The 144,179-nt window shown below is 39.3% G+C and overlaps 2 protein-coding genes and 1 pseudogene across 2 annotated transcripts in view; 2 read left to right on the forward strand and 1 right to left on the reverse strand.

The window, feature by feature from the left end:
- The window catches only part of LOC133985064 (uncharacterized), a 1,044-nt gene extending 344 nt beyond the window's left edge, over window positions 1–700 (reverse strand). The window contains exons 1-2 of the mRNA XM_062424618.1: window positions 519–700; window positions 1–404 (exon numbers count right to left, since the gene is read on the reverse strand). The exon at window positions 1–404 is cut by the window's left edge and continues 344 nt beyond it. Of these exons, the coding sequence (XP_062280602.1) occupies window positions 1–404; window positions 519–621 (507 nt within the window). The 5' untranslated portion in view covers window positions 622–700. The remainder of the gene's footprint in view (window positions 405–518) is intronic.
- Window positions 701–1,795: 1,095 nt separating this feature from the next.
- On the forward strand, window positions 1,796–3,965 carry LOC133984677 (THAP domain-containing protein 6-like; annotated as a pseudogene).
- Window positions 3,966–5,972: 2,007 nt separating this feature from the next.
- LOC133984984 (uncharacterized) lies at window positions 5,973–7,016 on the forward strand. The gene is made up of 2 exons (XM_062424515.1): window positions 5,973–6,154; window positions 6,269–7,016. The coding sequence occupies exons 1-2, from the start codon at window positions 6,052–6,054 to the stop codon at window positions 6,991–6,993; spliced, it is 828 nt and encodes a 275-aa protein (XP_062280499.1). The 5' UTR covers window positions 5,973–6,051; the 3' UTR covers window positions 6,994–7,016.
- The last annotated feature ends 137,163 nt before the right edge of the window (window positions 7,017–144,179 follow it).

A 144,179-nucleotide genomic window follows, 5' to 3' on the forward strand; every position in this document is an offset into this window, starting at 1 on the left:
AATCACTAGGCCACCGTTGTTTTTCAGGGTTAGAAGGTGGTAGCTCTCGTCAAATGATGCTGGAACAGCATCTCTGACCAAGCTCGCACGGCACAAATCACAGGACAGCTTTCGCAGAATCTGCCGGACTACAAATCCTGCTATGTAGACCAGAGCGTTTTCCACCAAACCTCCAAACCGAGTGGGAAGATAGCTGTGGTCTAACACAACGGCTGAAATGTTAACAAATGGAGATGGGTGCTCTTCAGCAGTTTCTGAAGACGACATCTCTACTGCAGACAAGGACACAGTGTCATCTTGGGCTGCCACATTGCCTGTCTCACTAGGTGAGACACCACACCGAACCATCAGGCGGCGGAAGATGGCCTGGAACTGGCATGCAGACGGATTGTTATTCCAGCCACCTTGTATGGAAAACAGGCACACAATACATACATTACTCACAAGACATAACACACAAAGATATTCATTAAGTATATTTTCAGAATTTATTGTAATTAAAATGACATCAACCTTACCTGATGCTCTGATTGAATTAAATAGGAGCTCCAAGTGATCCTGGCTGAACCTGTAGGTCAGGACATACCGCTGAACTTGGAGCAGTTCAGGAATCATCAGCATTAATGTGTCTATATTGATAATAAAACCGATGACAGATAAGTACCTGCAAAAGAAAAAAGTTTTATTACTCTGATCATGGCAAAACAAGACACCTCAAGAAAACACCATATCATTTTGTTCATTCAAAGCAGTAAGTGAATTTTCCATCATATCCATCAGTAATGTATAATCACCAATTCTTGAGTGCCTATCACAGGGGTGCAAACTCACAGAGAATGAAAATGTTAAACAGCTACCAGGGCGGATAGATAATTAGTTTGCATCCATGTTTTTAGGAATGGGATCCGTTTCTTGTTTAACTTATACAGTATATTTGTAGGACACTTAGCTAACTAGGAACAATGAAATTGCAGAACTGGGAAAACTTGAGAACAACAACACATGCAAGAACACATGCAAGAACACATGCAAGAACACATGCAAGAACACATGCAAAAACACATGCAAGAACACATGCAATACATACCATTTTGACACCTGCATGTATTTGATGTTGTGTAATACATACCATTTAGAAACATCTAGGATCTGAAACACACTCAATACAGTATAATTCAAACAGAAAAACAAAACTGTGGATTAAAAAACATTGAAGAGAAGAGAGAACATCATATCAACGTACAAACCATCCTTCTGACACCTGCATAAACTTTATGTGGTGTAATACATACCATTTAGAAGCATCTGGGGCCTGAAACACACTGAATACAAGACAATTCTGACGAACAAAACTGAACACTGAAAAAAATTGAAATAAAAGAGCATCATGCCCCTTGTGTGGGACTGAATACAAAACAATTTGAACAGAGACAAAACTAAAGGAAAAAACATTGTAACAGTAGCATCATATGAACCTGATGCAGAGAACGGAGCATCTTAGGAACTCGATGCATAAGAGAACAGTGTTGAACTCATGCAATGAACTTTTCATGCAATAACAAGCACTATTTTAATAGACCTCTTGGATTGATGGAGAGGTGTTCCATCTTTTGTCACCAAAGTGGTCTGAACCATAGACATAATAAAGAGTAGACGCCGCATTGGCTGCTGGGATACGAGAATTTCGGCCGCCATCTTGAACCGGTCATCCTATCCATAGACATAATAAAGAGTAGACGCCGAATCAACCGCTACTGCCTATTGGCGCTGACGAGACAACCACCAAAACAGTAAGATGCCTGAGCACTGTGCGGCGTATTGCTGTCAAAATCGGCGGACTGTTCAAAACAGGGCTCGAGGGATTACTTTTCACAAGTAAGATTTAACATTATTATTGGTTGTACTTAGTGAATAGAATAATACTGTACTGTATTTATGTCCACCAGCGAAATCAGACAACAGAACATCTGACTGTAGAATAGTTTGCAAACAAGCTTACTCACAATTTCAGCAGCTTTGGTTCATTATCAACATCAAAATAGGAGTTTTGTTGAAGAAAGGTTCTAAGACATTTGAAAGAAGAAAATAGGAAGAAGTAAATAGGAATAATAGGAAATAGAAAAATAGGAAGAAGAACTTAGAAAATAAGCTAACCTCCTTTGTAAAATGTTTCTCCCAAATCTCCCGTTTTCATTTTGAAGGTTTCCCAAAGACAGAGATGTTAGGAAGAAGTGGGAAGTGGCTTTGAGGAGGGAAGGATTCACTGCAAGTGATTCATCAGTGCTTTGCAGTGAGCATTTTAAGCAGGACGATTTAGATAGGACAGGTCAGATTGTCCGACTCAGAGATGGTGTTATTCCATCCATCTTCAGCTTCCCGGTTCATCTCCAAAGAGTAGGTGTATCATGATAAGGCTATTAGCATTCATAAATGTAAATATATCAATCACAGGGCAGGGTGTGATACTTATCCCTGTATACTGTATATATATTTTCAAGTATTATGCTTCTTCATTTTAGCCGGAAAAGGGCAGGACTACGTGTACCTCCAGAAGATCTGAGGAGAGCCTGTCTGGCCTCTCAGGATGCCTCAAACACTGCAACCTCACACCCACAACCTCAGCCTAATGATGTGAGTATTTCTATTTTAAACATCATATCATAATGGTCCTGGACATATTAAAATCTCACTTATTTGCTGCCACACATATTAAACACGCTCACAAATAAACCCATACGCACACAATTGAAGACATGTTGAACATGCATTCCTGCCACCCACACACACACACACACACACACACACACACACACACACACACACACACACACACACACACACACACACACACACACACAGTGCTGGCAGGGGCTTTGACAGGCGATGACTATAAGAAAGAATGTGGGTCATACTCTAGTGGTGTCAAATTGATGTGTGTGAAGTGAGACAATCAAACCATGTTCATCCCTCTTTCTACTAGGATCATGGCTATGCCTTGCCTGCTTCTCCTACCTCTCTTAAGGCCAGACTCAATGAAGCCTTAGCAAGAGTGGAAAGTCTGGAGCGAGAGAAGAAGAATGCCATGGCCAGAGAAAAGAGGGCAAAGACCACAGTGAAGAGTCTTTTAGGAGATTTGAGGGAAAAAAACCTTATTAACGAAGAGCTCGAAGAGAGGCTTGAATTCTACTCAGGTAAGATGAAATTAGCACTTTGAAATCCACATCTACATCTTATTCTTACACTCTTTATTAAACTCCTTAGTTGTTATCTGAAGGGGACTTATTCATTTTTGCTCATAAAATTTCAGATCTTCAGATAGACTTCATGGCAAAGCAGGGCCATGAGTACACAAAGGCCTACAGAGAGTTTGCCCTCACACTCCATCTACATGGTCCAAAGGCATACAAATACCTAAGAGAGACTCAACATTTTCCCCTCCCACATCCACATACATTACAAAGGTATTCTTAATATTGTCCGATTTAATTTTTGGAAATTACTGATGCAAATACGTTAAATAGCTACTTCTCTTTTTACAGGTGGCTGTGTTCGGTGGATGACAAGCCAGGCTTGAATAAAATGATGCTGGATATGCTGGAGAGGAGATGCCTGGAAGACCAGGCTAAATATGGATGCGTTGCACTCATGTTGGATGCCATGGCCATCAGAAAACACGTGCAATATAATCCACATACCCAGTCAATGTCTGGTTTTGTAGACATGGGTGATGGAAACAGTGAGACTGATGTTGCTACTGAGGCTCTTGTGTTCATGGTGGTTGGAATACAAGGACATTGGAAGGCTCCCATTGCATACTACCTGATGAATTCTCTGTCACCAGTAACACAAAGGGTCCTTCTCAGTCATGCTTTGGAGGAGCTGCATGCACGGGGCATTCGGGTGGTAAGTGTAACAATGGATGGGCATGCCTCCAACATCAGAATGTGCAATCTACTTGGGTGTGAGCTGAAGGGAAACCCACGAGAGCCACTTAAAACCAGTTTCCCGCATCCTGTGACTGGTGAGAATGTATTTGTAATGATGGACGCATGCCACATGCTGAAGTTGGCACGTAATATGTTGCAGGTAAATGATGATCGTTGTAGACCTATTTGTACAAGTTATGTGTCTGCTGCTAAAAGTTATATCTAAATATTGTTGTCTGTTCATTAGCACAGTTCTGGTTGGATGTGATGATCAACATTTTGCTGTTTGTACTTGTTTGAGCAGTGACTGATTCTTACTCTGCAGGCATACAGTCCAATTGCATCGACCACTGGACAGATCAATTGGAGGTACATCAATTATCTAAATGATGTGCAAAAGAAAGATGGACTGCATGCTGCAAATAAAATCACAGACAAACATGTGTACTATGAGAACCAGAAAATGAGGGTGTCCCTGGCTGCACAAACATTGAGTCGCTCCGTGTCAGTAGCTCTCCGCACAATGAGGGATCTTGGTTACTCTCAATTTAAACACAGTGAGGCAACAGCAGAATTCATTGAGGTAATACAATTAGTAATTATAGAACCAAGTACATGTTTTTTTTAAATAATTCATCAAAATTTGATTTGAGCATCAGGAACAATTCATTGATAATTCTGACTCTCTAAATTCAACATGTAAATATTGTCATAAACCGTGATATTGCATATTCTTCATAAATACAAAAGTTCTTACATAACCTTATACATACCTTCACAAATTTTATAGTGGTAAAGCTCTGTGTGAAATTTGCTGTAGTACAAAGCAGGCCTACGGAAAGAAAGAAGTCAAGCAAATACTGTACTAATACTTGCATGTTTACACGTTGAACATACAGTTTAGAAATAAGTACTCTGTTCTCTGTATATTTTGAATAGATGAGTATTGATTTCAACTATGTGATACCTAATGAAACCCTGTACTGATAGTGATTTAGATGCCGATATTTCTTTATAGATGATTGACAGGCTGTTTGACATCATGAATGGACGCAATCCTCGTGCAAAAGGATTCAAAGCTCCCTTGGGTGCTTTGAATTGGATGGAGAGGAAAGAATGTTTGTCAAGAGCCAGGGAGTACTTGCTCACTTTGGTGACAAAAGATGGAACACCTCTCCATCAATCCAAGAGGTCTATTAAAATAGTGCTTGTTATTGCATGAAAAGTTCATTGCATGAGTTCAACACTGTTCTCTTATGCATCGAGTTCCTAAGATGCTCCGTTCTCTGCATCAGGTTCATATGATGCTACTGTTACAATGTTTTTTCCTTTAGTTTTGTCTCTGTTCAAATTGTTTTGTATTCAGTCCCACACAAGGGGCATGATGCTCTTTTATTTCAATTTTTTTCAGTGTTCAGTTTTGTTCGTCAGAATTGTCTTGTATTCAGTGTGTTTCAGGCCCCAGATGCTTCTAAATGGTATGTATTACACCACATAAAGTTTATGCAGGTGTCAGAAGGATGGTTTGTACGTTGATATGATGTTCTCTCTTCTCTTCAATGTTTTTTAATCCACAGTTTTGTTTTTCTGTTTGAATTATACTGTATTGAGTGTGTTTCAGATCCTAGATGTTTCTAAATGGTATGTATTACACAACATCAAATACATGCAGGTGTCAAAATGGTATGTATTGCATGTGTTCTTGCATGTGTTCTTGCATGTGTTCTTGCATGTGTTCTTGCATGTGTTCTTGTTCTCAAGTTTTCCCAGTTCTGCAATTTCATTGTTCCTAGTTAGCTAAGTGTCCTACAAATATACTGTATAAGTTAAACAAGAAACGGATCCCATTCCTAAAAACATGGATGCAAACTAATTATCTATCCGCCCTGGTAGCTGTTTAACATTTTCATTCTCTGTGAGTTTGCACCCCTGTGATAGGCACTCAAGAATTGGTGATTATACATTACTGATGGATGTGATGGAAAATTCACTTACTGCTTTGAATGAACAAAATGATATGGTGTTTTCTTGAGGAGTCTTGTTTTGCCATGATCAGAGTAATAAAACTTTTTTCTTTTGCAGGTACTTATCTGTCATCGGTTTTATTATCAATATAGACACATTAATGCTGATGATTCCTGAACTGCTCCAAGTTCAGCGGTATGTCCTGACCTACAGGTTCAGCCAGGATCACTTGGAGCTCCTATTTAATTCAATCAGAGCATCAGGTAAGGTTGATGTCATTTTAATTACAATAAATTCTGAAAATATACTTAATGAATATCTTTGTGTGTTATGTCTTGTGAGTAATGTATGTATTGTGTGCCTGTTTTCCATACAAGGTGGCTGGAATAACAATCCGTCTGCATGCCAGTTCCAGGCCATCTTCCGCCGCCTGATGGTTCGGTGTGGTGTCTCACCTAGTGAGACAGGCAATGTGGCAGCCCAAGATGACACTGTGTCCTTGTCTGCAGTAGAGATGTCGTCTTCAGAAACTGCTGAAGAGCACCCATCTCCATTTGTTAACATTTCAGCCGTTGTGTTAGACCACAGCTATCTTCCCACTCGGTTTGGAGGTTTGGTGGAAAACGCTCTGGTCTACATAGCAGGATTTGTAGTCCGGCAGATTCTGCGAAAGCTGTCCTGTGATTTGTGCCGTGCGAGCTTGGTCAGAGATGCTGTTCCAGCATCATTTGACGAGAGCTACCACCTTCTAACCCTGAAAAACAACGGTGGCCTAGTGATTCCATCACAAGGTACAGTGAAGGTGCTGAGAGCTGCAGAGAGGGTGATTCGCCGAGCTTCAACAAAGCAAGCTCCAAAGGTGTCGACAGTCACACACATCGTCCGGGAGGAGATTGGAACGGAGGATGTTTTTCTGCTTGGGGAACACATTGAGGAGACACAGTTTGGCATCGACAACCATCATTCCAACTTGTTGTCATTGGTTGTGTCTGTGTTTCTTAAGATAAGGCTGCACCACATTGCCAAACTCACCTCTCTTGACCTGCAGAAAGGGAGCACGAGAAAGAAGCTCTGCAAAACAGTCCTCTTTCAGGGGTTTTAGCTCATATAATACTTTCATGAGCAACTTTGTACATGTGTAAATATGGTTTTATTTTTATTCTCTCTCCGCTTTGTTATGCAAGTCTGCAAAGCAAGATGAGAGAGGCATTTCTACTTCCTTCCCCTCCCCATTTGTTATCCAGGCTTTGTTCTAGTCACTCATGGTTGTCACTCTTTTTTATTCTGTTGTGTAACCCTGTCTATCTATATAAATATCTATATCTATCTATCACTATATCTATCTATATATCACTATCTGTCTATATATATATATAAATAAATGTATCCTTATATTGTTTATTAATTTTTCAACTTATTAAAAAAGCTGAGTAGTACTTTTACTGCCTCATATCTATCTATATATATCAATCTATATATATGTCTATCTTTATCTATATATATATATATATATATATATATATCTGTCTATGTCTTTATATATATATATATCACTATATCTATATATATATCACTATATCTGTCTATTTATATATATATAAATAATGTATTCATATGTTGTTTCCTCATTTTTCAACTTATTAAAAAAGCTGAGTAGTACTTTTACTGCCTCTATCTGCTTCTGCATCTGTATATGCATATATGTGTATATATATGTATATATGTATATATATACATATAATACACTAATATAGATAGAGATGCAGAAGCAGATAGAGGCAGTAAAAGTACTACTCAGCTTTTTTAATAAGTTGAAAAATGAAGAAACAACATATGAATACATTATATATATATATATATAGAGAGAGACAGATAAAGATATATAGATATATATATATATATATATATATATATACATACATACATATGTGTGTGTGTGTTTTGCAAAATACCTATCATACATCACATATAGCACGTATCAGAATATTATATTACTGTTAAGCCCACTATGAATATTAATATACGCCAAACCATATGTCCTGTATCATAGCTACATGTATGACGTTTGCAGCAAAAAAAACCGCGTGAAAATCAGTTAAGTATTCAGTGAGTTATGATTGATTAAATGCGCTGACACTTCATTGCGCCTGCCAAACAGATTACACTGAGTGGAGCGGGTGACCTGTCCAAGATGGCGGCCCAACGGCTCGTCAGCGCCAATAGGCAGTAGCGGTTGATGCGGCGTCTACTCTTTATTATGTCTATGGTCTGAACTACTCTAGTTGGTGCTCCAGTATAATCGGTCCGCCTGAAACTCATCCAGTGAGAAACGTTCCGCGGTGCAAAAATAAGTGTGTTTAAAATGCGTCAATTTTTTTAACGCATCAATTATTGTGTAATTAATTAATCTTAATTAATATTAATATTAACACCTGCGAACTGAAGATTCACAATGCAGTTCACAAAAATAGATAGTGGAATCATTGACACCATACAGATAAAATTGGTAAATACTTACAGGTATAATAAAGCTAGAAGTATTTCATGTGCTTGTGTCAGGAAAACTCTTTATGCAAAAATGTAGTTCAGTTTACATTCAAGGGGCTTGAAGAGGCAGCAAAACAGTTATGCTTACCTACCACACCTTACATGATCATTTATTGCGGGGTTCTTGGACAAAAAAAAAGGAAACAATTTCTATATACTTTTTTCTTTTCTTTTGGGACAATACAATGCAAGAAGCATGCAATAAATGATCATGTAAATAATGATCATATATATATATATATTTATATACACACATGCACACATCACATATATATGTGTATATGTACACACACACACATGTATCTGTATATATTAGAGTAAACAAAGAATGCAGAATGCTACCGATATCAACCTCTTCATTCCATTTTTCAGACTTTTTCAGCAGGATCACATTGATTATTTGAAGGTAGCTTTTGGTTTATTTATTTTATGTTTATTTTTAGGGACAGCTGTTTATAACATGAGCCAGTGCTACATACCCTAAGCTTGATTGTCCTATCCATCCCTATGTGGCCTTTCAAAATATACACAATTCTACAGTAAAATACATACAATATGAACTGTATTTGTTCCACGAGAAGCAAAAATGACAGAATCTTAAACGGCTCTAAAAATGCCTTCTATCTGCATTGGCTGTTGGGTATTAAAGCAAGAGATTGGGTTTTAGAACACATTTTGTATGTATATGTGTACCAGTGTAGGCATGCCCAAGCGGCTCTCCGAAGTGTATTATTACGACATGCAGAGAAAACACCAGTGGTCAATTCCCTATGCGAAGTACAAATCCCTATATACTGCTATTGGAATGTTATCATTCCAATGCTATAATTTCTTTCACACCAAAGGGAATACTCCAAGGCCATTTAAGTATCACACTGCAAACATCATACAGTAAAGCTTTGAAGTAGCCTACGGCTGAAGCCTTGTCAATACAAATCGAGTAATATGCTCTCTGGCATTTGCCGTTTCACTTTACCCTCAGTTTCCAACAGCTCAATATGCTTGACATGCTATTGCAGGGAAAACATTTTGAAATCTTATATGGGATTCCAGTCTTAAAAGAGATGAAACAATGTTCATACCAGGCCTGTTCACCATGGTGGTAAGTTAATACAAAGTTACATGCAATGACTAATTATTGTTTAAAGGCAAAAGGTCACAAGTACTCAAGTACTTTCAAAGTTACATTTCTTAAATTAATAATACTGGAAGGACAATCAATTTCTATTTATGCCATATAGTCCGTGAGCCAGAGGGGTTGGTCGTTACCGAAAAAGTGGCAAAGGCTACCATACCTTTTCTGAAAGCCTGGAATCTCAGCTTTTCAATGATGTATGATGGCCATCTGACAAGAGTAGCTGTTTTGAGTTTCCTAAGGTTGAGGAAAATAATGCGTATAAATCAAGCAGAACACTGACAGCTGAAACTCTATATTGGACATATTGGAATATTTGATTCTGTTATGTTTGGTATCATTTTAAAGGGGAGACTCTGGGCTTTCATTTAAATCCAATGGTGTTGTGAACATTTTGGATAAGTACAGCCAACCCTGGAGCTCTTCAAACTTTTAATCACACACATTTTCCTGCCATTTCCGCCTAAGTCATCTTTTGTCTTTTAATCCTGTGGCACCAGGGAGCATCAGAGAAACAAAATCCAAACACTGAAATACTGGCATGACCCTAAGGATTCAGAAAATGTATCATTTACCCATATTATCTGATTTGGAGGGGGTGATTTTCAGTGTTATATCAGACATAGCGTTTGAGAAAATAATGCCTAGATAAATTAAGCAGAACACTGACATAGCTGAAAATCTAAAAAACGGTATAACAAATAACAAATGAGACATGGATTCCTATGTTTTAAGGTGCGGTAAACCCAATTATGACATTGCCATTACTGTAAAAGGTCAAGGTCATGACTTTTAGGCATGGTCAATGACATTTTATGACATTTTCGTACAGATTGCATCATTCAAGGCCACGACACTAATCAAACTCCTCGTCGGAATCCTCATCAGAGGAATAGGATTGTTTCTCATCAGCAAAGTCATCCTTCTGGTTTTTGCACTGTCTTGCATGGCATAGGTCAGTGCAGGCCAAGTTGTTGGCAACACACTGACATGATGGAGTGACACGGTCCCTCTTGCATGAGCAGGACAGAAACTCAAGTACTGCTTGTGGACCAATGGAGACATTGAACCAGTCTATGGAGAGCTGCAAGTCACCATCTTGGTCCACTCTAGACCACCCATGCTCAACTGGGGAAGGAACTTCAGGGTTGTTCTCGAGGCATCTTCTCCAGATAGCACCTTGATAGTTATATCTGAGACAGTGCTTCCTGAGAGAATCTGAGCATGGAGGTAACTGCCAGGATTCTACGCCTTTCTTTGCACAAAAAAGTGCATACCTCATTTCATTGATGTTGGTGATTCTGGACTTGGAGCTGTACATTTGACATGTGAACTCCTGTAAGACTGCATACAACTCAGGTGTCATTGTCCAGTCTGCCCCAACCTTCTGAAAGGTCTCACAGAAGTTTTCATTCTTCTGAAGAAGTTTTAGGGCTGACACTTTACCACGACCTGCAAATGCACTTACAGTGTCGCAGCCTGTGTATGCGTGTAAACCAGGCAAAGCCTGACACAACTGTGAACCCAGACCACGAGCGAGTTGTGAGATGTTTATGTAACTGGTGCGATTCTTTGTCCCTGACTTCAGGAACAGGTCACGTGTGAGTGCATCACTGGTAGCCAGGCTTATCACCAAGACATCAGTGTCATCAGACACAAGGATGACAGATTTTTGACCAGTCCTTGAAGCATGGCAAGCATGGAGTAGCATACGGGTGTCAGCCTCTTCCTGAGTGGACGACAGGTCTGCTACCTTGTGCACTCCCTGTTGGGTCAGCTTGTAACACTGATCTTTGGTTGTAGTGTACAGAACCTTTTCACCGAGTCTTGTTCTAGACTGTTCTTTGCCCCACTCTTTGAGCAAGAAGGTAGCAAGATTTGTTTTGTTGTTGTTGCTTTGTAGGAACTTCTTCCATGTCAACACGGATGCTGTGACTTGCTTCAGCTAGCACAGTGGACAAGACATAGTCTGCAATATCAGCAAATGTCTTGCCATTACCGTTCAGCTTTTGAACAAGTGCCATGCCATCTATTACGCAGCTGGAATTTAATGGCAATGATTCAGCAACACATGGGAACTTGAGCAGTTGCTTGGCAAGTGAGGATTTGCAAGTCTTCCGCACATTGCCATCTGGTGAAGCAAGAGCCCACGGAAGTGATCCAAGGGGATGAGATAACACGTCCTTCAGGTTGAGCTGTCTACTCTGTGCAATCAGTACCATGTGGGCAAATATTCGATTATCAGCTTTGAGGATAACTTCTTTATTCCCAGTTTTGCATATCTTTGCCTTTCCCTGCATTGAGGAGAATGTTTTCAGTTTCTTCTTGGAGAGTGGTGCATGGAACTGCTTTGCAGGAGGATTACTCTCAACACGCTCAGCAGAGAAGGTTCTGTAGGCATTCTCGCCAATGGTGTGTGCATTCAGAAGGTCTTCAGCAACATCTGCTGGTGCTGTACTTCCAGTAAACAGAGAAACAAGGGACTCACCACCTGCAAATGGATTTATCCAACTAGAATCCAACAGATCCACAGTGCTTGTAATGTGTTCTTCATCTTTGGCAATTCTGCTTTGCCCAAGGTCCTTGTGAGAACAGTCACTTTGTTGGAGTCCCAAAGAGCTTTTCAATATAGACAGGTAAGTGCTTTTGTACTCAGCAGTAAGGTAATATCTTGAGACAGCTGCTGGGTTCAAGCTGAACCCTTTTGTGCCTCCAGCTTTCTGAGTGTCCCGATTGACAGTTTCCTCTAGGGTCTGGTCAATCGGAACCCTGCCAAATGTGTTTGTTGCACTCAGCTGGGCTGAAAAGCCACCTTCACAGAGAAACATGTACAGACCTGGTTTCTCATGTTCAATGTGGCTCATCTCTGAGTAGTAAGCAGTGAGTGACCTTGCATAATTCAGATTATCATAGGCAAAGGTCCAGGGGATGATTGATCGAATGCTAGCCATGTGCAATGCCCAGTTTCCTTCAAGTGATGCCCTCACAAGGTTTAGTACAACCTCCACCATGTCAATATATGACATCCAGAAGTGGGCCAGTGGACCTTGCTGAGACCTGAGATGCTGCAGGAATTCACAGAAGTACTGATGGACCTTTCTGAAGACTGTACGGTCAAGTGATTCTTCTACAGTAGTTGATGATATACCCTCAGAAAAGACACTCAAGACTAGGGGCAGGATATCTAGGAGATCGTTGGGCATCCGGATGGTTCTCTGTGAGCCACTGGGGAAACTGATTCCAGACTAGCCTCAGGAGGGCTTCATACATGATTTTGTGGAATCTCAGAGATCTATTGTACTTATGGCCATCCAAAACACCACTGACAGATCCCTCAGCCACAGCTCCAGATTCAATGCATATGTTCCTTAGGCCTGCAGCCTGGAAGCGCTTCCCAATCACACCCAAGAACATACAGATGGTGTGAAAGACTCCAAGTCTTGGCACAATGTTGGGAAACCTGTCTCTATGTGCCCACAGAATTTCTGTAACTTTACAGTAGAGAGCCTGATCAAAGGCAACTGACATGTTGCTGATGTGTAAGGAAGTCATGATGTTTTTACTTTGAAGGAGAATCTCATGAACAGTTGCCATCTGGGTGGCCGGGGCATTGATGGTTGGCAGATAGCTGACAACACTGGGAATAACATCAACAGAGTTTGATGCTAAGATGTTGTAACCTGTCCAGCTAGGGACACTTTGATTTGTGGCAGTGCAGTCTGCATACCAACCATAAGAAGTTCTTCTTCAAAGCATCAGCACAGATATCTGTCTTGACCTCAACATAGGATCTAGTTGGAGGACCACACCTAGTTCCCACAGCATACACTGGCAGAGCTGGCAAAGACACAGAGACAGTTCTCTGTTTGCTCTTGGGCACATCACAAGCTGGTCTACGCAGTTCAGGCTGCACTGCTATACCATTGACCCTATGGGATGTTCCACGGCCTGTCAGTGTCTCTTCCAGCCTGTCAATATTGTCCCAGGCTAGAACCGTTGGCACATATGGCTTCACTTGGTCTGGAGTAACACCACCATCCTGTCCTAGCTTGTGCAAGCATAATGAGGTGTCAATTTCCTCTAGCATACTGTAGGATACACAATGACCAAATCTATTTAATATTCTGATGAGATTGATATTACCAGTAAGCGACTTCACAGCAAAAGCCAAAAGGATGTGCTTGGAAGTGTTGACTTTGCCATGAGATATGGCATACACTAGATCCATGCCAAACGAGTCTCTTAGTCGTTGTTCCTTCTCACCAGTGCCTGGTAAGAGACAAGATAGCAATGACTTCACGGAAGAAGGCACAGAGGAATAGGAGTCCAACTCTGTTGGTAGAGGTGGCCATGGCTGGTCCTGATTGAGATGCTTCACATCTCGATGGATTTGTTTTGCAACAACCTGGCATGAAGCTTCAATGCCAACGGTTGGTTTTTCAAGATTGGATATCCTCTTCCTAAGAGACATATTCTCTTTGACCAGCATTTCACGAGTGAGACTATCAGGGTATATCAGGACTTTCCCATCATTATCAGAAACTGTATGTATGGTAGTGCCAAATTCTTTTGCCATATTTCTACTGATGTGTGTTTTGGTAGAGTGTTTGATTTCAGTCACACTATCATTTGTTCTCATAAATTGGATTAGCTTATCTAACAGATCTGATTTAAACCGCAATGATAACTTTTAAGGTTGCCTCATCCAATATATACATGTCAAGTTTGAACAGTTCTCCAAATTAGCGCCTATTTTAGTAAATGAAGCCTCATTTGTATATTTAACCATTACTTTTGAGAAAACCTGCAATACAAGCAATACTTGTCTTAATGTATGTGATAAACTGGGAAAGTTTTGTGGTGATGTATAAAAGTTTTCTTATTTACCAGAGTCGCCCGAGAACAAGGCATTCATTTTTTAATGTAAATTCCATGAAAGTGGGGACCTGATATAAATTATATTTGGTGGATATGTATTAAGGACCCTTTGAACTATCTAAAAATGCTTAAAATGCTGAATAACAACTTTTTCTAAAAAATATTTACCTCAGACTTCAACAAATTAGCCTAGGGGTAATAGTACACTACATGTTTCTGTCTTTGAAAACGCCATGTCTGATATAACACTGAAAATCACCCCCTCCAAATCAGATAATATGGGTAAATGATACATTTTCTGAATCCTTAGGGTTATGCCAGTATTTCAGTGTTTGGATTTTGTTTCTCTGATGCTCCCTGTTGCCACAGAATTAAAAGACAAAAGATGACTTAGGCGGAAATGGCAGGAAAATGTGTGTGATTAAAAGTTTGAAGAGCTCCAGGGTTGGCTGTACTTATCCAAAATGTTCACAAAAGGATTTAAATGAAAGCACAGAGTCTCCCCTTTAAAATGATACCAAACATAACAAAATAAAATATTCCAATATGTCCAATATAGATTTTCAGCTGTCAGTGTTCTGCTTGATTTATACGCATTATTTTTCTCAACCTTAGTTTACATTATGTGTGATAACTCAAAACAGCTACTCTTGTCAGATGGCCTCCATACATCATTGAAAAGCTGAGATTCCAGGCTTTCAGAAAAGGTATGGTAGCCTTTGCCACTTTTTCGGTAACGGTTTCCATATTTTGAGGCCCTGGCCCACGGATTAATACAATTAAAACATTACATCATTTAATACATAAATATCTCCACATTTTCTTATATATATTTACACATAAACTTCATGGCGTAAAGACATCTTCGTAGATCAGAGACACCAACAAACATGGCATTACTTAAAATAGTAAACAAACAATAAAATAATATGTTCTAAAAAGAAAGAAGATATTAAAAAATAAAAATACATAGGACACATAGCAATTATCTATATTGTAGCTCATTGTGTTTGAAAGCTAATATCCATGGTAACAATATATCCATAAAAATGTAACATTTTCAGCTGCATTTTAGCTGTGACCATTTTCATAATAAATACCTTATTCCCTTGGGAGAGGAAGCTGCTTTCTTTGCCTTTAGCTAAGTTTACAAGAATTGGCCAAATTTTGGCTAAGATAAACATACAGACTACATGCAGAAAATGTTTTGTTTTAACTTCAGTTCTCCCTTTTTAAACAATTTGCTTAACAAGCGTTCTGTGGTTTGTGTAAAACATACTGGAAGACTGTGGCCAAAACAGTTGAAAATATCATTTTCTACATGCTCATGTTTGTTGAAAAGGTGGTTAGATGAAGTCCTTATTGGTCTTTTACTTGCTAAGGTTTTATTGCACGTAAAGTAACGAGTGTAGCTATCATTGACTTGAGTAATCTTCAAGTGTGGTGTAATTAAGAAAATTACCCAAGACTGTTAAATTCAAAATTCCTTTATTTTTAAGGTGTGTGTTTTATTTTGTATTTCTGATTTCATTCATGGGGTATCGCCAGTGAGTATATTTAATTTAATAACTTAAGACCTAATTTAGGGACAATATTATTATTTGTTTTGTGCTGAATTTATTTATTTACCTGCATTTTGTTATGTGTTTGTTATTTCAGTTTTACCTTTTCTTCATTAAAAGTCCCTGCCAAGTACAACACATCGCCTGTTCATTGGAGGAAAACTTTTTTGAAGGAACGAGTTTAGCTTGCTGTTTCATGTTAGATGAGAACAGTATAGTAAAATGGCGCCCTCTGAGAAGAAGATGGTTTCGGAGAAAGAACCTCAGTCTCAAGTTTCAGAGAATGACACCCCAAAAATACAAGACAATATGAAGACTGCTGATACAAAATCACACACGTCATCTGGTGCACGTCGATCTACACGCTCTCAACGATCCATGGTCAACGTGGCAGCTGCTACAGCTCGGGCAGAGGCGGAAGCAGCGAAAGCCAGAGCCTCCTTCATCAGAAAGGAAATGCACATTAAAATTGAAAAAGCTCGTCTAGAGGCAGAATTAGATGCGCTCAAGCAAGAGCCAGAAGCAGAGGCAGCTATTGCAAAGGCCATCGCCATGGAAAACGCTGCTGTCGAATTAAGCTCTCACGGGAGCTCACAGGCCTTTGAGTCTTTACCATCGCAAAGTCCACAAGACAAAGTAAATGAATATGTGGAAAGACACTCACAAAAGGATGATTCTCACCCAGATGAGCAGTTTGATATAAGCCAACAGAGGCCATCTGCCCTGTTAACATTGGATGAAGAGCGCGGCTCCACTTGTCAAGCGTTCGAGTCTCTCAGTCCTAAACCACAGCACTCTTATGGAGATTGTGAGATGCAACAACACTCGAGCCCACGTCAGGCACATCTCCATCACTCCGAGTCATATCAGCCAGACGGCTACAAACATGCCTCTAAGCTAGATAGCCAGCAGTGTTGCAGTCAGCAATTTCAAAGCCTAGATAAAAAAATCAAGGTTGAAGAAAGCCAACAAGTTGATACATCACATCTTAAAAAGCAGCAAGTGTTCAGCAACTATGCTCCTAATCCCTGTCCTGGCCAGGATCTAAATAGCAACACATCAGACTTAGCTAAGTTCTTAATAAGAAGTCAGCTGGTTTCAGGTGGTTTGACCAAATTTGATGATCAGCCAGAAAGCTTTCTCGGCTGGAAGTCAACATTTACCAGTGTTGTGAAGGGACTTGATCTCTCTGCCCACGAACAAATCGACCTGCTCATAAAATGGCTAGGTCCTGAATCGAGTCATCAAGCTCGCAGGATGAAAGCTGCCAACGTCCGTCAACCATTGGTGGGTCTCAACCTCATTTGGGAAAGACTGGATGAACTTTATGGTGCTCCAGAAGCCATAGAGAATGCTTTGTTTGCAAAACTGGACAACTTCCCAAGAGTAGGCAACCGCGATAACCACATACTTCGAGAACTTGGGGATTTACTGTGCAAACTTGAAGCTGCTAAAGAAGATGGTTATCTCCAAGGATTAGCCTATCTGCATACGGCAAGGGGAGTAAGTCCCATTGTAGAAAAATTGCCCTTCCGTTTACAGGATAAATGGATGACATTTGGATCAAAATATAAGGAAGACCACAGGGTACATTTCCCACCCTTTTCAGTCTTTTCTGAATTTGTAAGGAGACAAGCAAGGGCAAGAAACGACCCAAGTTTTTATGTGACCAATACAGTTGCACCCACTCTGAAAAGGGAGAGAATGGGGAATCTCAATTACAAGAATCCTGTGTCTGTGCACAAGACAAGTGTGAGCAACAAAGAAACGACTACAGATAGAGAGGGGAACCAAACAGAAGACGTGAACACGCTATGTCCCATACATAAAAAACCACACGCACTTAAGAAGTGCAAGAGCTTTCGAGCTATGCTCTTGGATGACAGGAAGAAATTCCTCAGGGACAAGGGAGTGTGTTTTCGCTGCTGTGCTTCAGTCTCCCACCAGGCCAAGGACTGTGGCTCTTCAATCAAATGCGCAGAGTGCGGAAGTGAACGTCATGTGGCCGCACTGCACTTTGGTCCTGCTCCAAGAGAGTCAAAGGAGCTGATCTCTTACAAGGATCAAAGAGGCTCCAAAGAGCAGAGCCCTTCCAAGGTTCATGGCGGGGAGCCAGACACAACACACAATGATGAACAAATCCTAGCGGCTAAACCACTGTGTACACAAGTTTGTGGTAAAGGCTTCAGAGGGAAGTCATGCGCAAAAATATGTCTGGTTAATGTTTATCCTGAAGGTCGTCCAGAGGAGAGTAAAAGGATGTACGTGATCTTAGATGATCAGAGTAATGTCTCATTGGCCAAGACAGAGTTCTTTGATGCCTTTCAAATACAAGGACCACGAATACCATACATCCTGACTACATGTGCTGGAGTTGTCAAGGTGACCGGTAGGAGAGCTCATGGTTACATGATTGAGCCACTCACAGGAGAGCTAAGTATCGCCCTTCCAACTCTAATAGAGTGTAATAATGTGCCAAACAGCCGAGCAGAAATCCCAACCCCAGAAGCAGCGTACCACCACAGCTACATGCGAACTATGGCTGACCAAATACCTGCTCTGGATGACGCTGCAGACATCTTGCTCCTGTTAGGGAGGGACATTCTCCAGGTCCACAAGGTGCGTCGGCAGTATAATAGCCTAGACAACACTCCATTTGCCCAGAAGCTCGATCTTGGGTGGGTCATTGTTGGTGACGTCTGCCTGGGTGGAGCCCACACCCCCTACAGAAGTGAACACATTTAAAACATGCTTTATGGACAATGGCCGTCCCAGTTATATGCGTCCTTGTGAGAACCTTGTCAAAATTAAGGAGGATTTCAGCCAGACCCTTCAGCAGAACAGCTCTCTACCTTGGCCTCGTTCTCTGGAGCAGCAAGAGGACCTCCTTGGTGCAACAGTCTTCCAAAGGACTGAAAAAGACAATCAGTTAGCACCTTCAATCGACGATTTGACCTTCCTACAGCTGATGGACAAGGGGTTTGTTAGGGATGAAAGTGGCAGCTGGGTGGCACCCTTGCCCTTTCGAAACCCAAGGAAGCCTCTCCCTAACAACAGGCAGCAGGCACACCAACGGCTTATGTCATTGCAGCAAGCTTTCCAGAAGAGACCCAGCATGAAAGAAGACTTCCTACAGTTCATGCAAGGGATTATGGATAACAACCATGCAGAGTTGGCACCACCACCAGAGGGAAGGGAGGTGTGGTACCTTCCCATTTTTGGAGTCTACCACCCGCACAAGCCCGGAAAAATCAGGGTTGTTTTGACTCAAGTGCTCGCTTCGAGGGTGTCTCACTGAATGAGGTCTTACTTCAGGGGCCCAATCTCAACAACGGTCTTCTGGGAGTTCTTCTTAGGTTCAGGAAAGAACCAGTTGCCATAACTGCGGATGTTAAGCAAATGTTTTATTGCTTTCTGGTCCAGGAAGAACATCGAGATGTTTTGCGCTTTTTGTTGTTCAAGGACAACAACCCCGAAAGTGAAGTGGTGGATTACCGGATGAGGGTCCACGTGTTTGGAAACTCCCCATCACCTGCTGTGGCAACCTACGGGTTGAGAAGAGCAGCACAGGAGGGAGAGAAGGATTTTGGCAGGGATGTCTGTGAATTCATTAAGGAAGACTTCTATGTGGATGACGCCTTGTGGTCCTTCCCGACTGAGGTCGAAGCAGTTGATGTTCGAAAAAGAGCCCAAAACCTGCTGGCTGGTTACAACATAAAGCTCCACAAGATCACCTCAAACAAGGTCGATGTCATAAATGCCTTTCCCAAAGAAGATCGAGCCAAGGGTATGGAAACTCTGGACCTCGCAGTTGATGACTTACCCATCCAGCGCAGTCTGGGAGTAGCCTGGGATATGACAAGGGATACATTCACTTTTAATATTCCCAAGCCCCAGGAACCCCTCACGCGAAGAGGGGTGCTCTCGACCATCAACAGCTTGTTCGATCCTTTGGGCTTCCTGGCGCCTGTGACGGTCGAGGGCAGGCTCCTTCTACGAGAACTAGTATCTCAAGGTACAGATTGGGACGCACCTCTGCCTCCTGAAAAATTTGAGAAGTGGCAACGGTGGCAGGACTCACTGCAGGAGCTTAATGATCTGAACATCTGTCACAACTATGCCACATGTTCACTGATCAGGGGACCAGCAAGGCAGATTAGGTCAGATCGCGGGACAAATTTTGTTGGCGCTACCAACGAGTTAAAGCTTGCCACAGACGCTCAAGAGGACAGTGTCAATGCATACTTACTCAGTCAAAGGTGCACATGGGTCTTTAACCCCCCGCATGCGTCTAACATGGGAGGCAGTTGGGAGCGCATGATAGGAACGGAACGGCGTATCCTGGATTCAATGAGAGGGGAGGTTGAAGATTACTCATGAAGTCCTGTGCACATTGATGGCAGAGGTCATGGCCATAATTAACTCTAGGCCATTGATACCAGTCTCCTCAGACCCGGAAGCGCCTCTGATACTTACTCCAGCAATGCTGCTTACGCAGAAGATTGGGACTCCACAAATTCCTCCTGGGAACTTCTCGGATACCAATCTATTGAAACATGAATGGAAGAGAGTTCAGGCAAGATGGAGGCTGGAGTACTTCAATACACTTCAGAGCAGACAAAAGTGGCATGCCAAGAAGACAAATCTCAAGGATGGAGACATAGTGCTGCTAAAGGACAAACAAGCAAGAAGGCATGAATGGTCAATGGGAGTAATAGCAAAGGCCTTTCAGAGTAATGATGGGCTTGTTAGGAAAGTGGAAGTAAAGGTGGCCTCCCACCAACCCCCAAGGACTTACCTGAGACCGGTCTCTGAGGTCGTTCTACTCTTGGAGTCAGAGGTTGTTTAGGTTAAAGTATATGTGGCACCCTACAGATGCCAGGCGGGGAGTGTGGTGTAATTAAGAAAATTACCCAAGACTGTTAAATTCAGAATTCCTTTATTTTGAAGGTGTGTGTTTTATTTTGTATTTCTGATTTCCTGTGGGTGAGGGTTTTTCCTGTTGTGCTGCTGTTGTGGCCATTTTGAAGAAGCACATGTAGTAGTTAATGCCATCTCTATCCATCCATCTTCTGTTCATTCATGGGGTATCGCCAGTGAGTATATTTAATTTAATAACTTAAGACCTAATTTAGGGACAATATTATTATTTGTTTTGTGCTGAATTTATTTATTTACCTGCATTTTGTTATGTGTTTGTTATTTCAGTTTTACCTTTTCTTCATTAAAAGTACCTGCCAAGTACAACACATCGCCTGTTCATTGGAGGAAAACTTTTTTGAAGGAACGAGTTTAGCTTGCTGTTTCATGTTAGATGAGAACAGTATATCAAGTTATCTTCACATTAACTGGTTCACTGTCTCCACCGAGGCCTTTCTGGCCTGGTGTTTGTTCTGTGTGTGTGTTGGTCAAACACAGAGAGCAGAGGAGGGGACAGAGAAGCTGTGCAACCAAAAATGACAGCAATACGCAGTAGAGAACCCTCAGCATAGTTTTTTTTCTTCTTTTTTCTTCTGCTCTAGCACTGTAAAAGAAAACACTTTTTGTCTTGTCTTTAGATTAATGTTGGCTTGATTCTACTTTCTGCTTTTGTCCTCCATAGCACTGAATCTGCACTAATCAAAATCACGACCTCCTCCTGGCAGCCGACTCTGGTTTGCTCACTATCCTCATCCTCCTCGACCTGAGTGCAGCCTTTGACACTATCTCTCACACTATCCTCCTCAACAAACTAATCTCCATCGGAATCTCGCACACACCCCTTGACTGGTGTAAATCCTACCTTTCAGGCCGCACTCAGTTCATCCAACTCCAATCCTTCAGTTCCCAGCCGTCCCCTGTCACCACTGGTGTGCCCCAGGGCTCTGTCCTCTTCATCATCTACCTACTTCCCCTCAGCAATATCTTCCGCAAATATGACATCCATTTCCACTGCTACACGGATGACACCAAGCTCTACCTCTCCAGCAAACCAAATTCCACTCTCCCACCTTCCTCCCTCACTGACTGCCTCAGTGAACTCAAATCCTGGTTCTCCGCCAACTTTCTTAAACTTAACAGTGATAAAACTGCTCATTGGCACAAAATCAACCCTTGCCAAAGCCGACAGTTCTTCCCTCATCATCGACCACTCCTCTGTCTCCCCCTCCCCTCAGGTTAAGAGTCTGGGTGTCATCCTCGACAGTACATTATCTTTCCTGTCGCATATCAATAACATCACCCAGTCTGCATATTTCCATCTACGTAATATCAATCGTATCCGCCCCTCCCTCTCTCCCCACTCCACTGCTATTCTTGTATACAGCCTTGTCACCTCCAACATCGACTACTGCAACTCTCTTCTCTTTGGTCTACCTCACAAATACCTTCAAAAACTTCAACTGGTTCAGAACTCTGCAGCTCAGATCGTCACCAGAACCCCCTCCATCCACCACATCACCTGATCTGCAGCAACTCCACTGGCTTCCGGTCAAGTTCCGAATAAACTTAAAAATCCTCCTGTTTACATTCAAGGCCATCTACAACCATTCCCCTCCTTATCTGTCTGACCTCCTCCACATCGCCACCCCTTCCCATTCCCTCAGATCTGCCTCCTCCATCCACCTCTCTGTCCCCCCCGCCCGCCTTGTCACCATGGGGAGCAAGGCTTTCAGCCGTTCTGCCCCCCGACTCTGCAACTCACTTCCACCAGACATCAGGAACCTAGACTCTCTCCCTCTCTTCAAATCAAGGCTACAACTCACCTATTCAGACTTGCATTCCCCACTTAACCTGAACTACCTCACCGTACTGTGTTTTGTCTGTTCTACACTGTCTTTTATCTGTTTTGTTTCTTATTGTTTTGTTTCTTATTTACTGTTTTGTTTATTAATTGTACGGTGTCCTCGAGTTCCCAGAGAGGCACCTTCAAATAAACTGTATTGTTATTATCACTATTATTATTAACTAAATGTTTTATCAGGGGTTTTCATTCTCATGCTGCTACAACTTGCGTGCCGCCACCAGAATTGCTCTATACCAGGAATATTTATTAACTTATTTATTTCAAGTGTGTATGTACAGCTAATAAACAACAAAGCAACATGTTTTTATTACAGTTTTATTTAGGCAAGGAGGTCTGATTGAGTTTCCACCAGGTCTTCACAATACTACAAGTAAAATCACTTTCATTCCTACCTGATAGAACCAAAACCATCTACTGATTGTCAATAAACAACTTTAGCAATTTTACTGGTACAGTTGGGGATCAGGAGCTTTGTAAAGGCTTCTTTCTGGAAGCTGTTGTGAAAAAATGCAACATGTTGAAACAGGTGCTGCCAAAGTAGGCTTCAACATTACAAAGAGCAGACTCATCCAGCAAACACATTTATCAGGATTCAATTTGGTTCACAAAGCAATGCAACATCAAGTGCAAAAATAGAATATCTTGTAGTGTGTATATTGTACCTTGTAGCATGTAATGTATAGAATTATGCTAATTGTACTATATAATGTGCATGCATCACGACAAAGACACACATATTACTTGCAGTAAACTTTTCCAAAGTTCTAAAATCCTGCCTAACCAGTGTCTTTGGGTCTGACAACAAGAATTCAGTGTTTGATTCTTTTTTCAGCTTTTGTCATTTCAGTACTATTTTCAGTCCCAGTACTCATGCTTGTATTTTGTTCCAGCATCTAAAGGTTGAGTGGCATCTATTGAAAAGCTTACTGTATCATTTACTGTAGCAATATCAGCAACTTTTGTTTTTGTCTGTGCCTGTGGCCTCCAGTTACTGAAAGCACTATGTGAGAAACATTTTGTGATTTCTAATATAAATACAACTGACTGGATGTGGTCTCAAGTCAGCATAGCTTGTTTTCACAGCTCAGGTCTCTAATGGCACTTTTCCACTATACAGTTCTAGCACGACTCTGTTTTTGCTTTTCCACTAGGGATAGTACCTGGTACCTGGTACTTTTTTAGTACCTGCTCTGCCGAGGTTCCAAGCGAGCCGAGCCGATACTAAATGTGACGTCAACAGACTGCCTGCCACTGATTGGTCAGAAGAGTTGTCGCTGGAAGAGTCATGAGCCGTCCCACACAAGAATCAAACCCGGCATTTTTAAATACCGGCAACAGCGTTACAGCCATACGGCTCAATTTTCTTGCTTTGTGTGTGACAAAAAGCCACAAACAGCAGCAAGTACACCACTGCCTCAATGTTCTCCATTGTTTATGTGTTTTGTGTCACGTATAAACGTTGAGCCCACGTTGAGTAGGTACTTTTTTGTAATGGAAAAGGTCGTTCCTGGAACTGTACCGAGTCGAGCCGAGTAGTGCTAGAACTGTATAGTGGAAAAGCGCCATAAAGTACCAACTCACACAAACACTACTTTTACCCTGACCTCCAACTGAGAATAAAGTCTTCCACCTTTGTAAGATTTATCACCTTACACTCCATGCTGAGTGAGGCACTGAATAACAGACACATGTTACATTAAGACACATGTTCACTTTTTTGTGTGAAATGCTGTTAATAATCAGAAGATGGCTCAGAATCACAATCATGACTCTCTTCCAACTTTGCTCACGCACACAACAACTCACACACAGTCAACAGTCTTGCACTCCTCTGTGCCGTCACAATAATGTTGACACTCTCCGACCCTTTCCAAGACGCGCTCTGACAAACTGTGGAGGGGAATAAGGCAAGTTGCCCATAGCTATCACACCTCTGCCCGGCCCCATCCCAGCAAAGAAGCATGGGGGTGGGGGTTTAGAAGCCCCTAGGCAGGCATTGGGCCAGGTCTATACCAGCTGGTTTTGTGGCAAGTCAGCCAGTATCAGGGTGGATGACCTTCACATGGGTTCATAGACCACAGAGCCAGTTAGCAGATGAGTAGGTAAATCAATAGGCAATATACTGTATATGGGCTGAGCTCAAACACCAATATCAGCTTGGCAAGCTATATGATGCTGCCACAATGTGCAGACACTGTTAAATTAAGTCAGCGCAATTTATGTGTGAAGTAATTTTAAAGATGCTACAGGTAGCATTTTTCAGCTTTAATATATCATTGTTAGATTATGATCCATACACTGTAAACAAAGCTGTGTTTGCACTGAAGGAATAGCACCTTCTTCATTAATTGAGAAGTAAAGCAACCCCCTATTTGTGCCATTAATATTTCCTGACTTCATGCTTTCACAGATATTGTTTTTTTTAATTGTATATTCCCACTTCTTTATTATATTCTGCCTGGCTTTAAGAGGTTTTAATGATCAAAAGGTTCTAAACTCCGTAGCAGGTGTAACGCAGGTGTCTTTGTTAATTTCAGACAACGCAGTTGTTAGTTTCTCACCCTGCGCCCACGTTGTCTAAATAGCAAATGCACTTGCATCGGTCTGTGCACCCATAGGCGTGTTGGTCTCAAAATAAGGTGTGGTCTGGTGCATTGTAGGCGCATTGCATTTTGAGTCAGAAGAAAGCAATAAAAAAAAAAACCTGGTCTGAAGTCACTGGCGCATATTTCACTGTTATTTTAAGGGTGCATCATCAAGATTTTAATAGGCCTAACCCTAACCCTAACCCTCTTACACACACAAAGTATGACATCAACATATTAAAAAATACATATTGGTTAGTCATAGTATTTATCAGATTTAGTTAATTGTAAAAATAACAGATTCAATGAGAATGAGCCTTACACTACTGTATATAATTGTTTGAGTGAGGGGGTCAGCACCTTGGAGAGTGCCGCTGCGCACAGTCCTGCCAACTGTATGAAGGGTTAACATGATTAAAACAGTTTATGAACAATATTTAACCCATATTTTTGAAATGATATTGATCAGGTTTAGATACTTTCAACAATTAAAACCCTGTTGAGTTTACCTGTTACTCCATGACTGAACAAAACGATTTTAAAGAGAACTAAAACTGTAATTAAAAGATAAATAAATAAAAACAAAGCGCCACAGCGTCTGTGTGGTGCGCAGCTGTATGCAAGGTGACCTGATCGGAGACGCAAAAATATGCAGCACAGTGTGAGTTGTTGGTGTCTTTGTGGAGAATGGGTCTCAGAACCACGTCTGCTTCTGGAGGAAAGCCGCTCTGCTTCCACTTAGTGATTTTATCAACAAAAAACGCATCTGAACATCTCTGTTTAAAACATCTGTATTAATCTGTTAATGAATGTGGGTGATTCTTACAGTGTCTGTTATCCACAGCTGTTTATACTGTAGGACTGGTGGTCTGCAGCCTCTGAGATGCTGCACAGAGCACAGTGCCAGTATTCACAGCCGTTCATTGTTTATTAAATCAGCTGATGACACCAGGCTCCTACAGTATAACCACACACACCTCTACAATGATCAGACTGGTTGGTTATAACTTTCTTTTCAGCAAAAGTAACTCATGTTTTATTCTTGAAACGCATTGCTTGACAAATGCGCCGTTATAATAGCAGTCCGCCAAAGTGACAGCGCTCCTGGCTTTTAAGGGAATGGGGGATGACACACTGATTGGTTTACCGCGTGTTACGCCCAAAACACAACTATGATTAATGAGGGGACTTAAGTCCAACCCTTTTGGTCCATGTGCCCTGGTGCATTGACCATTTTTCCCCCATTAAAATAGCAAAAGGCCCCAAAGGCACTTGCGCCATGTGCTTCACGCCATGCACTATAGATCGTTAAAATGGGGCCCTAAATTACCATTTCAAAATGGCTTTTTATTTCGGCTAGGGTTATGACCTAGAAGTAGCTACACATCTGTGACTGAAAGCTATACTCATACACAGAAATACATGGTAACACGTTAAATGAAGCCCATGTCTATGATGCATTATAAACAAAATAATAATGTTTTATAATCTTATATCACTGTATAATTAAGTACTCATAAATATTCATAAGACTTCAAAACTGTGATCATAACAAGTTGTAAAGCATTTTATAATGACTTATAAGGTCAAATATGATAATACTGCAATTGCTGGTCACTCACTGACATTTTTTTGCAATGATCATAATGCAATGCTTTTATTTAAGTGAGAAAAATTATTTAAAATATGTGTGGGGAAGGTGGGATCGCACACCAGGACTCAATCCCCAGTTTCCCTGATCAAAGAAGGCTGCATTAACCAGTCAAATAATTAAGTAATTGGCCAAGACCTAGTGCATCAAGTCATCTGAGGTCATTACTCTTTAGAGGGAAGGGTCTTGCACTGTGACACTATACAAGTGTGGATATGGCCAAAAATGCCAATGTTTTCATTAACTTAAACCAAACCATTAAGTGAAGTAGTAGAAGACTTTAATGCATCACCTGGTACCTTGGAAGAGAAGTAACCATGATTTAATGTGCATGTGCTGAAGCTCACTGGACCAGATGTTACATTTTAAAGCCTTTATACATGCAAAATTCATTTTATTACTTATTACTATTCTTGTGAGAACATTCACTGATTATTGAGTGCAATCCTCTCACTTATACCTAAACCAAAGGCAAACTGTAAGCATAAACCCAATATCTAACCATTAACCACAATTAACATAAACTTTTACCCTAATTTAAACCAATCTTAATCTTAAAGTTAGAGGCAACATCATGTCATCACTCCACCCATGTTTGTCATCACTTTACTCCATTTTCCTATTCTTCTGTAGACACTTACTGTGTCAAAATATAAGAACAGAAAAAGGGAACACAGTCATGCATATTCAATTACACACACACATACACACACACACAGTGAGAGGAGTCACCCACAGTTCAGCTGAGTGATAAGTAGTGCTTTTCCTATATGGAAAGCAAAGGTTTGACACTACTATAAGAGGGAAAGGAAGATATTTCTCACAAAGAGAGAGCAAGAGCACATTTGAAGCTTTACAGCTGCTAGAAAGCATTTCCTCCACAAACACACACACGGACACACATGCACCTTCAGTTCCTGCTACAACCCTGGATATTGGGCTCAGTGTTGACCCACTCTTTGCACTTGCCATTAGTGTGTTTTCCAACCCAGTTAGCAAAGATCTCTGTTCAGCGCTGGGGTAAAAAGTAGCACTCTGAGCACAATCTCAGCATTGAGCTGAGTACATCTAAGAAAACAATTCAGTGTTATGTAACAAACATACAAGATATTCCAGCTGTCAAAAGGAAGCTAGCCTCTCAACATGTGGATATGTGATATTTTGATGTAGAATCTCAGGTTAGTTTAACATTCTCCAACTGGGCATATTTTTTAGGTATTAATGACAAATGTTATGTTTTAAGAAAAAATAAATCATCTGTCAGAAGCCTCAGGAAGGAAGGAATATCAAGTCATTATTGAAAAAGCTTTCACAAGCAGTTTTACAGTAATGCACAACAGTATAAAGCTTTGACAGCTACAGTCCTACAGTCGGTCCACTGCCAGATTCAGCCCACAAGCAGCCAGTTATTCATCTGTGAGCAAAGATAAATGTGTAATAAAAATACAATGTTTGATTTAACAAACCCCTCCACGGTTTCTACTAATTTACTTTAATGGAAAAAATATGGTTACTTTTTACGTTATCCCCAATCCCAGAAAGGGATAAATGTTGTTACTTAACATGGTTGCAAACCGTGTGACCTTGTGTATCCTGTAACCTTTGCTTCATCAGATCATCTGAGGTGAGGTGGTGCAGAATATTGTACAATGTTGCTGAAAAGAATACACTGGAATCTCAGGTCTTGTAGCACCCCACCAGTGATTCCCAATGGGTAAGCTTCAAACAAGGGCTTTGATCAGCTGGTGTGGTGTGCAGGGTGTCTGCACGCTTGTGTGCGTGTTTTTGGGGGGCAGCTGCAAGCCTGGCTTCTTGAGGCATCAATAGAAGTGTTTGATGTGGAGATTTTCTCACTAGGAGGTATATAAAAGGATAGAGCTCCTAGAATATTACAAACTCCTGTCTGTAACAGAGGTGCTTAGGAAAAATATGGCCTATAGCCAATCAAAGAACTTTTGCTGGCTTGCCTTACATGTATCTACCATATGCTACACATGAATAGCAATGTTTTAATGACTGATCAATTAAAGCCCTGCATTAATATTAGTATGAGCCTGTCTGTTACATGCTGTAAAGGGAACTTACCCTGATGGAAATGATCCCCACTTTGAGTCGACAAGTGTGTGATTTCATCAGAGCTTCAGAGTTTTGTTTTTTGTCATGCACACATGCATGAGCACACCCAAAACTACACACCTCCATTTTATAATGCATGGAACACACAAGAAGTTGCAACTGGATCAGTCAGGGAAAATGTGAAGAGCCTTCCTAGAAGTGCACTTAAGCAAAAAGGCTGAGTGACTCGGCATATTTGTCACGAAATTCCTGTATTGTGTGTGTGGTAAGGGAAGGGCTCTTATTGGTGGGTGGTAGTTAAACTTTGTGTGTCATTGGCTGTATTAAATACATTAGTCTGAATATAAAATGGTCGCAAAGTTGCCACTGAGTCATCTGTAGATGTATATGTGCATGCATTTCAAAAGGTCTGTGTGTGTGCTGCATATGTATGTATTTTGGGGTGGTTTGGGGGTGGGCGGTGCATTCATTTAACAAAATGAATAGCTCTCGGACTAAATTAAATTTCAGCTGGAATGAAATGATGGGAAGTGGTCTCTGTGTGTGCTACCAGATCGCTGTGGGAGGGCAATATTGCTTAAAGGCTTTTAGAGGATTAATTTAATGTTTTCTTTTTCTTGTTCTCCCTCTCTCCAAGCCAGTTTTTTTTTTCTTTGTTCCCCGTCCAGGTGCTCATAAACCACAGCATTCCTTCTGTGTTGACATTTAGTAGCAAGAAAATAGGCAGTGAGCCAGCAAGCAGGGTGCTGCGTCTAAGGAGGAGGGCCAAGTGTTGTGTCTGTTACATATCTAGGGAGGCATTATGGGAGAAAGCAACACACACGCTGTTGTTTTGTTTTTAGTAGAACTAAAAGTGGATGGCATGCTGTGGAAGCTATGTTGGATATAGACACGTTCACACACTCACACTCACACACACACACACACACACACACACACACACACACACACACACACACACACACACACACACACACACATAACAGCAGATATGTGTCCATCAACAGCCCTGTTCCCTGTGAAGTGTCCTTAAATGCTCATACCTGCTCACGTGTTGAAAATTGCCATAAAATGTAGCTTTTTTATACAGTATGGAGGGGGGGTGGGCTATGTTCCCTAAAACCTATGTTTCTACAGCCCTATGTTCCCTCAATTTAATAATAAAATAAATAATTTCACTTGTCTTTCAAGACAGTTTTTCATAGATAAAAATGTGGGTTGGGGGGGGGCAACAATCTGTAATGGCCATATCTGTGCTGTGGGAATGCAGGCCTGGGGAAACCTAGGGTGTTTGGTGGAAAAACTCTTTGAGGGAACATAAGGCTGTGGGAATATAGGGATGACCCCGAAAAGGGGATCTAGCCCAACAAGTCATACGGTTACTTGACATGCAAGCACAGATAGAAGTCTCTTGTATTTTTTAATTTTTTTTACATAAAAATGAATATTTGCAATCAAATGTCAATGTGGCAGGACACTTTTTAACTTTTTTTGAACCAGTCAGACCCCCTTGACTGTTATGCCTTGTAACACTAAACAACTGTTCCTGCTTACACACTAGTGGGACCCATCAGTCAATCAATCAAGCAAACAATCCGTTCCCCAGTACACTAATCAATTAATCACACAACCAATTAGATATGGTTATCTAGAAGCCGATGATGCTCGCACAAAAAACATTTAATGCCACTCTCCTCTCACTTCGAATTAGTGGGTGAGAGACTGACAGGGAAAAGATGAATGGATTCTAGTTTACCAGGGCTTTTTTTGATGACCCATGTTCAGTTAAATTATTGCAGTAATGATGCTGTGACAGTGATGAATCACTCCTGTTACTATTTCATCAGCTGTGTCAACAATTACACTTTGAAAATGGACTCACTGTGATTATACAGAACTTGGGCAAGATTTAAATACCATAAACAACAGTTCTTTTTACTGTATAAGGAATATTAGATCATACAGCAGCCTCAATTTCATAAATAAATATATAAAAATAAATATCAGCAACAAAAAAATATTGGCCCTCAGCTTCAGTCCAAATGCTACATGGAAATATATCTTATTGCAGAGATATTCATCTATTCTCCCTCAGTTACAGGCGAGTCTCTAATTACTAACAGTTCTCAAACACTGTCCACAGCATGCTTCATTCGATTCATTGCACTTCTATCATTGCTCATTTTCACTAAATAAGGCAGGCGCTGTAGCTGGAATAAATGGTGAAGTAAACATGAAAATGTAGCCATTGAATTGTTAAAGTGCATACACTTCACTCTTAATAATACACACATATTGAATTGACTTCAAACAGTGCAGTATGTTGGTGCAGCTCAAATGGTTCATTACTGACGTTGAAACTTCATACAGTACAATAGGTTTACAGTACATCTTTAAGTCTACTTTACAGTGCTGTACAAGTTAATGGGGTTAAACTTATTTTGCAACTGTTGTGCTTTTCAGAATAAAGCTGTTGTCATTTCATATTTGATCTTATGGGGTAAATAAAAAACGGCAAATAAGAACCAAAAAAACCTTGTCTTTTTCAGACAATCATTGCAATTATCGGCACTTGGAAAAGTTTGGATCTAGCACAGTGATTAGTGATAGTCTGTCTCGTCAGTGAGAGGGGGAAGGGTAATCAAAGATAATTGCAGCAAATCATTGTGATGTTTTAATTGTGCACCTGCGCTCCTCAGTTATTGGCTTCACATTTGAGCAAAGTGCTTTTCTGCACAAATTCCACATAAGTGATTTGTGTGTCTGTTTTTTTCAAGTTGATGTTTGTTGATATGTTGCTCAAGGACACATCAAGAATCTCAGATTTGGTTGTACAAATCTATAATATAATGTAATGAATTGTATACGTTTGTGATATCTTAGGCAAGATGAGGTGTTCCTGCACTGCAGATAAATTACAATAGATATGAGTGTATTTATACAGCAGCTTTATATCACCCTGCAATAAAGTGCATCTCGAAGTATATTGTATTAAAGTAGTGTCACAACAATTGGCTAGTTCAACTATGAAACTAATTATAATAATGATACTAATAATAATAATAACAATATTAATAATAGTACAGCCAAACCCAGTATACAATAATTAGCATGTAAATAATGTGTTTTGCAATCTGATTCTTAATTCTCAGCACATCGGGTCTCCATGTGAAGTTCCATGGAAATTAGCATCCCACAGAGTTTGAATTTGAATTTCTAATTGCAGGTTCCCATGTGTCATATAATGGAGTTATCATTTGGCAGACATGCTTTGCATCAACAGATTAAAAGCATCTTATACAATGTCTGATGATGTCAGCCCTCTGAGGGGAAATTGTTTTCACTGCTTTTGCTGACGATAACAGAACCAGTCAAAGTAACAAACTCCCATGTTTGACCTTGAGTATTTTTTTAATGCAAGGATGTTGTAACGGTGTAATTATTTTGCAAATGGATCAGTGGGCCTTTTAACAACTTTTTAGAATAGTACACTATTAGATAATACAAAAAGTATTGTCTGCAATGTAAGCATACTGTATATTTTGTATCTGTTGTATTAAGCCTTGCTACAGTGTACAGTGTCCAAAAGACTTTTGGACCCTAGTGAATAAATGCTATAAAATCATTGTTTTAATCTACACATTTGAGTATGTACTCCATTTGAAAAATATGAGATTTGAGGGATGAGATTTATACTAATACTAAGACTAATACAAAAACCATAGTAACAATGTAGTAATGGAAATGTTCAGTCCTGTCTGCTTTGGCAAAGACTTGTAAAACATACAGAACACCCATGACTTTGATTGCTTCTTCTTAATGTAGGATTTCGCAAATTTAAATCTAAAATATGGCCTATATTTTACTGCTGATATAAAACCACATTCAAATGCACCTAGCTTGATACACTAATATGAACTTGTAAAGCCAAAGACAATAGTATTTCCAGAGATAAAAGGCTGCAGCAACCATGAGAGTATTACGTAAATATAATCAGTGCTATACTACAGTCTTTCCTATATAGAAACAGCTGCAGCAAACGATGGTGGCAAGCATTTGGTGAAGTTGTTGGATATCAACTGTTCTATGAATAATCCTATCCTTTGATATTAGCTATTTTGGTACATTCATAAATGTAATTTGTGGGAAAAGGAAAAGATTAATTCAGACCACTTTATACACATGCTTCCCTCTACCCTGTAATTTAAATTCTGCATGTACATGATTTTAAATATTAAATTATACATATATTGGACCAGCAGGTATTGTATGTGGAGGTTGGGAAGTAATTGCTTTTAAACTTATTTCCTCAACTGTTTCAACAAGTGCAAATGACTGAAAAAAACCATAAAACCAGTAAACCGGTAATATTTCATATGCTATAATTTTCATTAAATTTATTTTTGTAGGTTGTGGATATACATTTCTTAAACCAAAGGATAGAGGTTGGAGATACCCGGTGATAGATTTAAATAATAATTTTAAGAAATGCTGGTTAATTAAGAACTTTATGTTGCGCTGATGGCTACCAGTTGAAGTTTAACAGAGAAGATTTGGGGTTGCACTTCTGATACATCCTTACATGTACATTATTAAGCTGTATATGCTCCGTATCTTGGTTAGCACAAAAGTCTGAGACCACTTTCTTATTCACTTGAATGGTAAAGTCATCTCAGACTTTTGGACCCTACTGTGTGCACATCTCAGTTGAGTCAATAAAAGGCTTGCTTCAAACTTGTGAGTTGAAAACATCATTAGGGGAACACACTCAGTCATTAAAGTGAGCTAGTGTAAGCCTTTTCTCATTTTTAAGGTCATAAGAGGATCATCAGAGCTCAGAGCGAATGTGTACTCTGATGATCAAAAAATCCAAACTATTGGAGTGTCTGAGATCGTCCTGCACTCCCTGATGCTTGCATCACAGAAGCACTCATCTTCTAGCCACATAAGAGTCTTATAGTGATTTTTTATATTACACTTTGAGGAACCTTGTAAACTAGAAAATAGAAAAGGAGTGTTAGAGGTATTGAGGTCAGTTGAAAAGACCTTCATAGCTTCTTGAATCAATTTGTGGAGCCCCGTTACAAATCACTGCCATGTTATGTCACAGAAGATAGCAGGCTGTATGAAGGGCTCTGTGCACAGATACCTACCTTATGCAGGGCACTAACCTCTATTATTTTGCATAATACTTTTTAATGTTGAGTGCTTTATATAGTTAGTAATATATCAGTGACTAAATATCCACTAAACACACTTGAAAGAAGAACCGAATAGGAATAAAAAAAAGAGGAACAATGCTGAAATAAGCAGGATGAAGACAGAAAGCTGAACACGTGCTGAGGGAAAGAGAGGAGAGAAGAGAGTGATAGAGGGCAGGGGGTATGATAGCTAAGACACATCTTATACAAGGAAAAGGGAGTGTCTGTCTATGTGTGTTTTTTAATTATTAATTTGTTTTTGTCCAGAGAGCGGGAAGAGTGCAGAATCTGACCTTCTGATTTCATCCCTCCAATTTCTCTGCTCTTTTAAGGAAGCATGAATCTAATTTAGGCCTGGGAGCTTTCCAGCTTCTTCCTTTAATCTTCTACACTTGATGAATACAAGAGAGGGGGAGGGGGTTTGAAAGAGAGAGGGATGTAGGGAAGAGGAGAGAGATGGGGAGGGGGGGCTGGAATCTTTGTTTTTAAGCTGCTCAAATTACAATATGTACACAAATTACAGACAAGAGGCATGCATCACATTGATTTAGTGCCTCTAATGACCAAGAAAATTGAGACGGGCAAATAGGGACACTTTGAATTGAGACCAAACAAACTCAGACACAAACACACAAAGCAATACAATACCACAAAATGGATGAGAGACCAACAATAGAGAAAGAAATGTTTGATGGTTTGGCTAAGATCCCTGCAGCACCCTCGGCACATTACTCTCTCATGTAATCTGAAACCATATGTTAAGAAGACCATGACAGGCATGTTAGAGAGAGAGCGGCACCCACTCGATATAATCTCTGAAATGCCCAGTGTCAAATGCAGAAATGTATTTAAGTACAATATAGTAGGAGGGGAGGCGATGGCAAGAGACGAGAAGGAGAAGGCTCGGGCATGGAGCATACGAAATGCCTTCGTTGCAGAGTGTAATGCACCACAGACAAATAGCGCTGTTTTATCGCCCGGAGGAGTAGAAAGAGCTTTTAAATTCATGCTCACTCTCCAGGAGGCAGCAGTGGTCGTGGCCAGTGACTGATGTGCCACAGAGACACAGGACATTGTGTGTGACTGTGCTGCATTGTAAAGTACTGTGTATCCAATTTAATAAGAAATCTAATAGCTGTCCCTAATTTTGTTTTATTTTCCTTTTAAATATGAAAGGAAAAAATCAAATGGGTGACTTAAGATAATAGCTGCTTGCCGAGAGGGCACAATTTCATTAAAGTCCAACTGAAACCATATTTAGTCATCTCTTTTGCAATCTAAAATAATGCCAATGTGTTTGAGTGTATTGTTGATATTTTTGAATTATTAAAAGGAAGAAAAAATGTCTGTGGGGAGCTATCAGAAATGATTATTTTAGTCTCAGCAATGACCTGGAGACAACTAAACGTGCTAGTTTTGATTACCTTGGGGAAACTGTTGCATTGCTGTTTTCTACTCCAATTCAACTATGTTAAAGCAATTCAAACAAATGTGGGTTTTGTTGTAGTAAACTTAACATGATGTAATGTAAACAAGCTAGCCAGAGATGAAAACGATGCATGAAAACTACTTCACGTGCACCAGTACAGAGTCTGATAAGAGAGGAGTATGCAAATTATGTGCCAACCGCAAGCTTCAGGCTCGTGAGAGCCTGATGATTGGAGCTAAATTAATGGTTAAGGGATCTCCATAGTTGCTACAATTCATGCTGAGGAGGAATGTCTGTATCAAACAGTTGTTGAGACATTTAAATTAAATCACAAATGTCATCCGCATGGTGGCGCTGAAGGAAAAATCAGTAGATCACTAAAGTTAGCAGGCATTCATAATGAACGTACAATATTTCATTGCAGTCCAGCCAAAAGTTGTTGAAATATTTCAGTCTGAACCAAAGAGGTGGACTGACTGACCAACTCATTAATATCCCTCATAGAGCCACACCATTAATATTGTTGAAAATATACTTTCAGTATGAGAGTATTATACTAGATAGTATACTAGCTCAATTTAGGCATGCAACTAGCCAATTTACACTTGGGTTTTATTGTATAAAGGAAGAATTTCTGTCTAATCAGATTACAAAGTCACTTTTTCCCGAGACCTCTGCATCAGTGGGTGCGTTCAGGGTCTATGTGGTTACATGAAAACAGAGGTAACAGATGTCCTTGTGACCCTTAAATGGATACACAAGATCAAAAAGCATGACAACACTCCTCCCCCCACTTTTCATTTTCATCTCTCTTAATTTCACTTTTCTCATCTATTATGTTCCCCTCCCCCCTTCCACCTCCTACTCAATCACATTTGACGTGTCTATCAGCATCACAGGGATGTGACAGGCAGCTCCCTGGGGTGCAACCCCCCCACTCCACCCCTCCATACACACAGACACACACAGTACTTCACACTTTCCTATCCAGTCCCTTCCTTCTTTCATCTTAATCTCTCTAGTCATTGATGCCTGATTGAAAAACATAAAGACCAATGTGAAGTGATGGACATAGGGATGTTGAGGGAAGCGGGCTGTGTAAGTGATACAGAAAATAGGCTCAATAAGTTAGTTCATCACAGTAATAAGTTGTGCAAAAATAGCTGAAGTGCAAAAAAGCACAATTTATGTCATCGTTAATGCTAATAGTCAGAAAGAGTATTAAAAGGTCTGCAAAATAATGTGTCTGTGTTATGAATGAGTGAAGGAATTTGTCCAGTACCAATTAAATCATTTTTCTGTGTTGTCAGTGTTGCATCCCATTAAGCCAATGCACACAGCCAGTCAGCATGAATAAGTTGCCATGGCACCAAAAGCTACAAGAGTTGGTTCAGGTGAAAGATTTACACATTGTCATGGTGAGGCGGATAAACTGGCATGCCTGTTGATCACACATATCAAAGATGGAAATTAGAAAAAAGACTTAATGCAGCCTTTTATTGTTCACCATGATTGAAACGGGGGGGGGGGGGGGGGGGTGTTTACAGGAGTGTGGAATTGTCCCTGATTGCTGTTAGACAGAGAAGCGGACAGACGACTGACAGGTGGAGGGGTAGAGTCAAGCTGAAGCCCTGGAGATGGTCAGGACCTCTGGGCTGAAGCCTTGGCAGAAACCTCTGGCCTCTCCTCAAGCCTTTATGTTTCACTTGCAAAGACTACTGACCTTACAACACACAGTGGACATCTAGTGTGCCTCTGGGTCCAGTGAAGACATGTTTTGACTGCTGCTGTCACAAGAAAAACACTGTGTCAAATATGAGTATTAAGGTCCAAAGGACATTCTTGCAAGAAGTACTATAGCTCAAAGATTTAAGCACAGTGATAACACTATCAGGGTTAGAAGTTCAATTCCCACTTGAGCTCCCCTTGCTGACAATGTATGCAGTCATAGTAGAATACTGTAAAGCTTGTGGATAAAAGCATCCTTCAAACAAGAGATGTTAAGTTATGGTTAGATAAATCAATGTTATCATTTAAATGTAGGCTTATGAGTTTGAGTTAGTGTTCACTTTGGGGGTCATTTGCCTTACTATTTGGCTAGTTTTCAGAAAACGCTGTAACTGCAGAAATATTATAAAATGTTCATTATTCTTAAAAAAAAGATACCACAGTCAAGAGAGTGAAATCAATGGAACACTGTCAGACATTATTCCAGTATTTACTCTGCAAAGGAACAAAACACCCTCTGAAAACAGTCAACTCGCCATGGAACCTTAAGCCACTTACAGAGAAGCTGCTCATATTCTAGTATTAACTCCATGCAGACTTATTGACAGATCTCAGCATAGCTTGAGGCACCCACAGTGGTAGATTAGCCCCTCACGTTCTTGTATTTCCTCAGTACACCAGTTGGCTCTGTGTTTTGAAAGAAGTCATTACTTAGATTGTCATACAACACTTCACTTTGTTAAGCTCATATACTGTAATTGTGTTAAATTCACATTTCTTCAATACAGTCCAATGGCAGTGTTTAATGTCATGGATACTGGGTTTCAGCAATGTTGTATATTCTTCATTCTATATTTTGAAAAATATATGCCTAAAAGTTTGGGTAAAAGTGCTGTTTACCTTTTGAAGATATTTAAGGCAAAAACTAATTTTAAAATCATTATATTGTGGCCTGTTTCATAGACACTGTTAACTATCCTCCAAATGAATTGTTTGATAGTCTTTTCTTTTCTATTTGATGATATTTCCTTTTTTTGTTTTAAAAATTAGGGGTGAATATGTCAAAATTGATGTGCCATGATATCATCCTAGTCCTCCTCTTCTTGTTTTGTATCTTAAAATGTTACAGAAAACACACATAACTTATATTTGATGGGACTGGAAAACTTCCCTCATGAAAAATCTTCTACTACTGTCCATCTGGCCACTTGTCTGTCAGCCCCACCACCACACACACAATTTCTCTTTAAAACAATATGGCAGCCGTAATCAAAGCCTGAGGTTGGCCTCACTTATACATGATTAATTAATTGGACAAGCATGCCAGATGTGATCAGGTCAGCTGTGATCGCTGGGTAACATGTAAATGAATCTTTGGATTGGCCGAGCACCTATCCTGTCAAAAAGTTGGCAGGTGCTGGTGCACTTTGGAGGAATGCTCAACCTGTTCACAGTAAACATTGTTGACATCACCCACTGCCACATTCCCTTCATAAATATTACATGAGCCTTGGCTGGACGGCTGATATTTGTAAGATATATTGTCCCTCATTGCTGAGGGGCATTCTCCAGATGCCAAATATATTTCATTTGAACAGATGGAAATTGCAAAGGAGAGATGGAGCGAGTGTAGGAGGGGAAATGGAGAGAAAGGGGCAGGAAGAGAAAGATGATGGAGGGACGGTTGTGTGTTTGCATGTTTATGTATGGGTACGTGTGAGTGTGTGTGTGTGTGCGGAAGAGATCAGAAATATCTGTACTCTAATGAGTACACAGTGTTGAACTCAGAGGCCTCTGTCTGATCTTCTCTGCTAATTGAGTGGAAGTTGCTAGCTGACTGGCTGTAGCTGCTTCAAACAGACATCTCATCTGTGCTTTGGCCTTACAATGTTGAAGAGCTGCATTCAATTTCTTCTTCTTCTACTACTACTTTTATATATTTCTGTTTTGCTTTTCTCCTATCTGTTTTTATTTTGTTTACAGTATTTCTCATTGCTTTTTGGTGTACTATTAATGGCCACCAAGAAAATGTAATTTTGAAAAACATGTTGTGAGTAAAAATGTGACTGTATAGCAGCAATAATGTTTAATTGGAGTTATATTGCCACCTGTTATCATAAACTCCACTATTTTGTCCTAAATGCGATTGTTTACTTTATGTGATGTAAGAGTATCAGGCATGCAGAATTCTGTTGCATGGCTTCACTTCTTCCTTTAGCAAGACTCTGACCAGCACTTACTTTTAAAATCACATACACCTTTCTGGATGTGGTCCAACAGGAGTTTAGTTCAAGCAGGCCAGGTCAGACAGGGAGCACTATTTATCTGTTCTGTACTCTTTAGTCTGAAAAAGCAAAGCATTACCTTTACCTCCTCTCAGCTCCAGCTTTGTGTATGCAGCAGCAGGGGTCATCTAAATAGGTGAGACAGTTTTATTATTTGACCAAGTTCCACAGGATGACATAAGATATCCAGTCCTCCAATAAAGAGAGATGGGGACAGCGGGGAAGGAGAGGAGCTCAGTCACAGAGTTTCTTTTGGAGGATTGCAGGTGGAATAGCTTAAGAGGCAGGCCTTTTGGTCATTAGTGAAGAGAATCCACTTGGAGTTAGCAGCGCTCGCAGCAATGGCAAACACTGTGATTAAAAAGAATGGTCTGCCTAGTCTAGGCACAGGAATCAAAGTTACATGATTCCAAGATACTTCTTTTTGAAGTAGTTAACCTCTTTAATACAAGGGATTCTTACAGTACGAACACATGTGTTGCCAAACTACACTATACTAAAGTACTATAGAGCGCTTATATGTTTTAAGCAATGTTAGCAGCAGGTAGAATGCTGACAATTTCTATAAATACAGGGCATTTTCAGCCCTGCCATTCCAGTACTGAAAAAACAAGTTAAATTAATAAGAAAATTACACCTGGGTGCTGCCTGGTTCTACTCAGAGGTTCCACTGGAGCACGGACAATGTTTGTTGCCCTTCTCTTCTTTTTTAAGGTCCCCACTAATAGCAGTTTTCCAACTCTGGCAGATCCAATTTTTGCTTTTTGTTTTTTGGTCGTTTAACATAAAATTATCATCTTAACAGTATAGGTAAGAAAACAACTGAAAATTAGAGTAATATCAGAGGTTAGGTTGAATGACATCACACAGCAAAAAGACAGTGATTGTGTATAGGGAGTAAAATGAATCAGAATGAACATGTTTTATCCACCTAATGACCCCTGTTCAGAAATGATAGCGAATCTTATTGTTTCTGTTAAAGCATATAGCGTATCGGATGCTTTCAGCTGTCACGCTCTCAGGGTTACCCAAAGTGACAGCCTACATAATAGGATATCGCCATCCTGGGTCTTATCCAAACAAACTCCTCCTTCCTGTCCTGCTGCCCGCCTCTGCTTTTCCCTCTATCCATAAACCCATAATGCTTCAAACTAAACAAGCAGAAAAAAACAATATCTCTTTATGAAAAATCCCTCTGCCTGAGTGTCACTGCAATCACACTGCAGGGCCTGTGACAAAAGGCTTTTATGAATTATATTAACAAACCTGCTTAGTAATATAAAAAGACCAAGAGACACGGGGCAATATCCCAAAGGTACCTTGTATAATTCAATCTGCATTAGAGGCGGTGTGTAATTCATAAGCAGAACTAGCTCAGGTGTAGTCAAAGGCGAGGTGTCATTAGAATTTTAGAAAGGGATGAATCTCACAGGAGCCAATTTAAAAAACACATGCAAGTGATAGAAAAGCATTGTCTGTTATTCATCTCTCTCACTTCTGCACAATGCGGGAACGTAATCCATCAGATTGATTGAGGAAATTTCTAGCTACACATTATGGATGCCAAAGAAGAAGGATGAGTCAGATTGTTTGGGGGTTGTTTCAGGAATAATGACACAGGTGGATGTTGACGTAAATCACCTGGCAACAGGGTCTGGCTGCCTCCTTACCTCACCCCTTGATTTTTACAGACAAATGGGATTTAATCATTACATTCCCACCAGCTGAGACTGGCTTTTTTCATGTTTGCTGCAATTCATTCACATTTACAGACGAGCGATGAGATTCTAAGGAACAATGATTTGGTTTCTTGTCATTACAGCAGTAATAAGGGAAAATGCTTCACCGCTGTGTAGGTGTTGAATATGGTGAATATGATCAATAGAAATCTTAAACATATAAGACTGAATTTCAATTACTTGGGCTTAGAGCAGAAATGTGTCATGTAAAAAGCAATTTAACAGCAACTAAAAATCTTATTTTTTAATATTTAATATATGTTCCAGTGAGGTAAAAGTGTACTCCAGAGTGTGTCAGTACACCGTGACATCGTTGTTAGGTGTAGTTACCGGCGCAACATAGTACACTCCTGACCACACCCAAGTACACCCATAACTGATGCTGATGCTTGGTTTTGTCAGAGATGTGTTGCAGAAGATTATTCCTGTTAGTCAGCAAGTTTTGCAGAGTTGTTTTTTCCCATCAGAGGTGCAACAAACCTGAAACAGACAACCTGTGAAAAAGACACTTTTTGTCAGCCTGGCATTTTATTTAACCTTTAGAGGATTTTTTATTACAACTTGGATCTTATTATAAATATTGGTCCTCATTTCACCAAAATAATTGGAGATCTGGGAAGAAAATCTATTGCACTACAAAGATGTCCAAGGGGGCAAGAAAAAGAACAGGTTAAAGAATAAGATTAGGGTTGCAGACAAGCCAAGAGTATTCAAAGCACTGTATATGAAGGTAAGATGCAAATAAGCACAACCAAATCTGTGATGTAAACTGTAATGTATGTTTACAATGGACTGTTTGAGTAATAATCTTAAAGTGTTCTTTCCTTTCCTCTTTCAAATAATTATGGGTAACATTATCTTTGTGTAAATATTTCAAGTTGGCTTACCACTCCTTTTTCTTGCACACTTCTTTGTAGTGACAGCAATTAACTTGGCTGTTATTACTAATTGAGACAATGGCCCATACTAAGAAATAAATTGAACAAATCTGCCAATTACCTGACTGTACACTGTTGCTACCAGTCTATTATAACTATTTAGTTTCAGGGATTTAGTTTAACTAATGTACCCAGAATGTTGCATTAATACTGTATAGGTCAAGCACTAGAAAGTTGTTTGTTCTTTTTTTACACCCTCCCCAGTGACTGTCAGAATTAATGTACCACTAAAGAAAGACAGACATTACACACTGGCAATATCACCCACACTTTTGAGACTTGGAGCCAGTGGAACCAAATATCTGACTCCCTTTTAAATCATCAAAATTCCCTTGCTTTGAATTCACCTCTAATTGAAGCTGATGGCTGCTGTATCCACTCACAGCAATTAAAAGTAGCCTTAAACTTCCAATGTGGTTAGAAGCTTCTCAAATCAGTGGTGCTAAGCACAAAACACTGAGACATACTTCTTTTTTATCTCCCATCCAAGTCTTCAGCAATAATAATTTTCCTGTATGACAGCTCCGTGCCAGATTCTACTCTGAAAAACCTTCAGACAGGGCAGTGCAAGTTGGCAGCCTCTCGGCACCCAGATACTGTACTGTATGGTGAGACATGCAACAAACACACAGATGGCGGTAGGTGCGTTTTCCCAAGAAAACCACCCACCTGCATGAAATGAGACTAAAGATTTTAACTCCAGACACTCTGGACTCTGGACTTCAAAATGTAGACAAATGCTAATGCATAATTTATCTCAGAAACATGTCATTGACTCCTTATCTCTTTCCATTCGTGACTGGGGTCGCTGTGGCAGACATCCTGCGTGCAGAATGGGGAAGTAACCACTGTTCTGTTTGAATCAGAAGCTTGAATTTTTGAGTAGATACTGTATTTACCTGCATTTAAGCTTTGTGACTCCAGCTGGTAGCTTCAAATTATCAGTTTTGTCTTCTATTTTCCATGACTGTCAGAGCAATTACATTACAACACAATATTAGCAAACAGAGAAGAAATTGTCTCGGCTTTGATTTTCCTAATATCAATTATCTCATATTTTGTGAGTTTAATCTCCAATCATGCTTTGCAGCCATGTGAAAACACTATCTGTTATTGGGTAGATATGAGTTGTTTTGTTGACAGAGTGAAAACTTAAGAGCCATTACCACATAGCCATTTACTTTTCATTGCCTGGTAATAATTTTGCTACTTTAAGTGTAAGAGGTGCTTCTGTGATAACAGCCAAATATAAATCCTTCATTACATGCAATCTATCAGCAATGTACTCTCCCTTCAATGTTGGCTCACTTTAATAACAGATATCCTGCTCTTTTCATCTGAGGCAGTTTGGCTCTGTAGCCTCTCCGTGACACCAGTACAACGTTAATACCGTCCTCGTATTGCAGAGGAAAACTGCATCTATGCTGAAATGAAGTGTACACAACGTGGCATCTCTGTGGCCCACCTCTACACACATACACACAATTTACTTTGCCTGCCTTGCAAAAAAGCATTTCCTGTTGCTTAATAAACACACATAGAGGCACAGATATTCATAGCAATTGGGGAGCTGCCGACACTCGGGTGTTCGGAGCCGATAAGCCCTGTTAACGGTCTGTGGCTCGTTTCTCTAACCCCCCCTTTCTTCTCTTCTGTCTCATCTCTGGGGTACTGTATGGAGGCAGGCCTCGGCTACAAGGCCCAATGGAATCACAAATAGTAGCGATGAATACCTAAATATCTGGACAGGATAGCAGACAAAAGCGGACAACGTAAATCCTGTATTGCCAGTGAAAGGGGATGAAGGAGCCTGGGGAGATTCCTATCACCCTGGCACATGTAGAAAGAGAGTGAGGGAGGGAAAGTGAGGCCATCAACACATTACAGTGTGAGCCCAGGTTGAGGGATAAGCTGTTTGTACAGACACCAGACAGGGCTTTCATTACGCGCTGTTTAGTCATGCTGTATTTACAGGGTCAGTGCCATATAACTCCTGATGCACAGAAACACCATGCCAAGGAAGTAACACAACAGGCAGCAACAGGCGCTGGGTTGGCGGCCATGGTGACCACGATCTCATATCCTGGGGAGTAAGCTTGATGAGGTGTGATCATACGGTGCTGGCACATGACGTTCAAAAGCAGCTCTGTGAAAAGCCTCAGTAATTACAGTGGAGGCTGTGTGAGTGGGAAGCCCAGTGTGTCTGCAGCAAAAAGACTCCTTTTGCTCATCTTGTAGTGAAGGATGAAAGGGAAGAGCAGGATTGGAACATCTGAGGAGACTCTATGTCTAGAAAAAGGCAATCATTATTCCAAAGAATCCATATTTTTACCCAGTTTTACTCAATTTATTCATTTTACCATAACAACCTGGAATACAAAATTTACAAAAAAGGTTTGCAGGGTTGTCAGGCTTCAAATTATAACCATCCTTGAAAGCAATTGAAACCTGAATGGAGGTCATAGTTGAAATGTTGATTCTCTGTAGGATTGGGGGCACCATTAAAGACACTCATTTTAATATTAATTCTAAAATAATTAAAACTGAAAATACTCAGTCACATTTTAACTGTAGTTTGCAGTTGCAACCTCAGACTATTTTTATCTGTCACAGAAAATGTATTTCTTCATTATTACATTGTTTCTACATCCCATATGTCTTTCAACCTCCTTTGACACCCCATTCTCTTTCTTACTGAAAATCCAACAGTGATAGCATCACGTAAAAATTGAAGTTAAGATCCATCGTACTTATTCTCATACTAATCCCACATGGGGCTGTTTCGACGAGATTCCAATTTCTTTCAGGCAGCTGTTACATGTAGATTGTGATCATTACTAACAGTGAATATTCCTATGCACGTTGTTTTAAATTAAACACAGATTTCATATAAATCTTAATCATTGAAACATTTTACAGTTACTGGATTAACTTTTAATAATGTAAAATGCAGGGACGTACAGAGGTTGTTAGAGGGGCAAGGACCCAAATTTATAAAAGGCATTTTTTGCAAATAATTAAATAAACATATTCCTGCCTATTTTTGTGACACTGTTAAAGCGATATTAAAATGTATGTATTTAACATACAAACAAACTCCTGACTGAGGTTGGTTCAAACACTGCAATAGTTCACATATCATATCATAACAGTAATGCTTGGAAGACATCTTACATTGAAGCCACCATTCTACAAAGCAACACATAAGCTTTAGATAAGGTGTATTATACACTGCTTTATTTTTTTGCAAAGGCTATTTGCACCCCTGGTGCTATTTGTACCCTGGTATATATAGCAAAGTATTCTATTTGCACCCGTCTTGGTGCAAATATCAATGTATGCTATTTGCACCCCTGTACAATTAGGAGTGCATGCTGCGGGACGGAGTGTCGGAGGGGAGCGTCTAGAGATACGGAAGTCTCCCGTATCCCACCGGGACAGCGGGATAAATATACGTCGCTGTTATCTTCTGTATATTATATAATAATTTATATCCGGTGAGATCTATCACTTCCCGGCGTGAAAAAATGTCAGGTGTGGCGTGTGAGCGTGAGAGCAGCTTGAAATGCGTGTCTCACGGCCAATGCCTCAGACTTCAGAGGTCTGAAATGTATTTGGTATCCATGGCAACCATAGACATATCTGTCAAGATTTGATTTCAATCATATAACAAACTGAAGGTTACACATTCAGATATTTTCGGGTTGTATGCATTTACTTAACACAGTTATGAAAATGCAGCAGATTTTTTCCGCTGAAAACATTATCAATAATAACTGCTACTGCAAAGACTCTAACCTGAGTCCCCTGTACTAATGACGGACACGTTGCCCATTACGCCACCGCTTCGGTTCTATGTAGTGACGTGACAGCCAATTTGGTAATACGGAAGATAGATATTGGCGACAAATTATTTCTAACTGACAAATTGATGCTTGTATGCATTCACTGAGGAAAGATTATGAAAATATAATACAACTTTCCCACCAGAAATGTCTTTAGAACAAACATTAGAGATGAAACCTTTCTAAATTCGCCCTTTTCTGTTGGCGTGGAAGATGAATGTCCGCCATGTTTTCACGTTGTTATACGTCTAGGGTGCAAATAGCTCAGCTGTGTGGCCAAGGCTATTTGTACCAGGGGTGCAAATTTTGTATTGATTCAAGATATAGATTATTCAAGATATAGATTTTAACAGTTAACATTCCTTCACCCCCCTCAACAAAAACATGCTTGAACTTAATTATTTACCTAAATATCTGAAAGTAAACAACATTCATGTATCAAGCCCCCTTTAAGGTCTTTCTATGTGTCTGGTAAAGTGTTTTTTTTTCTTTCTTTTTTTTTTTTTACAATCCACATTTCTCCTAACAGTAGCTTTGCTATAGTCGAACATCTTCTAAACTGAAACAACTGGTGGCTTGTAAAACTACAGAACAGAAACTACTAACCCAGTGGGACAAGACCAGAGGATAAATATAACAGCTTAAAGAGGAAAAGAGGAACTGTTCATCTTCCACAGACAGAATTTAGAAAAATCTTGCCAAACAATGTCTATAATAGTATAATAGATAAATTCCTAGCTTACACTAGTTTCTGAGACTGTCTTCTAATGACCAAAAAAAAAAAAAAAAAGGTGTAATTGTGTCAGGGAGTCAGAGCCAGGGAACCACTAACTACTCTCAAATAAGGAACACTGGATCATCAACTAAATACTTAAATTGTGAATTTAACACTCCTAACCTTGGCTGCACTGAGCCTCAGTGACAACTAAGCTGTTTATTGACTGGTAGATGAGGCTTGTGTTGGCTGTCTGCAATGCAGATTGGAGTTTTAATTGCATACACATATCAGGCAGAGAGACTCATGAAGCAGAAAAAATCAGAGGTGCATTGTAATAGGCAAGGGTTGTAACATTTCACCACAGTTCTTGTCATAAGAAACATATATTTTATTCAGTTTAAAAAGGTATTTCTAGATGCTAGTTGAATTGTGTTTGAACATTTATCGGCATTTAAGGCATTTTTAAAAAAATTGTGTTTACAAACTGGTGTGTAATGAAGCATCAACTTAAGATAGATCGTTGTAGATTGTTTTCTACAAGGAGAATTACATTGCCAAACAAAATAATAATCAAAAAAGCTTGAATATAATACTTTAATATGTTGCAATGTGGATAGCTGTGAAGGCAAAAAGGTCAGTTGTCATTTCAAAGTACATTTATACATGTGACCTGCCATGATGACTGTTATATGTAATTTTTAAATATTAGAATTTGCCTCATGTTTTATTTTCTTTTTTCCCGATTTCAGCATTTGTGAATCATTATGTCACAGACATAATGATATTTATGTATATTTATTTTAACAATAAACTGCTCCTCCCTTTTGAGGCACAACTAACAAGTTTATGAATAAGGTAATTAGGCTTGAGAAAATATCAATTTGCCATTGTTGTTGTAGTGCTGAGCATGCAAAGGGTGGCATTGGGGTCTTTGCCGGGTGTTGATGAAATGCACAACTAGAATTATTGACTAAAACTTTACTCTTGTAACTAAAAAGATGAACGACAATTTAAATTATTTACCGCATTTTAAGCATGTACATTACAAGTGGGACTGACATGGAATTCATTAAACTCATTGTTAATTTTTACTAGATACTAAACACCAACAAACACACACACACACACACACACCCCCCCACACACACACAGACAGTAAACAAAACCTACATGTAATTTACCAAGGTGTTCAGACCTATGCCCCTGAGGTTAGAGAGTAAAGATTGTGAATTTAGGTTAGTAGAAAAAACACACTGTGGCAATTCTAACTGATAATAAGATTTCTTAAATTTAAAATGTTTAGCTTACAACAAAATATAAGTACAGATTTGATTGTTTTTATATCAGGCTTCCTTTGGCTTAGAGCAGGCATACCCAAACTATTACATAAAGGGCGGTATGCCTACAGGTTTTTGTTCCAACCAATCAACAGCACACGACCAATCAACTGTCTGAAGACTGAGATCAGTTGATTAAATGAGTCACACCTAGTGTACTCCTGCTTGTTTGGAATGAAAAATTGCAGCCACATTGCCCTTTATGGAATAGTTTGGACATTCCTGGTTAAAAGTCTGGAGAGGAAGGATTCATCATGATCATAACATTATTGCTGTCCCCCAGGGTCAAATATGAAACTGGGGTGGCATTGCACCCTTGACCAATGCAATGCAGTTCCACTTGCTATTAAAACCTCTTTTACTTTGGGAAAAAATACTATGATGTACGTTGTCATGAAATAAATGATATCTGATTATTGTTTTCCAAGAAAGCCATATTGGAAAAGACAAGGTAATACAAGAGAAGCTTTATGACAGGCATGGCCTGAGTTACCAACCGCTCTCACTAATTAATGTCAACTTGACGGAGCCACACATGTTGTTATTAGGAGAGCACTATTGTTTTGATCTAGTGTCTTTTTTCCACTGCATACTGTGCTGCAGCATGTTTTGTTCTGTTCTGTTTCATGAGCTCCTTAACATATTTTCTACTTTCTCAACCTTAAGGATGCTGACAAGGATGTTGTCATTATCCCACAGGACATTCAGGACCAAAGCCGTCCAGTATTCTAGTGCAAAACAACAATTATTTGGCACAATTCTTCTTTTCAAACTCTTTTATTTGCACTTTAGATTACAGCACATCTAAATTGCATAGATAAAAAAAAACATTTTAGGCTTCTTGAACCCCATTACAAAGCATTTTGGACAACAATGTCAAATTGATGGAGATGAAGATACAATGTAGCACACATATACTAAGTCAAAAATTGAAAAGTGAACAAAGAAGCTTCAGTTTGGTGAATGCACCATAAGAGCAAGTGAAAATGTGTGATGCCTGATGCATCATTTTATACCTATTTCCCTGCCATAATGTTTAAATTATTTGGTAATCCTATAATACTTACTGAAGCCACCAATGGGTATATTGGGTCCTTTCAAATTAGTATAAATTATTATAGGCTCAACACAGTTTGCAACTGATTTAAGAGTTACAGCTGAAACCATTTCACAAGCAATGAAGTTTAAATATTTTCGAATATTTGTAGCAGTTTTTCACATCTATTTACTCTATAAATTAACTGGAAATGTAAAGAGGAATGTAATTGGCACACACTGAGTGAAAAATAACATCTGCATGACTCCATACACTATCAAAGTTACTCCCATGAAGCAAGATTTTGATCTGAATAATCTGGTATAAAAACAAGAAGAAAAAAAGGGTTGCAGGGTTAGTGAATAGAAATATATTCCCCTAGCTAATAGTTTAGTCAATCCCTTTTTATTTGAATGCTATGTCTCTCCTACCCCAGAGAACATAATTGTACATGTGTACTCTTACTGGGTTTAGCATAAAATAGGATACAACCAGGAGGAGGAGCAGTGGACTGTGGATGTAATGAGTGCCCCACTAAACATGCAACATCCAGTAATTTATCAGTCAACACTTCAACAGACATCATCGTAATGCAGGTGGTGGTTTCATAGCAGTGATTCTTGGCAGTAAAGGTAAATAGAGACCCCAGTCATTTATGTCATGTATCTGTACAACAGTGTGGTTTAATGGAGTGAGACATAGGATTCAAGTGCGGAATTTAATGGGTTTTAATATAGTAATCCTGATAATGAAATGTTTCCTAAATGGTTGGAATTTGGTGTAAATAAAGATGCTTAAATAAATTACACCAATGATGTGTCAATACCTTTTACATTCCTGATGAATGTGAGAATACTTTTTTTTCTGTGTTTACCACCTGAGCAGGCATTTCATGTCTGGCTCAAGAACACTGACAGAATAGGACTTTTGATGGACACATTCATTGTTGTTTAGATTAAACCTGTGGTTTTCCATATCAATAAACAACAACTTGTGATGTGACTCATGTACGATTCTTTTTTCCAAGTGTACCATACTGTGTGTTTCGAGATGTTAAATTGTTAAAAGTCTGTGGACAGATTAGTAACTGTCTACCAGCCTCTCCATCAGTGTATTGAGGTCACCCCACCCTCAGGGTAACTGTCTGGGTGGGCTCTGTTAAATATTCTACCCTCAGGGAACACATAACACAAGCACCACATTTTACCAATATTAACTTTGTGCATTACCAAGCTTGCCAATATAGTCCATCATTATTTCATGGCACCATCAGTATTTATTTTCATCATCTGAAGCATAAATTGAAGTTTAAGCTCATTTCAGCATCAAGTGATCCAGAAAAGAAAATCGTTTTTTCCAAATATTATGTTGCCCCCACTTGACAGTTGATGTGACAGCAAGTATGGGTATAGAGATGTGACAAAGATCCCCATCCAGAAATAGACTGGGGATGGCCACAGAGTATCCGTCCTATACTGCTGTGCCACCAGGATGTTCTCGAAACCCTTTGATACACAGTTCCACATAAAAATAGTCATGCAGACCACTTTTAAACACAGTGAAATGACACAGCACAGACAACATTTACAGTAGGAGCTATCTTGTCTCTTTCGAATTTTAGTTGTGACCCCAATAATTTTCTCATTTAACAGCGCAAAAGAATATACTGTACTGATTGGTTTTGACAGTTCTCTTTACATAGCACTACCCCTCTCAAACCCCAACTAACTAACTATTTGGATTCCTGGAGTTTTATTACAGTTTGTTCATAAAATGTGTTCAGACAAAAATGCAATAAAGAGGATTTTAGCCTCATGTCAAGCACATCTCACGTTTGACCACTGGACAGTGTTTTTATTCACCAACAAAAAGCCGATTTAAGACCAACTATACATTAGCTGTAAGCTAAGCATCACACACATTTGCTGTGAGCTCTTTTCTCATTTCTGTCTGTTGTTTCCCTCCAGTCTCTTCTCTCTCCAGATTCATAAAGCTATAGGAAACATGCACATTTTTTGCTCAAAATTAGATATTTTGGACTTACATGTCTTTGCATCAAATTGCATCGTTGTCAACAAATTTGCATCTACTGTACTTGCCTCTTTCCATTGACTAATGCAATCACATAGTCTCTACAATTTCCTTTGCATTCTGTCTGAACACACAGGGAGTAACAAGGAGTTCAACATCAATGGATTCTAATTGACCCCAAACATAATTAATGTTACTATAGGACAGCATAATATACATCTCCTTGTCTACGACTAACTTTTTGGTAAATACATATATATTTCCTATTAGGTAAAATAATAATGCTTTATGTTCATTTCAATATTTTGCAACATTTAGTTGCAGAAGGAAAAGGGAAGGGTTACCTCTTAGATTTTTTTTTTTTTTTTACATATTGGGTTAGGGTTAGGGTTAAGAAGAAACACCCCCCCCCCCCCCCAAAAAAAAAGGAATAATTGTAATAGTTATTTATTAGGGAGGTCTTGAGGAGCCCAAACAACAGGAGCTTAAAGACGATGTCATGTGTCATGTCATACAAAAGTGTGTCATATTATATGCAAAGCTTTATCCAAAGAAGATTTATACAGAAAAATATAGATGTTTTTGCCATTTCATCTGGCATCATGTTCCGCCAACACGTCATGTAAACGCAAATGTTTTATTTAGGCTAGCCTAATGAATGGCTTCCACTGTAAAACACTGGGAAAACACACAGTGGGTGTTGTGCTCCTCATGCAGATTGGAGGGATTTTTACAATGGCTACTGTTGTAAAACAAACAAGGAGCATGTGCAAAAAGCCCCCCTTCCTGTGTTTGATGGATTTAAAGACATTACATGGTGCTAAGCTGTGCATATATGCCTGTGGAGACATGAAAAAAGCCAGGACCCTATCCAATATTTCAACCAGCTAGTACAAGGCAAAACCTGGCTAGAGAAAGCACCTAGGGGGGCAACCTCATATCCACAATTCTCATTGCTAGGACTGAGGCCCTAGCATCACAAGGCACCGAACAATATAGCGTCCTTTTTGTTGTTGACTGATTACTGCTGGGATTTGCCTTCTTATTCTAGTTCAGCTGGCAGTGCAGCTAATGGAGGGAATACATACAGATGATCTGGAATACTCACTGACAGTCTCCTTGGACCTGACAACACTGCTTTGTCTCCTCGCCTTTATACTTGCAAGCAGTGATGGAGGTATCAGTCCAGCATGTGCCTTACTTAGAACAGAGACTTTTGTTTCTTGAAGGTCTAGATATCACTAGTAATTTAGTCCAGCTCTGCATAATTGCATTGGGAGAGGGACAACAGTGATCTTACAATGGCAGGAGTGGTGACTGAAAATATAGGTGTCCTTAGCTAGAAGGAACACAATCACGCCCAGTTTTTAATAATGCATTGCAGTGTGGGGGATGGACTGCATGTATTAATGCATGTGTGGATGACGGAGCACAGAACATCATTCAGAGACTGCTTATGTACAGGCACATCCTGGAAGCACTGGGTTAAATTGTATGGAAAATATTGATGAAGTGTGCCCAGAGGGGCAGTAGTCCTGTCATGTCCAAATCAATAATTTAACCATCTTTTATTATTCTCTTTTCTACCTCACTACCTCCGTGTTTAGGAATGTAGTCTCTTCAGACGTTTAATCTTTCCAGTCTCCATCACCAGAAAACAATGAATTAAAGTGTTGTGCAAACATAACATCTATTGCAATTTCAAGGAAGGGTTTAATTCCAACCCAATAAACATGAAGATTGCTTTTGAAAGGAAATGAAAAAATGAAAACATAAACAGGATGGGAAAATGTTTATGTTTATTGCAATTTCTTGGTAAGTTTTTGTTGTTTGTTTTGTTTTGTTTTGTTTTGTTTTGGCTTTTTCACACACTTCGGGTTTATGGACATTTCCAAGCTGACATCATTACTATTAGGTTTTTAATCTTCTGATGACAAAATGACATTTCCATTAAGTGCTGAGACAAGACACACAAGGCATTGGTTAAACAAAACACAGAACCTTACAGCTTAGATATATAAAGAACAAATTGCTATTTCAAAGGGTCAATTCTAGAGAAATGCAATTTTCCCTCTCACAAAGTCCTCCAGCTTTATTATTTTATATGGCATTAACTACTAATTGTAAGTTGAACTTACAAGCAGTAGATATTTGAGGCATATTAACCCTTTCCGGATAACCCTTTCGTTTAGTGAGATTGAGCCGCCCCTTCTGTCTCAGTAGTCCTGACAGAGAGCCTATTGCAGTGTTCTCAGGTACCTGAAAACACAGAGTTTCTCAAACCCTCTCTCTGTCGTCTGCCGGTTAATCGCCATAGCCCGAGACTGTGTCAAGCTTCGGTCTCTGATGCGTCAAAATCATCGGGTATGGTGTGGTTGCGGCCGGCCACCCGCTCACCCCACAACTCTGGTGGATGCAGCAGGGGTCCTTTCCGAAACTCCCCTGATGCGTCAAAGCCACCGGGTGCTGGAATGGGGTGGGTTGGCGTAGTTTAGTTCCCGTGCCAACCGATGACTGAGGGCTACCTTATTGCTTCCTGAGAGTAGCAAAATTGGCCAGGCTTATGGTTCAAGTGCTTATCAGATCGATAACATATATGGGGTTCCCCTCACCATGCTCCGAGGCCTTGGCGGGTGGGTTACTGGGGCGATACACTTGTCAAATGCTTATGCAACAAGACTTATGGAGAATTCATGAAGGACACAAACCTCCCGTGGATCTGAATACAAAAACTTACTTGACTTTGAAATTGGACCACAAATAACGAATGTGAAATTGGAGAATAAATACTCTTCTTTTGAATTTTAAACTTTGAGGTGGATATAAAACTGTATGGCGGTACAGCAATGTCGATCATTTATCCTATGCTATCTGCTGGTGACTTGCACTAAAGTGACATTGCTGTTTTATCCAACCTTGGGTGGATTCAATAGGTATAGAGTACCAGGGGCATGAAAAAGTATACGCTGTACCTTGAGTTTTTAAATATACTTTATTACATCTTTGCACAAATAGTATTCATACATACAAAAGTAAAAGAAACAAACTCAATGCAATAATAATAATACATCTTCAACAATAATACATCATTAAACAGAGTGCCTTGGTAGTTGAGTGGTTACCCCACATAATGGGAACGTCCCTGGTTCGATTCCAGTAAGGGACCTTCGCTGCACATCATTCCCACCCCTCTCTCTCTCTCTCTCTCTCTCTCTCTCTCTCTCTCTCCCTGTTTCCTATTAGCCTCTATGCCATGTACTTATGCCAAAAATAAATCTGATAAAAAAAGAGAAAATAAAAGGGTATGCCTTTGCACTATGAAGTGCTCAGGCCCTAACAATAATAATAATGATAATAATAATAAGAACAATTATTATTATTATTATTATTAGTTTATGTTCCTTCTTCACTTGATTGGCACTAGCCTGACTTTCAGTCAATACCTGTGTCTATTGAAAGTGCTGCTCTGAAGATCATTTATTGAATCAGTTATCAGTTATACTTGAAGTATTCAAATGTATGCCTTTTTAAAAACAACAACAAATTGTGAGAAAACCAGTAATTCATCTTCAGCACTGTGGTAAATCAACTATACCACAGAACCTGAATCATTTGTAGCTGCAATCCTTTCATTAACTCCAGTCAAAGTATTTACTTTTGCTCATTGTTTTTGGAGAAAAATATTAAGAAACTGCACCGAAGTAGATTTTTTTCATCAATGTGCTTCCAAATGCATTTACTATATGGAAAAGATGTTATTTACTATATGGACTTCTTTGTTGAATTTACAGGTTTGTGACTGGTCTCACTCCATTAAATAGAATCAAATAGCTGTGCAGAAACAGTGTATCTGTGCTATTGCACCTAAAATATGTACTGGAAATAGTCCTGATTCATAATTTTTGGAAATTCAAATGAAAAACTTTAGGATTCAGTGGTAAATTTGTTTTTAAGGAAACATCTTGATTTTAAAGCTGCACTAATCAAGAATTTTACATTAACAATGGGAATAATTAGGGCCTGAGCGGCGACTGCAAGTCGCCTGGCGATAGCCCTATTGAAATTGTAATGTTTATTATTAGGGCCCGAGCGGCGACTGCAAGTCACCTGGCGAAAGCCCTATTGAAATTCGTTCATGCCCCAACGTGCAAGTGACCCCAAAGTAATCAAGTAATCAAGTAATCATGTGGTATGGAAGACCCCCGGGGAAAAATGCTATATTGAAATTGTAATGTTTATGATTAGGGCCCGAGCGGCGACTGCAAGTCGCCTGGCGAAAGCCCTATTGAAATTGTAATGTTTATTAGGGCCCGAGCGGCGACTGCAAGTCGCCTGGCGAAAGCCCTATTGAAATTGTAATGTTTATTAGGGCCCGAGCGGCGACTGCAAGTCGCCTGGCGAAAGCCCTATTGAAATTGTAATGTTTATTATTATTATTATTCTTCCGACATTTCGTGCCCCAATTTCGCCCCTTTCCCAAATGCGAAAATGCTTATACTTTTGCACGGACGTCCGGCCTCATCCGAAATTCGATATTTTTGGGTGGTCGCACATGGTCGACGCAGAATGGCGGAATAGCGCCCCCTACAAAGTCCAAAAATGCCCATAGGGAATTTTGCTAACTTTGTCCTATGCTCACAAAATTCGGTACACATATGTATTATACCCACATATGCAAAAAAGCCTTTTGACCTCATGACCTCAACCCAACAGGAAGTCGGCCATTTTGGTTTTGATTTTTCCCGCCTAAAATTAACTCCTCCCAGAGCATTCGCCCGATCAAGTTCAAATTAGGTACGCAACATCTCCAGACCTAGCTGAGCTTAAGTTGTGCTCTGCGCATCCGTAGGTCAAAGGGCGTGTCTGCCAGGGCTCAACTAACTTTGGCGTGCTCGCCATGTGCATACGAGTGGCTCTCACGCCCACTAACTTCATCCAATCAGCTTCAAACTTGCTGGACATGATGATGGCTCCGCCCTGAACGTCCCGATATATTAACTTCCCACGTATGCCATAGCGCCCCCCGGTGGTAACAGGAAGTGAACTTAAATTCATGAAAAATACATAGTTGACCCCATCAACTTCATTCCACTTCTAAAACATGCAGAACCAGTTGGTGAAGCTACATTATGAACACTGTGAAGTCCCTGTGGGGGCGTGGCTACCATCAATTCCTCGCCATGAAAATACGTTTGGCTTTTTGATTGCTTTATTGAACACGTATCATCATGAAAATTGATACACAGGTCCAGGGTGGAGACCTCTTCCATCTGATAGGGGTGTCGCTCATGTCGCCCCCTAGTGGAAACAGGAAGTGCCATTTTTTGCATCAACATTGTCCGATTTCCACGAAACTTCACGTGTGATGAGGGACTGACCCTGAACACACCAGACCATACCAGACCATATGTGTAACTACCTGTGACTGCCCCCTACTGGATGAACGAAACATTGCATTTTTGGCCTCCTTCCAGGTTTTTTCTCACTATCTGCTTCACGCCACAGCCCCGCCATGCCTCAGGCCCCGCGGTGGCATGGGTGAGCGAGGGCCCGCCCTGAACGTCCCGATATATTAACTTCCCACGTAACTCATAGCGCCCCCCGGTGGTAACAGGAAGTTAACTAAGATTCATTAAAATTACATACTTTGCCCCATCAACTTCATTCAGAACCAGTTGGTGAAGCTACATTATGAAGACTGTGAAGCTACGAGTAATGGCGTCCGTGTGGCGACGCGGCGACCATCAATTCCCCGCCATGAAAATACGTTTGGCTTTTTGATGGCTTTATTGAACTCGTATCATCATGAAAATTGGTACACAGGTCCAGGGTGCCGACCTCAACGTCTCCATTCGCTCATAGGCGATCTTACTCGTGTCGCCCCCTAGTGGAAACAGGAAGTGCCATATTTTACATCATCATTGTGCGATTTCCACGAAACTTCACATGTGTAATCACTGTCCCACCCTGAACGCAACCGCTTGTGTTTTGTTACACTCTACTGCCCCCTGGTGGATGAACCATCAACCTCTCATAACTCCTTCATGCTTTGTTCAATTCACTCCAAACTTCACATGACTGATGAGTGGCCGCCCTGAACACACCAGACCACACCAGACCATATGTGTAACTACCTGTGACTGCCCCCTACTGGATGAACGAAACATTGCATTTTTGGCCTCCTTCCAGGTTTTTTCTCATTTTCTGCTTCACGCCACAGCCCCGCCATGCCTCGGGCCCCGCGGTTGCATGGGTGAGCGAGGGCCCGCCATCGCCACTTGCGGCTTTAATTATGTTTGTAATGTGAAATGTTTTGACTTTCTGTCTTCTGACTGTTTTGGCATATTTCATATCATTGTTTTTATCACAAGCAGGCTGGACTACTGTAATACTCTCCTTTCTGGTCTATCCAAAACTCTCATAAATTAGCCACAACTGACTCAGAACTCTGCAGCCCGAGTGCTGACCAGGACCAGTGCAACACATTACACCCATTTTAAAGTCTACATTGGTTACCTGTTTGCTTTCGTATTGATTTTAAAATGATTTTACTTGTTTTTAAAACACTTCATGGCTTAGCACCAGCATATTTATCACAATTGCTGACAGTGTATGAACCAGTACAGCTCCTCAGGTCCTCAGGAAGGAATCTTTTAGCTGTTCCAAAAGTTAAAACTAAAACCTATGGAGAGTCAGCATTTGTTTTTTACGTTACAAGCCGTTGAAACAGACTGCCTGAGGACCTTATAACAGCTGGAAGTGTGGAAACTTTAAAAGGAAACTCAAAACCCACCTGTTCAGCCTGGCTTTGGATTAAACATTTAATAGTTTATAATTGTATTCTATTTTGCTTGTTTTTAATGTTTTACATTTTTTATTTATTTAATTTTTGTCTACTTTATTTTACATTATCTTATTATTATCATTTTGTAGTTTTATCTTCTTATCAATTTTATTTGTCTATTTCTTTTGTCTTTTTGTCTCTTTATTAACCTAGTTAAGAAGTTAATCCAGCTTTATTAAACTTCTTCTTCTATTTTACTTTTCTGTTGTCTTTTTAATCTATTTTAACCTAGTTTTTACTTTGACATTTAATAAACCTTTTCTCTTATTTTCTCTTAATTTACTAATTTATTTGACTATTTTTATCTATTTAATTATTTATTTCCACATATTTTATTTAAATCTTTTAAGCATGTTTATCATTTTTATTTTCTCTTGTGTGCATTTGTCTCCAGTTTTGTCTTTAAATTGTTCTTTGTTGTATTCCTTTTTAAAATTACTATTATTATTGTTGTTGTTATATTTTTTAAATTAGTCATTTGTTCTGTCTTATTATCAGCTTGTCAATCAAATAACCGTAAAGCACCTTGAACTACACTAGTCTGTATGAAAGGTGCTATATATGTAAAGTTTGATTGATTGATTGTTTTGGTTTTACCGCTGTTTGGTTTGGCCAAAAAAAAGATCTATTTTGGTCTATTCTTACCACCTTCATTAATATTGGTTATAGTGGACAAAAAATCACTTTAAAAAAACTTCAGTCGCCAGCAAAACATAATAAAATATTACAGTTTCTTATGTATCATGAATATGCATGTTATTATGTTTACCAATACAGTTGTATGACACAAAGGCAAATCATAAGTACATTAGATTTATATTATTGTGGTATAGTAAAATGCTAGTTATTTTCAACTGGATTTTCTTTCTGCAAATATGAATACTGATGTAGATAAACAGCCTAAACAGCAGATTGTCTGATAGTTTTACTGATCCTGACATCTAATGAGAGTGTAGACTATGTGGTTGAAATGACAATGATCTAAACATGAATAATCACTTTAAGTCGCATTCATTTTCACCTTCATGCATATAACATCAGAAAAATCACAATGTAGCAAGTCATTATAATGCTGCCATCTTCAAGACTGTCAACTGCGTGTCTGTAAATTGCAGCAGTTAATGACAACCCATCACAATATTCGCTTCTTTCTGTCACTGAGTGTAGCTTTCAAAGACCCCTTAATGATCAGAATCATATGAGATTTTGTATATGAATGACATCCAAGGTTATATTAAGCTTTTTCCTCTGTAACCTCAGATACATGCATGCACACAAATGTCAAAACAATCTTAGATCTATACTCAGATGTTATGTCAGAGCTGAATGAACCCTTGAGACTTTCAACTCATCCACACAATTATGATGAAACCTCAGTAGAAAAAAGAAAAGTTAAATGAAGAAGTAAATGAGAAGTTATAAGAGGGGAATTTGAGATGTAGGGGGTGACAGACAGGGAGTGGTGCTAAGGTTAGCACATGCATCCACTTCATGAACCCTATCTAGATCTGCAGTGATTAGAGAGCACTATGAACAATCCCAGACAAACTCAACCTAGCTTTAAATCTGAACCAATCTATGCCCTCTTTCCAATCTCCTCCAAATGGCATTGTCCAATAACACAGCTGTGTCTGACAATTACATCAATGAGTAGATTCATAGCCAGTGCAACAAATGACCACTTATTTGAATGCTATTTTTCTGATTCTAAGAAAAGGAGAGACATCAGCCTCTTTGAAGAGGATGTGTGTGTATAAACGGTAGGATTTAGATTGCTGCAGGCAAAGAGGGACCCCTGCTACATCATGGCCACCCATCACGACTGTTCAGGTACACCTCTCACACTCTCCCCTCCAGGTTTTCGACACAACATGCCAGGCTTGCTGACCTTGAGGCCAGTAAGGGACCAGGGTGACAGGTGAAGGACTGGTTTGCCAGCTTTTGAACATGCCCCCATCCCAGCAGTGCCTGGCAGATGGGGTGCAGTGATCAGCCCTCACCAATGCCACACACACACTCTGGTAATCATTACCTGAATTTAAACCAAACTGGATGCTGTGTAATGGTCTCAACCCCCTATGAAAACCAACTAATTAGTCCCTTTACGATTTCCGATCATGCTGAGCGCGTGCCAGTACACTGTCATCATCATAAATAAATGAAAAGATGAACAGATAAAAGAGTCATTATGCCGCACTGACAGGGAGCCTTGCACTGTGGCTGACATGTTGACAGATGCAGAGAGGATATGGAAATGTCTCAGCAGTTGAACGTAATGGGGCCCTTTGGAAGGTCAGTCTTGAGGAAAAATTATTATTTCATTATCACCAAAATCCTGTGTTTATTTATTTCATGTTGGTTTTGGAATTGTATTCTCCAGCTTGGGGGCAGACTGCATACAATATACCTATAATTTAATTGTCATTACATATATCAAGACATACTCATCTTTGTGCAACACAGCAAAAATACTTTAGCATAATGTAATGCAATATGTTTTACTGTCTGAAGATACAGGAGTTAATGTTTCACAGACAACTAGGAACACATCAAGCAAATTCAATGATTTCCACCTTAAATATGCTTCAAATAAAGTGAAAGCAAAGACAGTTGATCCATTTGGATCAGTGGAAATGGGAAGATTTCAGCCACCCAGTGTTTTACAGATATGATTCCAGGAAAAAATGCAAATTCACTGATGGGAAGTGAGCTTATCGTCAGTTATATGGCAGTAAAAAAACTGTTATGTGGATGTTAGGTAACTACTTCATCCCATCAGAAAGGGGGTGACTTGTATTAAAATGAATGAAAACCATGTATAATTAAAGACAGCACAGGATTGTTCAGCAATAGCATGGGGTTAAGAGGTTCTCGATGGTGCAACATGTGAGTTTGTAAACATGAAACAAAATTGATTGCATCTGAGGCAATATGTCACTAACAGTGTTAAATGCTGGTAGTCAAAAGCCCTGCACTGTTTCGAGATCATGGTCATTGCACTGTGACATTAATCCCAGCTGAGGAAGTGTTAGGTGATGACCAAACCTTGGGGCAACAGGGTTCAGTAGCTTTCCACCCTGAGTAGGTGAGCTGTTAGTAGGGTTGAGAGCCACTGTGGGTAAATAGGTCATGGCATGGAAACACTGATCTGGTCTGAGGCAGTGAGGGGAGAGAATAAGTTTGTGCATGCTACATTTGTAATTGAACGACAAAGGTCACAGAAGAAAGAAGGCTTGCAGGTTTGGGTAAGCAAATAAGGGCAAGAAAAGAACAATGGAGATATCCAGAGGCTGCTTGATGTGGTTGTGAGAATGCACAAGTGTAACTGAGAGTGTGTATGTGTACCAATTCACTCACAGAAATGCCCACCAGTGCTGTATCCAATGCATTTGAGTCTCCAGTTATATTGTTATGATGTATCAATAATTATTATTTTTATCTGTCAATGTTAGGGATGGACAATACAGTACAACCAAAATACCAAATACTTTTTACATTAAACACAGTATGATATATTTGAATTTGAGTTGCGTTTTCTAAAGAAAGACAAAAAACAAGCAAAATGCGGGAATGGGGACTAACATCCATTCAGCCTGTCTCTGAAAGTGTATTGTATAACAACCCTAAATTATCAAATGCTAAATAGATTTTTTTTTCTGTTTTGAAATATGATTGTTGAACCATGACTAAGAGCATTAACTCATTTATATCTGTTTCCCATTTTTCTATAAGCTGGGATAAAAAAGTGTCCAAGTGGAGCAGGGAATATAACTTTTTGATATGAGGGAGCATACCATTCAGGTGAAACCAGTCTACTTGGTTTGCTATAATAATCTATAATCAACAACATAACTGTTCCAGTAGATTTGACTTTGGCTGGTTTACAAACATCACGTCATCTTGTCATACAGGAATGAATGAACATAAGCTATCCAATTACCACTGAGGTTAAGTACAACTTTATCTGCAAACAATATACACCATAGAAGTAAATTGATAATTCAAGAGATCACAAGAGATTTTCAGTTTTCAGTTGGTGTAATTTTCAGTTGCACTGCTACTGTTTCGTCATTGACAGTGAGTTAGCAGTTCTTCCAATTTGTTCTTAATGGGCAGCCATCATAATGATATGCCATCTTGGTAATGGGCCCAACTGGCTATTGTTCATAATATGATTTAATTGGTTTGAATGCTCTCAGATCCAGATTTATTGGCCTCGGTGCCTGTCTGTGCCCTTGACTCGAGACCTGACTCTCCCTCTCTGCCTCCATCTGTATTCCTTTTTTGCTTATTAGACTAAGCAGAAAGTAATTATTTCTCAGTCATTCCATTCGCTTGGCAGTGGGAGGCAGACTGGAGGCAAACCACTTCGGCAGACTAATCGGCTCAGAGCAGAGGCGGCTGGTGCTACAAACAAGTGTGTGTGAATGTCTTGGATTCAACTTGCAAATACAACACACATCCCATGAGGCCAAAGCCACAGTGGGTAATTTTTAAAAGCCATCTTTTAAAGTTCTCTTTTGTTCACCAGCTTTCTCACTCCTTCAATGACTGCCGTTTCTTCTTGCTTGACTATTTCCCCTCTCATTATTTCTCTATCTTTTGTTTCTAGTTGGCCTGATTGTTTCAGCTTCTTGCCTCCTTCTTTTGCTCTTCATCTCCATCTCAATCCTACACTAATTTGCCCACATCCTCGTCCCTATCTTTCTTTCTCCTTTTCAATCATACTCCTTTTCCACTTTTCCACATACCCTCACTTCCCCCTCTGTCTAACTCATTTTTACTCCCTCCATTCTCCCTCCATGTCCTCTGTAATAGCCTCGTGTCTCCACTGGCTCCATCTGTCATGACCATGAAGGGCACAATGCCCGCTGCTCAGACCAAACCTCGGAGCTGCCACTCTGGCCACTGGACTGAACACACTGGCATATATGTTGTTCAGAAGAATAGTGCCACACAACTGTGACGCACACACAACACACACTGCCAGGTGGTGGTGTCATGCATATGCATACACAAGAATGTGTGTGCATGTACTGCATATCCAAGAAAAGCAAGCATACAGTGCTTTACACACATACACTATGAACGTCACTGATCAGCTCTAAATACACTGTTTTGAGACTGCAATATATTCTTAGGCATTTTGGCTGAAAATGTATTATATTTGACTTTTTAACTCCAATGACATGAGGTGAAAAAGTTTGAAACTCATTGGCAGGAGGTTAAAAAGAACAGACTGTAAGATTCAAAAGGCCAATAAGTCTGGTTCATTCACCATGGCATAGAATATTAATATTGCCCGGTCAATGACTAAACAAGTACTTTTTCTGATGCTGCCGGCTTTCAAAACACATTTTCTGCCCTTCATGTGTTTTAGGACAAAAGGCATTAACCATGGCTTAATGTTGAAGCTGAAACAGAGGTGCCTTAAACTGTTACAGAACTAAAAACTCTCTTCTTTCTCCCTCTTGTTGTTCGATATCAAATCACCACATTTATCTTCATTGCCTGACAGTTTTCAGTGAATGTACACACACATATATATATATAGCCTTTTCGTTAGAAGATCATGCACAATACCCTTCCTACCTAGGCATTGTCACTACAGTCTGCCTATACCAGCAGCGCTTTCATGTGCCACAGCACCAAGCATGCTGATGCTGGTGTGTAACAGGCCAGTCAGTACAGTCCCAGCACTTGTTTGTAATACACACCCCACCCCTGGTGAGGACAGTGAAGCAGTGTGTGTCAGTTGCTCCCCCAAGCATTGACCCTCTGACTTTGTGATAGACCTACTGCTGTTACTCGCACTGAAGGGTGACTGTGATTTGATTTGGCTAGGTGGTGCAGATGGCACAATGTATTAATGTGGGATGACACTGTATTGTGAAGGTCCTACAATATGAAGTTACTGTAAGGCCCAGGGTAGTAGGAATGTGACTGTGTGTAAATATGGATTGCTTTTTTCAAGGGTAAAACAAAGAAAATCTATATTGTCCACACCAGTAACTGCTGTATTTGTGTTTTTACATTTGCATGCAAGTAGTAACAGGTGCTCTGGTCCAACATATCTACAACACAGATGTAAGCTTGTAACTTAATAATATCCATAGAGAGGCAAGATAGGGGCTTTGGACAGAAGCTCTATGACTGTCTTACCAAGATGCAGGGTTTAGACATTATTAAAAATGGTTTGTTTAGGTATGAAAATGACAATGTTCTGATCTCAGAATTAAATATGTACAATAAATATTCAATATTATGAAGAAACTGGATGAAGCATAATAATGGCATTACTCAGAGAATACATTCTTACATGTGAAACAAAATATAGGTAAAACCAAATATTGAATTTGCATTTAAAACTATGACCTTGAAATGGATCTATAAGTACAGAATTAAAAATACAAGCAATAGCAAAGGTAAACCTTGATTCATGAATGCGTGCAGGTGTGATGAATGTATCATGTGCATCACCTCACACACATACACACACACTCACACTCCCTTGTGTATGTGTGATGGTTTTGCTTCCCTTCCTAATCGATGATCTGGCATTCTTAATTGAACACTCTCTCTGCTTAAGCTGAAACCCAATAGGCACAAGTGGGGGGAACCTGTTTGGGAGTCCCATTGTAAGTATTCAACCTCAGATGTTAAATTGGGAATGAGAGGACACATCCATGCTCATAGGTGGATGTGCATATAGACAGACGGTAAGACAATCCTGATCTGAATTGGACATCAGGGCCTCAGTGCCAGATGACCTTGGATTGGATTGTTTGAAACTGGTAGAATGTGGTGGTGTGTGTGCTATGCATGTGTGTCACTGCAGAAATCAGGCACTATGAAAATGCTACCCAAACTCATGAAATGATGCAAAAAAAGATATGCATATTCTGTTCAGGAGGCTAAAATAATATTTCACTTAATGAATACTAGTAGTTCACTACTTGTTAGTTGTATTTCTCGATTCCTTATTGCTATGACCTGCAGATTTACAGACACAAAACCCCCAGCACATAGACAGAATGTACCCACTTTATACAGTTCTTTAATTGGACACATAACTCGCTGTGCCAAGGCACTAGTATTTATTCAGCTAGACAAGAATCCTCATTGCAGTTTCCCCATCATTATTTTGCAGACAAAAAAGAGAGATAAAAAACAAACACTTAAACGAAGCATAGAAACTTTATTTTCAATTCAGGAAAATGTATCCTAATTTGCCAAATGATGTACATTTTAATGCCACAGCTAGATAATACAAACACACAAACACACTTAAGATAATACTTAAGTGTGTGTGTGTGTGTGTGTGTGTGCGTGCGTGCGTGCGTGTGTGTGTGTGTGAGCGTGCAAAAGAAAGCAATGTGTGTGCACGGTGGTGTGTTTGGGTAATTAATTTTTCATAATAGGATTTTTGTGTGTGCATGTCTGTTTTTATCTGTGCATGAATATCACAAAAGTTTGAGTGTGTGTATGTGTGTGCATGCATGCATGTGTGTGTGTGTATGTGTGCAATGATAACTCACAATTGTGTGTGCACATACTTTTCTTTGATGTGTTGCTTTTTTGATATCTCTATCCACCTCGTTACTATAGCCACCCACTTCAAAGCAGAGTACTCTGCAGTCTGGTTGCCAATGGATACCATAACACATCACTTTATACTGTCACTTACAGCAGCATCATTTAATTCTTCTTGCAACACTACTCAAATTAACCACTAAAGTGAAATGAAATGCATACTAAATGTATCCTATCTGCAACCATTACAGGTTATCCAATTAGTTTTTCTCAATTGGTTTGGCTCATTTCTTGAAACAGTTTTAGCATTCTTAAAGCTCCAGCTGCATGTGTCCAAACAGCTTAAATGGTACAACAGCAAAACACCACAATTCACCTGCAAAAAGATCATAACTAACCTAAAACATTTAAGTCATGCTTCAAAATTTGCCATTGTGTCAATAAATAAGTTAATGTCACCTAAATGAAAAGTCATTTTGTTTTGTCAGTAAAGCAGTGGATCCAGGAATCAATCAATCAATCAATCAAGCTATCAATCAATCAATCATTAATACATAGGAAAAAACATAAAGCAATCAATTAAAAATAATACACAGCCACATTAAAAACATCAATGCTGAAAGGATGTTAAAAGGTGATTAATTGTAGGGTAGGCAATAATGAAGTGTATAAAGGTAGATTTTCAGTCTTGATTTAAACATTTATACTGAAATGCCTTTATAACATATAATGGAAGGGCATTCCAGAAAAAGGGGCACGATAGACAAATGCTCTGAAGCCAACTTATTTTTTGTTAACTGAAGGAATGACCATGAGACCAGCACTGAGAGAGCAAAGAGGGCATGCCGATGGTGTTATTAGATTTTTTTGTATGTACTTTATTTATTGTCATCATTTCATTTTACACATCTTACACGTGTATATTTTGCTACATAGTGATGACAATATTTTTGTGTAATGTGATTAGCTGCGTCACCCAGTGATACAACATAACATCAATTAATCAGTATTATCAGATCTGATACGTAAGGTGGTGCAAGTCTATGCAAAGCCTATAAGTAAAAATAAGAACCTTAAATTCAGCTTTAGCTTGCACAGGTAGCCAGTGGAGAGAGGCCAGAATGGGTGTTATATGATCAAATTTTCTAGTTTTTGTCGAGATTCTAGCTGTAACTTTCTGAAGCAGATTATCTAGTAGCACAACTAAGAGACAACAGAAGGACATTACATTACTATACACTATCAAGTCTGAAAGATACAAATGCATGGATTAAGGTTTCAGCATCACACGTTAGAATAGGTCAGATTTTGGCATATTACCAAGATGAAAAAATGTTGTCTTGGTAATAGCATAGATATGACACTAGAATGTAAGACAAGAATCAAAAATCTGTATGAACTAACACGTTGCATCATTTCAGTCAGGAAAACTCTCGTCATAGATTAAACCATTTATTGCAACAAATGGAATACAGTTAAACTTGGCATTGAAGGTGGAGCCTTCCCTCCCTGGATTAGCCAGCAGCATGCTGAGCTAAAACAGGGAGCGCAATGCAAAAAACCCAAAACCAACGAGGAGCCTAAGGCCAACCATAGTTAACGCCAATGTTAAGCATCAACCAGACTACAAAAATTCTATGTGTAGCAGCAAGCATGCTGCTGACCTCAGAAATTCATAAATTAATTAGGATGCAGCATTCTTCCTGTGGAGGCCATTCTACAGTTATGTGAACTATAGATGTGTAGAAGCAAGCATGCTGCAGACCTCAAAAGTGTATTCAAGATTTAAGATGCAAGCATGCATCTTGCAACTAGGCTATTCTAATGTTATGAGACTGTTATGTGAACTATCAATGTGTAGCAGCAGCATGCTGCTGACCTCTAAAAATTAATTAAAGAATTAGGGCGCATCATGCGTCCTGAAGAGGCCATACTACTGTTATGAGAATTATCAATGTGTAGCAGCAAGCATGCTGCTGACCTCAGAAATTAATAAATGAATTAGGACGCAGCGTGCATCCTGAAGAAGCCATTCTACTGTTATGTGATCTAAGCAGAGCAGCAGGCATTCTGTTTGACCTGTACAGACTGCTTCTGAGAGGGATGCAAGCATGCAACCCAAGAGAGGTCATACTATATAAATTAGCAATGAACCCCAGCCAACCACTTTGAATGCAGCATTTATCATCAAAATACTGATGACAGAGTCTTTAATTCTTTGCGCTCATTGCCTGTTGAGCTGCAAGTATTTTGTGTATTTCCCGGCGTACGTAACGTTCATAGGTACCTGACATCCAACGACCCATGGCTTTCAGAGTGGATGGGGAAACCACGGCCGCCGCCGCAGCGGAAGGAGTGGGAGGTGTACAGTTCAGAGGGGAGGTCACAATGCTTGCAAAGGAGCCAGAGACAGGCAGTAAACCAAGATCTTGACATGGCTTTTCCTTTGTTGGTCAGGAACAGAGGTTCACCTTGCCTCGCATGAGGACACCACTTCAGGTACCGGGTTATGGAGGAAAGAGGACAAAAAGCAGTGTTAGTTTGAGATATGACAATTAGTGAACCTTTGCCCTTTCTGTCTGTTTTTGAATGGTTAAGGTGAATAGTGTACATGTGAGAATCCATTTTTAAGTCGGAAATGGTGAGATCGTGCTGAGGATCAAAAGAATCTGAACTGGTCGTATATTCGCCACACCTGAGGAAACCATAAAATGCAGTGAGAAAAACCGCAACACTGTGCCTTAAGTGTGGCACCATTTTGTGAACTAGAGGTAATAGAGAGGAAGGCACTTATCATGGTTTCCCGGATGTTCCTTTTTTAGGCCGTTGATGAGGAGACAAATTGACGGATCCCCAAGCAGGCTACATGTTGATGGATCTGCACATCTTAAATGAAACTGTATGCCTGCTACAAAAGCTTTCATTGAAGAGGGTTGCATTTTACGTGATTCAAAACAGTGATCAATGAAAGCACAAATCATAGGAATGTTAACAGGCACAACAGGAACACAAAAGGCTGCACAGAAGGAAGTGAAATAGGACAATGCAGAGTCATACATTTGTATTGTAAACTTTGCCAGTCCAAGTCACATGAATTGGGATGCGGAGTTCATGTAGGACTGGAGTACCTTTTAGTCTAAGACAGTTTGGTTGAATGCTGGGCAACACAGACTTTGAGGAGCAGCGTTGGGGCAGAGGGTTCTGAATTCCTGGAATTTGAATCGGGACAAATAGTCAGCAATTTTATTATCCATGCCGGGCAAGTGAGCTGCACGGAGTGTAAAATTGTTTATGACAAATGACCATGTAAGTTTCCTAACAAACCTATTAATAAAGGGGACAGAAGAGCGACCTTTATTGATGATATTAACAGTTGCTTCATTATCGCAGAAAACTACGATTTGTTTTCTAGACCATAGCTTGCCCCAGAGACTGCATGCCACAACAATGGGGTATAACTCCAAGAGTGCGGTAGATTTAATATCTGGGTGGAGAACAAATAATTCTTTGGCCAGACATCAGCAAACCATTGGTCATTGTAGTACCCCCCAAAACCAACAGAAGGAGCTGCATCTGTGAAGAATTTTAGAGTGACTGATGATTCCACTTGAGTGTTATAGAAAAAAGATATTCCATTCCAGTTGTCGCAAAGCATTGACCAAAATCGCAGATCTGATCTGCATCCTTAATCTAAGGTGAGAAGATTGTGAAGTTTTTCAACAGATTTAGACAGGTCCAGCAATCTGGATATGAAGCATTATCATTATGAGGATTATCCGCATAGCAAAATTAGGGTGACCCAAAAGAGACAGTAAATCACGTTTAGTGATAGTCACTGCGGTCAATGCACCCTTCATTGTTTCCCTAATGCGGACCAGTTTTTCAAGCGCCAAAGATGCCTGCATGAGGTTGCTGTCCAATACGATCCCCAAAAACTCAAGCCTAGTCAGGGGGCCTAGGGTTTTCTCTGCAGAGAGAGGTATGCTCAGTTGTTCATAAGTGCTCTTCAGCACACTAATGCAACGGCCCTGTTTGGACTGGGGATAATATACTACAAGAAAATCATCTAGGAGGTGTAAAACAAATGGCAGTTTGAAGTTATTTAAGAGAATCCAGCAAAGTGCCTCTGAAAGTGTGTCGAATATGCATGGGCTACTACGAAAAGTTAGTCTGGCTGAAAAGTATTTCGCCAGTTGACACCGAAGAGGTGCCACTGTGAAGGATGAAGTGGCATGACCTTGAAGGCATCCGTTATGTCTGCCTTTCCCAACCATGCACCTTTGCCGGCTTGTTTAATGAAGTGAATGGTGTCACATCCGGTTGTTTTTCCTCGTGTATGTAGTTAGTTTTACTTTTTGTGTTCCCCACCTTAGTTAATTTCCTCATGTGTTTCACCTGTGTCTTGTTTCACTCACCTGTGTCCTGTTTTGTAATCACCCCATGTCTATAAAGGTTTTGGTTTTCAGTTCAGTCTTTGTCTGAATCTCTGTGTTTGCTCTGTGTGTTTTTGCTGATGTGCATTGGTAGTGTCTCATGTGTTGGAAATAAAGCCACTATTTCTAAAGTAAGACTAAGCTTGCAGTGTCTGCATTTGGGTCCTACCACCTCCACTCCTGACAGAAGAAAATATCTTTCAAAATAAGACACAAACTAAACAACAGACACAACAGGATGGGACATTATCGACAGAAGCATATAACAGTGAAAAAGGTGCAAGAGGTATAAGACTGTTAAAACTTGGAGCACTGTCATTATGAGGGGCCGAAAGGTCTATTATCAAATTCTTTTTTCCAGAATATTTACGTGTTGCTATGCCGATAGGAGTTATGCGAAATATAGAAAATGGAGGACTATCATAAGGCCCGATCATATAGCCCTTCTCGACCTCTTTGGCAAATAACTTGTCTACTATTTCAGGTTCTTTTAAAGCAGATTGGAGGTTATTGCAGACATGGGATACTTTTGGAAGAAAACATAAGCCAGCAAGAAAACCCTGAACCAAACCAGTAATTAAATAATTAACAAAACAACGATTTGGATGCTTCTTCAAAGCTTTCCAAGGTTTGAGATGTTGACAGGAGTAAAAGGTTTATTCACTTATTTTTCACAAGACGAGTGCGGCGGGGACACACAGACCTGGGGTGGCCGTCAAAAATCAAAAGCTCGTCCTGGCTGGCCCCCAGAGGACCGGAGATATTGGAGCGATACAGAGCTTCAGGGATCTTTTCCACCTGCCAATTCTTTATGGACGTTTTTCTTGCCCGGCGGGAGCTACGACGGATGATACAGCTCTCTTCGGCCCTGTCTGCTGACCCCGCCACTGTATTGTTGTAACTGACACATTTACTTCTATTTGATAAATATGAATAAAATCATTAAAGCACTGTTCCCTGTATACCAATATGATTTTCTAAGCAGCTTAGAAGTATGGTGTGGTCCTCACCAAGACAGCAACAATTATCTTAAGTCAGACTAAACAAGTAGATCATTGACTACTCTGGTCAAGGCAGTTTTATGGGCCAGAACTTTCAAACATTTTTCAAAAGATTGTTGTTGGATAATTGGGCAGTAAGTTGATCAAAGATCGCTCAAGTGTTTTCAACGTAAAAGGTAGATTGGGCATTGGTTAGCAATTGCACAGGATTTGCAGATCAATATTAGGTTTTTAAGCAGCAGTTTAACAGTGGCAGTTTTGAAAGCAAAGGGCACTGAGCCCATGGAAAGTGACTTATTTATAATATCAAAAAAAGGACTAGTTAAAATAGGAAACAGCTTTAGACAGTATAGGGTCTAATATGCAGGTTGTAGGTTCGAAAGCAGTTACCAGGCTGGTAAAGGCCTCGGGGGAAATTATTTCAAACTGTGAAAGAGAGGAGTTGGTCAAAGTCACAGTGCCTGCATTCATCAAAGTATTGAAGAGTGCATAGCCATCATTCTGAGAGGAGTGTGGACCAGTGACTTTATCTCTAATTGAGTCAATCTTATTTGTGAAGAATTTCAGAAAATCATCAGCACTGAATGAAGAGGTATTGGCAGGGATGTGTCAGTTTAGCAACAGTATCAAACAGAAACTGTGAATTATTTTTTATAAATGTTAATCAAGTGAGAGAGATATGCTGTCTAAGCAGCTGAAAGTGAACATTTATGTCTCTTAATACTCTCAACCCAGGCAAGACAATAAATCTCTTGTTTTTGTTATACGCCAACTGCGGTCAAGCTTTCTACAAATCTGTTTGAGTGTATGGTTGTCATCTAAAAACCATGGTGTTTTGATCTGAGTGTGTTTTCTGGTTGTAAGAGGCGCAACAAAGTCAAGCATTCAGATTGTCTGTAGGATTATGAAGGGAAACAGAATTTCCACTACAGGAGTCTAGTAGGTGCACTCACTAGTATAGACCTAGTACTGATGTCAATATGGTGATATGTATCATGCTCTGAACACTTAGTTGGAGAGAATTTTTTAAGAAGACACAGGAGGGATCAGAAACTGGAACTTGTAAAATAGATTAAACATTAACATCAATACCCTTTGTACAAATAAGTTGTTGTGTATTTCCACACTTGTGAGTTGAAATCTTCATGTGTTGGGGAAGTCTAGACTAGTAAGTTAGCAAGTAGCAAGTTTGTTGATGACATTACAGTGGTAGGCCTCATGAGCAATAATAATAAAACATCATACAGAGATGAAGTGGAGCAACTGGTGAGCTAGTGCAATAAAAATAACCTCTTAATATCCCTCAATGTTGAAAAAACAAGATAATCCTGCCATTCATATTGGTAAAACATCTGTGTATTGGAAACAGTGGCATTCAGCAGCGTCAGAACCAGTTCTGTGAGGTTCTACAATAGCTTCTCCCCCCAAGCCGTCAGACCTATAAACACCCTGCAGTCACCCATCACATGAGCAACTGCAGTCACACTATGCCGCAGACCTGCTTTAGTCGCTCTGTTTTTATTTGTAAATGTACTTTTTCCTGTGTGTATGATGTTCATGACTATGTTGTATTTTTGTGTTAGCACCTTGGGTTGTGAGAAAAGACATGTAATTCCCATATACTTTGTGGAACTGACAAATAAACTTGAATGTCAACTACAGCAAAGTATAGAGTAAATGTTCTATACTCCTCTCTGTAACTTCAATAAGTATATACAGGCTTACATACTGTTAGTATATATGGGCCATAATGAAGAAAAAAACAACACTGCGCAATTTACTATTGTGTAGTCCCCTCTGTCACATCTACCCATATTACTAGAGAGTGCTTCTGGAGGAAAAAAACTCAAGCTATAGGTTCAAGTGGGTCTGTTAGAATCCTGAGAAGACTAAACCTGGCCCAAGGGACTGCTAGAATAAACGTTTGGATTTTATAACCACTTTTACAAAAGGGAACACAATAGCAGCCAGAGGAAAATCTGATTATTAGGCTCACTATGCAAATGTGTACTTGAGCGAGGCGTACGCATCCTTGCAATCTTTTTGTAGAATATGCTTGGAGAGTGAGAAGTAACACTTCCTTTAGGGCATCTGTATCACTCAGACAGCATGTGGATATTAACACTGGTGTATTAAATATCTCCCATTTCTCTGGTATATACTGTATGTATTATATATATGTGTGTCATGTGATACCATGGGAGGTGTGTGATTGCGTCAATGCATATAGTGCGATGTACTTAATTGCTGTCAGCTCATAGATGTAAAGCAATCTTCATGCCACATACATATGCACACTTCACAGCACCACACATACCCATGCAAACACAGTATGTGTATGACACACTGGCGTACATGTATTTGCATATAGTTTTTTTTTTTTTATCCAAATAGGCTGAAACATGAGTGTCATTTTCTGTTCATATTCAAAGGTAAATTGGCATCAGTGGATGCAGTTTCATAACGTAAATATCCTCAGCTTATACATACTAACATCACATTACTGCAGGTGCTCAGGGCTTTGTGGAAATGAAAAAGCCTATCATATTCATTGCTGCCCCCAGACACTGCCAGAGGAACATGAGTTTAGGCTTAACTTGTAACTAACAGGCTCCCTTTGACCAGGACTTTTATCTCTCCTGCTCCTTGCTGGTTCAAAACAGTTTTCAAACACAGTGACTTCACAGTGTGGCGTGCATGGTAAATGCATTGAAGAGAAAGATGGTTAGCATTATAGCCTCATAAAATATGCTTAATGTTGGGTTTCTGCCACTAATACAAGTATTATGTTGAAGGCATATGTGAAAGTAAGCAATAGAGACTATGTAATATTATTGTTAGTGGTAGCATTGTTATTACTTAATAACCCAAGAATCATGTAATGTGATTTCAGTAATTTCATTTGACAGCTGTACATATTTGCTGTTGGGGTAAGCCGACATTGTTTGTGTGGCTTAAATGTGAATTAATTCATTTTCCCAGCACTTGGGGGCAGTGTAACAAGCTGTAAACACAATATTGACATATTAGCACCTCATAAGGTTGATATAACACACATATTAAAGGTGGCTTATTTAAGCACAATGGACCAAGATGCACATTTCTTTTGTGTCTGTGAATGTAAGTCCAACGTGACTCCAGTATTCACTCACCTTGTAAGGGAGGGGAATACCATATTTGGCTCATTTGCACGTCATCTGTCAGCTGCTTGGTGCAGGGTAGGTACCATACAATAAGATTTAACTGAACTTTTTCAATTAAAATAGATCAAAATTACTTTAATAGGGGCATTCAGAGTGAACTGAATGAGTAAAGATCTAATACCAAAACAATGTAGTCTATACTATCATGGATTTTCATTAGTGGGCGAGACAAATCTAGTCAAATAGAGCCACACTGAATATTCTTCAACTGGAACTTCATTTCATCATTTCAGTTTTTATGCATTCATTCACATAACATTTGCAAAACAACTTTGGACCTGCACATACACCACGCAGATGTATGTGTAGGTAAATTGATTTTAAGTAAACATCAAGTCCCCAGTTTTGAATTAATGGGTACCAATGATGCTCATTTATAGCTCTATATTTTCATTCTGGGACCCCACTAGAATAGCTTTGCATGATTCACAGTTCAAAAAAACTCCTTATTTATCTTAAACCGGCACTTTATGCAACCCCTCTGTCCAGCCTCTGTACCTTAACAGACAATATTAGATCCTATCTCTTTCCTATCTCCACTGTGTTCTGACTGGCCACCTTTCCAGAGGCTTGCCTTGGGACAACCTTATCAGAGTTGAGTTAAGTAACTGCTGATGCAAACCAAACATGCTCTGCTTTAATGCTTCAAATTACACACTTTTAAATAACTAAAAAACACAGGATTTCTATTATAAACATTTTATAGGAAATGAAATGTTTTCCTCACCAAATTAGCAGAGCTTCATAAACAGCACTAAAAACTAGTCTGTACGAAAATATATAGATAATAGATAGATAATTTAGAGATATTTGTTCAGCAGATCTGTTAGAAATAATGTAGGGAGGACTAGTACAAGCAGAAACGCCCACAGTGAGGTGTTTGATGAAGAGCTTCAGACAACCAGCACTCCCCAACAGGTAAACTACTTATTTTACTTTTATGTGCTGTGTAATGGAAACACACTCACAGTATACCAACAACTCCAGCCATGGAAAACAATGTAAAAATGCCATGTGTGTGGAGCAGATGACCATATAAAGAAATATGTCACAAACCAACTGTTGGAAACCGAGCGTTCAGAAAGTTCTGAAGCTGGTGCTTATTGCTAGCAGGGATTTATTCTACACGTGTTTACCTCATTATTTGACATTATGGCTACATTTAAAATGAACATCTGACATTGTAACATTATATATATGACTGAAAACAAGGAGAGGCATAATAGTCCTTTGTAACTTTTAACATGCAAGTTTCTTGCACAGGTAAACATAGGAGTTTGTACTTTTCCATCACAGCACTGCTGACACATGCTACAACGCTCTGTGGTGCTGCTAATTCTGTGTTGGTGTCATGACAAGCAACTCTTTTCACATAGTACATGCTCATGGTCAAAGGTTGTGCTAGACTTTGTTAGCGTGGAGGACTATGCTCGCTAGATGAACTTCGCAGTTCAGCTGCAAAAGCTAAATTAGGTGCTCAAGACTGTTTTCTTCTTTTTCTTACCCATTGAATTCTGTTTTGTTTTTAAGAGTCCAACAGTCCATGCAGTTTTAGTTGTCCATGTATGATCAGCTGTCCTTGAGGTCCCCCAGGTTGATTTTCCAAAAGGATACTTTTATGATTGTTCATGACGTGTGGGTGACCTGTCAGTACTGCACACTCCTTTTACTGCACATTCCTTACAGCAAATGTCTTGAGGTTGTGCAGGAGATCAGCCATTGTTAATGAGTCCAGCTCTCCCTTAGGGCATCTTGGTCTTGAAGTCAGCTTTTCAGCAGCAGTAATATGAAAATAAGTTCCCATTCTTGGTCCTTATATTGGCGTCAACAACCAGGGCTTACTTGCATTCTGGATGAATTCCGTGCACAATTTGTGGCAATGTGGGACTTTTTACCACTCTGGGCTAGAATCTACTTAAAACTAGTTGTCAATATATCTTTGTACCAGTGTTAGTTACTTTGAACTCATACTGTCAGGGCATCTTCAGATAAACACAGCTGACTCAGTCCATTCTTTGCTTAATTTTAGGATAGCACGTCTCCATCTCCATGCCCCAGTGTTTAATGAGTTGATAGATAATAGGCACTAGTGTGCACAAGTGAAACAGCTCATTATAATCTTTGGTTAAAGAGCTTTCAAGCCAGAGTTTCCTCCATGCTCCCCATACCTCCTCTGTTAGCCCATCCATCCTCTGTGTCACCCTCAGGTGCTGTCTTTGACATGTGGGGAAAAAATAATTTAAGCTGTGCTCTCACACACACGCACGCACTCTCTCTCACACACACACACACAACCACAGGGTTCATGGGCATACTTTGATGCTTCACACATTGTCAGTCTTGAGCACACACACCTCCATTTAAGTTCAGGGGCAGTCAATCTCTATCATTTGCTACCCTAGGGATCTGCTGTCACCACTGACATTAAGGCTTTTTTCCCCTTCTCTCAATATCAGCAGCTGCAAGCAGGCAAATTCACTTAAAAGTCCCTGGGCACATATAAAACCAGAAATACTGCCTTGTGGTTGTATGCCTTCGCCAACCAGTTAAGTTGCAGTTCATATCCATGTCTGTCCAGACTCATATAATATTTGTAATGAAGACTTTGAAGACATTTAATAAGATCACTACTATTACAAGGTGGGCATCCAAGATTACTGTCACCAATTCAGTATCCGACCAAATATGAAATATAGTCTCAATCTCCCCTCCTGTTCCTGAGTTGCGTTGAATAATGGCTGTTTTTACAGAACATTATGATGTCAGAGTTAAATTGACCTTTAACCTTTTGGAATATAAAATGTCATCACTTTGTATTTTTATCCTATAAGATATTTTTGTGAAACTTTGTTATAATTACCATATGAATTATTGAGTTATGGCCAAAAACATGTTTTGTGAGGTCACAGTGACCTTAAGCTTTGGTCACCAAAATCTAATCAGTTCATCCTGAAATGAAAGTGGACATCTGTGCCAAATTAGAAGAAATTCCCTTAAGGCGTTCCTGAGATATTGTATTCACAAGACTTGGACGCACAGACATACAGACAGATGGACAGACAGCGCAAAAACATAATACCACAGCTGTTGCCTGCAAATAAGTATCTGTTTGTAAAGGTGTTACAGACGTGACAAATCCTACAGTAGGCTTTCGAAACCAAAGTGAATAAATGTATGCAGGCTACAGGTCCCTGGAGTATTTGGGTTTCATAGCTGATCATTCATGAATTCTTACTGAGCCTACTATTGATGGAGTATCAGCCAAATATTTAAATTAGAACAGTCAATCTGTATAGAGGATTGATGAAAAGAAGTTCATGAGGTAGATATAAAGGAGTGAAACTTACATACATGATTGTATCATTTCAAGGGACCTAAATTCCAGTGTAACCTCATGTAACCTGATTTTCTTGTCTACACAATGGGTTCAAGTTGCTTTCAAAGCACTTAGAAATGCGGCCTATATGATATTGAGTATGTAATCTCCTCTCCATAAAGCTACTTCTGTTTTTGTTTTAATGTTGCTTACATTGATATATGCTGCACATCACTATGTTGCTGCACTCCCTGCAAATAAATCAAAAAACCCATCATGAGCAGGGTAATGAGGTTAAATGCTAGATTTACATTTTAAGCTCCACTATCTATATGCAGAATGTGTGACCTGGTGTTAAACCACCCACATAACTTCTCAAGTTACAAACATTTAAATTATATACTTAATGGAAATATGCATAAAAAAAGTAAACATTTCAATTATAGGTAAAGCTGTAGCCAGCAACATTATCATTCTTGTTTAAACTTTGAATATATTTCAGAGGCGGAACCTTTCTGGGTCTTTTTCTGTACTTTCAACTATCCTGCAAGACAAATACTAAACAACAAAGCAAAAACAAAACACTTGAATTGTGCCAAATCCCACATATAGACAAATTATTCGAACCTCCTATTATCCTCCCATGACAAACATTTACCTGTGGTAGAAATGCAATAAACATAGATAAAGATAGATAACTATCAAAGAGAATAACTGGTTCAGGATGTTAAAGGTGAAAAGAGCAAATGAGTATTAAAAATGTAAAAGAGGGGCAGAGCGGGAGATTGATACTCCCAGTGTGAGGTTTAACACCTGCCCCTGCCTGTCCTGGTCATCTGCTGCCATACGCTTGACATGACATTAACAGAAAGATGAAGACATCATATTGGCATCCTGCCTCTGCATCTTCCAACAGCTTTCACTCCTGTCTGTCTCCATCAGTGTCTCATTTCCTCTCTCTCCTCCACACAATCTTTTTTCCACAATCTTTATTTCCTGCTTTGTCTTTTCTCACTGATAACCCCACCATCTTATTTCTCGACACATTTCTCACCTTTCTCCCTTTTGCCTTCATTTACAAGTTTACAAGTTGTCAATTTACAAGTTGTTGCTTTGTTTTGTTTTTATTTCCTAAAACTATTTTCCTGTATCTGGTTCCACTCTCTTCTTCCATCCTCGTTTTCTTGCTCAACATTTCCTGCTCCTCACTTCTTCTAAATCACATTTCATCATGTGCTGTCTCACTTGCACTTGCTTCCTTTTTTTGTGATTAACAGTTTTTATTGATTTCTTTTAAAACATTACAATGCAATATACTTATCACAAATACTTAACCCCCCCTCCCCTAACCCGATAAACCAGTTGTCACTATCCACACAGTCAGCCTTGGTTGTTAACACAAATACATTGTATGCAATAGGCAGAGAAAACAAGGGGAAAGCAAAAAAAAACAAAAAGATAAAAATAAAAATAACAAATAAATAAATACATTGGTAGACTCTTTCAACCTTCCTCTGCAGCAGCAGTCCAGACATGAACACAGTTCAAATATGCGTATTCTCCACACATTGATTTATACAGCCACCACCTCGCTTAACACTCCCGCATGGTACCTCCCAGGTCAGTAGTCCTCCAGAGAGGTCAGGTATTTGCCCCACTTTTTAGTATACACATTCATTCTCCCCGACCGCTTGTATGAAATTTTTTCGAAAGCTGCAACTCTTGCCATCTCTGCAGTCCATTCTCGGAAAGGCGGCACCCCCTCTGTCTTCCAATTCCTGAGAAGAATCTGTCTGCCTATCATAAGACTAGTTTGAACCCAATTTTTAATGTATTTATCTCCCTTTGGTAGGATCGAACCCTCACCTAGAACAAACACTCTTGGGCTAAGAGGAATTTGAGTCCCTGAGACCTCACAGATATGCTCACATATCCTTTCCCAAAATTCTTGTACCTTATCACAGGACCATAAAACATGAATTAAATCACCTTGCTCCGACTTGCATCGCCAACAATTTGGTGTTTGACTTAACCCAAGTCTATACAACCTAGAGGGAGTCCAATAAAAGCGGTGCATAATCTTAAACTGCATTAAACGAATTTTGGCATTTCTCGACATTAATTTAATATTTTTAAAAATATTCTCCCACTCTTCAGTCTCCCATGACAGGTTCAGATCCTTTTCCCATATCTTTTTTAGAGCTGATATAGCTCCATTACCCTGGTTGTTAATCAACATGGAGTAATATTTAGATGCCTCATGACCCCTACCATAGTTCTTTATCACATCATTTAATAAATCTGCAGCTTTAGGAGCTGATGTGTTATCTCCGAAAATCCCTGACAGTAGATGGCGAAGCTGTAAATACCTAAAAAACTGAGACCTGGGAATCCCAAAATGCTGTACAATGTCCTCAAAAGATTTTAATATACCATTGTGATATATATCACCCAGCTTGACAATGCCTTTCCCCAGCCAATCCTTCCAGAGAAAAGGAGATTTGTTAATACAAAGTTTTGGGTTCATCCAAATACTCGAACAGGCGTTCAGATATGGATCCAGATTAAACAGCCGGGCAACTTTAATCCACATTAGTTTTAAATGACCAATTATTGGGTGTGTTATTACTTTCCTATCCAACTTAATAGACAGACATTCTAGTAGTGTTATCGGAGCGAGAGCGGATTGCTCAATACTGTACCAGGGCGGGGCCCTTTCAGGAGGTAGTGTCCAGTGTGCAAGGTGTCTTAAATTGAATGCGTGATAGTAAAACAACATCTTGGGTAATCCCAGACCTCCTTTGTCCATTGGTCTCTGTAGTTTATTGATATGCAATCGGGGTCGTTTACCGTTCCAAATAAATATCTTTGTTATTTTGTCAAACCATTTGAAATACGACAGGGGAATCTCCAGTGGAAGAGAATGTATAAGATAGTTAAGTTTTGGCACACAGTTCATTTTTATCGCATTGACCTTCCCAACCATTGACAGTTTAAGAACCGCCCATCTGTCAAGGTCGCAGGAGATTTTGTGCAACAAAGGGTCAAAATTAAGTTTTACCAAATCTTTCAGCTGAGGAGGGAATAGAATGCCAAGGTACCTGATACCTTGTTTTGGCCACTGAAATGCACCTGGTCGGAAGGCTGCAGAGGGGCAATATGGTGTCAGTGAGAGTGCCTCTGACTTGGACCAGTTTACCCTGTAACCTGAAAATTTTGAGAAAGTGTCAATGATGTTTAGGAGGCAAGGAACTGATCTAGCTGGGTCTGACACCACTAATAATATATCATCCGCGTAAAAGCATAAGTTTATGCACCACCCCACCAGCTAAGACCCCTGGGAAGTCAGGTGCTGCCCTAATGGCTGCCGCCAGAGGCTCTATGGCTAAACAAAATAACAAAGGAGAAAGGGGCGAACCCTGCCGTGTCCCCCTTCCCAGAGCAAAATATTCAGAAATGAACCCATTTGTTTGCACTGCTGCTTCTTGGTGCTTATATAATAACCGAATCCATTTTATAAAAGTGTCACCAAACTCGTATACCTCCAAGATCTTGAATAAGTAGCCCCATTCCACCATGTCAAAAGCCTTTTCGGCATCAAGTGAAATGGCGGCTACTGGAGATTGAACCTCGGCCACCGACCACATTATATTAATGAGACGTCTGATATTATCCGAGGAGCTGCGGCCACAAATAAATCCCACCTGATCAGTATGAATTATAGACGTTATTACCTTATTTAACTGATTTGCTAAGATCTTAGAAATTAACTTGGCATCTAACTGCATTAAAGAAACTGGACGATAATTTTTGCAGTCACCTGGGTCTTTGCCTTTTTTGGGGACTAAACTAATCCGTGCCTGCCTCAAGGTTGGTGGCAGTATGCCCCTCTCCAGTGCCTCTTTATACATCTCTAACAGGGCTGGAGCAAGTTCTGTTGCAAAACTCTTAAAAAACTCTGCGGTATAGCCATCCAGCCCAGGTGCCTTTCCTGTAGGGAGGTCATTGATTAGTTCTTCAATAGTTATGTCCGAATCCAGAAGTTGTCTTTGTTCCTCTGTCAGCTTGGGAAGCCCCAGTGGCTGTAGAAAAGATTCTATGTCCTCGTCAGTAGAAGTGGATGTTGAGCTATACAGGTTGATATAAAATTCTTTAAAAATCGTATTGATTTCCACCGTTGCTGTAACTATGTCACCAGCCTGCGATCTAATCGCAGGAATGGTGGAAGCTGATTCTCTCTGTTTTATGTACCTAGCTAGTAGCTTCCCAGCTTTGTCTCCTGACTCAAAGTAAGTTTGTCTTGCCCTAAATAAATTAAATTCAACCTTCTGGGATAAGATATTGTTGTATTGGTATTTCAATCTGGTCATTTCTCGCAAACCATCACATGTTATTCGTTGCTTCTGCTTAGTTTCAGCATCTTTAATTTTGCTTTCTAAGTCTAACAGTTGTTGTGCATTAACTTTCTTACGATGTGAGGTGTGTTGGATAATGCGTCCTCTAATCACAGCCTTAAGGGCCTCCCACACGACACTGGCAGAGTTTACCGAGGTGGAATTAATCTCTAAATAATTTTTTATCTCCGACCTTAACCAATCTACAGTTGCTGGTTCCTGTAAAATAGACGAGTTAAGGCGCCATCCATAAGAACTTCTTCTTTCACTCTGAGGTATCAGATTTAAACACACCCAAGCATGATCAGAGATTACAATACTCCCTATTGAACATCCTGTAACAGAGGATACTAACGATTTGGATACTAAGAAAAAATCTATTCTAGAAAAAGTCTTATGCATTGATGAAAAAAAAGTGTAATCTCTCCCAGCAGGGTTCACCATTCTCCATATATCCATCAATCCCCATGTTTTACAAATCATCTGTAGTGTCAGAGAGGCCCTAGGAGTTCTACACACTGTTGTCCCACTGTGGTCAAGGACCGGGTCCATCAGTAGATTAAAGTCCCCCCCTAGGACTACCTCATGGTTTCCCGCTGCTTGTAACTTCCCCTCCAGGTCTGTAAAAAATGTCCGATCATCCCCATTGGGTGCATACATATTAGCCAAAATTAGTTTTAACCCCTGTATTTCAGCCAGTACAATAACAATTCTTCCTAATTGTAAATTTCTGTTAATCAGTATGATAACCCCCTTACTCTTACTGGAACCTGCACTATAAAACACATGCCCCACCCATCCTACACAGAGCTTATCAGACTCCTGTGGAGACATATGTGTTTCTTGTAAAAACACCACATATTTGTTGCTTTTAAGACTGTCCATGACCTTTTTCCTCTTAATAGGGTTCCCCAGCCCATTAACATTCCATGTGGAGATACGCATACAACTTAAATTATCTGACATACTGTAACTGTCCATACAGGGTTGCAGTACAACCAATCCTTAGGCACATTTTAAATAAACGGTAGCGACAACTTAACACCCGAACCCCCCCATACTCACAGAACCCAGTTTGTGCATCTGAATTTGAACTGTGCACAGCCCCCCACCCCCTCTTGTCCATTCTACGGAAATCCGTCGGTCCGTGAATCATCCACGAGGCTCCGCCAGTCTGGCCTCGCAGGCTCTGCTACTAGAAGGTAGTTCAAACCAATGTCTCTTGATAATGCAGGTCAACCACATCCATGGCGGGAAGGGGGGGAAAAAAGGGGAAAACGAAATGGGCTTTACTGCCACCTACTCACACCCTAGTCGCCGCACAGGCTCCGCTGCTGTGAGTTATTTCTTATCAGTGTCTTTACATTTCTGATCAAAAGCATCCATGGCGAGGTAAATAAAAAAATAAATACATTTTAAAAAATGTGGGCTTTACTGCCATACACTCACATCGTAGCAGCCTCACAGGCTCTGCCACTGTGAGCTAGTCCACACCAGTATCTTTAAATTACTGTCCACAGCATCCATGGCAAACTAGAGACATAAAAAATAAAGAGGAAAACAAAGGGCCTCATCGTCATCTACTCACACCATAGCGTCTATGAAGGCCATCGCCTTCTTCGGGAATTCAAAAGTCTTAGGTCCGTCTTTGGTGTCAATCTTCAGTTTAGCAGGATACAGCATCCTGAAGCTCAGCTCCCGTTCATGCAGCTTTTCCTTACTCTCCTTAAACTTGTCGCGCTTCATCTGCGTGGCTTTGGAATAATCTGGGAAAAGCATGATGTTGTTGTTTCCCCAGCTCAGTTTGCCTTTAATCCTCGCCGCTCGTAGCACCAAATCCCTGTCCGATGACCTCAGAAATTTGGCCAGTATGGGCCGGGGTCTGTCACCCGGACGCGGCTGCTGGCTGGCTCTGTGTGCCCGTTCAATCTCATGTTTCCCCTCTATATCCAGCATGTCCGGGAGCAGCTCCTCCAGAAATTTAACCGCATCTCTTCCTTCCTTACCCTCTGGAATCCCAATAAAGCGAAAGTTATTGCGTCTCGAGCGGTTTCCATATCTTCAATTTTTTCCCAGAGCAGGTGGATGTCCGTCTTGGTAGCTAACGGGTTAGCCTCCCTCTCAGTCTCGGCCGCTTCAAGATACTCCACTCGCTTCTCGACTTCATCTATCCTCGTAATTAGCGTGGACAGTTTAGACTCAACTGACGCTTGTGGTACGGCGTATCTCTGCCAATCCCTCCAGCTCACTGGAAATCTTAGTTAATGCTGTGTAGATATTCCCAATATCCTGGCCGATGTCGCGGGCCTGCGGATCACCTGTGGCCCCGGTGTCCTCACTGCCATCTCGATCCAGTGTAGCATCATGTCCTTGCGAGCGTAAATGCCTTTTAATATCTCCACAGGCCGATGACTTCGAGAATTTTGACATGTTACCGTTCTCACCCTCTTTATTAAGCGTACCCAGTGCTATTTTGCTGGTAATATATGGTAAAAAAGAATAAAAGTTGCAGAGCGATGCAGAGTTCACTAACTAGCAGCCGTCTCCCGCATTGCGTCACGTGACCCCTCTGCACTTGCTTTCTTAATACTTCTGTGACTTTTCCAAAGACTTGAACACATTTTCCATCTTTTGATAACTATTCTGACAACTTTTATTGCAATAGGATGGCAATCAAATAAAGAAAAATACAGTATTTTAAATACTGGGAGAACTAAATGCATGACTGACACATAACACAATAACAGAGTTACCTTTTAACACTGATAGTTTCCTCTGAGATCACTACTAAGGACTGTACACATACTTGATTGATACTTGATCTCACTGACTCTTCTGAACAGAAAATCTTACATTTGTATAATTCTAAAGTATGTAAGGCTCGGTACCCTTTGCAAACTCCCAGCATAGCTTCAATCAAACAAAGTCTAATCAGCCAAACCTGAAACAGCACTGTGGGTATACAGAGTCTGTAAGAAACTGTTAACTAGTTGATCAGTTGAGGCTGTGACTCCTGCTCAGTCAGACTTAATTTACTGGTATTTCACTTACAGAGTTGGTAGAGCAAAATCAACATTTCCATGGATCAGCAATTTTTGAAAACAACTTTTACATATTTTCTCACAACTTCTCTCTCTATGATGCTTATTTTCACTCGGTTTTAGTCAAACTCTGTTTTAGCACATTTTGTAAATATGTTTATAGCAAACTCAAGATCTTTTCCTACCTTTTTGCAGTAGGAATGATTGATCCAAAATGTTGCACATTTGAGGGTCACAACAAACGGTATGCCCACGAATGACCTCCTGTCTTGTTGAAGTGTCATACCACTACAAGGACTTTAAGTCTACCACACTATCGGTCTACTCCCTAAAGTTGTATTGATTGTTTATAATTGCAAAGCAACTTTACTACCAAATAATGATAATGAAATGAAACAGAAAAAATCAGTGACAAACAAGTTCATGTAAGAACTATCATTGCATCAGTATCATCTGTAAACAGAAGTACATGAAGCAATTTAAAAATGCTTGTTATCCTTCAATGCAACTTTAATGTAAGAAGTTGCAGGTCATCAGCATCAGCATAACTCTTAGTTATAACACTTAGTTATATTTATTTATTTATCCATGCAATTTCACAGTCACATTGACCTACAGTAAAAGTAGCTAAAAACATCATCCCTAAACTCTTTTCCCTCTTTTTGTCTCTCCCCCCTCTTCCCTCCTTTACTCTTGCCTAGCTTTCAAACTCGTCTAGTGGGAGACCAGAGTGCTCTTTGGTGGCGCCTCATTTCCATTTTGATTTCTCTTTGCCTTTGTAGTGGTTCATCGTCTTCTGTCTCGCGGCCTCACCGCCCCCCGACCCCTTTCTCTTGACTCTCCCCAGCTTTCATCTCTCCCCTCCTTCATCCTGTCTTCACGGCTTGTTTATCTATCGGCTTGTTTGTACAGATGGTTACTGACCCATTAACCGCACCAAACAGCGCCTTGTCTTATCTCTGTCAAGATTAGGTAACATGCCTCAGATGTCTATAAGGACTGATACACCATATATGTGAGCTTGTTTGCCTCCCTGCATCTTGTGCAAAATGTGATGTTCTTTACGGTGCCATGCCTTCTTCGGATTGTACAGTGATGGGAATTCTGATGCAGGTACTTCATTTTAGTGGCATATCTTTAAACATACATGCATACAATTATGAAAGTGATTGGGGTTGTTTAAAAGAGAAAAAACAGTGACAGTAACAGGGAGAGGTAGAAGCCAATGTTGAAACTTAGTAGAACAGATGTATTTACTGTTAGGAGATAATGAGTCATGCATTCTAAAACTATTTCTAAACCTTGCAGATATGTTGATTGTGTTGGAAGCAAAAAATAAAATGATAATGAAAAGTGTAAGCCGCAGTATATACTGTAGGGAAAACTGAATTATGGGTGCCAGACAAAAAAACAGTAAGGTAAAAAAACGTTGAAAAACTGTAAAAAGACGGTTATTGTATGTCCCACAAATACATCATATAGCTATTACTTCACAGTAAGAGCTCAGATTTAGTTTTTTAAAAACCTATAAAAAATATAATGTTAAATAGTAACCACGTTTAAATAAAAGCAAATTACGGGAGGTTACAGGAAAAATATGATAAATGTATGATGCTTTTTATTTTAAAAAAGAAGAAAAAAACCCCTCTAATTTAACTTAACTTGATAAAAACCTTGTAGTACAGAAATTGTAACAAAGTTACCATAGAATACATGTCAAACTTGGCAAAAACACTTTGCACAAAAGGAAAATATCTCAAATCATGCAAATTTATTGATAATGCTGTAATTTTACAGTTAATGCTTTTCTCTCAAAGGACATGCCTTTACACGGTAGGCAGTGTGGCATACACATTTTGTGCGCACACAATTAGGGTGATGTACGCTTAAGTGAAAGAAATCACTATTTGACAGACAGAAATGTCCATAGGGATTTAAATGTTAAACCAAGAACAAAAATATGAAAAAGATAGGGTTGTGAAAAATGAATTGTGATGAAGATGATGTGTTGTTTTTGTAGACCTGGGATGATATACTATCACAATACATGGGTGTCGATTTCATTTAGAATTGATTCTTGATTCATAATTGATTCTCTATTAAATTAATAGAAAAGGGGGTACTATTTTCAGTCCTGTCCAGTATACTGTGTTCCAAAGCATTCACTGGTGTCTTTAGTCCACTGAAATGCAATGTGAAACATAACTAGCAGATAAGATAAATAGTCAGCAGCCTTTTTATTTTAAAAAGTTAACCATTAATTAATTGATCAAAACAAACAGATCATAAAAACAAAGCAGATCAAAGAAAAATAAGCAAATAAAACAAATGCAAACAAAAGGGCAGTCAATAAAATCAAGTAAACGCCCTCCAATAAAAGTATGTTTTAAGAAGAGTTTTAAAAGAAGTCATCAATTCTGCTGACCTGATTTCCTCAGGTAGCTTGTGCTTTGGGGCTCTGACTGTGAATGCTGTCACCTCTAGTTCTCAGCCACGTCTTGGGAACATATTAAAGACCTTTGCCCAAAGCTAAGTACTGGCTCGAATGCAACTAAGAGGTCCGATATATAGCATGGAGAGAGGCCATGAAGAACCTTAAAAGTCAACAGTAAGACATTAAAATACATTCTAAAACATACTGGCAGCCAGTGCATGGAGGCTAAATCAGCTGTGATTATGGTCACTTCTCTTTTAAAAGCCTGAAAGTTGGGTTCTGTAGAATCAGGAACCGATTCATAGATGTGATGATGGTGAAGAGGCTGTTGTCGAGGTCTCTGTGTCTTTGAAAGATAAAATAAATCATATTTTGGAAATATTTCTAAGGTTATAACAACAAGACAGCACAAGTTTTGTTGTGTGCTGCTCAAAGCTTATGTTGCTGTTTCTTTGCAACAGGCTTGATGTGTCCCAACAGGGAACCGGCAGATGGCAGGAGTTAAGAATGCGTTAAGCAGCAGAACATTTTTTTAACATCACATAGGCAGTCATGTAGTGAACACAGAATGCCAGAATCAGTTGCTCTAACAGGCAGGTGCATCTGCGTGTCATCGCCATAACAATGGAGCATCATGATTATGGATAATATGTCCTAGGGGGTCCCATGTATGGATCAAATAAAATTGGTATCAAAACTGACCCCAGAGGGACACCACACTTGACAGGAGAAAAAAAATGACGTGGTTATAAATGGAGACATATAACCTCCTGTTTGACAGGTATAAAGAGAACAATTTTAAAGCTGTACCAGATATTTATATCCAGTGCCTAACCCTATCTAACAGAATGCTGTGATTGACTTTTTCAAAAGCTGCACTAGGGTCCTGAAGAACAAGGACTGACCCATAATTGGCAGCTGTTAAAAGGTCATTGGTCACCCTGAGAAGGGCAAACTCAGTATTGTGATACTTGGGAAAGCTGGACTGAAACTTTTCAAAACTGTTTTTTGTTTTCCATGGTTAAAGCAATTGTTTTGACATGTATTATTCAAAAATGTTTGACATAAAAGGTAGTTTGGAGATTTATCTGTAATTTTGAGGGGGAGTAAGATCCAGCCCAGTTTTTGTTTTTTTTAAAGAAAACTTTTCACAATCAGCATCACTTTCACTTTCACAAGTAGGTGTAGCATTTACCAGCTCATCAACTGTCTTATATGAAAAATCTGGATTTATGCTGATGGGCAGAGATAAGTTCAGAGAAGTATTGTGCTCTTGCATTCTTTATCATATTACTGTAGTTGAGTAAAAACTCATTCATAGCCTCATAATGTACTTGGAGACCTGATTTCTTCCATCCACGCTCTGCTTTCCTACACAACTAACTATTTACAACTATGAATACTATGATTTATCCAAAGCTGCTCTCTTTGTGTAGGCTTTGACCTTGCTTTAAAAGGAGCAGTATCATTTAATAAAGATGCACAGACAGACTTAAAACAGTCCATCAATTTGTTGGTATGACAGTGTTCAGACAGGAATGGGCAAGTAATGTTTGTGTATCCAAAGTCTGATATATATATTATTCCTCGGTGCAATGTAGCTCCACAAACTTGTCAAAAAAAAAGCATCATTGAGTACCACCACAGCACTAGGTGACGTGTTTCCTTATTTTATATGACATTTCATTGCGAGTTTGTCTGTCCTGAAAGAGGGATCCTCTCCTCTGCCCTTATAGCCTGGCATTGCGAGACAAATGCAAATTATTCTGGAACCTCTCAATTCTTTTTCAATTTCCAATGAGTGTTATCAACAAGCACAGACCAAAATGCCTCTGGACACAACTGACCTACAACCAATCACAGTAACAAAATATCTGCTGAGTGACGTAGCCCTCTTTACATTCATTGCATCAAACCTACCTCATATTAGATAAAATGATTGACCCATCCTGTGCCAGGTCAGCCGGAAATCTGTCTGAATAGAAGGGGGGCAAGATGCTGCCAGAGCAAATAAAACATATAAACAGATATTTCTGGTTCCCAGGCTACTGCTCTTACTGATTCATTCTTTCTTTCCCTAAATTGTGAGTCTAAGGATTAGAGCTGCAACGATTACTTGATTAAAAATAATCACAGATAATTTTTTAATGAAAATCTTGTATTTTCTTTTTTTTTAAGAAAATGTCAAAATTCTCTGATACCAGTCTCTGGAGCTGTGAATATTTTAATTTGAAACATTTGAGGGTGTATCTTGGGCTTTGGGAAACAAAGTTTATTTTTTCACAATTTTCTGACATTTTATAGACCAAACAAACAAATGGTTAATCAAGAATATAATTTACAGACTAACCTATGATGAAAATAATCATTAGTTTTTATTAGTCCTACTAAGGACATGTCATATTTCATACATATTGTCAAGCTATGTACCTTAAGGTGACCAGATTTCTGAAATGAAAATCGGGGACATTTTCAATGCGGCGGTGAAAAATCATTAAATATTATCATTATGAAATAAAAAATGGGAACAAGTAATTTTCATGTATTTTAACCAGCTTTTATAACACAAAAGGACCAGGTTAATAAATCAAAATATCAGCACCCACAAATATCATGTATCAGTAGCGCACAGCAGTGTCAAAAACACAAATATAGAATAATACATGAGAAAAAATCATCTCTCTTCCGAAGTTAAGTGTCATGTGCAAAGACAGCTGCCAGACCAGTAGCTAGTAAATATCATCAAGATGTAATTAATAATAATTACCAAGTCAAAACATATAAAAAGATGTAAGTAGATCCCATAATGTGTGCCACTGGAAACTGTGGGCCTGGCCCAAATAGTACAAAAAAGTCACAACAAGAAAATACATCTCTAGTAAGAAGGCTGTACACAAAAGGTTGCAATCAAACAAAGAACAAATGGGTGACATCACCAACCATCCATCCACTGAGGAAGACAAAAATATCTTAGTCTTGTTAGCTTGAGTTAGGATGGATTTTTTGGTCAAAAGTTTCTACTCACAACTGAATACTGAACTGATATTTATGACACAAAAGGTGGCAATTAAAAAAATGGGTGACATTACCGTGATCCCCTCATTCATCCACCTCCGCCTCAGGAACCTGGGTAGAATAAGAGCAGAGGAGAACATGAGAAAAACTGCAAGAACAGAGCCAATAGTAATAGTTTACTACTGTATTAAAATCAAAACCTACATTTATAAAGTGTACCCACAAAAGTCACTCATCACTCTGTTATTTATTTCTTTATTTCTGCCTTTCCACACTGTTCTCCTGCTCTTTTCCTCTTCTCTCATTCACTCTGTTGTGTACTTCTTTTTATTTCTGCCTTTCCACACTGTTCTCCTGCTCTTTTCCTCTTCTCTCCTTCACTCTGTTGTTTACTTCTTTATTTTTGCCTTTCCACACTGTTCTCCTGCTCTTCTCTCCTTCACTCTGTTGTTAACTTCTTTATTTCTGCCTTTCCACACTGTTCTCCTGCTCTTTTCCTCTTCTCTCCTTCACTCTTTAGCTACTATCAGTCTCTCCTATACTTGTCTTCCCCCTAATCTACAACAGAGCAACATAGAGATAATATTGTAATCTCATGGTAATCTAATATAACAAGTTACACCTTTACTAACAACAGTGACATACAAAACAGTGACTCAGGGCATCAGCTAATCAAATGGTCTGCAAATATAACTACTACAGTCAACCATTGACTTATTATTAATTAATTAATTATTTTAACAAAGTATCATGTCCCTATGCTACCAAAGCAGTCTTCCACTTCCCCCTCTTCCAAAACAGAGCCACATACAATGTCATCACCTGGTAATCTCATGCTGACGTTAACATTACAGCTTCACTAATGACAGATATGAAAACATTGTCATAATGTTAACATTCACTGACTTTTATAAAGTTACGTTAGGTCTTCAGTTCAGATAAACAATCATACTTACTTTAACGTTACATCACTTCACACACACACACACACACACACACACACACACACACACACACACACACACACACACACACACACACACACACATACACAGCCAAGTCTACTGCCAATTCACACAAAATAAATAAGTTCATACCATAGACTGTATATAAAATGGACGTAACATCCGTGACGTCACCCATTAGTTTGTGGACTGCTGCTTGGAAGCGAATAGTTTCGGATCTGGGCAGTGCCATCTTGAAAATTTCCTGTGCATGCCAGGTAAAAAAAACCCACGGATTCTACTTATATGGGCATCAGGAGGAGCAAGAGGCCCCCTCCTGAACCTGTGAACCAATCATCCTGTCAATCACGACGTAGCCATGCCCTGATGCATACCCTGCTTTATCGTCAAATATAAAATCAGGGAGGCCAACATTTTACAAATGAACATCATACTGCATTGAAGAAGGCTTTAAACTAGCGATTGAGACCATAAACACATTTTGAAAACGTTTACTGAGGTTATAAATCAAGTGAGAAGTTGGTGAATTCTCCATTGACTTGTATAGAGACAGAAGTCCTTTTGACACCAAAACGGTCGCCCCCTGGTGGCTTTTTGATAAAATGCAGTTTTAAGTTACTTCCGCGTTGGCATCATTTCAGAGGACCGGGACTCCCCGCCTGGTTCATACACAACATACCATTTATCACGGCCACTGGTCTTCTTTTCTCTCCCTTTTCCCGCCTCTAGATTGTTGTTGTTGTTGTTGACGATGCTGCGTCTAGTCATACATCCTGATAACGTCTGTACGTCATACGACGTCTTCTCTGGCGATGCGTTAGATGGCTACCGTAATAACTGGTGTTTGGGTCTGCGCGCATTTTTCCCCCATTCAGTGTCAAAATCGGGGACATTTTCGGGGACAGCTTTGACCGGGGACAGGTCACCCAAAACGGGGACTGTCCCCGGAATTCGGGGACGTCTGGTAACCCTAATGTACCTGTCATGGTACTGTTTCTAATGCCATTTAGTCATGATGGGTAAAAATATCTGGGTTATGTAAATACAGTGTCTACGTGGCTAATATGCAAGTACAAAGTTGGCAATTTTCTATATATTTACACATTTATGAGCCACACTACTGCACTGGGTGACATTTACCTTCTTGGTGAACATTTGGTCACTTAAGTCTGTTTAGAAAGGACTCCAGAGTTTAATAATAGCTATCACGTTTTCAGTCATATTTATTTTGTGTAAAAAGCTAGCAGTACTGTACTATAAACAGATCTCCATTCCCACCATGCACAGTGGGCTCCGCCCCTGTTTTAATGTTTTTTGGACAACAACCAAGGTTGACAACATTGAAGAATAAGATATACTGTATCAGGCTTTGGACACACATAATACTTGTTAGTAGATCAGTTCATTGGTTGTTTGGCTCATTTGTTAGCATAAATGCATACTATGCAGGATTTTCAATGTAGAGACACATACAAAAATAATCACAATTATCATTTATGAACCACTAAAAGTGTGTGGTGGTGTATTTATATGCAGAGACTCTGCCCTCTGCCTGTATTTTCTTTGTATTTTGATGTGTTCAGGATGTTTCCTGGCACCAACCTGTGGGCAGTGGGTCTGTAGCCCCTAGCCAATAGCAGCATGCAGAATGTGAGGTCGGGGCTTGAAGCACAGTGGCATATTCCATTGCTGTGTCTGTCTCTCTCCTCTGCTCTCTGTCTGTCATAATGTAAAGAGAACAGATAAGTGTATGTTTGACCGAGGCATAACACTTTCCTATTAGAGGGCAAAGCGGACGAAAATATAGCTTTTCTACATGTTTATGCTTGTTGAACAGGTGGCTTGATAAAGTACTTAATGGCTTTTACTCACAACGCTTTTATTGCACTTACAGTAAAAGGTGTAGCTGTCTCCACTCCACTGGACTCTCAGGTTTGAGAGAGAGAGAGAGAGAGAGAGAGAGAGAGAGAGAGAGAGAGAGAGAGAGAGAGAGAGAGAGAACTTTTATGTAGCCAAAATAAATAAGAAACCCATTTTCTTAATTTTTCGAATACTCCTATATACTCTCTATTCACCTTACTTCATTCACATCATTCAGTAAAGATTACTTCTTGCATGGCACACAAGGATTCATCCATGGAGTAAAGAGAAAAAGGTTCATAGGGTTAAGACGCAGACCAGATTTGTCTTCACTAAATGGCTGTTGACTTATTCCTTTATGTAAAAGCTCACAAATGTATAGGTTGTTATTCATATTTTGCAGATAGAGAGAGAGAGAGCAAGTGAGTCACTTTACTGCTCTGAGACAGAGGCCTCTAGTTTACAGTATGCCCTGGTGCAGTGGCGGTAAATGAAAAGCCATCAAGGAGATAGTAAGGAGGCTGTAAAATAGGACTTATATCACAGTTTAACAATCTGTTTGATTTCAGTTCACTAATGATATCCTTTTCCCTGCAGTCAAATTTACCTAAAGCTCCTGATCCTGAATCTAAGAGGAGTCACATAGTTAATCATCTTATAAACTTAAAAAATGCTTTTCTATTAACTGTCTTTTCCTACCAACCTAAAAAAAAGAAACAATAGTAACCTTAAATTACATTAAAATTCAATCATGCTCATGAGGGAGCTGAGCTCAAAATTTCAGGCCTGGAACTATAATAGTCATTAGAACGTAATAGAGTTATTTGAATAAAACATACTTTGTATTCTCTTTGTGTAATTCCTGTATTTCTGTCTCATCAGCATTGTTTTATACCATGTGACTGTTTACAATGTCAGCGTACCTTCTCTTGTAACCACTCGACAGATGACTTATGAAATCATCCTCCCCCATCAGGATTGCCAGATAGAAAGGGCACAAATTGACCAGCACAAAGGAATTTATTAACACATGAATCGACGCAACTTGATCGGCTGTTTTTTCCTGCTGTACCACCATGAAAATGTGTAATAGTGGTTTTTTTTTTAGTTTTTTAGTAGACATGTTTTATATTTATTAAGGCTTTTACGATGATGTCAAACACCTTTCAACAAGTATAAGGAGTACAAACAGTGAGATATTGTCATTTAACATAGTCATTATCTGTCTCCTTCACTTCAGCGTGTCCATCATGCATGCTGCCGTTGCACTGAATATAAGAAAATGGGCAATTAGCATGCAAGCTACATAACCAGTGCCTTGTGTTCTATAACTTTACAGGTGACATTAAAAATTACCTTGCCCTATCAAGCTCTGTGAAGCAAAGAGAAAGCTTGACGTTTCCTGACTATGTAACATTATATCTTCCAAACCTGAGAACTGTGGATGTAAATTAACCAGATGATACTAACTTGTCAATTGTGGTACAATCCCCTCAGGAAATTATCATCAGCTAGCTTGAGGCTTCTTTGATGGCTTGAGTTCATTGAAATGACCTGGTAAAATGTGGCTAGACTAATAACCTCAGCACAACTTTGTTAAAATTTCCAACATAAATTCAAAATGCTAATTATATAATTACACATATTTCAGGCGTCTTTGATGTCACTAGATCATGCGTCACTGGACATGCATGCACGTCACACTCAAATTCTGATCATGAAAGTTATTTTTCAGTTATTTCCACCATAGATGTTGGAAAATAGTGGGAATTTTAAATTAAAAGTGGTCATATTCCACTAAAAATGAAAGACTTTTAGTTTACTTTTAGTTACATTTTGTTGTACAGGCTTTAATAATTAATTTTAGATCAATAAATTCAGTTAACAAGGTAAGATTATTGAAAGCATTTGGGGGGAATAAAGAGTCCTGAGAGGGATTTTGCAACTTGCTGGATTTTGATTGACTTGATTGATTCCAGGCTGATGCTGGCATACTGTTAAAACACCTACCAAGAGTCACACAAGCATTGCAAAGCACTGGAAAGAATGTGCTTTTGCTACTTCAGCAGTCATAAGGTACTCAATTATCAAAGAATCAAATGTGAAAAAACAATTCTGTGACTCTGACTGACCTGCCAGAGGAGTCTGCTCTTTATTGAAGTTCCAACAGCGTCTTTATCAGTGTGTTAAAACACTTGTTTTGGTTATATGTGGCTTTCTTCCTCGAAAAGTAAAAAAACAAACAAATGTAACCCAGTCACATCATCTGTATCTCAAGATCAGTTCACTGTCACAAAATCTCGTGAAAAATCGCTGAACAAATTCATTGATTTAAATGTTTGGAACCAGGCAGGCTTTTCTCTCTGTCAGGCTGTCATCTGGAGGTGCTTTTGATTAAAACCTTGAAACACAACCATTGTCAGTACTAACCCTAACCCTAACCCAAACTTTTGACTGACACTGCATGTTCTGAAATAGTTACGTTAATTAAAATGGGTTATAATACCTCTTAGCTAGTTTACACATGTAATGTCAGGAGTTTAATTGTTTGGACTGGCACTTCCATGTCTCATATCTAAAGTAGCTGTTTCATGCTTAAATACAGCAGTATAAAAATAAAATAAAAACAAATGATCTAATTTTCTTTTTGTCAAAGTGGCAAATGCATCAAAGACAATGAATGATAATGGTATACATCGGAATTGTATCACAATATGCCAAATAAACAAATGAATCCACTTTCAAGTTTATCTTTGCAATAGCTGGTAGCTGTTTTCCAGAAGATATTCAAGGTACAATCCAAAAAAAATAAATCAGTATCACCAAAATACAGTGGGACAGCCCACTCTCACAATTTGATTGACAGGTCTTAAGATGCACAAAACCGAACATTTTCTGACCCAATTATAAGTTTGTTTACACCAGTAATATGTGTAGAGACAAGAGTAATACAGGCTTATTTTAAAATAATGTCGGTTGAGAAACCAATGATGGGCTATGCACTGCCTTTCACTGGAGCAAAACATTTGATTCAGATGGAATTTTTGAAATTGTTGAATTTATTCAGCTGGTAATTTATTGAAAACAGAAGGGGAACTTTTAATTGGTTAAAAATATCTAAATTTACTGGTGAATAATCAATTTTTTTAATGAATTCATTCACAATATTACATTTTGTGTCTGTTAAATTGAGAATATTTACTTATATTTATATAAACAATGTGTAAATGCAACTATGTTGTCATTAACTTTAAATGAACAATTAAAAAAATGATTATGACTACAGTGGTTATCATTTACAATTTTGCCCTATGAGTGGTTATTTACTCCCACAGTAATTTTAATAACTATTATTTGTTAAAACAGGAAAAATCTGAACAAAAATGTTAAATTGTTTAAAAAATAAAGAGTTAAAAACGTCATTTTACAGTGTAGGACAAAGTGACAATAAGCAAAGCATACTAGGAGACCTCAGTTGCTCCTTGTGCAAACTACATCTCTATCCTTGGAAGACAAAACTCTCAGCGGGTGCACAGGGTTGTCACACATCAGATATCACTTGAGGTGGCTAGATTGGGGTGTTGATTGGCCTAGATCTCAGCATCTTGTCAGGGTTTTGTTTGTCAAGCCTTCATAATTTATCTCCAATTTGGTGGAGAAAGCCATTACAGTAGGTTTATGGGAAATCCTGCAGGGACAAAAACAAATTCTTATGGGAAGGATGCAGAAACACACACTCATGGAGACCCATTATGTGTTTCACTTATTCTGTCATGCAGTATTAGGTATAATGAGTGAGCACACTTGATTACATGGATGGACCTTGCCATCTTTGTGTTGACGGGCCCTTTCATCATAGTGAGAATTTCATTCTATACTCTGAGTCATTGTTCTCATTGTATTCCAACACAACTGGTGCAGTTGTGTGTGTCATAGAAGAGATTCCCTTCAGCTGAAAGGTTTCAAGCATGTGTCCTTAAGCAAGTCCAAATCCGGGTAGCACTGTGGAAAGATGCTCCCACCTAAAGACTATAAACTCAATATCACAATACAGATTAATGTTTTCTGAAATGCTGTTTTTTTTTATCACAAAAGCCTGAACAAGCTTTCCTAATGATGTATGTTGTTTCTTGTGGCAAAGGGCATGTTAAACAAAGCCTATGTAACTTTTTCTGAGCCTTAACCTCTGTGGTCACATATAATGGGATATTAGGCTTGTTTGAGTTGACCCAAGCCTATACAGAATCAATCACCATGATCAGTGCACAGTACTTGCTGGTTAGATTTTTGTTTGACTTGTTCTCAACTTGCTGTGTCATCATGCTGATCAGCAAAGATAACTTCAAGAAATCAAAATGACTGTAATTTTTAGAGCAAGGAACCATAGTTTCTCTTTAATGACTGCAGGGCCTCAGCGCCTACTGATCAAAGACCATGTCCACTCTAAAGCTGGTGTTAAGCTGGTGTTGTACTTTCCGCACCAGCGAGTATGCAAGGGTCCCCTAGGGTCCTTTAGGGCCCAGGTGACTTAAATTTTGTCATCAGAGGGGGTGTATGCATAGGTTGTGTGTACCTTTAGGCTACAATCAATAGATGACAATCTAAATTTGGAAACATATTTTTCTCATCTTTTGCGTGGTGTTATAGTATGTACAGTAAAATGGAGCTTTGTAGAAATGCTGTCATATTAGTGACAAAACAGATTGTAGCAGTCACGTGGCATTTCATTGTTTTTCATCAGCATTTCATTGGAAGAGGATGAAGAGACACTATGGCAATAACAACTACCACTTTTCTCTCTCTGTAACTGTTGTAATCTATTTTCAATAGGGGTGTGACGATACACTCACGAGACGAGATGAGACACGATATTAGGTGCTGTGGACCCATGTCGTCTTTGATCGAAATGTTTTAGAATTTAGCTGGCTTAATGTAGACATAGTGTGAGAACCCATTGACTAAGAGATGTGACCACATATTATGGAGAGCCGTATTATTGAAAACTACCCAAACTGTACACTACCTACCCAGTAACCAAATACCCACCATTCAAACTGTACGCCACCTATCCAGTTACCACACACCCACCATCCAAACTTTACACAACCTATCCAGCTGACAGTGCCGATGTCCAATTTTACATTGTGCACAACCCGGCTGGATAGCGCTGACTAGACAGAAATTCAATCACCTCTGCTAAAATGGAAGTATAGCGGATAAACACAAAACAAACTTTTGATATAAGCATAAATCTAAGGTGTAAGAAACTGGTATTATTAATATTAATGTGTGCCCTCCAGTCTGCTGGTCAGTTGCACCATCATGCAGACATCCCAACTCTCCCGGAAGTTCTGGGAGTCTCCCACATATTGATAGCGGCTCCCTGACGCCCGGAAATTAGATCTAATGTCCTGTAATCTGGAGCAAGCTAGCAAGAGCGCGAGTACTAGATAGTGAGACTGCGTGTGTGTGATTGATCATGTCGTGTCGTGCACAAGAGCGAGTGAGTGCGTGTGTTTGTATGACTGTCAATGCAGCGCGTGTGAGAGAGAGAGAAAAAGAAAGAGCTGGTCAGATCAAAGTATCCAGAGAGAGAGTGCATTTGGAGTAATAAAAACGAAAATAAAAACGGATATAGAATTTCATATCAGTATCAGTATTCACAGCAGAGATGCTGACATTATTTTGGACACTTTGGTGGGTAGAGGACAATAAACCAGACAACTCATATGCAGTTAACCAGCCGCAGCTTTAACTACAATGAGAAATCAAATACAAGTCCAGACCTGATGTACTGACAGATATTCGTCAAACATTATACAAAATTGGCAAGGCAGGTTGTTAAATCCATGTACTTTCGTCTCAATTGAGACGAAATTGGAAAATTGAATATGATTCTTTTAAAAATGTTTTGTCACTCAATCTGAAAAAAGGACATCTAAGCATTTTCTGAGACAAAATAGAATAGTATAGTAAAAGGCTCCATATTTATTTTTGTTTTTTTTCATTCACAAGTTTTATTTTTATATGCCTATATTGTTTTCTCGACAAGGAACCTCCTATCTAGGTTATTATTAACCATAGACCTTCAACATCATTAACAAGAACTACAACTTGGAAACTTAGGTACATGTAGGCTGTCTCAAGTTTATAAATAAGCGACAGAGTGACAGTAGTGTTTACCATTTTATCAAATTTATAAAATATCTACAACCATGTAATTTCTCAAACTATAAACTTTTCCAATTTTCGATATATTGACTGCAAAATAATTGCCTCAATACAGTGTGGCATGAATAAATTCATGCTAGTGAAGACTGTAGAGAGGACTGTGTAAGCAAGCTGACTAATGTCAGCAACATCTAGCTAAAATCAGCAAACATTAGTCTCTGGTCATATATGGCTACAAGACTGTAGCAACCCCAAATGAACAGAATTGAAAATAGGTGCATTTCATAATTCATCCAATTATTTATTTGTGTAAGTAGGATCATGCTGATCATGCCATTCAAAACGTGCTTGCTCTTTTAATAAAACATGGAAATGTGTTTATAACATGATAATACCTAGTAAAAAAAAAACAGTCAAAATAGATTTTGCTTTACAACATCCTTGGACATTTTGGGTGTGAATTTTCTTCTGTAGGCTGCATTGCTGTTTACCATTTCACGGAGCTTGACATTCTATGTTGATGTAGGAAAAAAATGCAACATTCATTTTGAAGATCTCCCAGCAAAAATTAGCACTCAGGTCTTCATTTTTGCTGGCCTTTCTGCAGTGGCCAATAGTCAGAAATTCAAGTAGCTCAGAGGTGTGAATATATACAACTGTTTGAATGTGCTAGAAAGAACATGTGCATTCATTAAAATTTCTCAATTTCAGAGAAGGTGAAAACTATGACTAATCCCAGATGAATACACTACTGCTAGTACTACTATTTTATGACGAGCTTAAAGTTGTGATCAAAAGCAAAATAATTTATATCTCTGTTAGCTCCTTTTGGTCTGCTGATTAAAGAAGTGAAGCTTTGATCAAAAAATGGCAACATATTTGATATGCTACTCCAGTTTGTTAAGGAATATAAACAGTATAATACACATCTCATTCAATTACTGAATTACTGCTCGTGCTTTTTGCAGTGGAAAAATACAGATATTGTAACTGATATTGTAATGATCTGAGAAGACAATTTAATGAAAGGATGGCCTGATATCACCTTGATGTTGTCAGAACACATTGACATCAAGAGAGGACACTGAAAGGATGCTGACAGTGATAAGAAGTACAAAGTATGCTGAACTGAACTGAACATTAGGTTGTACAAACATTAAAGGGTATGCTAGTGCAAGTACCCAGAGAGGCACTTGGACAGTGGCCTGTTAGATGTTATATTATAACATTAACACCTAAAATATGATTTAATATCTTTCTTCTACACGATTACATTTCCAATAAGATGTGTTTTTCTAATGCAAAACCATGGCATATGAATATTTTTTGCAGAAGTAGGGGGTTATTTTTTAAAAACAACTGAAACTGTCCTGCCACCATCTGCATTCTTCACTCTTTGACACTTATCTCTCACCCAGCCTGTTCCTCACCGTTTCTTACTCAGTTTCTATATGTGTCTTCCTCTCTTTCCACAACCAGAATAGATTACAGTGGACTTGTACCAGCGACATCATACACAGCACGGCAAAGAATCATTTTTTAGAGAAATAAAAATCCTAAAAGATAAAGGATATGCTGCTAAACCTTGATTGGGCTTGTGGAGTCCAAAGAAATGCAGAGAACTGATGAGCTGTGACTTATCGGGGAAAAAAGCCGAACTGAGAAGCCCACAAGGTGGAAGAGGAAGGAACGAGGAAGGTGAAGGAAGAGATTGTGGCATACAGGAGGAAGGGGGTGTAGAAGGAGGTTGGAGGAAGGACTTCAAATGGCCTGGAAAATAATCTGTTAGTCTCTTAGTCCTGGAGGTGCTTCAAGAATGGATAAGAAAACATTAGCTGCTGTAGCGATCCATCTTTAATGGCCCTTTATGGGACCTGTCTTCAGCTAAAACAATTGAGCCGTTGTAGTGGGGACTGGGTAATATACCAAAAAAAAGGAAGATGAGAGTTGGTGTGTGCGTAAATGTTTGAAAGAGTAAGAAAGAGAAGAACAGAGAGGAATCAAACAGCTTAGCAAAAGAAAAAGATGATTTGGCGCAGATATTAACTTGATTAAAAAGTTGTTTCGGTTGCAGGAGGAGTGTCGTTATGCAGCCATCCATAACTGAAGAACACCAACAGATTGCTTGGCTCCCAGCTCATACAATTGTTCCAAGACTTGGAAGGGGAAAAAAAACATGGTAGTTCCATCCAAGGAATTACATAATAGGATGCAGAATATGACTTGTACTTTGAATTAATGAACAAATGGTCTTTCATAGTCTCCTCCTTTGGCTTGTTTCCAAGCTTGACGCTGAATAAATAAAAATCAAGCACTCTTGATGGCCATGTCCTTTTAGTGAATTTGAACATATGTGGTATGAGGTGTCATGGATCAAGTAATGAATGGTCAACAAAGAAGAGAGGAAGGGTGAAAGACCATATCATGTATCTGTTATGAATATACAGTCCACTCACTGTACAAAAAGTGTGTCCCTAGAATCTGCACATTTGTGTATGTTTGTTGATATCAAGGTTATAGCTATAATTGAGAACACTGAGGAATGGCAATACTTTCACTAATTTAACAGGTTTACTGTGTAAATGACATCAACATTTTATATTAGACACTTTATGTATTTTGTAATATCTATGGCTGTTTTTAATTAAGTGAAAAAAACAGGAAGGAGGGGGTCGCGATCGGTGTCGGTCTAATGAGCAGCAACACAGAGCTATCAGGACGCTGTGCTCTCACACGCACTGCATTTATAGTCACACAAACACACATGCGTGCGCAGTCACTCTCTAGTGCGCTCTTGGAGATTGGAGATTCCAGGAGATTGTAGCTCATTTGTGGGCGTCAGGGAGCCACTATCACTATGTGGGAGACTCCCTGAACTTCCGGCAGAGTTGGGATGTCTGCTATAGATCAAACATTTTTAAGAATATATTGTTGGTAACTAGTCAAAAAAAAAGACCACTTTGCTGAGGTTACTTAGTGAAAACCTTTCTTATTTACCTTTTGTTGTAGTGCAGACACTTCATTCTTGAATGATAAAAAATAAGATTCTCTTTCACTGTACTGGCAGGTAACATAATGCTTGTGTTTATGAGCTGTATTGGTATACAAAACACATCCCTTGAGACCATAGTCTACTTATTCATTTCAGAACAGAGTAACCATATTTATGTATTTGTTTTTCACACATCTTGTACTCACCAGATATGCAAGCATTACAGGGCATCTACTGTATGTAGACTGCAGTGATTCCTAGAAGTACCTGTAAGTGAAATGACTTGTCTTTTAGCCTTAAAAATCATGGAGAAAACACTTTAGAGCAATATATGTTTATATACGGACACTTAAACCATTTAAGTAATTCCTCTGTATAAAGAGAAAATCAATGCACATCTATAGTATATAAAGCACCAGGTGCAAGCTAAGATAAACATGTGCAATCGTAGTGCATTGTTCTCTTTTTTTCCTTCTTTTTCTTTTTTGTTTGTTGTATCTTTGTGGAAATGTGGCAGAAATGCAGCTAACAGGAGCAAGCATGTGTTCAAAGTGGGACTGCCACATCAAGTAAATCTTCTTCTAGGACGAGGTCAAGAGGTGGAGTGGATCAATGCCATCGAATCAACCCAGACCATGACAGGAAGGGAGGGGTGAGATGGAGCGATAGAAAACGGAGGGTGGCGGCAGTGATGACTGGGAGAGGTGGGTAGGTGGGTCACCATTAACCAACAGGACAAGAAGGCCGCTGGGGCCTTCGATTAAACCCAGCAGCAGTCAATAGTGGTTCGATGAAGGCTTTCTGAGGGAGTGACAGTGAGTGGTATTTGTAGGGCAAGAGTAGGAGATGTCAGGCAGTGTTTATGTGTGTGTGGTGGATAAACTTAGGAAAATGTGCAGCTTTATAAAAGGTCGTTAAAAGTCAAAGCAGTCAAGGTGTCACAAAGGATACACCATATTTCAATTAGCAAAAGTGAATACTATAAAAAGATTTACCGGCAGTAAGATGTTTTATATTAAACATTTTTAATGCCAGTAAATATAATCTAATTAAAATGTTTTATAGCTTCACATTTTAGACATTCACTCTGGTGTTTGATTCTGCAAGCAGTCAAGAAAATGTTATCAGCAACATCATAATCAAGGCATTGAGGTCAAAGGTTAAAACCACAAACACACAGACGAGTGTAATAATAAGAATATTTAGGAGAAACTGAAACCGTGGAATTTTTGAATGTGTCCATTCTAATTTTACTTCATATATATATATATGTGTGTGTGTGTGTGCACGTGCGTGTGTAGATATATATATTATTTTTGTATTATTATTTTACATTGCCTATTCTGCATTATTTGCATCATAAATATTAGCAAAGAAAACTATTTTTTACCACTATACCTTTCTGTTTTAGTACAGGAGCTTGTGAAAATGTATATAATATTACATGTCATCCAATACATTCTCATCTCTGTATTTCCTTTTGTTCAAATTATGCTCATTGCTGAGTGTCAAGATAGCAAATAAGCCTGTGTATTTTGGTTTAAGTAGTCTTCACTGTATGTTTGGGATGTCTAGTTTTATAACGATCAATCTGTTCCCATCTTTACTTAATCAAATGGTTCTGAGGTAAAACTGTGAGGGACCAGTACTTACACATTTGGAGTTGTTCCCAGGGGCCCTTTGTTGGCCAGCTCTGTCCCACACACTCTCTGCCTCAACTCAACAAACACACAGACACTCACAGTACTTTGCAGTTCACTTCTTCCTTTCCTCTGTCCTTCACCAGTTACACACAATTCCACACAAATACAGATACACAGACCTCAGCCCATCTGTTGCCACCAAAGCCAAAGAAGGAGAGATGGAAAAGTCTGTATTATTTGGTCTTCAGTAAAGTCTGTGCATGTGTGTACACACAGAACTGTAGTGTGTGTTTTCCCAGGAAGTTAGAACGATTTGATGTGAGCGTTTTGGTGTCGTGACATGATGTGAAATCTGCAGTGACCCAAAAATTGGCTGTGGTGCAAACAGCAGGGGAGGGGGAACTGAGGCAGTAGACAAAAGATAGAAACAGCGAGACAGAGAGAGAGGATACAGGAGGAAGATGAAGGATGATGCTGTGGATATACTGTATGTTTACCTGCCAGCAGGAGTACTGTGGCTCAATCTCCTCTCCCCCTGTTTCTCTGCTTCAGTCTCCTCCTCTGTCCTCTCCCTGCTCCCTCAGGTCATATGAGCTGGCACCGTGCTGCTGGATCTTCTCATTGAGAAGTCAAGGAAAAAGGGAGGAGGCGGGGGACACAGATGGGAGGAAAGGTCACAGCAGCATACCAAACTTTTTCACTAACCAATTTCCATTAAAATTATTTTTCCAATCCAAAAGATTCAAACACGAAGGTGAAGTATGTAAATCCAAAACCTGTGTTTGACTAATTACACAGGGCCATGGAATTGCTTACCACACAACATGCAATCATAAATTACCTACTCCAATTTTAAATGAAATGGCTAGAATTGTGGCACACTGTAACACACAATACAAAAACCTTTTCTTGCATTGCTTGTACAGGAACAACGCCTTAACATATAGTAACTCCATATACTCCCATTGCAGTGCAAAAGCACTGTGGTATATTGGTAAAATTGTGGATTCCTAAATTATTGTGTTTTATTTGGCAAGGCAACAAGCTCATGTTGCTAGCAAGTGGCAAGTACCATGGCTTGAGGCTGAAGCCAAAAAGGAAGTTCTCTAAAGTGAAATGCCACCTATGGCTGCTAGATCAAATCAAATCACATCAAACTGTATTTAAAGTGCAAAATCCCACCAGGGTGTCTCAATACACTTTACAACAAGTAAAAGGCAATGGTAAATGGATTGTACTTATAAAGCACTTTTCAAGTTTTTCGACCACTCAAAGCGCTTTTACTGACTACAAGTCACATTTACCCATTCACACATTCATACACTGATGGCAGGGGCTGCCAGGCAGGGTGTCAATCTGCTCATCAGGGGGAAGCTAACATTCACACACACATTGAGACATTGTTGGTGCCGCTTTGGGGAGCAATATGGGGTTAAGTAAGTGTGTGGACTGGAGGAGACAGCAATTGAAATGCCCCGTAATACACTATTTGAAGGTAACAAATCTTGTGATGCATTTTATCACATCATTACCAATGATTGCAGGAAGGCAGATTTTAGCAAGACAGTAATAAAAAGACAGACATCAAGGGTGCAATACACAACATTCAACCACCAGGCGCTGCAACAGCATCAGCACCAGCATCCCAGACCAAAACAAACCAAACCTCATACATGCTGGCTACAGAAAATCCCTGGTTCCTATTGACTCCCATTCAAAGAAATACTCAGGTTACAGTTGAAAAGTGCTAACTATCCTCTTTTCCTAACCACTTTTCCTTGACCTCGATAGAAAACATCACAAGGTCAAGAAAAGATGTGAAGGAGAATTCATGAAGACTTACGAAAAAACAACCACAGTGCTGAGAGAATCTGACTGAACTTAAAGTTGATAATTTTTTGAAGTGAGTCATTATGGAAATTATTGCTCATTAATAATTTATAGAAGTTACAGCTGCAATTGACAGTTTGCTTGCCCGCTGCTCTCCATGGCCCCGGGAGTGGCACTATTGTTTCAATATTTCAGTTAGTTTAATGTTACTTGATATCAATATGTCTGTTGCCTGTCTGGCAAAATCTAGCACATTTAGCTAATGATCAACCAAGTGTGCACCTGCTAGTGTCAGCTTTCGTCCAAGGTTGCAGGGCATGTCTTCTGGGCATGATAAGCAACACTCTGTACTCCTTATTTGGAAGGTACTGGCTCCAAACGGAAAATATGTTGCTGACAGGCTCCAATGCAAACCAATGGGTGACATCACATCTCACTATGAGACTTTATGTCTTCAGCTTGATAGTTTGCCACTGTTACAGTGTTAATATAATCATATAATTAAAAATACTTGTAATATAAGAAGAGAGAGAAAAAATATGTACAAGATGACTACTAAAATCTTGGTTGCAATCTGTGTCAGACAACATTTTTGAAGGATGTCTGATTTTGGTTTAAATTTTAAGTATAATCAAAACCTGTGTTATTATTTTCACAGTAGTCAGTGTATTCTGTGTCATTTCATACTGTTGTGGTTAGTTGCCCTAATGGTCCTAAAAGACTGCAGCGATTTTTGATCAGCTGTTGGTAAATGTTTCAGTGCAATTTAGAAGCACACTGAATAGAGCTTTGAAAAATGAGAGATGTGTCACCACCACACCCGTTTTGTGCTATACAGTAAACTTAATAATCTGTACCGTGATGCTACTACCATCCTCACTGGTTGCCATTTCACTACTCTCTTCCTCACCTGCTCTCGAGCAGGGGTTTTGCTCACCCTGGAGGGATGGGACAATTCGAGACGGCCTGCATGGGTCTTAACCTTATCCACAAGCTCCTCCCATGTGCCTGCATGTGTTGCTGAAGGATTCTGACACATTCCAGTGGACGTTTTGCTCTGCAGACTTCGGGCCACTGCCAGAGCCTCGCTGCACACCAATCCAAAATATGTCCTTGCTTGTTTTCCTTGCCTGTACAAACCGGAGATTTTAGCCCGAGTCACAGCCCTTACTCCCATGTCTTGCTCCAAAGTCTTTAGAGTCTCAAACAGTGCAGTATACTGTATGCAGCAATGAATCTGGATATTGCAGTGGTGCGGATGCACCATCTGGTTGGGCACAGTCTCAGGACGTTGCACACCACCTTTAGAGCCAAAAAGAGACCTGAACAACTGTGTGCGTTTGGGTGACTCTCTGATGACAACAGAAACTCCCTGAACAAAGTTCAATGTGTCTGCAACGAGTCTCACTTCCCTTGCTACCTCCTGCAGAACAAGGTCCAATGCGTGGTTACTAGGGTCGGGAATCTCTCAGCACCTCACAATTTGAATAAAAATCGGATTCAGAGGGCTATGAATTGATTCTAAAACGATTATTGATGCATCTCGATGCATCACATCCTCATTTTTCGTTCTCACTGCGTTGCTAATTTTTCATCAATTGATACAAGAAGTGATTATTGAGAAAGTACTTTAAAAATCTGAATGTCAAGATTTAACATGCATGTTAAACATAGATGTCTTCACATTAAAATAAGTAGACCACAATTGTCAACGGTAACATGTATTGTGAGGACATACAGACATACATAACATACATAACGCTCCCATAATACACTCCGGTCCATCCTGGTTATGTCTCCCTTATGTAAACCCATCACACACATCTTAGTTCCTACTACATCTCCCCCCTTTAGTTGACTGTCACACTTTCTTAAGAGATTATTTTGTTTTCACTGTATTTGCGAATGAACTTGAACAGTAAACATGGATAGTAAACCTAAGTACAAACATTCAAGTAAGTGATAAGCATTACTTTCACTTATCCCTTCTTCTCCTCTTTTTCTTCTTCATTTCTTTTTCAGTAGTGCATAGCATCACTTGTAAACATATATATGAATATATATATATTCAGGCTAACATCATCCATTACCACCACATATCTCTGCTAAAATAACACTTGTGTGGGTTTTTTTTTCTTTTCTTTTTTTTTAGGGGTCAGGGTAGACTACCTGAGTCCCGAAGCTGGGCAGTTATTCAGAGAGTGAGCTGGTGCTCTGCCACATCGTCCACAGCTTTTCTGTCCTTTTTGTAAGTCCTTTCCATAGGCTCTTTTCCCTGCCTGATATTCTTTTTATTACTTTTTCTTTAATTTCAGTAAGTCCACGTTTGCCTCCTTCTGTTCTGTAGAACTTGTCTCTCGCACTATGGGTTGCTGTTTCTTAATTTCCTCATCTTGTCTTACTGTAGGTACTGCCTTTTCAAGTGTGAATTCACTGTTCATTTGCAGTTTTTCTGACAGGCCGTGATGCCTGATGCCTACCACTAACCTGTCTCTGATCATTTCGTCCTGCAATGGGCTATATCAGTTATCTGCTAGTTTGTACAATGCAGAGATAAAGGCCTCAGCTGATTCCCCTGGCTCTTGACATCTTTATTTATCTATTGAAACAAGCCCTTTCATATATCACATTGTGTTTGCATATAAAGTACTTATCAAAAGCTTCTTTTACTGACTTGTACTTCTTTAGGTCTGCAGCACTTAAGCCTAGCTTGCCCAAAATGTCATCAGCTTTATCACCCATAGTGTAAATTAATGAGTTGACTTGGTATTCTTCTTCCTTACTGTCAAGTCCAGCTGCAATTCGGAACCTTTCAAACCGGCGACTCGAGTTGGGCCAGTTAGAGAACTCCTAGCAGTCAAAGTTCTCCGGTGGGCTTATGGAGAAGAGGGGATCCATTTCTTTCTTTGTCTTTTCGGTGTGAGCCGGCTCCACTGTGTTTCCTTGTTACGTCTTGTGCCTGGAGTTCGCGCTCACAGGCTAACTAGCTCGCGCTGGTTTTCTGTTTCGGTTCATTATTTACCGACATTGACGTCGCCGCCGACTTCTTCCGGACATCGGTGGTGTTCGAGACGGGGCTCAGCCACTTCTGACACCATGTAACATGTATTGTGAGGACAGACAGGACGCTCGGATAGCTCTTACGCTTTATTCATAACGCTCCCATAATACACTCCGGTCCGTCCTTGTAATGTCTCCCTTATGTAAACCCATAACACACATCTTATTTTCTACTACAGTACAGACGTGGTAGGGGTGAATCTCACCTGCCTGTATGAGAGTGACAAACTGAGGGTGAAGTGCAGCGTTGTTTGTTATCATGTCTCCAGCAGTGCAGAGCAGCCTCTCTGCTGCACTGTTAGTTCCACAAACATCACTGTCTAAACGCTGAGAAGCTGCAGGGTTGTAGAGGTGAGACAGACTGAAGATCATCATCATATAATCGAGAAATGTTCCCACCCCTAGTGGTTACTACAGTGGAGCAGTACTACTACTGCTCGTTCAATCTGCAGTGAATCCAAAAAAGGAAAAGTGGCTACTTTCAGTCATGATTTTTCGCTCTATGGCATGAGCAAACATTTCAAGGATCTCTTGATTGTATCCGACAACCAGTTGTCCCCTGCGCAACATCCATTCTCTTGCTTTAGGGAGTGAGTACTGCGTCCTCTCGAGCATAAGCTGCTAAAGGATGCCATCTAGTGCACTAATCCTTTCGACACTGCTCGACTACAAACAAAACAAAGAGCACAGTCTCTTTCAGTAAGATAATGCAACCATTTCCATCTTTCAAACCAGCCACGGTGGAATGATGTTTCAAAAGTCTCAGTTCCAAATCTCCTTCCAGGGAATTTTATGTTGGGCTTAAAGGGCTCCTCGTCCTCGACACCTGCTGCCCTGGTTATGCCAGCCTGAGCGTGGGCAGAGTTGATGCTACACTGTCCTTTCTCACAAACCTTGCTGCAGCTCTTTCCCGGGACTAGGAGATTACTAGCCTTGACCGTGGTAGCTGCTAATAGAGTGGGTTTGGTGGCAGTGTCATCATTGTTGTTCTCATCCTTGTCACCCTCGGTAAGAGTAATCCTATCCATATCATCATTATTATTATTAGGGTTTTTTTTCTCGAAACATTACTTGGGAAAACAATCGGAAATTTGTGTCTGCTTGTTCTTGCTAGCCATCTTCACTTGAATGCTTGGTGTGGAAGTGCTTCCTGGTGAAGTAGTCTCAACAAAATGTTAAATTGGCCGACTGTAAATTTACTTTTTCACACATCACAACAACTCAAATCAAATCAAACCCATTCCACACAGAATAAATATGTTTTATGTTTTTATTTTTTGTTGTTGATTTTTGTTACTATAAGATGTTAGATTTCAGCCACTCCGGTACAGGGAGCTGATGCTCTGACGACTGGGGCTGCAGCCCCGGCAGCACCCCACTTCCTGCGCTAATGAGTGGAAGATGACACTTCAAGACTGATGAAAAAAACGCACAATTACTACTACAATTTATTTAGACAAGGATAACGAGAGACATGTGAGTGGGAGTAAAATAAAGCGAGAGAGGTGTTGAAGTGAAAAAGACAGGGTTAAAAAGCAGAGGGAAAACCAAAGACAGCATTTGACAATAATTGAAAGACTACCTGCTGTGATACAGTCAAGTGAATGTATGTTATTGTGAGCCATGAATATAATTATCACTTCACTTCATGGGTGTGAGCTATTTCTCACACAGAGGTGGAAGGATTGCAGAAAAACCCCATCCTCAAGTAGGATTACTGTCTGGAAAGATTCTCAGTCATGAAAGTCAAGCTATATCCTAAAGGGTAACTGGACTTGCTTTATATTGTTGAGGATGCTTCACCTTTCATCCAAAAAATGTCTTCAGTTCTGAAAAAGATGTATTGTATATGTTTGGGGGTGCAGAAGTGTTTTGCATTGATAGTAAAATTGAGCCAGGGAGGTGTTGCCAGAGCCATAGACTGGCTGAATATGCTGATTGGTTTCTTTGAAGGTGAGAATTTGGTCCTAAATGTCTGGCGCTTTCAGAAGCTTAACAGAGGCAGAAAATATTTTATGCTCAAGTTAGAAAAGTTCAGAACTGAAGAAACCTTTTGGATGGGAGGCAAAATGTCTTCAAGAATCTAAAGCAAGTCCAGTTGCCCTTCACTTACCCCTTCGGGATATAGTAAGTAGAATTACTGTGTCCTCAGAAAGTTTTTGATTTTGCATAAAAACAACCTCAGTGGAAATGGTGGAAATGAAAAAAGAACATGAAATGTTTAGGCCTTGCTGAGGTATACAATTGCTGCATCAATAAAATGCGACAATGCGATGGATTTAGAGATTCTAGTGGAAGAGGTTACCAGAAAAAACACCATATGAGAGAGTATTTGTGACAAGGTCAATGCTGTTAGTAAAGCCAAAAATATTCCACTCCAAAAATATTAACATGGGTGGAAAAAATCCCCATGTCGTGCCCTACACCGAAAAATTACAAAGAGTTAAATTCTTAATATTTGCTCCACTTATTTAATTATTTTCCACCTCTTTCTGTCTGGTTAAAAGAAATCTTTTCAAAAGCAGCTACTTTACTTAATTCCAGAAGCCAGTCATTGAGCAAGGGCCCCTCCAGAGACTTCCACCCCCTCATTATTATCTGCCTGCCGATCATGATACTAGTTTGTATCCAGTCTGCTACTGGTTTTGAGATATGCTTGAGAGGGCGAGGATTCCCAAGAACGTATAACCCTGGGCCAAATTCATATTCGGTCTCCGTGATCGCCGCAATTTGATCGTGAATACTGTTCCAGAAGTCACTCATCTTTTGGCATGTCCAGAGGGCATGCATTAAAGAGCCCTCCCCTACCCTACACATCCAGCAGTCTGGGTTTTCTTTCAGACCCAGCCTGAAGAGTCTGGAGGGAGTCCAATAGAAGCGATGGAGTATCTTAAATTGTATCAGCCTTGTTTTGATATCCCTAGATACCTGCCTGGAAATCCCCGAGATAACATCCCATTCCTTCTCCTCGAAAGTGAGTCCTAGGTCCCTTTCCCAAACTGTTTTAAGAGCCGAAACTATCCTGTTTCGATCAGCATCGTTATCCATGAGTAAGGAGTAGTAAACAGAGGCCTCGTGACCCATCCCGAAAATGGCTAAGATGTGCTTTAGCAAGTCCATACACTGAGGGGGGGATTGAGGGGAACCAAATGTGCTTACCAGTAAATGTCTCAATTGTAAATATCTCCAGAACTGATTTCTGGGCAAAGTATATTGTTGAACAAGTTTCTCAAAAGATTTAAGTGTGTTGTCATCGTTTTTAACAGTCGGGAGACCTTTTTCCACACGCCCTGCATGTGGGATATAATGGGATGGGTTCGGGCATCAGGAGGTAACCTAGCTGTAATATAAGAGAGAGGAGGGAGTACCGTATAGATAGCCTGCTCCATCTTAAACCAAGGGGGGGTTCTTTCAGGGGGCAGTGACCACTGTGCCAGGTGCCTGAAACTGAAGGCATAATGATGTAATAATAATTTAGGGAGGCCCAAGCCACCCTTCTCTACTGGCTGTTGTAGTGCATATTTTGGCAAATTGCTTGAAATACTTACTAGGAATTGTTACTGGGAGAGACTGAAGAAGATAGTTCACTTTGGGAATGCTGTTCATCTTAAGAACGTTGACTTTGCCCCATAAAGACAAGAACAGAGGAGTCCACCTTTCCACATCAGCAGAAATCTTGTCCAATAATGGGTCAAAGTTTAGTTTGACTATATCACTTAAATTTACTAGGAAAAAGTATACCTAGATATTGAATGCCTTTTTAGGGCCACTGAAAGGGGCCTGCCTTCGACCAGTTAATCCTGTGGCTGGAAAATTTTGAGAATGAGTTAATTATAGTGAGTAATCTGGGCACTGAATTACCGGGGTCTGAAACAAAAAGTAAGATATCGTCTGCATAAAGCATTCATTTTTGGACTGAGCCCCCCACTGTAACTCCAGGGAAACCGGGGTCATTGGGAATAGCAACTGCAAGTGGCTCAAGCGTGAGACAAAAGAGCAAAGGGGAAAGTGGCGAGTCCTGGGCCGTGCCACGTCTGAGTCTAAAGTATGGGGAGATAACCCAATTAGTTTGCACCGCTGCTGGTTTTATGAGGCAAATATTGATTCCAATTATTATTTTAACTAATTTAAATTAAATTACTAATACTTACTTTAAGCACACAGAATGACTGCAAGGTTCAATACCACAGTACCTTAACAGCAATTATTAGATATTTAAAACCAATAGTGTGTCTCTCTTTTAAGATGAAAAAAATGCAAGAAGAGCATATGGGAGAGGTGAATAAAGTGTGGCAGCATTTTAAAAATGGATTGATGTACAGCTTGCTTGTAAGCAGTGGGAGTTGAAGTGCTGGACATGTAAGTACTTAGACATACAGGAGGAGTCAGTGGAGTTGGAATGGTTTCCTGATGGAGCTGTCCAGTCAGCTCTCTGTCTCATCCTACTCAAGTTTGATCAATGTCAGAATACAACCCACCTACTTTTATAATGGCAATAATACCCAAAACAGTGGTTTAATTTAATCCAGTCAACCATCTCTTCACCTCTCTGCCTACTTCTCTACCTACACAGATCTATCCATTTTTCATTTTCAAGTGCAGTGTAAATAATTCAAAATTATGTCACATGCATTGTGTCCTTGAAATGCAAAGATGGATCCTACAGTTAGAAATAGTTTTGAGTGGAAACAAGCCATTTATAATGGTTGCGAGTCTTATTCATTTGTGTGAGTAGTTCTAATCCAAACATCTGGTCTCAGCTTTTTATTCACTTGAATGAAGAGTCATTGGCTTCATAAAACAGTTGTCTATCTAGAAATAAAAGACTCAGGTTCTCAGGTTCAACACTTTATTAGATTATTTGTTGTTTACGGTTCTCATAGCTTGCAAACAGAGATATATAATACACTGTTTAAGGCAGGTAGACAGTTGAGTGTGTGCATGCATATATAAACAGTACATTTACATACTGCATGTGCATTATATGTCTTTTTTATGAAGCACATTTATTATTCATTGTAAACACAATACATTGTGGAAGTGAGAACATTCTGAGCTATTTCCTGTTGCATTCAGTATTTCTTGATCAAAAGGCAGAAATACCAATAAATACATCTTCTACAGACTCATTAAGAATATATGTTTATTGAATTACTACTACATCAGTAAAAATATTTTGACGTGCCAGGCTACACCCTCACCTAGGTTGATTCGGTTGTAAGCTGATAAAGTCAATCTTTACAGATGTACTTAGGTCCATGAAAAAAACTGTTTTTACACTTGGCCTGGGGCCTGTTTTTATGAAATACCAATAAAATTGTTTTTTTTTCCCTTATGGAAATTAAACACCTCTGTCACAGACAGCAAGAGACACCTATACTTCAACACTGCCCTTGTCGTAATCTTCTCTCTAATACATCTCTGATATTAGTGCCAGAATCTGCATACTGAGAAGGTCTATTATAAATACAAACACAGACATATGGGCTTTCACAGACACATACGCACACAAACACACTTTTTTGCAAGTGCACAGAAGTGCATGCACACACACATCGGGGGTCATCAGAGTCCCGAAGGACCAACAAGGAAACGATCTCTTTGTATAGGCAGATGTAATTTCCTTTCCCATTTCCTCTGCACGGACCGCAATTACTGATCCTCAGCCAGGCGGTGATAGAAGCTAATATTGCACCGATATGATAATCATTGGCTTATTGGACAGCACATTAGACGAGTGTTTGGCCGTCAAGGCAGAAGGGACAGATGGGGGAAGTAGAAACAGGACACACTCACAGAACTGCACGCAGATGGGCACACACACACACACACACACACACAAATACACATGCATAGTTCCACTCTGTGGACATGCACACCTCTCTTTCCCTTAAACTGCCCTTAATCTATTTTCCTTTTTGTCACAACCTCCTGCATACTGCAGCCAAAGTGCACTAATGAAAAAGACACCCATTAGCGTAAACAGAACCTTAAGAGTATTGCTTTCTGTACAGGTTACTCATGTAAGCAGTACAGTGGGATGACGTTCCATCATTGTATCTGCTTGTACTAATCTCCTGCACTCGTTCTCATCCTGCCATCTAGGACTGCTGACGATCCGTGGGACGCAGATGTGATGAATTGGCATAATCAGCAGACCAGTCTGCGTCTTTAACTAAAAGCTGGGTCAGATCATCCAATGGGCATTCTGTGCACAGGCCCAGGGGTCCATGCACACTTAGGGGCCCAAACACCACAAAAATAGATAAATAAATACATTTTTTTTTAAATTACAGGATTTTTTCCCCCTTACATTTCAACTCATGACACCATAGCAACACACTCATTTATTTTTTAACCTCTCCCAAACCAACCTTCAGCTGTGTAGTCAGGCTACAGTGCATGAATGGAAAAAACTGAAATGTGTGCAGCAAACAAAAGAGAAAAAGAGAAGAGGGAGGCATCACTATTAAGAGATGTGCCATTAATTGACAATTTTTTTTTCGTTAATCAAAATCAGGATGAAATCATGATGTTAACATTAATGTTGTTATGGAAAGTATGCTCCCTCACCAGTGATCAACTGATCTGTCATCTCCAAAATGGCAAAAAAAAAGAAAAGTTTCACAAGACTTTTATATTCAGCCTCCACAAGGATCTTTTTTTTTTTTTGCTGGCATGCTTTTCTCAACAAAGAAAAAACAACTTATTCATGGCTTTTCTGACTGGAAACACTGGAAGTGTGTGTGATCATGAGAACAACTTCAAGCACTCTTCTGGCATGAGGGACAGAAGCAAGACAGCCCCTGGAGAGCAGAGGAGGAGAACAGGGCCAAAAGAGCAACTCTGGAGAAAGGAGAGGTGGAGAAGAGGAGATTGCCAGACAGACAGACACAGAAACAGCCCCCAGTGGAGAAGAGCAGGAGAGAGGCAGTCAGACAGGAGAAAGACAGCAACAACTTTGTGCGTGTTTGTGAGGACAACCTACATTAAACAACAAAGTATTATTATTATGAAAAAGAAAAAAAATCTCTGGCTGCTTTATTTTTTCATTTAATATCAGATACTTCAAGGTTTTTAGTCAATTTGTATTGTAATGGTTATTTTCTTTTCCATTGGAGAACAGTGCTTTCCATAATAAATTAGAACTATTCGGACTTGAACTATTATACCCTGAATGCTATGTATAATTTATTAGAGAAAGAAAAAAAGCCAAACCAAACCAAGTTGGCTAGGGGCCCATCAAACATTTGTGCCCAGGGGTCGGTAAATTGATGATTTGGGCTTGACTAAAAGACTGCTCGTTTTTCCAGTCAGGAGTTCCAGAGAGAGTAAGGCGGAGGATACATGACTTCCTCCCCTGTGTTATTGCAATCCTGGATAACATTCCTCGTAGATTTTAAGACACTGTTGTGCCCGTGATTCTTTGAATTGGGAGATATTGACTAGCAGAGAGACAATCATCCTGCATCTTAGACAACGCTTCTGCTGTGTCGAGCCTTTTCAGCCTAGCCGGTCTGGGACCCTGTCCCTTTAATTTGCGTACAGGTATTTTCATGTTCTTTTGGGTTCTTACAGTGATAATTTTAAACTAGCCTGGCTTCTCTGGTCTGTTGGGTAACTGTTCTTTGATTCTGTTTTTAGTGGGTATTTATTTTTCAGATTTCAGGAACATTTAGTAACTAAGCTGCTCTTTTATCACTAGACCTTTATGTGTGTGTGTGTGTGGGTGTGTGTGTGTATGATGTGAACACCATTGTTTAAGACTGAACTGAGTTGAGTTGTGTTGCATATTTTCTTGGTTAGTTTTATTGTTCAGTCCATGGTATTTTAAGTAGTGTTCACTGTGTAATCGGTATAGAACTGTTAAGAATCAATATAGTTCACAGACCCCAAAGCAGAACACAGACATGGAAGTGTTTCCACTGTTCAAAAAGGTTGTTTATTGTAGAGTTTTTTTGAGGATGGCTTGGGGAATCAGCTGGAGAGCCGGACAGGCAGCAGAGCAGGTAATTGAGCCAGGGTTGTTGGCAGGGGCTGAGTATACTGTGAGCCGGTTCCAGAGCTGGTGCTTGTAGACGGTGAGCTGGGTGAGGCAGGAGAACAGGAGGGCAGGTAGAGGTGAACCTGAGGCACAGTCAAACAATACTTAAAATGACTGAGTTCTAAAAACAAAAACAAGATGTGATACAGTTACAATAGTTGGAGTTGGCCAAACTATTGTACCAAATAGGAAAACGGACAATCTGGCAAAGAGCAGAGTGAAGTGCCAGTGTTTAAATACCGCAATAGCTTGTTGAGTAGATGAGATGATCAGATGCAGGTGCAGGTGGATAGGTGGGAGAGGGAACCAAAAAGCCATGCCCAGCACACACACACACACACACACAGACACAGACAAACCATGGAAAAACAGGAACGGGAGGGGAGTGGCAAAGCACCCTAAATTAGAAAAGGCATTTTATTATGGTTTCTTACTAACAAATTTTAGAAATAAATTGTTTTAACTATTTATCCTGGTGTGCTGTCTGCTCTTTCTCTTGCTGAGGTACGGAAACAACAGCATAGATATAGAAAGGTGGGCAAGGGTGTGAAGGCAAGGAGACAGAAGAGATAGGGGAGACAGAGGAAGTTGGTGAAGAGATTAAATCAGAGAGAAAAATTGAGAAGCAAGAAATCTGCAGATAAAGGGAACAGATGAATAAGATGATTGTATACAACATTTATGTACTTGCCTTTTTGTGAAGGTTTGTGTGTAAGTTCGTGTACAGATTGTTTCCAGCACTAAAGTGTTATAAAATGTGCAAGGATATACATGTGTTGAAAGTGTTCCACACTCTGTTACATTAGATGTAAAATAAGGGAGTCTTAACATGTTCATTGTGTAAACAGTCACACTTGTGTTGTTAGTGGATGGATTTAATTCTCATTAGTAGTTCTGCAGGGAGCATAGAACAGCTGCCTTAAGGAGCTACAACAGTCATATTAAAGATCAGTCTCATCTCTTGTGTCGCCAAGCTGTTTGACCTGAAGCCTCTCTGCCACATGCCACATTAAAATATAACTGCTGGCTTTATTTTATTTGTTTCTAGTTTTTGTTTTTATTTTTAATTTCTATCAGAGACTTAGGCATTAAGTAGGGGAGACCGGGGCTTGTTGTCACATGGGTAAGTTGTCACCTTGCAATTATCTTCTCCACCAGAGCATGCAACTAAAAAGTGGAAAACTAGTTTTCTTCCTTTACATGGTCAGGTGTCATGTCCTGTCTGAGAAGAGAATAGCACATTGTGAGCTGAGATGAGCACCAATTAACCATTTTGCACAACCCAAAGTAAAAAATATCTACTTGATATATTTCAAAATAAGCTTCTTTCAGGTAAAGTGATAAATGTGGACTTGTTAGAGGAGAGATTTAGGCATCCTGTCATACCTCAATCATTGTTCTGTTTTAAGCCAACTTTAAAATAGAGCTAGCTTTAGCAAACATGGTAGTTTGGGGCAACATGTCTCAGTCATTTTGGGGTTAGTTGTCACATATGACTTAGTAGGGAAATTTGTTTGTCAGGTTTTGTTTGAGTTTTTATGAATGGATCTTCCAGTTGTTGTTGGAACTATGGCCACATTTCAGGACTGGTTTAAATTTCATAATTTTTGTAGTTCAATTCAATCTGGAATTTTGAGTTTAAGAAAGGTAAAGACTGAGAGCCATAGTCAATGGCCATGTTCAATTACTTTTTCAAACACAATGATAAACATTGTCTGTGCCTGACTTCAATGTTCACTTTCAAGTTAAAAAAAGGACAATAATGTTGTCCTTGTTTTATTAGTTGCAAAATCCAGTGTGACATCTTACCCTGTATAGTGAGACAACTTATCTGATGGTGGGGCAACATTTCACATGTTCACACTCTCCATTTGATTGCCTATAACTCTGCACTGACACAAGATATGAAAATGACATGAATACAAAATATATACCTGAGACTTTGGTCTTTCATCTGGTACACTTTAAAAAAAAAAAAAAAAAAGATGTATTGATTCCAAGAAATATATAAGAGTGTAAAAAGTGTGACAACAAGCCCCGGTCTCCCCTACCTGTCAATGATGACAGGTATCTGGAAGTTTCGATAGCTGGCACTAAGCACACAAAATATACATTGGTAAATTGACTAATTGGAGTAGAAATTTAATTTAATTGTGTAGCGAGTTATCATTAAATATTCATCAATTTGTTATTATGAAAAAAAATCTGCATAAAGCAAGTATATGTAGTTTAACATTTTTGCACATCCATGTCCCTATGGCACAGATGCAGGAACACTGAATGAAAGGCCTGGAAGGAACAACTAGACACCATAAATCTTTACTAGGATTATCCAATTTTTCTACAAACAAAACCTAACCCCTCTCATATGATAAAAAAATATACCCATAAAGGCTTTAATTGTTGGCTTTAAAATTTGTTTCTGAAGTGAAATGTTCTAGCTTGCAAAAAATAGGGGAATTGGGATTGTTTTCAAATTCCAATGGGTGGGGAGGATTTCTTCCAAAACAGAGGACCATTTTAAAGCTTTGGCACAGACGTAGGCCAAGTAAACAGCCAAACTGTTGACGGCCCAAAGCTGAAACGTAACATACACCATACCATCCAAATGTAATGAATACTCCTGGCCCATTGTGACCAGCACACAGACCGACCTAAACAATATCAAACATTGTTAAATCCAAGTTTACAAAGGTCATATAAATGCATGCTTTTGATTGGTTGGCAGGACTGTATATTAAGACACTATAAATGCAGTTTAATTACTGTTCTATGATAAATCAGTGTGCAGGGTAAACTGAAGTCCAGGTAACCTTAGCAATAGTACTTTTGCTTTGGGTCCACTTCATTCACTCCATTCCTGCTTTTTATCTCAGTCACTAAACTCTGTCATTTCTGTTCCTGGCACTCCCACCCATCCAGGATAACTGAAAAAGCAAGGCTTGACCTAGTCTAATCAGTTAATCCTTTGCATGTTCGCCAAGCCAGGATGAGGATATGCGACTGCGTCAAGTCAGGTCTAAGTAATTCGGATAAGTGCACGTTCATGGCTTTCTTAAATAGACCACTCGATTGGGGGTACATTTAGAGGTTTACAGTTACAATTACAGGTTTATTGATGTAGACATGAAGACGCGTAGCGCATACTTCTCACCAAGTGAGCAACAGCTTCTAATGAAAACTGGAGGAGGTGAAATATATATATGTTAAAAGAGAAATACGTCCAGTGTATTAAACAGAGAGAAAAAGCACGGCAGATAATATCGGACCGACTGAATGTGTAAGAAGTCCAAAAATATACACTTACTAACCTCTGCTCCACTTAAACCGTCATAATTACAATTCAAAGAGTTACTTGTCAGTCTCACAAATAAACAGTGAACAGGAAAGTGAGCAGTGGAAGTTAATGTTAATCAGGAAATGTACCATAAAGACCAATTACAAACACTTATCAACAATGCAAGAATATGTTCTACAACCATATGCGCAAATCTCTCTCTCCCTCTCTTTCTCTCTCTCTCTCTCTCTCTCTCTCTCTCTCTCTCTCTCTCTCTCTCTCTCTCTCTCTCTCTCTCTCTCTCTCTCTCTGTATGAATTACTTAGAAGGTGTGGCCAAGGAAGATGTTGAAATATGTGCTCCAATGGTTTCAATGTCAAATACACATAAATATATACGCGACAAATAGTGCCTTTCTTCAGATTTTCAGCATCTCTAACTGAATATGAGAACATGCCTCTTGCGAAGAAACGTAGTGAAGCACAGATCATCTGTGGGATGGTGAGGCGCTGCGCAGTGCTGAATTTTGGGACCCAGTTGTCTGCACAGGAAAGCTCTTCTCAGTATTAATGCTTCTGCATCTAACATGCAGACATCTAACATCCAAACATGGGCACACCATTGTGAAGAAAGAAACACACGTGAATGGGGCTTAATGTATTGTGCATGTCACTGACTTCATTGAATCCACCTTTGCTTCATGAGCCATTTCTAATCATCTCAAAAAACTGCAGTAATACACATATTCAGCTTTGACAGCAGTATGAACGGCAGTCTTCATAAAAACGATATGACAGTAAGCCTAACAGTAATAATGACATGTATTAGTGTTAGATACAATTAAAATAACTGAATGACAATGTATCTGCGGTCTTTTATTGCAGGTTGATACAAATGAAAATACATACAGAAGACCATGAAATAACTTCAAAACACGTTGATTTCCAATCAGAGTGACAGCTGACTGAACAAATGAGACACCAGGAGTAACCAAGCCTGGCTGTTAGCCTGGTCGGGAGCAGGCACAGAATAAAGCACCAATGGTAATTGATGTGCCCCTGCTTTCGTGCAACCAAGTCCCGGCTTAATTCAACCAAAATAACCTGGCTTAATCCCCTATCTAGGTTTTGTGCAAGAGACCTCTGTTCTGAACCCCATCCTGTTTTATCATCATTGCATTTGCCTAGCGCTTTTGGAATTGTTTCCCAGATTTTGCCTTTTGTTGCTGACTCACTTTGCCCATTCCCCTCCCTGAATAATGGTCCTACCTGTGTATTGAGCTGTGAAATGGATGAAACTTCACCTTAAATGTGGTAGTTGAACTGAGTACATCAACAAATAAAATTGTCATATTAAAAAATATGACAATTTAAGACTAAGACTACCAGACTACCAGCACCACATTCAGTCCTAATTGATTGTGAAAAATATAACTTCATCTTTACATCTGAAAGTGGCTGTTCAATCTTCATAGCCTCAGCGTATTTGTGCGTGTGTGTGTGTGTGTGTGTGTGTGTGTGTGTGTGTGTGTGTGTGTGTGTGTGTGTGTGTGTGTGCACAGTATTATATTCAGTAAGACTGCCTCGCTGAATAAAGGTTTAATTGAGAACCCTTGAAGTATTCGCACTGCAACTGTCAACTGTTAACCTCCAGTAATTAAAGTTTATGATGCTAATGTTCTCTTGCTGCTTCGCAACCACAGCGCCCACCAGGCTGCTGAGTGACACTTGAGGGGGCAGGAGTGAGTGACAGCAGAGGAGAGGAGCAGACAGACTGACCAGATGGCTGGAGCTGAAGTGCCTGCAGTGCTGTTGCTTAATATTACAGGAGAACGTTCAAGGGAGAAGTGGTGACGACAATGCATAGCATAGCATCGTTTTGGGGCATTCGGGTTATACAGCACTCTAATCCAGAGTATATATTGATTGAGCAGGTGGAGATTAAACATCGTAGCCAATGACACATTCTCAGTTCTAAATTTCTCTTCATCTGTGTTGCTTTGGATAACTGTTTAGCTGTTTTCGGATGGCATCAAACTCAAACTGATTGTGGAAAAAGTATGCATGCACAGGGTATTGATAACCAAAAGATGCCATATCCATGATGTGCTTCCAACTCTACATTTTTAATTCAAAGTGTGCCTCTTGTGTTTAACATAATTTGAGGCATCTCAACAACCACCATTCAAATATGCTACATCTGTCCATTGTTGCATCAAATTATTTATCCATAATTGCTCTGCCAAAGAGGCCCAATTTTAAAAATTGTCTGAGAAATTACACAATTTACTTTAAATGATGCATGGACAAATAAAAAGAACATCTGAAGTTTTGAACATTCAGGGATTCGAGTTTAAGCCACAAATACAGATTGGAACTGAAAAATTGGGGAAAAAATATAAGAGTGTAGATGTCAGGGTTGTGGCTCACCAGGAGACCATAGACCAGACTAGAGCACCAATCGTAGACCTGCAATTAATGGTTGCCTTTAATAGACTAAATGTTCTTAATCTTAACCAAGTGTTTTTAATTGCTAGACCTTAAGCAAATACCTTCAGCATAGGTATTTGTCAAACAGATAACCGCCCCGCCCCTATTGTCATTGAACATCATCCAGGGTTTTGCAGAATTCCTCAGTATAAATGCTCTTCCTGCCTGTTATATTGAATTGGCTTGTTACCCTTTAATATGCACACACTGAGATACAAAGAAATCAAACACTTTCTAATTTAAGTATATGAAAGTTGCAGAAAATTTGTCTCTGTATGAAATAATATTCAAAAACAATCCATTCCCAAACTTTTTCTGCCACACATGTCCCCACTTAAGAGCTGTTCGACATCTTCTTTGGACATTCTCAAAAATTCTGGTGAAGCAGCTGACCATGAGATGTCTTGCTCAGGGACACATCAACAGCAGTTATTGGTCCAACTTCATGTTTGCATGCACACATGCATGTGTGTGTGTCAATAGCTGTGCAGTCATCAGTTTACTTCCCTATTAATTATACCGAACAAATCCTCATAATTAAACACCAGTATTGGTCTAAAATTCTACCAGCAAAAAATGTATTATAGTTTTATTTTACGCCATCTAGTGGTCATATTAAAAACACCAGAGGACCTACATAATGATAAGTAGGTGGTTTCCTGCAGCAAAGTCCAGTTTTTGCCGTCCAGCTATCTAACTATCCACTGAACTCACCACTTCCTTCATAAGGCAAAATCATCTCATTAAGTCGCCTTATACTTACGTCATCTGAACTGTGTACTTCCCCTGGTTGTAATCACTATGGCTAATAGTTGTACTGTGGTTTTCTTGTGTGGACAGGCTGATTATACCACCTTTACAATGATAAAGATTTCAGAGGCGTGGAGGAACATAACCAATTGTCACTTTGATCTCACAATTTTCATTTTAAGGAACCTCGATAGCATCAAGGAAATTGCTCTCTAACCATTAAGGTACTGTCACGCTATTGGTGCAGAGATGAGAGAAACAGTTTGGTGTTTTAAGAACTGAAGACAGGGACCATTTTTTTGTGAGTTGCAATTATGAATACTGGCTTTGTCAGGAAATACTTAAAAGTGAAGTTCAATTCGCCAATCATAGGTTTCACTCCTCCTCGACCTGATAGTGGCTGGGCATTGAGGGAGTAGCATTAATTTTATTCGGTGTTGAAATCCTTTTTTAAGACAGGGCTCCTGTGATGTTACACATAATGACTTCAGGAGGAAAAATTTTAAAGAAAGACTGAAAGAAAGAAAAGGTAAAGAATACAGAGAAAGAGAGAGAAGAAAGGGATATGAGGGAAACAAGAGACTAAAGGAGAGAGAGATCATTTCTGGGCTGTTACAAGTTCATTACATTATTCATTGCTTATCCCCCACCTTGTTTGGGCTTTTATGGGTTTCCTTTCTCCTGTGATTATTCTTTCCCCTATTCCCCCTGTGTTCTTTATCTTATCAGCACTGTGCAGGTGTTTCATGGCACTCTGGGAAACTTAATTTGATTATCAAGTATTCAAATCCATGGTATTTTCTCTCTACTCTTTGCTTCTCTCTGGCATGGCCCTTTTTGTGGAACAATGCCATGACTGCCGGGGCTAGAGACCAGTGAAAAATCAATTCCCTCCACTATGGTCTATGGTTTGAAGTAGCTTTCATAAATTGCTGTGGTGGATTTTTACAGGTTAGCCACTGTGAACTGTGTTTTTAGTCAAAGCATGTACCTTAGAAAGGTGACATTTGAAAGTGTAAAGAGATCCTGGGGAGAAAAACAAAAACACAACATCTAGGTTACCTGTACGTAAGGCTTGGAAAACAATAGCATCATGTTCTGACTGTTAAGGAAATGACAGACTGAATTGCCTATCCATTTTCAATATTCCAATTTAATGGTTATGCAAGTTGTGCAACAACTGTAGCTGCATTGATGTCATCCACATGCTGTTATTGTTTTCTGTCTTTTTTAATGAATGAAGCTCAGCAACAAGCCAGTTATAGATGGCATTCATATCCTTACCTAACCATAACCCTAACCCATTTGGTTGACTGTTTCTCCATCTGGTAACAGCCATTAATGAACACAACACCAGACCTTTTTGAATCACTAAAACAATAAAAAATATTAGCAGCTATTGTCCTTAATTCATTGTATCGATGGAAATGTCACACTAGCTCAATGTGGTACAGTTTCTCCTGGAAAAAGGGAGGGGTATGGGGGGGGGGGCATTTGGCAGCAATGCCCATACATAATGGGTAGTCATTTGCTTTGGTGTTCACTCTGTAAGCCATAATTCAAGTCAAGTTGGCACACTGAGTGTTTTTCCATTACACAGCAGGGCAAAGTAAAATAAGTTGTTTAAATGTTGGTGGTGTGCTGGTTGTCAGCAATTCTTCATCAAACATCATCACTGTGGCTGTTTCTGCTTGTACTTTTCCTCCCTGCATTATTTCTAACTGATCCACTAAACAAATAGCTCCAAATATCACCATATGTTGTTGTGTCGGCAGTTTTTTAGTGCTGCTAATGAAGCTCTGCTAATTCAGTGAGGAACATGTTTCATTTCCTGTAACTTCTTCATAATAAAAGTTTGCTGATTCAAAAGCTTTTAATTTGAAGCAGTAAAGCAGGAAATGACTCTGATACAGCTGCAGCTCACCAGGCTTCCTGGGAGCTGGCTAATCACAACAGAGCGGGCCTATCAGGAGGGGGGGCTTAAAGAGACAGCAGTTAAGACTGCCTGTTAGAGACAGAGGCTGAACTGAGGGTTGCATAAAGGGCCAGTATAAGATAAAATACAATTTTTTTTAAATAACTGTAATTTCTGTAAAGCTACTCTAGTGGAACCCTGGGAAAAAAAATAGAGAGCTGAGAGAGAGCATATTAGGTCCTCTTTATGCTTTTTTTTTTTTTTTAAGTAAATCTATGAGTCTTGTTCAGAGACTATCAACATCAATCTGTTCTTTTGACAGATTGAAAGAAATAGAAAGAAGGGAGCTATAAAGAGGTCCTTCTTCTTCTTTGTGCAAAACACAACAGATGGTAGGAGAGATAGCCAGGAACAGCTGACAAAACAAGCTGCCATTAATTTCCCATTCAATAATACATCATACAAAGTCCTCAGTGCCCTTTATATGTTCCCTCAAACATCAAATCTAATTGGACTCCAGCAGAAACTACTTATAGTTCAGTTGATAGAGATGATTATTATGGAAATATGCATAATAGTGTGCTTGACTCTTGGAAACAGAGAATCAGCATGCTCCACTAGGTTGTAATGTATGCAGGTGTTGTTTTTTTTGTTTTAAGCAATGTTCCCATACAAATCTATTTTCCAGTCATCAAAAGAAAAACTTGTGTTCTTGAGCTGCAATGGTCTGCTCTCCTCTCATAGAAATGACAGCGTGTTGTGGTTTTGAGTTTTGCGGTCAATAACAGTAATCGTAACATTATATTCTGCCATATACTGTAAGTAAAAGTTATGATATGATTCTTGGAGGCCAATAATCCTTGTATTTATTTATTTTTCTTGTCAGGTTCACATAGAGTTCTAGCATGAAAGGTTTCTGAAAGGATACTCCAACTGCAAGACAATTAAGCATCTTATTTCATGTTTCAAGTACATGGGATGGTCAGCAAGATGACAACCGGTAGCAATAAGTATGGACATCAATAGTGCTCAGATAATAAACAACAAATAATGTATTTCTGTCTCCCTGGAATGATTATTTATCATGCAGACGTACTTCATGTAACCAAAACTGTTGTTTTTTGTCAATGAAATGTTTAAAAAATATATAAGGTGTGTGAGTGGGAGGGGGCAGCGGAGCGGAGAGGTTGCCTTATGGGAGCGTATGATGTCACTCGGGATTCCCCCGGTCATCCCGTTTTTGTCTTTAGTCCTCTCAACAATGACAGCTGATCAAAAAGCGATTATGATGGGCAAAACATGAGATATCAGTGAAGTTATAAGATACATGGGAATTATAAATGAATCTATTCATTAAAATGAGCACGTCCAGTGGAAAAACACACAGATCATTTGTTGTTAACGATCTCAAATCACTTGTTAAATGTAACCTCATCGGTCTGTCACCAATATTACTGCTCTTCTAAATCCATTCTCATCTCAGAATATTCTCAGAAAAATAATAAAGACAAGAGCGTTGTTTAATTAATATTACAGCGCGTGGTCGAGCAAAACATTGTATTCCTACAATTTTGTGGCGCACTTGAAAACTATCTTAAAATATTACATTTTAGACTGAGAATTAAATGAATGGCAGCCATTTTATTTGTTTTCGCAGACAAAAACTTGACGTGAAAGCAGTCCTATAGAAAAGAATATGGCAGAAAAACGTAGCCATCTCACAATTTATGAGCCCAAATTGTGAGGTGGCTACGTTTTACATTTTGCTTTGAGACTGGGTTGTAGTCATAGACAACTTGCGTCAGACTTTGACACATGAGTAAAGATGGCAGGTTTTTCATTTACCTTACATTTTAACACATCACATGCAAAACCTAGAAAAGAAAGATAAAAATCTCATGAGGTTCACATTCATCAAACTGTAAGCGTGCTTACCAGGTAACACAAAACCATTCACTCATCTCTACGTGTCCTGCTGGGGACACAAAGCAACCTGAAATTGAATCAGGCTGTAATTAACTAACGCTCCAAGAAACCGTGAGGGCAAACAAGACTGAAAGACAATTACAGGACTGCAGTCCTCAAAGTCTGCTGCATGCAGACTCGTAGCATTACGGAGATAATAATTATAGAAACTCCTGAGTCACTGTCATCTCCAAACAGAAAAAAAAACATATCCAGAGAAAAGGATTCAAAAAATAAAAGGTAAAATTACAATCTGTGAGGAAAAACATTATGTACACTGGTATGCAAAGAAGTGTCCAAGTCCAAGAACTAGTTGTGTAATCATTTTCTTTTACTCGTAAAACATTACAAACTGCAAGATGAATGACTAATCCATGTACCTTTATCTAAATTGATTTCCCATTCTGAAATGAAAATCAGAAAATGAAAAATGGGGCTTTTTTAAATGGTTTTGTAACATAACTTGTTTTTTCATTTGCATGTTTTATTTTTCTTGATACTAAATAGGTTAATATCAACCGTAATCCTTCATCATTATTAACAACAGCGTCCAGCCTACAAATAAGCACAGAATGATCTGCATAAAATAAGTGCAAGATAACAGTAGTCCTCCAACAATATGTTTATTACATTTATCCACTTCCATGTACTTTCTTAAACTGTAAACTTTTTCAAATTCAACATGAATTGGCTGCAAAATGATCACACATCCTCTGATAATATATCACATCCACTAATGTGTCAACAGTGGCCTAATCCTGTGGCCAAGTCAATAACCAAAGCTACACTGCATTTATGCCTACAACAACACATATCAAGGACTCTACATAGTACATACCTATTATAAAAGTTGTTGTAGTGTTTTCTTCCACTGTTACACTAATAGAAGACTAGAATAGGTCTGGCAATGCACAGTTTTTTATGGATTATTTGGTTAAAAATATTTGATTAAATCTCAACAGACATATCTGCCAAAATGGAAAGTCCAACCCTTAAAAATAGCAATCCTTGACCAATAAGTAAACTGGCTATAAACTTTCCTAGTTTTTGTATTACTATACTAACAAAAGCCTATTACATAATATTATCAGTATCTGTCCACCAGGTGGCAGTGATGTGCCACCATACCATCACCCACTGGTTTGTGGACTCCTGTTTTGAAGCTTCGGGTTTAGCATTTTGACCATCAATATCTTGGCTTTTTGGAGCCAGAAGTGATGAGAAGTGACCATATTTGGACAAGAGGATGAAGCTGACCCTAATGACAGTTGCTACCTTTGTTAGCATGGTGCATTTACAGTCTATGGTTAACTGTGACAATGCTAATGCACATTTTTGCTTTCAAAAACAGACTTACAACCATTAAAACAAAATGTACTTTCTGGATAAACTGAAAATCGGACTCTTTATAGGTTCTTTTAGTACAACCAAATGCTCTTCAAGACTTTTTAAGACTTTATCATCAAATTTAGAATAATATGGGACCATAGTTTGCAAAATGACCATCATGCTGTATTGAGGACGACTTCAAACCAGCGATTGGGTCCATAAAATTATTGGGAAAATGTTTACAAATGAGTAAAGGTAATAAATCCAGTAAGAAGTATCGGCATTTTTTCATAGACTTTCATTTAATCAGACTTTTTTTTTGGAGCCAGTGGAGTCACCCCCTGATGGCCATTACAGAAAATGCAGGTTTAAGATACTTCTGTATTGGCTTCACTTTTCACAAAAATATTACATGAGATTTTTGAGGAGGCAGTTAAGAGACAGGGCCTTAAGATTTCCTCTGACCCAACCCATGTCCAAAATAAAGAGTATGAGTTGTTGCCTTCAGGCAAAAGATATAGGCTTCCCACATGCAAACTAAACAGGTATAAGTTCTCTTTAGTACCATTATCGATCAAGCTACTCAATAATAATAATAATAATAAAGGATGATATGACATGTGTGTTTGTGTGTGTGTGTGTGGGTGGGTGGGGGGGAGGGGATTTTGTGCAATAATCTCCACAGTGTACTGTGAATCAATGTATGTAGTTTTTTATCATTCATTTATGTATTTATACTGTAATGTGTGTGTGTGTGTGTGTGTGTGTGTGTGTGTGTGTGTGTGTGTGTGTGTGTGTGTGTGTGTGTGTGTGTGTGTGTGTGTGTGTGTGTGTGTGTGCATGCCTGTGAAGGTCCATGTGTGTGGGGATGGGTGGAGGGAGGGTAGGGCATTGTGCTACTGTACAGTGACTTCTGCTAGATATTTTATGCATTATGTGTATTATGTGTTGATGTAAAGAGCCAAGATCAATCAAACTTTTCAGACCTGGAACTAACCACTTGACCATAACACAACTCAGATAACACTACATCCCCCTTTTCAGTGTGCTGTACTGTACACACTCATATTTTCTTTCCATTCCTTTTTATTACATTATCAGTCTTTTATCAGTCTTAGCCCTTTGTGCCATAACCTTGTTTCAAGACTCACTATATGAAAATCTGTAATAAGAAAACACAATTCTATTTTGCTGGACAAAATTGAATGGAAAAATGGCTTTATTTTCATTCTTAAAATGTTGAAATTTTTATTTTTATTTTTTAAAGACCCAGCTTTTCAATTTCCAATTTTCGTTTCAGAATAGGAAATCGATTGAGACAAAGCTACGCAGATTATAACTGAATTACATTCAAGCGTCATCCAAGGAGTGAAAAAACATGAAACATGAAAACATCAGGTATATTCAGCCTAAAACTGAAATTAAAATCATGTTCACAATAAGAAATTTGCTCATGTAGTATTACCTGATATGATCTCCATTTAAAAAAGCAAAGGCAGCAAAGAGAGCCAACTGGTGTCAACATCTTGGTCCACTTGTAAATGAGCTATGCGACTGTTAAACGGAATTAAGCAAAGAAAACACTTTCCATCTCATTTCAGATCCAAAAAATGATACTGTATAATAGGTGTGATAGCACCTGAGGATGACATGTTGAGCTTTTCTTGCTTAATAGCTTCAGGGTGCTGCTACAATTTGTCACCACAGAAAAGCGCGACAGGAGGGGGAAGGTCTCTACCAACCGTTTGTTTGGTTATGCATGTCATGCTTAAGGATCCTTGAGACCTCATCAGTCAAATCTTGAAAAAGATTTGAACTTATGGTCAGTGAAGCCATGAAATCAACTAACTAAGCAACCTCACACAATATGATTTCAATGCAATTTGTGAGGAAACAGTATTATCTTTCCATACATAAATTAAAACAACATAAAGGGTCAAAATATATTAATAGCTCACCTTGTTTCCCTAACAACCAACTTATTTTATGCTCTGTTCTATCTGATTCCACCAATAACAGTCAGGAACACTGTCGTCGTAGATCAAACCATTTATTGCGACAAATGGAAATACAGTTTGCTTGGTGCTGAAGGCTCCACTTTAAAATGCTTGCTGGATTAGCCAGCAGCATGCTGAGCTAAAAACAGGGAGCACAATGCAAAACTCCCATGCAGAGTGGGCCGAAAGCAAGACATGAATTTCATATTCACCCTTGAGCATTGGTGGGACCCTGAACCAAAAAGGGTGGACGCTGGGGTGGTGGAGGCAAGCTTTGCCAGCAGCAGTAGTGTGAGCAGTGGTGTAGTAAGATCAGTGTAGGTGGGAGTCATATTTTAAAGGACCACCTTGTTGTGAGAATGGCTGTGATTGGTGTGTGACTAATAAGGTATGCCGATTTAATCAACGGCTGTCAGCTGATTACAGTTGGGTAGTATGACTTCCGTGTCCTGCATGAAGTAACGTTGTGCTTCGTTTAACTTATTACGAAGCACTGTGTTAGTTCTTGTCTTGTCCTATGGCCTAAATCATTATGGGTTTTCATGCCATTACAGCACATTTTGTGTGATCATGCAAACCTAACTTATCTATGAATGCAAGTTGTTTACTTTTTCAGTCTCTACATACTTGCAATCCTAAAACACCATACTTTAACTGCATATTTAGCTATTCTAAAGTGGCTATTGAAAGCACAGTTCATTCCTATCTAACCTTTTCGGGCATCAATAATTTGAACTGTATATCTTCTACTCGTCCTGTTGTCAAGTAACAACGATGCACAAGCCCTTTAAATTAATTTACCTGATATATTCCTGCTGTACCTGAAGTCTCAAATTAGTATGGTAATACCAAGCTAAGGCAGTGAATAGTGTGAGATTGTAATTGATTGATTCATTATTATTGTTCACTTTGCAATTCCTTAGTCTCCTTTTAAAAAATAACCTTTGTGTTATAGTACTTTTCCTTGATGTAATGCCTCTCTCATGCAGACAGGGCTTTATGTGTGTGAAAATGAAAAAACTCACCTGACTCAGACTCAGTTTTGACTTATAATGAATCTATTCGCTCTCTATAGCTTGTTGGATGTTAAACTCTTTGCGTCATTGAAGTGTTTATAGTAATAAATGTTACCCTATCCGATGTTGTAAGGGTTCTACCTACTGTCCAGTTTTATGGGAGGTGCAGGTCTGTAAGACTAAAAGTGCAATTGAACAGGTTAGGGGCTCTCAACAAGCTGAAAGCAGGTAGAAGTAGCAAAAAGATGTAGAATTATCAGTGGGATCTGCAGCAATCCTTTTACATACATACATTAAACTGTCCACTAGTTCATCTCCTTCACCTTTCTCAGCTGCCACAACCCAGGAAGTAATGAGATTGTTAATCTCTTAATCGGAGATTGCCCTGGCTAACATGGCCCCAGAGTGCCACTTCAGACTTCTGTGAACCGACCCAATCACCATTAATTGTTTTCAGCTGGCTTGAAAATGACCACGAGCAATAATTAAAAGGCTGACAAGGACCAGAGCCGTTATTATGATTTTTTACTCCTCTTTACTACTTACCCATCTCACTTAAATCTGCTGCTAAAATTATATCCTGTTAAGACACTTTCAAATAGCACACCTGTAAAAGTTGCAGAGTATCTTAGCATCCATGTTGGGCTTGCTCTGCCTGCACAAGAAGAAGAGCCATTGAGTCTCTCTTTTGTTGATGATATTAGTGTGATGGGTCTAGGAAAGATCCAATAACAATGGTATCATCAACAAACTTAATGATAGTATACACAGAGATGTGTGAACAGGAAGCACAGAAGGGGGCTGAACACATATCCCTGGGATGCTCCAGTGTTGAGGGTCACTGTGGAGGAGAAGGTGATGGCCATCCAAACAACCTGGGGTCTGTCAGTTAGGAAATGCAGGAACCAGTTGCACGGAGGAGCTGAGTTCCAGATGTTTGAGCTTCTTAGTAAGCTAAGATGGCACAATGTTGTTGAATTCTGAGCAGTGTTACTCAACAAATTTAACACATTACTTGTTACTTTTTTATTTATTTAATGCATTACTTTACCTAATTACACCCTGTTGAAGGTAATCAATTACACTACTAGTTACATTACTTTTGGGTTACTCCTTAGCAACACCTGAGATGTCATGTAAACACCATGTAGTACAAATAATAATTGCCTCAAAATAATATATCAAAATAAGAGACGAACACCATTGGTTAAACCTCATGAGGAGGAGTCTCTTAAATTGTCTGTCAGACACTGTGATTACAGACAACACTGATGCTGAGCTGTAGTAAATTCTCAATTATGTATGTGTTCTTCTGGTCTAGGTGAAAGAGGACAGTGTGGAGGTCCAGGAAATGGTGTCATCTGTCCATTTGGCTGTATTTACCTCAGTATTAAGATATCAACAACATCTCAACTTCCACCTGCTCACATTGAACTGCTGCTGCTCCATCCTCTCACTCTCTCCAGGCACTGAATACATGGCTGCAAACTCATTGAAATGTCCAGCTGGCCATTTGTATAGCACCACTTTTTTTTGGTAAATATGACGTCTTCAACAGCCTAGATATTACTCCAGATCCTCTTGGCCACTCTCTCCTGCATGTTATTTCTACATATGTGCCTTTCTTCAATTGTCTCAGTTGTGTGTAAAAGATCAAAAATGAAAAAAAAACTGCCAGCACATTTATGGAGACCGCCCTCTGGTGAGAGGCAGGGGCTTTGGAGGCAGGGTTTAAATGCACCAAAGGGACAGGTACTGTATCAATTCTAATAATGAAAAGAAGTAAATGTGTCATTTAAACGTAAATTAAAACATCAAGGCATTAAATTGCATATAACTTTTTGCATGGCAATTTTTCTAAAAATGGCAGAGTGAGCTGAAACAGCCTGTTTTTCAATTGGCAGATCAACAGACTACTTCTTCATCATTCTGAACTCAGTCTTGACAAGAGACCAAAAACTGGCAATGGCAACATGATGAAGCAGCTTGGCTATTCTGTTTTACCATCAGTTTGTTGTCATAATTATACACACGTGAATGAATTTAATTGACTTTCTAGGCCAAATACTTCTTCCCCTCAGCTTTCCATTGCCAAACTCCAAGAGGCCTCCTGCTACACTTAAAAAGGAACCAAAGAGCAGGAAAGGGGAGCATCTTCCCTGACAGCTGGCCTGTCATATGGCGCTTTTTGTTATATTTCATTTCCCCCCTCAATGCCTCATTGAAACTAGGACTGACATGCCATTCAATTCCGACTGACAGTATGCCCACAGTAATATTTAGGTTTTTTGTTGTTTAGAGGATTTAACAAGGATAAAAAACTGATGTTGCATATGCATCACTGTATGCTGGTTGAGTAAAAATGGAGTACATATTGCAGAATATTGAAGATCAAAAGAGACACTTGTACAATGTGTGAACAATAACTTGACAAGGAATTTTATCAGGCACAGTTTAGGCCAGTCAACCCAGTTAAAGGTCATTTTAAAAAAAGGTGTGAGTGCTCTTAACAAAGTAGCGTAGATACTGTAAATGACCACTATAATCGTCTGGTGTAGTCGATTTGCTCACTAATTTAAGTCGCTCATACCCTCACATGAAGGGCCAGTTAAAGACATACAGGACAGAAAGCACCACACTGTTTTCATTTCCCCTTAGCTCTCTATCTAGGTATGCAGCCTAATTGTGCTTTACTCACCAAAAATTAAGCATGATGAATATCATAGCAGTGGATGACAACCCACTTAAACACATCAAGATGACATCTGTCCTTCGGAGAGCCTGTAAACACCACAGTCTGCATATGGGAGTGAACAGCTCTGCAGGCAAGCTGGCTCTTTCTGTTTCCTGCGATCAGTGTCCTTTGAACATTCAGCACCATATGGGACTGATGGTTTCATTCTGAACATCTTGGTTCAGCAAACAGACCTTTTCTTTTTTTAAGTTAACAAAGCAGACAGAAGGGAGGAAGGACACAGGACATCTCATTATGTTTTCATGTAAAGCAATAGAAGACATTTTTAAAAATATGTGACAATGGTGCAAGATTTTGCTATGAAGACTAAGTGGCTGCATTGTATAAGCTTTTTCAGGAGGCCCTGCAAACAACTTTGTGCATCTGCAGGACAGCGATGGGATATGGTATCAGTGACTCAACTGCCTTACTGTATTGCTATGGAACAAAAACAAAGCTAAAGTGTACCTTCATTTAAAGCATGCCATCTATGCTTTGAAAATGGCTTTTGATGTTTGTTTGTTTGTTTTTTTCGTTTCAGTGACATTTGATTGATGTCTGCTGGTCCAGTTCCCTAGAGAGACATGTGGATTGATACTCTTAATTGTAGTGTAAGTTCATTCTCAACTTGAAGTATTTTCAGGCTTTTTATATACCCATTAACAACTTAACACTGTCAAATGAGCCAGTCATTGAGCCAGCATTGCTTCATGGGTGTTTAAGGAGACTTGTTGTCTAGCTCAAGGACAAATGGACAAGAAACATGGCAGTGGGTGGACACATGAACTATTAGAGGGATTTGATCTTGCGACCTCTCAGTTACTGCACTGTCACCATCTGCTAGGCCACAGTGGCCATTTAATTAAGTTTATCTCATCCCATTTACATTTCATGACATTACAGTATATTATTGGCATTATAAATTTTTATCCTATCAGGTGCCATTATAGAGTATAGGACTATAACGGGTGTATTAACTGATAGACCCATAAAGTGTAACAGGAGATCTCAGATAATAGATGAAACACTTCACTAATTCTTTTTTTACAGGGCATCTCAGTTGATATCATCATGACTTCCATGAACACCAAAAACACACACACATTTAAAATACAAGGTGGTTTATGTGTATTATATTTTACAACGGAACAGGAAGATTGTATTTGCCATAATGTAAAGTAGACTAAGAACTAGAAGATTGCATTTGAGCATCCAGTCTGTTGGGCATGAAAACACAAGGCAATATGTCAGCTTCCTTCTTACTCTAACACTACAGTAACATTACTTTATTTTCCATTTAAAGCCCATTACACACAAGGTCATAATCACATTTTATCCCAGTGGCAAGCCACAACTGTCTCATACATAAGGACCACAGTATCAGTTGTAAAATAATGTCTAATAATTACACAATTGTATGTTAATCCATCAAAGTCAACTGAGAGCTTGTAATATAGTTATTAATTTATTTATTATTAGTTATTAAGTAGGTTCTAAAGGTAAAAGTATTCACCTGTATTGAGTAGTGAATTATCCTAAAATGCTAATTGAAGACAACACCAATGAGGATTTAGGTGTCTAATACTCCATCACAAAGATGCTTTACTACAGGATGATTAACTCTATTCTGCTTTGCATGTAACTGCATATTCATGGTGAGCCTTCATACCTGTCTTAGGTGAGCAATGTACAGTAGTCTGTGATGGGAGGATGGGGAGCATCAATAATTAAAGCATGTCATAAGAATCACAGTGCATACTTTTATCCCACACAAATTTAGTAAACAGGCAGAGAAATGACATGCATGTTCACGGACAAGAAGAACCCAGTCACAGACTCTGACGGACCACATCTTACTCAGAGAGAAGAGAAATATCTTACCATTCTGTGAAAGAAAAAAAGTATCTATCCAATAATTGCTCATCCTGGCACAAACAAGATAGCCGGTGAAAAATGCTAATTCTTCACATTGTGCATTCCATTACAGGAGAAGTGACATCTCTTTAATATTATGATAACAGTGAAAAAAATACTTTTCATTCAACAAACTGAGCACCACCAGCAGTTGCAGAGAAAACAATTTGCATGCTGAATTTCCCTGTGAAATGCCTGCAGTGTTTTTAATCACTCGACATTAACAAATCTTTTAATTACCATTTGTCAACAACTGCATTCAGAATAATTTCTGCTGCTTAATGCTAGGGGGTTTAAAGATGGGGGGACTTAACTGTAATTTCTATTAACACTCTTTAATTTATTTTGAGGTGGTAAGGAGGCACCCTCTCAATAAATTATTCTCACAGAATAAGGACGATGGTTTTGAAAAGAGAAAATAGGGCTAGGACACAGGGCCTTTAACGAAAAACTCTCCAGGAAAATACAAGGTGACTGATTTGTTAGTTAACAATGTTCACATAAGGCCGACAGCTATCACTATGTCTATAACATGGCAAAAACAGACTACAATTGAAAGTAGGGACTGTAGAAAAAATCATTGGTACCAAACTGCCCACCCTCAGGAAGTAGGCAGGGTAAATCATTGGAGACTCCTCACACCCTGGAAACAACCTGCTTCAACTTTTCTCCTCTAATAGGTGCTACAGACAGCTGTACACCAAAACAACCAAACACAAGAACAACTTTTCACTGTTCATCACACTCAACAATTAAATCAGCTGATGCATTTCAGAAAACCCCTCCTACAATACCAAACCATCATGCTGTACATACATGACAAACTGTATATATTATGGTGAAACAAACACATTGTAAAATACTGTGTGCATAATTTTATTTTAAGTTCTATTAGAAGTTGTTGTATAGTTAATGTTTATGTGCATATTCTTTTTTCATAGTATCAAGAGGTACTGACAACCATAGCCACATATCTTGCATTTGCCCACAGACATGGCCAATTAGTTTGATTTTGGTTCTGAGAAAACGTTCAGATTTTTTTTATCACTAATACAATTCAAAATGACAAAAGCATGGTGTTACTTCCATACTGATTATTCCTTTTTTTAAATCACTCTTTTACTTTATTTTCTGGGCTTGGAAGATCTGAAGTACTATTTAAAAGCACTTTGTAAATTGTCCTTTCCCTGAAGAATGGACCTAAAACGCCCACTGCTAAATTATTTTTAAGTAGTAAATCACATTCCAATATATTTATATAAATTTGCCCTAATTTTCATGTGAGTAAAAATGGCATTGGCATTGGTGCAAGCAAATCTGAGCTTCATGTGACATGCTGAAGTTCACTTTCGAGGCTACCCCAGAGCACAGTGACAGAGAGTGGGTTAGAGAGAAAGTGATACAGAGACAGGGGTGCAATCAAGGGGAAAGGAGGGCATCCCTTAAGCTTGATTAACAACATATTTCTCTCTCTCCCCAGCCTCTCTGCCATCCCCCCTGGTGGAACGCAGCAGTACAGCACTGTGGAGTGCAGGGAGGCTTCACACCACCTCAATGGGAGTGAGAGCCGAAGGGCAAGAACAATCCCGACGCTCATGCTGTCAAATTAAAGCAAAGACTACAACAGAATATTGATTTAGAAATGCAGATATATGTGCATATAGTATGTGGTGTATGTCTTGCTACAGGCTCTTCTATGACAGTGATGAGTGAGCGATTGTACACGAGTATGGTTGTTTGCAAATGGGTTGTTTGCAAATGGGTACATGCACTGGGTGAGCTCGTTATGCTTTAATATATGAGTCTTCAAATAAACAGTAAACCTTTTCTGAAATGTAAGGTTCATTGGTTTAAATACAGTACAATAATCAAAAAACATGAACGTACAGAATGGGAAGCAGTAGTTAAAAAGTTGAAACTAATCAGCAGGGATGATGGAAATATTTATTATACAGGAGCTGAAATATGTGCTCTTTGTCATGGAACTTAATATAACCCAGTAAGTGTTTGCCATCATGATTTAGCTACTTTAAAGTACTTTCGGGTGTTTACGTATTTTCTACTCTGTGATCATTGGTTTGTTTGAAATAAAAAGAAGCAAAGGAACTAAGGAACCATGTACTAAACAATATCACTCATTTGACTAACAAGAGATTTCTTTAGTGCTGTGTAAAAATACTGTGCAAAGATGCAAAAAAACGTATTAAACAATTAACAGTCAAGGTGCCTCCAAACAAGGCAAATAATCCATAATGGTTCCATTCAAACTGACATTAGTCTGAGACTGTGGCAATGCTTAGCAGCTTGTAGGTGTAAATATTTGTGACTAAAGGTGTGTGAGACAAAATAAAACATGTTGAGTTCAGTTTCCCTGGATAACGTAAGAGTTAAAACACAGCAATCCAGCAATTGTTTTTATTAGAAATAAAGGGGAAATTAGCATGTGTTTTCACACGGATTAACCTAATCTTCACTTACCATTGCTGCTCCTGATTTCCTCCTTCATGACCTTTATAATGATAATACATCCACTAGAGGGCTTTTTTACTTCAACATACACATATGCCATTTAGAGCACTGGCCGAAACAACTAACTGTCATTTTTCTTTGGAAGACAGTCTAAACATGAATGACTCCTACACTTCTTCAGTTCGTGTTACTTTCCTATATATTTTTTTCTGTTATGTGGGCTGCAAAAATTGAAGAACAAAGAAAAAAAGTCCAAAAACACCCATGTGCCCTTCCTTTTTCCTATTCTCACAAATAGAAATGGAAAGCAAAGTTCATGAATAAATAATCAAACGCTCCCTCAGCCATTAGGACAACCATTAGACATTTCATCCCATATAATACAGCAGCACTCAAGCAATCACAAACCCGGAAAAAGAGAGCGATTTAACTCGGGGCTGAGATAAGATGGGCTGAATACTCTCTTGAATACACTGTTAATTATCACATAGAAGTCACAATCGCCTCTCCCTCGCTGACACTGACATAGCTCCTTCACTTGTGGTGTCAAAGGCAGAGCATTGAGTAGAGTTAAAAAGCATTCTAGGATTCAGCTTCAGCAGGCCACAGAAAAGTGAAGGTTGCAAAGAAGTCTGTTTCATTTTTCCAAAGTGGGAATCTCAAAAGAGACGCCCTCTCTTACAAAGCAGGTGCTTGTCTGCTTGTACTACAGAGGATAGTATGTGCTGCTATTTAAGGACTTTCCTTAAAAAGAAATGCTGTGTTTGAAGATGGACTATTTGTATCTGTATTCATGAAATATTGATGACAATTTTTGCATAAGTAAGTGAATTTTAATCTAACATATTTTCTTATGTTTTGCTACTTTTCAGAGAACCATTCATTTGTAGTTTGTTAGCTGTGCAAGGGATCAGTTTTCAAACAAACAAAATCAAGACTTAAAAAAATATCCTAATTAACAATATTGATTTATCCCACCAATATATGTGTTTCAGAATGGCAACACACTTAGAGATTATGACCATGTGTTTATTTTATATTTATTTTTGTGCTATTTATTAGACGTTAGCGTGATGTATGGAAATACTGAAAATTACTTTACTGGGAGTGGCACCCAGGACCTATACATTATGGACAAATAGTAGGTGTAGTTCAGTATAGAAATTGCTCATGACAAGGTCTGTATATTATTTTGAGTAAGTGGGTCACGATTTCTGGTAAGAGACATTGTTGTTACGTTTTCAAATGTGTTTTTTTTTCTTTATTTTTTTTCTTCTTTTGAGCACCACAAGCCAAATGCTATCCAGTTCCATTATATTCGAGAGAAGACATCTCTATGGCCAATATTTCCAGAGAGCTTTTTGGGCAGACAAACGTCTGTCAATCCTACGAGTCATCATAATCGAGAGGGACAGACAGGCAGACAACCACCGGACCAGGCAGTCGGAGAAACGGCCAGCCGAACCGGACCATCCTCACAGCACCCCGCCCGGACCTGTGACGCTCTCTGAGATCTTCCACTTGGTGTGCGTACGCGTGGTTCTGAAGGACGGACAGCTGAGGCCCTCCATGGATGCAAGTAGGAACCAAATATTGCTTTAATCAAGGGTTGATGTCAGATCGAGTAATTCAAATTTTCTTTAAAAGTAAAACTCACTAAAACTTACACGTTTTCTTAGTTTCCACATAATTACATATCGTTCACTTAAATTCATCATTCACCATCATCTTTCATTCATGTCGCTATATCGAGTAACCATCTGTTGAATTCATATTGTATTGCAAACTCATCATTACATTTATTTATACATCATTTATAAGTAGTGTGTAGTTAATAAAATCCATAAAACTCAATCAATTGTGTATGTCTATTCTTTGAAGTGATACAGGGGATCTATTGAACCGTACAGCCATGAACTTTAGATATTTGACTGATTCTGAAATTTCTTGATTTATCAATTACGATTTATTGATTTATTAATTGGCTAATCAAACAAACAGCCAATTAAGTAAAATCTTTTCCTTCTTAGGTGAAGGATGGTGCCCCTGATTACGAGAGCTATTTTTAATATCTTATCATTTCCATAACTCGCTACAAGGATTTAAACTGGGTTATATTTGGATGTGTGTTTGCATGATTCAGCTTTGAATGGCTGTAAAGACACTGTAAACTGCAGAAACTGCTTAATAATGAGAATCAATCAAAACTGATGCCTTCCCTTTATTTTGTTATGCTAGGATTTTTTAAGCAGCGTGAACTTTCTTTTATGTCAAACCTGTAGTCCCTTTTTACTGATAAGACATTACATTTTATGGTTCTTTAGCCACATTGGTTATACTTTTATTCCCTTTACAAATATGACTAAGTTGCTCCATACAAGCTTTGTAAGAAAATGCAAGTCAATTTCTTCTGCATTATTATTATGCACAAACTCATTTTGGTGTCTGAGTGGCTTTGGATCCAAATACTGAGTGAAGAAAAGATAAGCATGTTCGAAACCAGACGCCCTCTCCCCTCCCACCCAAAAAATTACATACACATTTCAATCCTACAAGAGAGAGAAGCTTGGCGATCGACTGGCAGGAGATTCTGGCACCCAATCAGGACCTGCCATTCGGATATGTTCACAGAGGGAGCTGCTGCTTCCCACCCAGGCCCACGTCACATCTGCTAAGGACCCACTCCTGACTAAGTGAGCTGAGAGCAGCCCTCCTGATCTGACTAAGTGCCAACAGAAGCTTGTCAGAGAATGTTTAGAAAGTGGTTTCCAGTGTTTTTGAAGGACTACAGTACCACCATGCTGAGGAACAGTAGTGACAACAAATGAATTGACTATAAAATTATCACCTGGTCCTTCCCCGTAGAAGAAACAGGACAATATCATGTGTAGTGTTGACATTTTAAAATTCTTACAAATGCAGAATAGAGAGGACTTTTTGTCTTTCTTGTCTCTCTGTCACACAAAAATGAGAGATTGCAGAGGGTGTCAATCAAATTGTGATCTCCCACACATACACAGTCCTGAGAAATAGCCTAAACAGCAAAATGAACAGTTTTTTAAACTTAATGAGACACTCAACTTTCTAGATGCTTTAAACTTATTGCCATATTGCACTGTGCAAGAGTATAAGACTGTCCAAAAAAAGTACATCAAAAAGCTTTCCACGGTATTCACTGCACTGACCCATAGTGGTAATAGGCTGAGACAATAGGTATCTATACATTTTAATATAGAGATTTACAGTAAATTTACCATTTACTTGGTACACTTGGAGTCTTCCTCAGTAATTAACACATGTGCACACACACACACACACACACACACAAACACACTATACATAAGCTCAGCATTGCATCTTTTTTTGATGTGCTTAGTACTTTTTTTCTTATTTTGTGTTCTTTGTGCTCAGTAAAGCATTTTGTGATTAACCATATTTTTTAAAGCATTTTATAATTAAATATCAGCTGGGTTCTGGTGGAAATTCATATTAGATCGCAGACCGGTTTACAACACTCACATTTTGTTAACTTTAATGTCACTCACATTTACATCCCTCCCTAATATTTATTTAATCCTTGTTTAATCTTAAGTACATTTTTGTGTTACTTGCAGCCTGTTGGCACATTGCATCACTTTTAGTCAGCTGTTTACAAGTGACATGGTTTCAAGAGGAATCAGTCTTGCTGGTACCTCTGCACACAATGTATACTGGATCTCTAGGGGGCTGGATGATTTTCCCCTGAAACACCACCACAGGCAGCGAGAGAGAGAAACCAAAGGATAGGATGGTGTGAGGGCCGCAAAGACAGACTAGAAGAAACAGAGGGGAAAAAAACAGAATAGGTGAGAGCTGAGACAGGGAGTAAGATGATGGAGGGCTGGTGGCAGGAAAGAGGAAGGTCGTGAAGCAATAATGGAAGAGGGAAGACAGGGAAAAAGGTAGGTAAAGGAGAGTACGGAGGTAGAGGAGGCCAGTCAGAGATGAGAGGGAGAGAGCAGAGAGGGAACAACTCAAAAAAGATCTGAAGGAGAAATAGCTTTGATTAAGGTAGCGATCAGTCAGAAGCTACAAACTGCATGGGCATCAAAACATATCCAACTAAGATCCAAAACATTTCTATCAAATGTCAAAGTACACTTGTGTTGTCAGCAGCAGGGTGATGCACACATCACTTTCAGAGAGATGTAATCACAACAAAAAAGAAAAGCTCTGCAAAATGTTTTTTAAACAGTACACAGCAATAGCAGTAGGAGTCAGAGAGACGTTAAGACATAAATGTGTGCTTTTACAGTGAGTGCATAGTTTGATGCACAGTAATGGTAGTTCTCTGTAGGGAATTGGAGTTGAAATTACAAAATGCAACAGTGTGCCATTTGAGATTTTCCAGACAACAGAAAGGGTAGAATACAACTTATTTTAGTAGGACATGAGTTACTCTCAGTCATGTATGGAATCATGTATCTATATAATATAAAATAATGTATGAATGTATATTCCTGAAATCACAACATAGCAGTTGAACAGTTTTATTGGTGATGACTGATTATCATGTAACATGAAAATAATAAGTAAACTAAAAATACATGTGGAAGGGGGTTTCAGGTGTCTTTACTGTTTAGGACTTTTCCATTTATGTTGATCAGACAGCAGGGTTATTACATGAAAAGATTGCACATTGCAGCAATAACCATCATCTTACTAAGGAATTATTCTCCCTTGGTTCTCCTTTGCTGCAATATTGTTATTGATTGTGCTTCTCATGCAAGCAGCCCTGCTGTTGCCCTTTGGTCTCAAATCCGCTCTTTCTTTCTCTCACACAAACACACACACACATACACACGCTGTAGGTTGTAATACTTGTGTTCTTTTTTATCTCCAGTTTGTATTTATGTGCTTTCTTCTCTGGAAAGTACTTTGTGTTGAAACTGCTTATAACAAGCACTTTATCACTAAAATTTGACTTGTCTCGCAATGTAGAACACAAGAGTTCAGGATTTAGGGTACAGGTTGCACCAGACAAAACAAACCTTCCCTGCAAGGTAAATACTCTTCTCTACAGCAAAGTGCCTGCTTTCCACCTTATGGCTCTGACAGTAAAGTAATGGACCTCTGCAGGTGGAGTCTCACCAAACTGAAATTGCTTTCT

The sequence above is a fragment of the Scomber scombrus genome, chromosome 8 (assembly GCF_963691925.1).
Source record: "Scomber scombrus chromosome 8, fScoSco1.1, whole genome shotgun sequence".
NCBI classification, from domain to species: Eukaryota; Metazoa; Chordata; class Actinopteri; order Scombriformes; family Scombridae; genus Scomber; species Scomber scombrus.

Bases quoted from the DNA above. Each gene is read 5' to 3' on its own strand.
- LOC133984984 (XM_062424515.1), top strand. From the start codon at position 6,052: ATGCTGATGATTCCTGAACTGCTCCAAGTTCAGCGGTATGTCCTGACC. The intron at 6,155-6,268 runs GTAAGGTTGATG...TTTCCATACAAG, and splicing joins TAATTCAATCAGAGCATCAG to GTGGCTGGAATAACAATCCG.